The sequence below is a fragment of the Talpa occidentalis genome, unplaced genomic scaffold (genome assembly GCF_014898055.3).
Source record: "Talpa occidentalis isolate TD23 unplaced genomic scaffold, MPIMG_talOcc4v2.1 talOcc4.5, whole genome shotgun sequence".
Classification (NCBI taxonomy): domain Eukaryota; kingdom Metazoa; phylum Chordata; class Mammalia; order Eulipotyphla; family Talpidae; genus Talpa; species Talpa occidentalis.
This window is the reverse complement of record NW_023604861.1, coordinates 136,750,257-136,891,085: the sequence shown is the minus strand read 5'-3', so window position 1 is coordinate 136,891,085 and position 140,829 is coordinate 136,750,257. Positions and strand designations below refer to the sequence as shown.

The following is a 140,829-nucleotide window of genomic DNA, read 5'->3' as shown; positions in this document are numbered from 1 at the left end:
CCAGCCTTCCCGCTGAATGACCAGGAGCCCAGGGGCACCCAGCCCTTGCCCTTCTGCGGGGCATTCTGGGAAGAGAGTAAACCCCAGCTTTGGTTTCCTCTGCACACAGTTAGCATCAAGATATCTTTGGCCTCTGCCAAGAATAACTACATTTTTAATGTCAGTGACTCACTGTTCCTACCTATATAAACTCAATTCAAACTTATGGTGGTTGGAACAGTTCTCAAAGTAAAATCTGCTGATCCACTTCCTCACTCCACTGTCTGTCTAATAAACTCCACCTATCTAGCATCGAGATTTTCTCCCAGGTAACAGCAATAAAGTTCCTCCTTGATTATTTTTCTGCAAACTCTCTTAATGCAATTCAGGCAGGACTGGAAGTTTCAGTGGAAGCTTCTGAGTCTCTAGCTGCGGCTTTAGACTCCAACATGCTCGCTCAGTTCGGAGATGTCACTGGAACTGCCGGAGCGCTGTTCACATGCTTCTCTGGACACGACGCCCCCTTATTCCTGGTGGCTCTCCTATGGGCCATTGGAAAGGGGCATTTAAGGTGACAGAGTTGATGAGTTTCTGCAAATCGGCTGTCTTAGCCTCCCGAGTCCATCTCTGATTCTGTGTGACCTTCTGAAAAGTGAGCAGGGTCACCACCCTCTGCCTGGCCCCCCAGAGTGCGTCTCATCTGCTGTGGCTCCTCGGCCTCTCGTGCCAGCCCGAGGTTTCCCTGGAGCTGGTGCCGACACCCTGGGAGGCCTCAGAATGTGCTTTGGGCATCTGTCACTTTGGCCCAGGGGATTTCAGTGCAAGGTTTGGGGACCCTGTCTGTGTGACGGAGCCGGCATCCCTCCTTGGAGTGAAGATTTTGGGGCTTGCCTTTCTGTTTTTCTAGAAGGCTGGCTTTGTCTCCCAGTACAGAGGTGTTCTGTCTGCCTCTTTATGAACAGCCGCCCAGCCCAGAGTGTGACGTGGGGCCTGGATGCCGGCCCTGTCATTGCTCCTGACATCAGCAGGGGAACCAGTGGATCCCACTTAGGCTTCCAGGGACTGAGAGACCCCCTGGCACCTGGTGCCCCCCAAGAGAAGGTGGGTTTCCAGGACTGGGAAGTTCTGTTCCAGCCTCACTAGGCCCCATGGACATGTTAGCCTGCTCTCAGCTACACAGCTCTTGGGGAAGTGAGGGCCTCCCCAAGAGGGGATATCCTGCCCCACCCTGACCACCCCAGGATGGCTCTGTTGTTTCCTGAGGGAAGAGCAGGGACCAGCAGGAAGTAGGAGTTTTCCAGGCACTTCTGCCCTGGGGTCCTGCTGCTTCCACCCACCTAGCTCAGCTGCGTGGCCCAAACCACCTCACCGCAAGGGCTGCGGAGCCCCAGTTAAAAATAAAAGGGCACTGCCACTTTAGGACAGAGCCACTCCCCAGGGAGGGGCTGCCGCCCCCTGGCACATATGGGTGCCTTGAAAGGCAGTGAGCCCAACAGATCACACCAGAGGGTCAAGAGGTGACCCAACAGATCACACCAGAGGGCCACGTGCCACACTCAGCTCAGACCACAGCTGCCCTGGGAGGTGAGCTCTGCTATCATCATCACTTTACAGAAGGGGAGACAGACACACAGGTTAATTAGCCAGCCCAAGCTTGCACAGCTCGGGAGCGGCAGAGCCAGGACTCAAAGCCTTCAGAGCCAGGAAAGCAGTGCGGGGTTAAAGCCCAAGGCCGGTTTAAGACAGCACCAAGAAAGGGATCCTATCCAGCCCCACGCCCCAGTAGCCCCTTAGGTTCTTTCAGAGCCTCTGGCTGTAGACAGGCGTGTGTTCTAGAACACCCAGGGGCCCCTCCCTCCCCTGAGGTACAGCTCAGGGTCCCCAGAGCAGGAGCCACAGAACTGTTCCTGGGCCTAGGGGGGGTTCTGCTGGAAGGGCTCCTATGCATAGGCCCTGCCATGTGGCCCCGAGCTCCCGCAGCCAAGTCCCTGCCTCACTGTACCATCATGGTCTGTTCTCTCTTCTTTCTTCTCCCCTATACCATGCATTCGCAGAAGAAGGGGGTATTTTCCTTTTTCTCTGACCTCCAGCTCACAGTAGATGCTGACCAGAGTCACCACAGCGAGCAGAGCTGCTGGAGGGTGTGGGCGATGCATTTCCAGATCTGACCAGCAGGGGGGAGGCATGCACAGCAGCTGGAGTTGGGGCAGAGCAGCTGGAGAAGGTGGGGGTGGGTCTCTGGGTGCCCAGCGTCTAGACCTGGGGACAGGGTGTGCCAGGTGAAGCCACCTGGGGCTTCTGCGCTTCTCCTGCTGAGTCCAGTCAGAGTTCCAGAGCCCCCCCCTTTGTCCCTTCTCCCTTTCTTCTCCCCTTCCAGGCTCCTAGTTTCTATCTTGATTTTTTTTTTTTTTAAGATTTATTTATTTATGCATATAAGAGCTGGGGTACAGGCCAGAGATGCGGGGGGTGAGAGGATTCACCAGAGACAGAGTGGGGAGCAGAATAGGCAGACTGACTGAAATCCACTGCTGAGGGTAGCAACGGGGTGTCAGGAGAGGTCTGCTGCGCCATGTGGGTTGCTCCCTGGCTGGCTGGGGATCGAACTCGTGCTGCAGAGGCTGCGGATTGCTTCATAGTCGGTGCTTAGCCCCTTGCACCACCAGGAGACCCTCTATCTTGACTTTGTGCGATTTTGGATCAGGTCTCTCTCTAGGCTCTAGTTCCTCTCCTGCGCAGTGGGTCAATAGTGATAACATGCAGCTTCTGTGCACGTCCCCTACGTGGGGATTTGGAGCCCTTGACGTAGGTGACACACTCCTCAGCACCGGCACTTCCCTGCTCTCAGCAGAGTCCAGGCTGTGTCAAGGCAGAACCAGGGCCCTCTTGCTGTAACGCCTCCTCATCCTGCCTCCTGCTTGGTTCCTGGTGAGGAGTCTCCAGACCCAGGTCCTTGGGCTGCAGGGGCCTGGCTGGTGTGGCTGGACCTGGGATTGTTATAGGACAGGGAGAGGGGCAGCCCAAACCCCGCAAACCTGCCTATTCTACATGGGTTCTGCCATCCGCCCGCATCAACACAAAACATAGGAGACTTTAATGGGAAGGAACTTTAATAAAACTAGGAAACAATACAGGAAAGGCCAAGAGTCTAGTTTCTAAATGAAGCACCCAAAGTTACCCGTCCCCTCGTGGGTAAAAGTCCATCCATATGGGATCGGCCCAGAACAAGGCCCCAAAGCCTGCCACAAGCATCTTCCAGTGGGGACCCACAGAAAAGGGTCACAAACAACTGGACAAGCCCGGAAGGAAAAGAGCAAAATCAACATCCAGATAAAAGCTGCCATGGTCACCTCCCCACGGGTCTCACCCACATCTGTGTCACCCAGTCCACGACCAAAAGACAAGCACAGTTTCTTTACGTGTTTTTAGGCTCCATGCGCCTCCTCCAGGTCTCCTTCTGGCTCCATCCTGCTTCCTTCCTCCGTCTCTTCTGCAGCTTCTCCTCTTCCTGCTCAGCTCCACCCTCCCTTGGGTGGGGCAGGGAACCTCCCCCTTTCCTGGGGACCACCCTGTTACAGGATGACCACTCCTTACCCAGTAAGTATGGGGGCTGCATTGGCCCCTGTGCCAGGATGCTCCAGGGACATCAGATTGGTCTGCTCCATCCAAGAACAGAAGATGTACGGATGGATGGAGGGAGGGCTGGATGGAGGGAGGGAGGGAGAGAGGGAGGAACAGGCGAAGGGAGGGATGCATGCGTGCATGAGAGAAAGAAATTCATACATTGCTTCAGAGCATTTGCAGCAAAGGACTTTCCACACCACCACCAGCCACACCCTAAGGCTTCTTAAGCTTCTTGGGCCTGGCTCCAAAGCTGTCACTGAGGGCCTGTGCCCCTTTTGAAGCTCTTTGTTCACTCGGGATTCCCCACTGGCGCTTGGCTCTGGTCGCAGCTGCTCTGTGTGGGCTGGGAGGATTCGCTTGGCTGGAAGGGCGTGCTCCTTTATTCTGGGTTGGCCGCAGCACCAGCCAGCCGGCTTCAGAGGAAGTCACCGGCCAGTCAGCCAGAGGGACACTGAGACACCTGCCAAGCCGAGGGCACTGAGGGCTAAGCCACAGCCACAGCCGGCCCACCAAGCTGGCCCAGGCCCCGATGACTGGCAGGCTCCAGCCCTCCCCTCCTGTCACGCCGCCTCCAGAGAAAGGGTTTCTGGGCGGGCCTGGGATGGGATGTGTCATCACAGAAGGTTCTTGGTGCCCAGCTTAGCTAATCCTCGCTTACAGCTGGGCTATCTCTCTTGGTGCGGAGGGCGCCTGTAGGGACTTGCCGTGGTTGACCCAGATTTCCAGGCCGCCCTGTCAACACCTCCAGGGCAGGGCAAAGCGTGGTTTCTTGGAGGCCCAGAGTTCATGGCCATCCTCAGACACAACCTGCCGCAGGAGCAAATCGCCTAGAGGAGCCCAGAGCCACTCAGGCTGAGTGGTGACGGCCAGTCTGGCTCCTCCCCAGAGGCCACAGGGGAAGAACCCGGGCTCGGGGCCTGTGGGTGGGTAGAAGGTGGGTAGCACCCAAAGGTGGCTCTGGGAGGTTGGGGAAATTAGAGCACATAGACAGGTGTGTTGCACGTTGGAGGCCAGTGCCACAATCCTGGGTACCCAGCTCCTGCTGCCCTGGGGTGACTCGGGGCCTCCCCATTTCTGCTGCCACCTGTCCCAACCTCGGCAAAGCCAGTTCTCTCAGAATGACTGATCTTGTTGCCCTACAGTCTAGAAAATTCTGGCTTTGGGTTCCTTTTACTCAGCCAAGAGGAGGTATGACTCACGGGCCAAGTCCCAAGCGCCCAGAGTTGTCCCAATGGCGGAGTTCAGAGACTGCAGAGCGCACCCCCACCCTGCTGCCGGCTGCTGCCTCTCCCTCCTGTCGGCGGATGAGGCCTGGGTTCTCTGGGGTCTTCTCTCTTTGCCCGAAGTGGCTCAAGCAGCCCCACGCTATTAGTGCCCTCGGGCATGAAGGGCCCACCCCTGGCAGGGCCAGTTGGAAGGGGTGTCACCGGGCATGCAAAGAGCGTTGCTTTTAGATTTTTCTCAGATTGTAAATGCCCAACTGCAAGTCTCTGTGGAGATCTCCTGGACTCTCAGGTGCACCCAAGGGGTCCCCAGCTTGAGAAATATTTAGAGGGTGGTACTCGGGGGCCTGATGCCTGCCTTGTCCAGACCTGCACATACCATCCTCAGAGCGGGCACCCCCCAAGTCTCCAACCTCTTGGACATCCTTGCCCCTGGGTTCCTTGGACACTTCCCAGGCCCAGCAGCTGGGCTTCAGTCCAGACCAGCTGGGTGCCCCAAGAGGCCTCTTGGAGCAAGGCCGGGGCACCCCCAGACTGGGGAGCCCCTGCCCTCCCCTCCCCTCTATTGCAAGGTGATGTCTCCAGAGGTCCCCCGTGGCAGGCGAGTGGCTCAGAAAGGCTCTGCTTTCCCCATTGAGACCTAGACGGGGGTCTGGGCACTGTAGGGAGCTGGCCTCTTGGGTGGCCTAGGCTCAGGTGGAGGATCCGCGGTGCCCAGGTCCTGTGACCAGGCCAGCTGGTACCTCTTGGGCCTTGGCAGAGGAGCCCAGGCGGCCTGGCCTATTTTGCTGGCCGGCCCACCCTGAAGCCTGGCAGGCCCAGCACTGCACAGGGAGGCTGCAGCCTGAATTCCTGGGAGGAGAGTAGGGAAGGGGACTCAGGGGAATCCACCCAGGAGGCCAAGTCCCTAGCGCTTTCCTCACACCCTGCAAGTGCAGACTCGTGGCTGGATGGTGTTCGGCACTTGCCCCAGCTGGCCCAGGCCCAGGACCTGACAGTGGACATCAGGAAGCCTGGGCTCCGTGGCTCCCTGCCAGACCCCAGCGTCCACATCTGTGAGACTTCCCTGAGATTAGGCCATGAAACACATTTGAGTCCCAGTAGAGGCATGACAGTCCCTCAGAAGAGGCGGGACCAGACCCAGTAGCTCTTGTAACAGCTCCCCAGTGTGCAAACTGGGAACGGCCTTGTCCACACTGCAGGCGGCCTGGGGGGTGCTGCACCTCCCCCTGCAGTGACCTTTAGGGCTAACCGTCCCTAGGTCCGGCTGGGCAACCAGCACGCAGGGGAAGAACAGCAAAACCCTACCTGCTGCACCTCCCCCCGCAGTGATCTTTAGGAATGGCTTTCGCCACGGTCCCTAGATCCGGCTGGGCAACCAGCGCGGAGGGGGGGGGGGGAGGGAGAACAGCCTGAAGCAGAGGAAGTTCAGCGGAAGTTCCCTGAAAAGGCAGAAGCTTATCAAAAGATAACGACCACCAAAAATCTTATCCCGTCTTTCTAGAACTACAAACTTTAATCCCTTATTTGTCTTTCTAAACTTCCTTCTTTCTTCTATAATGGTCATTGCTTGTTATGTAGATCACCTCCCTGATGGTGATAGACTGAGCCCATGAGCAAGCTAATTTCATTGATATTCATTCCTGTGCTTTTGGAAAACATATATATACTGGTCACAAACTCAAAGAAAATTACACTCAGATTTTCACTCTTGAAGTGTGTCTGTTTGTCATTTCTTTCACCGACGCCCTGACCACCCTGCACGCTTCTCTCAACCCTGAGGTGGCTTCATCGTCTACTGCTGTGCTGGTCCACGGCAGGGGGGACCATCACTGAGGGTCCCCCTGCCAGGCCAAGGGCCAGGCTCAAGGCTTAGCCAGGCCTGCCAATTTCTTCCTGCTGAACTTTGGATTTGGAGAGGAGATAGAGCAGCTGGCACATGTGCCAGGCTCCTCCAGGGGCTGAGAGGAGCAGCTGTCTGGACTGCACAGGTTCCTGGTGATCTTTGTGACTCTTGCTCCAAATCTTCTAGAATTGGCCATGCCCAAGCCTGGTTCATGCTCCCCTTATTCACTGTCTTATGGCTTGGATTGTGCTCCTTCCCCGAGTTCATATGTTGAAGCCCCAGCCCCTCTTGGCCTCTGAGGCTAGCCAGGAGGTCAGTTGGCCGGCCTGGCTAAGCCTTGACCCTGGCCCTTGGCCTGGCAGGGAAACCTGAAAATATGACCTGTCTTGGGAATGAGGTTGTAACAGGGTGGTCCCCAGGAAAGGGGGAGGTTCCAGGTTCCCTGCCCCACCCAAGGAAGGGTGGAGCTGAGCAGGAAGAGGAGAAGCTGCAGAAGAGACTAAGGAAGGAAGCAGGATGGAGCAAGGAGACCTGGAGGAGGCACATGGAGCCTAGAGACACGTGAAGAAACTGCGCTTGTCTTTTGGTCGTGGACTAGGTGACACAGATGTGGGTGAGACCCGTGGGGAGGTGACAATGGCAGCTTTTATCTTGATGTTGATTTTGCTCTTTTCCTTCCGGGCTTGTCTGGTTGTTTGTGACCCTTTTCTGTGGGTCCCCACTGGAAGATGTTTTAGACTTGTGGCAGGCTTTGGGGCCTTGCTCTGGGCCGACCCCATATGGATGGAGTTTTACCCACGAGGGGACGGGTAACTTTGGGTGCTTCATTTAGAAACTAGACTCTTTGCCTTACCTGTATTGTTTTCTAGTTTTTATTAAAGTTCCTTCCCATTAAAGTGTCATATGTTTTGTGTTGATGCGGCGGATGGCAGAACCCATTTAGAATAGGCAGGTTTGTGGGGGTCTGGGGTGCCCCTCTCCCTGTCCTATAACAAGGTCACCACAGAACCAGTTAGTTAAGATGGGGTCCCCCTGGAGGGGGTGGCCCTGGCCCAGCACGGTAGTGTCCTTATGAAGAAGGGGAGGAAGTGGACACAGGTGCTCACACAGCGTGAGGGCCACGTGCCCGGGAAGTGAGAGAGAGGCTGGCGTGGCCCTGCCTTCACAGCCGCGGAGCCAGCACTGCTGACAACTTGGTCTGGGGTGTCTGGTCCCCATAACCTGGCATGTGAGAGCAAGATGTCGAGAATCCTCAGCACAGAACAGCCTCGCAAAGCTGGTCTCACCCACCGTCGTCATTGTCACACGGGTCGCTGCGGGGTCTTGCCGCCCTTGGCCCCTGTGGTGGACGCTGTCCCGGATCCATCGCCACTGGGGGACCCTCCCCAATGCCTGCTGCTGTGCTGCCCGCTTATCCCCAACCTCTCCTGGGAGCAAGAAGCCCCTTGGGGGGTGCCGCCTCCGTCCCTGGGGGTTGTCACCAGGGACCAACCGGTGGTCGTTCTGGCAGTTTTGTGTGTCCTCCTGGGGCAGAAAGCAGAGCCAGCCTGCAGGGAGCCTCAGACCAGAGACAGCAATCTCTGGGCCCTGTGCTTAGCATCACCTCGGCACTGGCAGCCCTTGACCTTGGCCGTGACTGTTTCTATTTTGGTGGGATTCCTCTTGCTGTAAGAACTGCGACGGTCCTGCAGGGAACGTCTCACCGGAACTTACCCTGGGACAGCCAGCCTCAGGGGCGATGCCAGGGTGTCACTATCACCGCCCCAGGCCTGCTTCAAATGCCCACTGTCTACCCGGGCAGCCAGGAGCCCCACTGGGCCTTGGGCCTTGGAGTCCCAGACTTGGACTTGGGCTGTGTTGAGTGTCCCAGCATGGGGGGAAGCGGGGATAGGGGGGTGTGAAGGGGTTGAGAGGGGGCGCTTGGGTTGCTCCACCCCTACCCCCACAACAACCGGCTCCCACAAAGAAGGTTCGACCTCTTCCAGGGCTGCTGGGAGACAATGGGCGGCGGAACCTCCAGGGCCCTGTGCTTCTCCACCACTCGCAGCCCAGGCCGGTTCCGTGAGGACCCTCCGCTGCATCCGAGGGTCTCTCCCAGGCCAGGACTCAGGCGCCGCAGTGGCCAAGAGGGCACCGGGCACAGCAGGTCGGCCTCCCCTCCACTCACTGGCCCGGGGCCGTTGGGAAGGGACTCGCCTCTGAGGAGCAAAACAAGAATTCCTGCCTGTGGCCTGCCCTGGGACCAGCCTCAGTGTGTGTAACGAGCCCCCCAGGCTCGGACAAAGATACTCAAAAACAGCTGATGTTTCCTCACCCAAGAACCCAAAGCCTAAGATTCCTGCTAATCCATCCAAAATGGGTGTTGCCTCAGTGTTCTCCTTCCTCTAGCAAAGCTGCCTCCAGAGCCCCCGGGATCTGTGGGGGCAGGGAGCTCACAGCCCCCAGACGGGGCGGCCTCCTGCAGCACACAGGGGACAGAGGTGATTGTCCCTGCCTGCAGGGCCGAGGGAGGTGGCACAGCTGCCGGGGCCCCAGGGCAGGGGACAGGGACAGCCTGGATGACCCCCGGGGCTGGCTGCCCTGGGTGCCACCAGGACACCTGGCTCTGGATGTGGGCCCAAGACCCCCCCACGCCAGGCAGCTGCACATCCAGGAACAGGTGTCTGGCTTCACCCACCCAGGAGGCAGATTTCAGGGAAGGGCTGGGGATGACTGAGCAGGCAGTTACGGTCTCACACCCACTTACACGCGAGTGCACACATAAGCCCTCAGCCTGTCCTTGCACCCTGACAGTTTACCCAGCCCATCTACCCCCCCATCTGCCCCACCCCTACCCCAGTGCCCATCCCCACCACCACCTTTTCACATGGAAACATCGAGAGCGTTTCTTTTCTTTTTTCCCTTTTTATTGAGGTGACATAAACCCTGTATATGCTTCAGATATAGTTTCCCACCTGAACACCTGCCTCCATCCTGCCACACCCACCACCAATTGCCAGTCACCACACACCACCCAGCTGCTCCGCCCCCTCCTTCCCCTGCAGAACCATTTGTTGACAGTCTTTGTCGTGTTTGTTTTTGCTCTTCCTTATAGTCCACAAATCAGTGAAATCACATGGTATTTCTCTCTCTCCTTTGACTTATTTCACTTTATGAGATTCCTCCAAGGTCCCAACTGTTGTTGAAAATGGCAACATTTCTTCTCTTTTTATGGCTGTGTAGTATTCCCACGTGTCTGTGCCATATCCTTATACTCGCTCACCTGTCGCTGGCTCTGGGCTGGCTCCATAGCTTGGCTGCTGTGACTAGTGCTGTAATGAACATGGCATCTATATTTTCAAATTAGTGATTTGTAAATTTCATGCATGAAGGCCCTTGTAACACGAATATTTGGGAATCTAATATCTGAGTGATGTGAGTAGGGTTTTTCTCTTAATGATCATCACATGGTTTTTACCCTGTGACAAGCTGTGTTTCAGAATTCGTGCGCCTGAATTTCACAATAGGTGCAAACATCCTGCTCCCCAAATGTGGGGATCTTGTCATGCTCTCTCCCCCTCCCCACCTCCCTTCATCATACACTTATACAGAGAAGTTGATCAAGAAGCCAGAACTGGGCCTCCCTGGTGGCGCAAGGGTTAAGATGCAACCTAAGCTTTGGAAACAGCCCAAATACCCAAAAATAGATGACTTGGTCAAGAAGATGTGGTCCATATACACCACGGAATATTACTCAGCAATCAAAAAAGATAAACACATGCCATTTGCAGCAACATGGATGGCGCTGGAAGGGATCATGCTCAGCGAAATAAACCAGAAAGAAAAAGAAAAATACCGGATGGTCTCACTCATAGCAGGAATCTAGAAAACCTAAATAAGAGACCAGGAAAAAGAATAACTATAAGAAAGAAAAAATCAAAATCAACAAGCAACTATAAACCAGAGACACACTATGGGGGAGGTGCATGGGGAAAGGAGGGGTTGGGGCCAAAATAAGGGGGGGGTGCAATTGTATGGGGAATATAAAAATAAAAATAAAAATAATAATAATGAATCTAAAAACATAAAAAATAAAATGTCAAAAAAAAAAAAAAGATGCAAGCTGTGAAGCTAACCACAGCCACTGCAGCATGAGTTCTATTCCCAGCCAGGGAGCTATCCACATGGTGCAGCAGACCTCTCCTGTCTCCCCGCTGCTCCCCTCAGCAGTGTACTTTGGTCAGGCTGCCTGTTCTGCTCCCCACTCTGTCTCTGACGAATCCTCTCACCCCCCCCCACACCTCTGGCCTGTACCCCAGCTCTTGTATGCATAAATATATATATATTTTTAAAAAGGAAGCCGGAACTGACTTCCGGTCTGGCCCTCATCTACTGGTCTGGACCTTTCCCAGATGATTAGCCTCTATGAGCTTCTTCAATTAAATAACCGGCCTCGGGGGGATTTTATAACTAAATGAACTGATGTTGAGTTACAACTGGAGTACACATTGCCTTGAGAAAATTCAGAAATGTACTGAAGATTCATGAAGCCAGAGGAGACACTTGTCCTTTAAGAAAAAAATGTCATATTAAAATGTCCATTTATCAGAGAGCTGTGTTTAATAAGCAAGAATTTTTAAGGTAAAACTTGAGACTTCAGGGCATGTCAAGCCGACAGGAACTCGTTCAGACGCTGCCCCATCTCACCACGGCTTGGGGTCTCCCTGCTTGGAGACTGAAATGTGCGGGGTTGAAAGGTGCCCCCTCAGAGAACGCCCGTCCCTGCCACTGACCATGCCCCGGGCCTGGCACACCCCGGCACCCGTGAGTGCAGGCATATTTGGAAAAGGGTCCTGCAGGTGAGGTCAAGAAAGATGAGGCCCTAGGCTGGGCCTGATCCAGGCCGAGCATTGACAGGAAATAGCTTCTCTTGGGAGCTGAAGAGGCGCCGAGGGTTCTACCTGCACCCCGGGAGCCACCCGTCAAGGCCGGGACTGCAGTCTTCCAGCCTCCAGAACCGTGAGGGCCTCTGCAAGGTAAGTGAAAAATTATCAGGCTTTTCTGCCCTCCCACCATTAGCATTAATGATGGATCCCCGTGGTCCTACATGCCTGACTGCGGGTTAATCATGTAGGTGGGCGCACCGGGGCTGAGACTGGGCTCATAAGGGCGGCGTCACGGGGATGCCAAAGGGAACAGGAATGAGAAAGAGCAAGAGCAGAACCAGCAGAGCAGCAGAGACCATGAGAGAACACAGAGAGCCCAGAAAGAGTGAAGACTCACTGGGGCCTGGGAGCCCTGCCAGCCTCCCGGCCCCCCGCTCCCTGCCTGCCGTGTACCCGGGTGCCGCACTACAAAAGATGTAAAAAGCCCAATAAAAGCCACCGAGGGCTCCAGGACGCTCCTTTACCTGCCTGCCCAGACCATAGAGATCCTGCTCTGCGCCTCCTGCCCCCACAGCCTCCATTGCCCCCTCTTCTGAAGGTAACCACTGCAGTTCCAGGAAGCTACTCCCTGGCCTAGAAAAGTGTGGGAACCCCAAGGGTGGCTAGAGAGGGCAGCAGACCTCTTCCCACCAGCGTCTGCCTCTTGTTGACTGGGTGACCCAGGAGGTCACTAGACCCCTCAGGCTGCAGCCGCCTCACACGGGCTGGCCCATTCCTGCAGAGGTGCCACTTGTCCTTATTCATGTCTGTGGCCCTGTCCTGCTCAGACGTGCTTATCACGGAAATAGCATAACCCGAAACCTGGCCACCGCCTGGGGGAGGTGGGCCTCCTGTGGCGTGTCCACACACCCTTTGTCTGCCCTGGCCGCCCTTCTATGTACTGGACGCCTTCTGCCTGTGCCCTGGGGGGAGGGTTGGTGGCTCTGAGGGGAGCAGGGCCCTAGAAGGGATGGCTCTAAGCGTCAGCAGTGGGAGCAGGTCCTGGGAATGCAGGGGGAAAAAAGGAGGGCCTCTCACCTCATATGATGGAAGTTCAGGGGGACTCCAAGGCAAATGTCCCCCAACACTGCCTTGGTTACTGGCTTGACAAGGCCTAGCCCTGGCCCTGTGGAGAGTTCTGGGGATGATGCAGCAACTTTGGGGCTCATAGGAAGGTCACTACTAACAGGAAGGGGGCATCCACGTGGCCTGGGAGCGAGAGGGGCTTGTGTGCTTGGGCACCAGTGCTGGGGTCCCCACAGGGATACTCTCTCACAGGGAAGCCTGGGTCTGGTCTGGCTACCCCCTCCCCAGGAAGAGAACCCCAGTCCAGCAGCCTGCACGGGCTCCCCTTCCCTGAGGAAGGTCTGGGCACTACGTCACGGGTGCCACAGAAAGTCTTCCTGCAGGGCCCACCCGCCACCCTCCAGCACCCTGAGCAGGCTGGGATGCTGAGTGGGCCTCTGCGGAGCCTGCCAGCAGCTGGTGCTCTGTCCTCACTCTCTCCTCTTCCCAGCAGGACTCAGAAGGCTCTGTTTAGAAAGATGAGGAAGGACTGGGAGTGGGAACCCTCCTTTTCCAGAAGGTTCTGGAAACCACCCCAACTCACTGGGCATCACTCACGGGTCCTCTCTCCTGGGCTCACAGGGCCACATCCCAGAGGTGGGGAGGGCACCTCCTCCTGTTGACAGGGCAGAGCAGGGCTCTTGGCTGTTGGCTGACACCCCAATACTCCTGAGGGAAACTTGGGGAGAACCTGCCCCCCATGCCTCATTCTCTGCCCATCATTTGGGCGGACAGGCTCAACCTTCTCATCTACTCTATATCATGCAGCTGCCAGGTCAGGAATCCCCTCGACTCATCGATCTGTCCTGCTGTTCCCCGGGGCCTTCACGGTGCTGGGCAATGGCCATGTCCCAGATTGGGGGCGGTGGCCGGCACAGCGGGGCCAGCAGTGTGGTGACAGAGCATTCAGGAGCACTGAGGGGTGATGCCCCCCAGCAGGGCAGGCAGAGACTTCTGGAAACGACGCAGGCAGCCATTCAAACCCATGATGCCCCAGCTGCCAACTGTCAGCACCTATTAAGCGCCAAGAGTTTACATTCAGGTCTCCAATTCTTAGGGATCCTCCATGGCATAAATCATTACCCCCTTTTTAATCTGACTTAGTTTTTAAATTAAGAGGTTAGTTCACAGCACCGCACGAGATCCAGGGCCACAGGGCGACTCCCCTTAGATGTGTGTGGTCACAGCCACCACCGAGCCCCCGGCCCAGTCTACTGGCCCCAAGCCCCCTGCCCCCTCCCCTCGGGTGGCCTCGATGCTGCGGTCAGGTCTCCAGGGCTTGTTTTGGTTTAGTTTCGTCTGATCCTTGGTCTTGATTCTTTATATTCCACGTGAGCGGGCCCAGGCGCGGTTTGTCAGTCTCCTCCGGCTGCTTCTTTAGCACCGCGCCCTCCAGCTCCACCCGAGGGGTCTCGGGGGACACGAGCCCGCCCCGCGAATGGGCTCATCTTGCTGTCACCTCCCCCTCGGGAGGAGGAGAGACGGGGGTGTCCTGGGACGCAGACCCCGTTCCCAAAGGCGCCCTCACCCCTGCACCACACTCAGTTCTGCGGTGAGATTTCTAGGGTGTGTTCGGGTTTAGACATCACCCTGCGGGGGTGGGGGTGGGAGTGGGGGGAGCCCCGGCGGGGGTCACGGGGGACGGAGGGCGGGAAGCACCTGGGGGAAGGGAGCGCATGGAGCCGCTCCCTCCCAGGCCTAGCGCCTTCCCCTGCAGGGGGCGCGGGCACCCCGGGGCCTGTCTGCGCGGGGTGGGCGTCGGGGCTGGGCGCGCGGCTCCCACCGCGTCCGCCTCGGCCTCGGGCTGCGGTTCCAGGTCAGCCGCGGGGCCGTGACGGCCGGGCCCACCAGGGGGCGCCCCGCCCCTCCCTCGGGCCCCCAGCGAGGAGCAGGCGGAGCCGGGCCTGGGGCGTCCCGGGCGCTTCCGAGGCGGGCAGCCGCCTCCCCGGCGCGCGCCCCTCGGCCCGGCCCGCCCTGCCCGGGCCCGCCCCGGCCTCCGGCCTCGCGGAGCTCTGCGGGCCCAGCCCGGCGGGCGCGGTCCAGGCCGCGGTCAGACCCCGCCGAGGACTCGGGGCTCTGCGCCGAGCCGGGGACCCCAGGCCGGACCCCCAGGGACAGAGCCCCTGGGGGGGGGGGCTGGACGGTGGTGACAGTGTGAACCCCGAGCCGGGCACCACCTTGTGCCCAGAAGTCCCTGCCCCGGGGCTGCGGGCGGCCTGGCCAGGCCAGCTCGGCCGAGACTGAGGATCTCGCTGTCCCGCATTTTGCGCTTTACCAGAGGAAGACGCCCCGCCAGTTATTTGCCACGACGCTTTCAGAAAGAGGGGCCGGCCGGCCCAGTCCACTTGGATTAGCATCTGGCAACATGCAGCCGGTGAATGTTCTGATTGCTAAGGGCTCCTCAGGAGGCAGGGGGGGCTCCTCCATGTGACATTGCAGAGTAACAAAGGGTTCTTCTAAGCCCCTGTAGTTGAGAGTCGGTGGTGGTAGCGGACAAACCCGGAGGAGCTAGCAGAAAGTCCAAAAATAGTACATAGAGAAATTTAGTGGACTTTCAAACACCGGGGCAGATACAGGGAGCCTAAGAGCTGGTGTTGCGACAGCCGGAGAGCCACTCGGTAGAGAAAAGACCGTACCTCACACCACACACATCCTTTACGCCAGCGGATTAAAAATCAAAATGCTAAAGAGTCCCGTAGGATGGGGGATGGGAGAAGACCTCTCCTACCTGGGGCTGGGCGGAGGCTTCAGTCATGACTCAAAACCCAGGTGCAATTTTACAAATGATGACTCCAACCTCATCAAAGTTCAAAGAAACTGAATGGCAAAAACAAAAAAAACAAAAAAAAAAACACTATAAGCAGTCTAAATGGCACCCAGAGGGAAAATACTTGTAATCAATATAAAGGTCAAAAAGGACAATGATTCATAGGTAAAGAATCTTAAAATTTGAGGAAAAGGACAAAATTCCAGTAAAAACCTGGGTTAAGAATGTGAGCACACCATCCACAAAGAACAAGGTGCCAGCCTTCCCGGGAGAGTCTGCTCCGAGCCTGCGTTCTGCTCCGCTCACAAGGAAAGGCCACGGTCGCCGCTCTGCCGAAGGGCACATCCTCCTGAAGCTAGCCAGGCTTCCCGAGCAGCCAGCCGACTGGACAGGCGGTGGGAAACAGCTCATATGCTGTGGGGGGGACATCAGGACTGCAGTGTCCTGTGGGGATGAGTTGACATCTCCACAGGACACTGAGGATAAAGACAAAATGCTTTGGCCCTCAGCATGAGGGTCCCTGCTTCCCCAGGGCAGCCTCGGCCACAGGCAGCTCTGCTCCAGTGCTGATTTGCTGTCCCTAGCCAGCCTGTGGCTTGGAGAGGACTCCCTCTCTCAGGGTGTCAGCACCCCTCAGAGGAACGAGGGGCTGGGCCCAACATCCAGTGACCGCCCCCTCCCCGAGTCCCTCCTGAGGCTGAGGCTGTGGCCAGGTCACCCTGTGCAGCTGGCTCTGGCCTGGCATCTCCTCTGGGGGTGCGTGCGTATACCCTGCCCAGGGTGCACCACACACCTCGGCATGTCTCTCTAGCCTGCAAATTCCCATTTTTGGTAACATTGAAGAGCACCCCTGGGCTGTGCCGTGTCCAGGCAGGGCTGACCTGGTGGCTGGGCGGCTTATTAAGGCTGCAAGTCCTGGGAACAGCAAAGGAGAATCCAATCTTAATGAAAATCTTCAGCTCACCAGGGTACAGGCCTTTATTAAATCCCAGTCTACGGAATGCTGCAGATTACAGAGGGATTTTGGCTCTGTTTTCAGAACTTCAGCAGTTTGAAATCAACAGCCCTTGGGTGAGGGTATCTGGGCCGAAACCAGGAGCAGCACCTGCCCATACAGCTCGGTACCAATCACCCCGCAGAGGGGGGCATCTGGGTGACGCCTTCCTCCAGCCCTGGGAGAAGCAGACCCTCCCAGAATGACTGACCGCAGGCACAGGCCGGCAGGAGAAGCCACGGGCAACTCAGCCCTCTGTACTCACACAACCCGCAGCTGTGCTCAAATTAGGAGCCATGGCTGGAAAGGTGAAAACATAGACACATATATAATGTTTTTTTTTTTTAATTTAAAAAATTTTTTTAATTATCTTTTTTTTAAGATTTATTTATTTATTTATACAAGCACTGGGTACAGTCAGAAGTGCAAGAGAGTGAGAGAATTCACCAGAGCCTGAGTGTGTGGGGGGGGGCAGAGCAGGCAGAGGGACCGAAGTGGTACACGGCTGAGGGGAGCAGCGGGCGGCAGGAGAGGTCTGCGCGCCATGTGGGACCCTCCTTCGGTGGCCGGGGAACAGCTGGGGATCAAACCGGCGCTGCAGAGGCTTCAGGCAGCTTCGCAACCCAGGGCTCAACCGCTGCACCACCTGGGAGGCCCACATATATAATGTTTTTATGAAATGCTTTTGGAAGTGTTGACTTTGATATTGGTCTTGAAATGCGTGTGATTTTGTTTTCGCTATTTTGGTAGGTCATTGCAGATTTGGAAATTCTAATAAAATGTAAAAACCAAACCAACAAACAAAAGTCTTATTCCCATACACAGGCACTACCACTGTGATTTATGTTGTTCCTTCCGGTTTTTTCTTTGCCGTTTTCCCTTTCACTAGTTGAACTCATACTCTCCATATCGTTTTGAATTGGTTTTTCTTTAACAGCTCTTGATAGACATAAGGAATGGTGGCGTTCCACAGGCAGAGGAGGTGACCGGGGAATTCTAACATGGCTTGGGGAAAGGCGTGGGGACAGGGAACGGCAGGGTGGATTCTGGAAATGGTGAATAATCCTTTGAGGCTAACCTTGTGACTCTCTGAGCCTCTGAGGTTTGGCAAGGAGTTTAGAAAGACATCTTTCATGTCAGAGGGTGCATGACCTTGAATGATATCTATGGAATTCTAACTTATTCTATTCTCATCAAAGAGTAATATACTTTGCAATGTACATATTTAGAAAAATACAAACAAGAACAAACGTTTAACAAAAACAAATGAAATAATCCACAATCTAACTGCTTAGAAATAATAGCTACTGTTTGATACATGTATAACATTCCAATTTTTTCCTGTATACATATTTCTAATTTTTTCCCTAAACATGGACATAAAACTAATTCTTTTTGAATCTGCTTATAATTCCATTAATGCCTTCTTGGTCATTATATATACAAAAATTATTTTGCAATAATGGTTTTTAAATATTTTTGCATGGGAGTTTTTTTTTTAAAACAAAATCTTACCAGGAACCTCAAAGCCAAAGGGAATAAAAAACAGAGCTACTGTGATCAGAATATTGGGGTGGGAGGGGGATATGATGCCTGCCTGACCCTGTAAGGCACCGTGACCCCATTCTGAAAACTGCTGTTGCATAATGTCATTTTTATGGTTCATGGTAAGAATACAACATCACCTATTTAATCAGCCTGCTCAGTTGTTTCCAATTTTTTCCTTTGTAAATTGATACTACATTCTTTGAGCACATCCCATAATTAGTTCCCCATGAAGCTTTTTGAACATGGGTGTGACATAATCAGACCTATTAGTATGATGCCAAATACAGTAAAACCTTACTTAACTAGAACTCAGCTAACCACAATCCTTAATTAACCAATTTTCTTTTGCTCAACTTTGGGGCACATAATGGAGACTCCTTCCCTCCCTCTTTCCTCTCAAACACACACAGACACACAGAGAGACCATTATGAAATAGGGAGAAATTTAACAAATATGTGCAATAACTGTATCCTGAAAAAAGCAACATAAATATTACTGGGAAAAATTAAAGATGAGTCCAAATGGGGAGGTATACCATACTCATGGACTGGAAGTTTAATAGCATTAAATTGTCTCCCAAATGGATTTTATATAGATTAACCATATATAGATTAATCTATATATAGATTAACCATAATGACATTCAAAATATTAACAGGATCATTGTGAGAAATTTAGTGAAGAAAATTATGTGGAAATTCAAAGTATATAGGATAACCAAAACAATAGTGAAAAAGAGTGACTTGGAGGACTTACACTATATAGTTTAAAGACCAGCTCTATAGCTGACAATAATCAGATAGTACAGTGTTCAAGTAAAGAACAGCATACAGGGGACCTCCCTGGTGGCCTAGGGGTTAAGTCTCAGCATTATCAAGCTATCACCACTGTGGCCTGAGTTCGAACCCCGGCCAAGGAGCTGACCCTCGTGGTGCAGCAGACCTCTCCTGTTTCACCTGCTGTGCCTCTTAGCAGTGTATTTCAGTAGATCTGTCTGTTCTGCTCCCCACTTTGTCTCTGGTGAATCTTCTCACCCCCCCCCACCTCTGGCCTACACCCCAGTTCTTCTACACACACACACACAATATATATATAGAGTACAGACCAAGAGACCATGAGAGAAAATCCAGAAAAAAGTCACATACATGCGTGGTCAACTGATTGTCAGCAAAGGTGTCAAGACAATTAAATGGGAAAAAGGATCATCTTTTCAATAGGCACTGGAATATGGTTGGTTATACACATAAAACCACTATCTTTAAAAAATCAGGAGAAAATGTTAGTGATACTGGTTTGGGCAACTATTTTTTAAATAGGACACAAATTTTAAAAAGCGATAAACTGGATTTCATAAAAAATTACAGATGTCTGCTGTTTGAAAATGCACATGGAAAAATGAAAAGGCAAGCCACAGATTGGGAGGAAATGTTTGCAAAATGTGCATAAAATAAAGTGCTTACATCCATAAGATATGAAGAATACTCACAACTCAATAATAACAAGACAATTAAAATTGGGCACAAAATTTGAACAGATATTTTATTAAAAAAATATACAGATGCCAGATAAGCAATGAAAACATTTAACATCATTAGTGATGAGAGAATGCAAATTTCAGCCTAAAGGAGATACTACCATACACCTACTGAAGTGGATAAAATGTACAGTTTTGAGAAAGCCAAGTGTTGCCTAGAATGCAGAGCAACAGGAACTCTCAGTTGCTGCTGGTTACAAAATGGTACAAATATGTTGGAGCAGCCAAACCTGAACCTAACCCAAATGCCCATTCATTGGTAAATGTGGATAAGAAAAATCTGTATCTAAATGGGATACTCCTCATCAGTTAGTAGGTATGGACGACTAAAGCAAGCAGCCACATGAATGACCAAATAAAGCATTATTAAGTGAAAAAAAGCCAAATAGGAAAGATTACTGCATGTGTGTATTTATACGAAAGAGCCAAGCCAGAGTGACAGATAGCAGATGCGGGTGAGAGAGGAAGGCCCCCCGGGCAGTGTCCTAAGTTATGTTTTTGGTATTGGCTGCACTACCATATAATGTGTCCAGTGTACACTGAAAATTGGTGAATTTTCTTATAAATAAATGACACCTCTCCTGGATTTGGATTCACCTTCATCCACTGTTTTGTCATCTTCCAGCCACTTAGTAGCTTCATGGTTAACGGTTCTGGAGGGTGATGTCTACAGTGTCAGGCACGGGGTTTGAGTTCCTGTTTTCTTATTTCCTTATAGTTTTCAGGCAGCATTTGAGAGAACAATGGAAACAGGAACCGCTTTCTCTCGCGATCTTAGACTCGAAGTCTTAGAGACAATATTTAAAATCACAGGACTGGGATCTTCCTGTTTCTTAAGGTAATTCCTCCATCCTGCACATTTGGAAGCCCTGTTAGTGAGTTCCCACAACAATAACTACGGCCTCAGATCTTCCAGACCACCCCCGCCCTCCTCAAAGGAGCTAAAAAACAACTTCAGCTCATATCAATGTCAGTTCTGAGCGCGGCGCAAGTTGGCTGGAGGACCCCACTGTGGCATGACCCTTCCAGGCTCTTATCCCCACCTTTCTTTATTGGGGTTCATTTCCACCTTTCCTGCCATTTGCCTGGCTTTCTACACCCCGATCATTGAGTCTGCCAATCAAGCCTGCTTAGTCTTATCCACAAGGTTTTCCATAATCTCAAATGTCACACCCACCCTCTTCCTAGGGACTCCCTCTTAGAGCCTTCCCTCCACGCGCTCTTGCTGTAGCAGCACCCAGAAATTCCCACTTGCCATCACTGTGGGATTCACGGGCCCCCCGCCTTTTCTGAGTCCTTTGCTTCCTGGATCCCATGGGCTCTTGCCGTGGCTCATGCCTTGTTTTGTTGGATCGTTACGTCCAACAGCTCGCTAAGGAAGAGTACAAGGCGAGAAAGTGCTTTTCTTCTTGCATGTCTGAAAATCTCTCACTCTGTATTCACGTGCCTGGTGGTCTGGCTGAACCCCGCGTACAGGGTGTGACTCAGACCCTGACGCAGCGGCCCATGGTCTCCAGTGTCCAGGGCACAGGTGAGACGCATTGATTCTGGCTCTCTTCCTTTTCTCTCCCTAGAAATCCATGGTATCCTCTCTGTATCCCTGAAATTCTGAAAGTTGACAGTGGGAAAAAGGCACCCACCGGCGGGACCTCACCAGACACTGATCTTTAGCCTTGGTATTGGACTTGCCAGTCTCCAGAACTATAAGAAACCAAAGTTCTGCTTATTATTACTAATACTAATAATAAAGTTCACGGTGGAGTGTCTGACCCTAGACCCTCTGCATCCCCGTGCTAGGCAGACCCTTGTTGACCTGGACACTTGGCTCCAGTTCTGGGAAGGTCCCTTGCATTTTTTCCTTCATAATTTCCTCCCCCGGCTCTCTTCTGGCACTTCTAATAGTTGGCTTCCCACCTCCGAGGCTTCCCCTCGTGCTTTATATCTTTTCTCTGCTGCCTTCCATCATTTTGTTTAACCTTCAGGAAATTTCCATTTTGTTTATGTTGAGTTTTATTTCAACTTATGTCTTCCACTTGCTTTCAGGATTTTTCCCTAAAGCGTTCTGGTTCTTGTTTGGCGAATACTCTGTCAACCCCCTTTCCAGGGAGCTTGTTTGAAGTTGTCTCTGATTTCTCCCAGGCCCATTTTCCATGTCTTTTTGTTTTCAGCTTCAAGTCCTTAGCCTTCTCTGTATCTGTAGGTGCAGGTCATCAGCTCTCCCTTATGCCTATAGCCTAGAATGTTCTTTGCACATAAGCCAGACTTGGGCCCTCCAGGCTTCAGTCTAATGGGAAGCTCTCTGTGAAGCATCCCAAGGTTCAGCTCTAGAATTCACTCCTTTTTGGCTCTCCCAGAAAGCCTCACCTCCCTGAAGAGCTGTCCCCTCTGCTGAATCAGTGACCACAGGCAGGCTGGCTTTGGGGCGCAGCGGTGAGGCCATAGGCGGAGCTCAGAAGCCAGCTGTGCTTGGTTTCATGGTCTGTTGTCACCGCCTTGCCGTTCTTCCCAACTTTTGAACAGGGTGCTCCCATTTTTATTTTGTGCTGGGCCCCTGAATTGAGAGTAGCCAGTCCTGACCACTGAATGTCCACAGGCCAGGAGTCACCTGGCAGGGACTGTAGCACCCGAGGCCAGAACCACAACCCAGGGGCTCTGCTAACCCCGCAGGCTAGATGGGAGGGTGGAGCACACCCAGGTTTGCCGGAAACCAGTAATGGGTCAACCACCTCCCAGCAGGTCGTGCAACTTGCCTGAGATCCTATCACTCAGGTTTGGGAAAGTGCCGAGCTGGTTCAGTCGCACTCAGCACCCCAGGAGCACAGCAGAAGGTGGCTTTCCTTCTGTGTCGTTGGGCTGTGCCTTCTGGCAGTTGATGTCTTTAGACAAGGCCACTTTGCATCTGGAAGACTTCATTTATTCATCTGCTCACTCACTCAAGACACCTGTGCAGCTCCTACTATGTTAGCAGAAAGAAGCTTCACAAATTAGGATCCCCCTTGGCCTCTGGTGGCGATGTGACCCTACTGGACAGCCTGAGCCTCAGTTTCTATTCCTGTTCAGCGAGGACTCCCTCACAGCCCAGTGATGACACAGCACGGGGCACACAGTCTGTGCTCAGCAGATAAATACTCCTGCCTTTAGCCTTCTCCTCAGCACTAGTCGGAGAAAGAGGAGGGGGCTTAGCTTCAGTTATGGACACACCAGGGCACAGGCAGGCTTTGAGGCGAAGCATGTGTTCATCCAGGAGATCTTAGCTGTCTTCCCTCCAGCGAAAAGGCCGGTGGGTGCTCAGGGGGAGAAAGGCCCCCAGGTAGGAGGTGCCAGGACACTGCTCCCCAGAACATCCCTGTGCTTTGTGATTAGTATTTAATGGGCTCCCAGAAAGCTTTGAAGATAATAATATGTCTCCCCTCCCTTTCAACTGGTGATCTTGAAGTGATACCCTTAGGTCTGTAATGAAGTTTGGAGGCTCTCACCGGGAGCCAAGACTTGCTCTTATCTTGCAAAAAATACTTAAAAGGTTAGTTGTGAAAATGAAGCCGGCGGAGCGGCCTGGCATGGGCACATGCCCTTAGTGCCGCCTCCTCCAGGGGAGGGACGTGATCGTGTTAATCTGGTCTCGTGACATTTGCACTGCACGGATCCAGCTAGGAGGCTTGGCAAGACCTTTGCGCACCCGTGATCCATGTGGGCTGAGGCCCGCAGATGAGCACATGAGACCAGGAGGAGTGGCGTGGCCTGGTCCCCGAGCAGCCAGCCAGCGTGGGCTGCCCATGCTTATAGCCTTTGTTTTTGTCTCCTTGAATGGCACTGAGCCATGTTCTCACCCAGCAGAATATCCTTCACCCAGCTCTTAGCTGAGCAGACCTGGGCTCCAAGCCCTGCGTGGCTGACAGCATTGGGGGTCCACGAGGCAGTGATACCTGCTCTAACTGGCCACACCTGGCAGACCAGGGCCCCGGCCTGGCTGAGTGGCAGGAACCCCACAGCCTGTTCCTGTGAGAAACAGGCCGCATCTGTCCCTGTCACTGTCTAGGATTGGCCCCTGAAATTCTGCCCTCTCTCCCAGTAACCCCAACTTCATTCCCATCAGCACACAAACCTGCAGCGAGTGTTTGGTGTCAGTAGCCTCCGTCTCTCCGGTCACTACCGCCCCTTCGGGAGCTGTCTACACTCTCCACCTGCCCCTGTCCTCCCTGTGGCCGTGAACCAGTCCAAGAAAACCTCCCCACTTCGCTGCAGTCATCTTGTCAGTGACGTGCATCCTGCTGAGCCTGAGGCAGAGCTCGCCCAGGCTGGCCCTTCTTTCTTGGAGTTGTCTTCATGTGGCTCTGGTCACCCGCTCAGCTGTTCTCCTCTGTCCACTTCAGCTGCTTCCCCGCCATCTTCGCTCGAGGGCCCTGCTCTTCTGCCCTCTGAGGGCTACAGCGCCAGGCTCGCCTCTCTCACCTGCCATCTCCTCAGTGTCCTCACAAGGCCCCAGGGCTTCCCATCCCCTGCTCAAGGTGGCCCCAAATTCGCATCCCAGCCACAACACTCCCTCCAAGTTCCGGACTCGCTTGTCTGGCTGCCCACTGGTGTCTCGTGTTTCTGTGTTTCTAGCTGAAGCCACATGGCATGACAGGTGATCATCGGTGAGAATCAGGATGAGTAGCTATTGAATCACCGTCATGGCTGCAAGCCTGGCGCTCTTAGGTCTGCAATAAAGTTTGGAGGCTCTCACTGGGAGCCAAGACTTGCTCTTATCTTGCAAAAAATACTTCACCATCTCTGGTTTTTCTAACGCACACCCCACATTCCCAGTCTGGATTTAACCTTACAGATCTGCTCACCCCACCTGAGCCAGCGGCCTGCCATCACCCAGCTACGTCACTCTTGCTTCCTCTCTTTCTCACACTGACACCCAGTCCAGCGAAGGAAGGCTCTACCTTCAGTCTGTCTGCTTCTCACTTTGCAACAATCACCCCCTCTTCCCAGCACCACCTCTAGGTTAGATTCCTGTACAACCTCCCACTTCATCCACCCTTATCATCTGTGGCCCTGGCCTCACAGGAGGCCTGAATAACACCTCAAAGCATAAGTCAGACCCTGTCATTCCTTCAACGACTTCTCCGCACACTTAGGATTGAATCAAAACCAACCTCGGCCTCAGAAGGAACATCTGAAGTAGTCGTAGTTACCAACTGGTAAGGGGTACAGCTGTGCCTAAATTTCTATAGAAATCAACATTTTAAAATAGTCACTTTTATTTTCTAGATAAACCAACTACTTCTCTCTGTAACAGAACTTCTCCCAGGATGCCATCGCTTCCCCCAGAGTTCACATCACCCCAGCCCATCACCTCTGAGTCACCGGCTGGTGTTCAGGCATCCCTGGGGTGGGCTTTGCTGGGTACACTCTCCCTAGCGGCAGGATGGCTGCTGCAGGGCTATGGCCTGGCACAGAAGGTGATCAAGCTATCCCAGGCACGGCTACTCAATCAGTGGCCACCAGGTAATTTATAATCTGAAAAACTAGGGGTGTGTTTTCTTAATAATAACATCATCTGTGGTAATGTTATCCCTCAGCTTTTGCTAAACCAGGGCATTACATTCAAACGTTTCTGATCCTTACAAGGTCATCTGCGAGCCTCGCGCATTCAGCATCGAATGGGGGCCGATGAATCCTGCCCAGCCCTGCGCGAGGACGCACTGCCCTGTCAGGAGGGGTCAGGCAGGGCCTCCCACGCTCAGCTGTCCAGCAGGCGCCTCGGTGCTGCCCCTGGCTCGGCTGCTTGTGTCGTTTCTAAATGCTCTTTCTTGTTTCTGTTTCGTCTCTAAAGGGGCTGATGAAGATCGCGGCCTTGGGAGGCGCTGACGCGTTTAGCCTGGCACCTGGCTGAGGGAAGGCTGGGTCCGTGCCAGCACCCCTTTACCAAGAATGTGGCAGGGGGCCCCGCCTGGAAGGTGCGTGGGGGGTTAACAAACCTAAATGCAAGTGATGTCCAATAAGAAGATGCCAAGAAGGAGCCACGCCCTGGCGTCAAGGCCTTTCCTCCCTTCCCAGCCTCCCTCCTGCCTCAGGAGCCCCCCAGGTCGGCCAGTGCCTGAGTGCCCGGCCCCTGCCTACTCCTGCAGGTTCCCCTGGGCTCTGAACCCAAATCCTGTGACGGCTGTGGAAGGGGCAGGGGAGGCGGCCGTGCAGCTGCCCTGGCGGATCCACACGAGTCCCTTTCCCCTCGCAGGAGGAGCCCATGAGTGCGGCCCAGTGCCGGTAGCGGCCTCTGCCTCTTATCTTCCCCATGTGGCCGGATTTGCATCATTTTCCCTTGTGCTGCATTTACTCCTCTGTTGCTTTGTCCACCATGTACAAAACTCACCAGAGGTCACGATTTATGACTGACTTGGAAAGAAAAGTGATTAAGGGCCATGAAAGTGCAAAATCAGTTACGGCGATTGCTGGCCATTCCGGCCTGCCCCGTTCCAACAGAGCGACAGCCCTGAAGAGATGGAAGCTGTGATGAAAACCCTGTGTGAGCTGGCACAGTGAGGAACCCGAGGCCTTCAAGCACATGAACAGGCACACACAGACAGCCCACCACAGGACACTGCCATGCAGTAAGAGGTCGTGGTGGCCCAGCTTCTCTTGAATAGCTCTGACAGTGACATGAATTATTGTTTGGAGAACAGTACCGTTCAAGGTTTTGCTTATTGTTAATGCTCCTGGAAATCCTCCTTTTATTAGTGATCTTTGTCCCAATATCAAAATGGTGTTCTCCCTCCAGACACCCCCTCTTTGGTCTGGCCTCTAGCTCCCAGGATCTGTTGCCCGGGATATTGCTGCAACTGAGAAGAGGTTGATGTAATTCTGGAAGGATCACAACAGCTATGACTGCATCAAGAACCTGGCTTGGGGTGATGTCACCCAGGAGTGTATGAGTAGCGTGTGGAAGAAGACTCTCAAGGGGGAGTGAGGGGTTGTCCATGATCTCAAAGTATTTGCCAAGAATGAGGGGGTTGCAAAAATCAACAAGGTTGTGAGATAACAAGCAACTTTCATCTGGGTGTGGATGAGGATGACAGGAATTGGCTAATGAGTTGTTGGAACTGCAGCAGAAACGGAAGAAGCAAGAGAAACTGCAGGAGACAGGATAAAGAACCCCAAAGAAGAGTCACAGTGAAGAGAATCTTCACAAAAGCTCTTGCAGACCTCAACAGTTCCTTAAACAGTTTAAAAACATGGATCCCAAAACAGAAAGATTTTCATGAATAGAATGTTTAAGGTACATGATTTTCTTACAAGCAAATCTATGACGACAGAAACAAACCAAGCAAACCACCAAGGACGCATTTCTGAAAAGTGCCACACCTCCTTGAGAGCCTCAGGCCGTCCCTCCAGGCAGATTCCAGAAGAAGGTTTTGTCATCATGACAGTCCCATGCAAGGTCTTTCCCCTGAAGACACCCCAGGGGGACAAGATGTGGAGGTGGGGGACAGTGATATTGAAGATTCCTGCCCTGTGTAGGCCCAGGCTAATATGTGTGATTATGTCTTAGTTTTGAGACACAGGGCAAGCTAGGGTTATTAGGCAGTTTCAGGGACAGTACAGGAGGGGACCTCTGAAGAATTTAGGGAGGCTTCAGAGATAAGGACAACCAAGGAAATATAACCAATTCCATTAGGAAAAACAAACACCCCAGGACCACGGACAATATTAATACTGTTAACGATGGTCCTGGTTTTCTTCAGGTGATAAAGGGAGGTGGAGACTAGAGAAATGGAGAGTGGTTTAATGTATGGACAACTTAGAAGGGCAGCTGTTTAACTTCAATGTAGAGATGCTCACCCGGAGGACTAGGCCATAAAGATAAAGTGTAGAGATGCTCACCCGGAGGACTAGGCCATAAAGATAAAGTGACAAGCATGACAAATGGGGAAAGGGAAAGCTGTTGGATAAGGAAGGTGAAATTTCCCCACTTAGTAAGTGTGAGACCCCCTGAGAGTTAACCAATCAGGGAGAGAGAGAGTAAAATTTAAACATAATGAGGAAGAGAAAGTATATATTGCCAAAGTAATATCCCTCACAGGCTCATCTTGGCCCCTCCCAGGTACTTTATACCTGGGAGTCTTTCTTCTTTGTCTCTTTTCTTCCTAAATAAACTTTTCTTTCAAAGGCAAGATTTGTCTCTCTCTGCTTACTTACTCCAAAAAGTCTGTGAATTCCTTTCTAAGGTTTCACGAGACAAGAACTCCTGGTAAAGCGGCAGCAGTTGTTACACATGCCGGCATCAGTTTTTAACAAAAAAGTTTAAAAAGTAAAAAACTAAAAATAGCAAAAAGCTTATAGAATAAGAACATAAATAGTTTTCTGCAGCTGCACAATGTTTTAAGCTAAGTGTTACTATAAAAGCTAAACAAAAATTATAAAGTTTGTGAAGTTAAAAAAGTGACAGTAAGCTGCATTAATTTATTATTTAAATAAAAATTTATTGAAAAAAAATTTAATAGATTTACGGTAGCCTGAGTGGACAGGGTTGATGAAGTCTACAGTTGTGCACAGGAGCATGCAGGCCCTCCTGTCCCTCCCTCATCCTCACTCATCACTTCTCACCTTCCTGTGTTGCGATTTCCATTCTTGGTTAAGTGCCTTGTCTAGGCGACCGTTTTGTTTTTGGGTTTTTTTCCCCAATACCCTATTTTCACTATACTTCTGCTCTGTCTAGATACCTTAAAATACACAAATACCATTGCATTACAGTTGCCTCCAGTGCTCAGAGCAGCGACCTGCTGTGCAGATTTGCAGCCTCGGGGCAACAGGCTGGATCACACAGCCTGTGTGTGCAAGGGGTGGACCATCAAGGCTCATGTGATTATGCTTTACGACGTTCACACAATGACAAAACCACCTCGTGATGAATTTCTCAGACTGTATCAGTCATTAGCATCTCATGATTGCAGGGGGCTGTTCAAATTTTCCTTTTCCTCTTGCATATTTTTGAACAAAGTGTTTTTCTAGCAAGTTTTCTATTTAATTACAATTCTCAAGTTTATTGGTCTAGATGTAGCCTTGTATGCTCTTTTTAATGCCCATAGTACTTTTAGTGATGTCACTTTTATTACTCTGTTAATTGCTTTCCTTCTTGATCTGTCTTTCCAGGGCTTACTCAATGTATGTGTCTTTTTTTTTTTTAATATTACTGTTATGGATCCTCTCTTTTGTAAATTTCTCCCTTCTATTTCCTTCCTTCTATAGTTTTTTGGTTTAACCTTCTTTTTCTAACTTTTTTTTTTTGGTGGGACCCTCGCCGGTGGCCAGGGATGGAACCGGCGCTGCAGAGACTGCGGGCAGCCTCGCAGCCCAGCGCTCAACCGCTGCGCCACCAGGGGAGGCCCCTTTTTCTAACTTCTTGAGGTGTATATCGATATCAGTGATTTTTCATCCTTTCTTTTTTTTCCCTCTAATAGATGAATTTTGGGGCCATAGAGTTCCCTCTATATTTAAGTGCATTTCAGAATTTTGATAGGCTCTATTTCCATTATTATTCAGTTCAAAATGGTTCTGTCAGTCCATTGTGACTTCTAAATATTTAGAAGTGCACTGTCTAAGCATTGCAGTTATTTAGCATATAGTTGATACACAGCTGATTGCTCAAAAGAAACAATGACAGTTGGAAGAAATAAAATAATGTCTTCAGAGTGCTGAAAAGAAAACAATTGCTAATCCAGTATTCTATACCCAGAGAAAAAAAATCCTTTCTATTCAGTGCGCTGTCTCCATAGGGGCAGAATTGGATTAGCCCTGGGCTCTGTGTCTGTCACTGAGATGTACGGAATCCTGGGTACATTAACTGCTTGGGCATCATCGTAGCACTGAGGGCCTTTCTATGGACAGGTCCTTGATCCTTCTGTTAGACTTGAAGTAAAGGTTAAACACACATTCTTGCTTTAAACACATCAACACCTGAAGGCAGGCTTTTGTGTTAAATGAAATCTCTGTTCTAATTTTGTTGCCCTGCTGCCTGTCCTGGAGCTGCCTAAGTGTTGTTCCACCATATTCCCTCTGAGCGGCTGAGCTCTTTTCTGGAAATCCACCCCCACGCTGTGCTCTCACGGGCAGCAGAGTCCCCCTCAGGAGCCCTCCAGCAAGGCGCATTTCCCTGAGGAAGAAGTCACCAAGGCCCTGGCACCGGAGCTAGTTTTAGGAAATGCATATGAAAGCTCCTCAGCTGAAATCCCCGCTGGGGTCCACAGGGTTAGAAGACACTTTCCCCAAGGAGGCGGGCTCTGTTCAAGAACAATCCATCTCCCGCTAAGGAACAGCCGGCAGACACTGTCTCCTGTGGAGCAACTGCGTGTCCAAAGCTCCACAGGGCGGCGCGGCGGCCATTGAGACTGTCCTGCGCACACGTAAAAGCCTCGCAGGGTCACTCGTCTACTGACCGCGTCCTGGGAGCAGGGTGAGCCCCCGCTCGGACCGCGGGGCCCGGCAGCCCCGGACGCTCCCCGCGGGGCCGCGCCCCGGCTCCCAGGCCCCGCTCCTGCCGCTCCTCTCCGGCTGCGCCGCCGGGACGCGGCCCTCGGGCCCCTGCCCCGCCGAGCCCGCCGGCCCCTCCGCGGCGCCGCTACCCGGCCGAGCCCGGCGCCGAGCGCGCCCCGCGACGAGGCCGGGTGGGCTCTGCCCTGCGGGCGGCCCGGGGTGCCCCGCCCAGCGCCGCCGCCGCCCAGGCGCTTCGGGCCCGGCTTCAGCTCCCCCACAGCGGGGCGCGGCGGCCCGGGACGGGGCGGCCGAAGGGCCTCGCGGCTTCGCCCCAGCACCGGGCGGGGGCGTCCCGCGGGCACCTCCGTCCGGAACCTGAAGTCCCGGCCCGGGTTTCCGCCCGGAGCGCGCCCGCCGACCTCCCGGAAGCCGCGCCCGTTGCCGGGGTAACGGGCCCGACGGCCGCGGGGCGGCGGCGCGCGATGGACCTGGAGGAGGCGGTGAGCGGGCCGCGCGCCGGGCGCGCCTCTCGGCGGGCGGGAGCGGAGCGGAGCGGGCGGCGGGGAAGAGGCCGGAGGCCGCCGCGGGCTGTGGGGGCGGGGCCGCGGGGCGGGGCGGGGCGGCGCGGCGGGGGCGGCCGAGGCTGGAGTTTCTGGCCGGGCGAGGCGGTGGGGAGGGGAGGGAGGGGAGGGGGCGCTGTCTGTCGGTCCGCGGTCGCGCGCCCCCGGCCCGCGGGCGGGGCGTGGGGGGCCACCCGCTTGGCTCATCCTCTCCGAGGACCACCCGCGAGGGCCGGCGGGGCCTAGGGAGGCGGGGTTGCACCTGCGGCGCCCGAGCAACCCCTGCGAGTCCTCGGGGGTCCCCCTCTCCCCTCCCCACCCCCCATCTCCATCTCCGCCCCCGTCCGGGCCAGGGATTCAAAATCTGGGCCTGGGGCCGGCCTGGGTCCCCGGCTGTCGGCGCGGGGTCGCCGGGAAGCGCCGTCCCCCTGCGGGGATTCTGTTGACGCTCAGTTTTGACGCGCTGCGCCCGCGGCCCCGGCGGTGGCGGCGCTGACGGGCCCGAGACGCAGCTCGGCCGCGACGGGCGGGGCCTCGCGGGGCGCTCGCGCGGAATGGGGGTCCCGCGGGGGTCTGCGGCGACCGCCGGGCTCCCGAGGTCGGAACCGCGACCCCGCGGCCCGCGCTCCTGAGGAGGCGCCTGTCGCGGCCTCGCGCCCGGCCTGACGCCCGCGGCGCCGGGGAGGGGGGAGGGGGGAGGGGAAACCTGACGCGACCCTAATAAAGTCTGTTCCCTCGGCGGAGAGCCTGTGTTTTCAGTGTCCCTGACACGGTTCCAGGTGGTGTACGCTTTGTTTTTTTTACGTTTTCTCAATATTTAAATTTTGTCACAGCATTTTTGAGGCGCTGTGTTCACTCATCCTTTTTCCACTTTACGTTATCGCCTTCCCCCCTTCCACAGGCCCCGTTTTAGTGACTTTCATAATTTAATTCCGGTGCAAGCTGGTCAGAGACTGAACTGTTCTTGTTTATAGATAATCTCATTCGTGTATTTCCATTTTCTGTAATTTTACATATTGCTATGATTTCATATATTTCTGTTTTCCCACAGCTTGTAGGGGAAACAATTGCAGGGAGCCCTCTAGGTAGAACTTCAGGGTTTAGCGCAATGTATGAAATGTGGTTTGATGTTTGATAGTAACACTTTCCTGTCTTCCGTAGAGAGAGTTCCGAGAACGCTGTACCCAGTGTGCTGCAGTCTCTTGGGGTCTCACGGATGAAGGCAAATATTACTGTACTTCTTGCCATAATGTCACAGAAGTAAGTAACAGATCTCATTTGTGAATTTGCCTATGTTTAAAAGGTTACCGGTTCGGCCTGTTATGTGGCATTGTTCCCAAAGAATTAATCCGTTTTTATCACCCAGGTAGTGCTCATGTTCCAAGAACATAGGGAGTCTTCAGGGGTTTATATATGTGGTCATGGAATTTGTAAATGAGATTTAGTGTGAACTCTTGAGATTATGTATAAATGATTTCGTGATTCAGACTGTGTAGTCTAAGGGAAGATAATTAAAATTGGACTTAGGAGATGATGCATTTCTTTTTATCTATTAATACTTATTTAAGTTTTTAATATATTTTGGTAGCTTAGAGGTTTGGAGGATAGAAGTTTAGAAAAATTGAGGATGATTGAATATCTACAAATGCTCTATTATCATTTTAGCTTTTATAGATTACAAAGTGTTTTTTTTACATGTTATTTCATTTTCTACAATTAGCATTCTCTTATAATCATAAAAATCCACTAAGCTCACACAAATCTAACCTACACCTTTATTAAAATTAACAAAAACTTACAATAGCTGTTGTCTAAACTGGCTAAATTTAAGACCTAGAATTTTTTTCTGAATAAAATACACCAAGATAATTTTCTAATCCCGTTACCAATTTGAAGGCCTTTCCCCAGGTTGCAGAGTCTGGGGTGCAGAGCGTGAGGATCTCATGCAGAGGAAGGAGGCGTACAAGGCAAGGCCACTGCCGTGCTTGTCAGTAGGTGGGGCCAGTAGGCTCAGGAGTTGTGAGTTTGGCACAGCCATGGTTTACAGTGTTGAGCCGGGATTTGAGCTCGAGCCTTCAGACTCCAGCGTTCATGCTACCATCCCTGCCTCTTCCAGTAGGCTGTCACACTGCCCGGGTAACCTGGGGAAGTGAGGCGCTGTTCACAGTGGGCTGCTGGGTCCTCTGCTGGTTCCCACACCTTCAGGGCAGTACAACCAAAATAAGGGTGTGGACAGCCAGCCCTTGGACAGGCTAACCAAGCCAGGACTCTTCTTTCTGGAAAAGGAGCTACTCAAAGTCTATAGAGCCAGGAAGAAACAAACTGTTACCTTCACCACATGGGCCTAAGATAAGGCAAATATGGGACAGACAAAGTAGCTGTGAAGACTTTGGCCTCTGCCCAAGGTGGGGTAACAGGGACCAGATTTACCAACCTAACTTAAAGAGCTAAAATCCTGGGTGAAAATAGATGAAACAAGTTCAACATTTCCCCTTTAGAAAAGTGGTTAATTGAACTTGCAACTCCATTTACACAAGAAGCTTTTCTTTGAGACTGTCATTGTCCTTCGGCCTGTAGTTGGAGTACTTATGTCTGCTTCCCATTTCTTAGTTACACTGAATATTAAAAAGTTCTCAGATTGCTGGGGTGATGGATATGTTCATTATTTTGATTATGACCATGGCTTTGTGCATACACCACACCCACATCAGGTTGTACACTTTATTGTGTGCAGTTTAGCCTCTGCTTTGCTGCCTGTCAGGACACTAGCAGTCTCACTCACCATTGCTTTTGTAGCAGCTGTGCAGATGTAAACACAGCGATAAAAAGTGGGTCTGACTGAACAGTTGCCACTAGCAGAGCTTACAATTTTATAGAAATTAAAGCACATTACTTGCTTCTAATAGCTCCCCTGTGATAATGTTTCTGTTTCATTCTGTCTGATAAAACCTGCAGCAGTCACTTTTTAACTTGAAAGTGCCCAGTACCACTGCCTTGACCCACATTTGAAAGACTATCAGCCTGTGTGGACTCACTTATTGAGAATGCAGCACTTTGAGGATGGGCAGCATCTTACATGGGCCAAGATCTTAGCTCGGTGACTTCCATATAACAGGCAGCGCTTGTGTTGCCCAACTTCAGTGGTTCCTCTTGGCGTGATGGCAGTGCAGGTGTATTGGGGCTGCCCGTTGTGTGGTGCTGTGCAGAGCCAGGCCCGGAGTGCCTAGGAGGCAGCGGTCATAACAAAGAGTGGCAGTCATGGTGCAACTTTCCCATTTCTCTGCCCCTTTCCTTGCGCTCCTCCTTCCTCTGCATGTGATCCGCACCCTCTGCTCCCGAGACTCTACAGCCTGGGGAAAGGTCTTCAAATGGGCAACCGGATTAGAAAATTGTTTTGTTGTATTTTATATAGGAAAAAATTCTAGGTCTTAAAACTGGCCAGTTTAGACAACAGACATTGCAAGTATTTTGTGAATTTTAATAAAGGTATAGGTTAGACTTGTGTGAGTTTAGTGATTTTTATGATTATAAGAGCAAGTTTATTGTAGAAACTTTGGAAATTATGAGGATGAAAACCAAAATTACCAATCATCTCAACAGACAATATTTCAGTAGTTTCCTTTCAGTTTTTTCCCTTTGTGGGGAAGGAAGAAGGGGTAGGTGAGGACTAGTGAATCTTTTGTCTTAATGCGTTTTCTTCCTGTGCTATTCTAAACATTGTAGAGATTTTTTGTTGACTAAACTATTCAACAATGTAACTATATGCTATTTTAATTAATGAGAAGTCCAATTTTAGATTGCTAGCTTTTTCTCTCTCTTAGCCATTTCACTTTTGTCTAGTCCAGATTTTAAGTCTTCGTTCTTGCCTACTGTTCCGTAAGTTTTATCTGCTTTTGCTGGATGACGGCTTTGGTGTGTATTCTGGTAAGTCTTAGGTTCGCACTGTGGTCAACTGCTTTGCATATTGTACCTGGAACTAGAGAGAACATGTTCCAAAACTCCTGTTGCTAGGGACTTTTTATTCTTATGAAAGTTGAAGATAAATTTCATTTCTAGTCTCTGAATTTAGAGAACATAAGTATTCTCTGTTGATTAAAAATCTTGTCCTTTCTTTCACCATTAAGATTTAATACTTTCATTTTTTGGTTGTGAGAGAACCAGAACCTGAGGTGCCAGCCCTTGAGAATACTCGGAACTGAAGTCTTTGGGTCTGAGTCGCCCTTGAGTCATTGCAAAAACCCTGTAGATTTGATGAAAATGAAATGGCACCTGTTTTACAGAATTACTAACAAACACACAGAAAAGTAGGGCAACTCTGATCTACGTGTAGCTTAGGCATTGCTCATTACAATAAATGCAGAAATTATTTTAATTTCAAAGTGTGTTTTGGGTGGAGAAAAAGGGGATAAATTTGCCTTTAGGGTTGATTTGAAAAGTTACAAGGTTATTTAAAAATAAAAATGTACTCATTTGATGAACATTTATTTAGTGTTTGCTATGTTCTGGGCACTGTTTTAGGAACTAAGAAACTTTGAATGAAAAAAAAGTAAACTAAGGGTTAACCAGAATGTTATCATTTGCGGGAGTCTCCCAAACTGTTTAGGTGGCTGATCCTGCTCTCATGGTTTGGTTCGTGACACTTCCCAGGGCCTGCTTGGAAATGCCTTAGGGAGCCATAAAGCTACCTTTGTGATGGGCCCTTTCTGTTTCCTGCAGATATCAAAGGAAGTGCTAAACACGGGGGCTATCCCCAATACTAAGATACAGGCCATCAACAGAGGGCTTAAAAAGAAAAGAAAACTTGGTAAGTTTTTTCTTTGTATGTGCTTGTAGCATTCCTTAGGCACCTTTCTGCCTTCATGATTTGAAGATGTGGAGTGGAATTTTAAATAGATTCTAGAGAAGTTGTCAGAATTTTAAGCAGGTAATCCAAAATCAGTGCTAAGACCAAAGGCTGTGTCTGGCAGCAAGTCCTCCTGCGTCCTGCCTTATGTTGCGGGCTTGCATTTCCATTGGAGCAGCTGTTATCAAAAAATAATAACAGCAGAAGGCACATATGTTCTTTTTGACTGTTGGCATATGCTTTCTGTTCTTTGTTGCCTATTATGAATAGGATTTTCTGTGCTTTTTAAAGAAAAATGCTTATTTTGCAAAGTGACGCAACTATGAAGTGTCAGGTTAGGTGAGTTAAACACGATACTCAACTTTCAGAAATCCATTTCTTACATTGACTTTTGAACACACCCTTTTCAAACAGGGAATATTATTTTTCCTTCAAATAGCCTCAGCATGAATGTGCTTTGAGAGGTAATCAGTTTCTTTAATCCAGTGAGTACATGTAATTAACCATTATTGCAAAGCATCTGAGGTAAAGTGTAACTGATGATTTTTATTTCTGGGAGTAATTTCCTAGGAGTGTATTCTTAAGTTTAGAACCAGGCTAATGATGATGGTGGACTCTTCTACATAAGATAGCGTTAAGGATGCACACACATGAAATAAATGAATGTCTGTGTTACATATGTATGCACACATATATGAAGTATATATAAAATATCTATATGAAATAATTCTTAGGTGAATAGAGAATGCCTCAATGTGACTTTTTCATTAGGCTAAAGCCTTAATTTTAATGGATTTATTTTGGAGTAATAGATTAATTCTCATCAAATTTTTTTTAGAGTAGAGCCTGATTAATTTTGATTTGACCTATTTAAATAATTAAAACATAGTTTAAACTTTAATTGCTGAAGGAACTTCAGGTGCTTCAAATTAGATGTCAAGTGTCTTATATTCAGCCTTTTGTCCTTGGTTTCATCATCTAGGAAATGAGATCCTAGACTCGGAATTAAAAATGACTATCAGTTTCTAAGAACTGTGCAGGCAGGACAGAGTGCACATGTATACAGCTTGAGGGGCTTAAACCCTCTCAGCTTCTAAATGCATCAAAATGACAGGCCCTCCGCTTGACTCCCAGCCAGCCTAAGACTCCTTCCTAGAGTTGAGCTGGTCAGCAGGGAAGGGGAGACCTTGTGACATTCAGGGAAGGGAGAGAAGGGGAGTCCTCGTTCTGCAGGTGGAAGGGGCCCTGGAGTCAGAGGAAGAGGCTGTGAGTAGTAAGTGCTGCTAGGGTTTTCAGAGAGGTACAGTATTTGTCCATCAACATTTTCTTTTAACTGGTAGTTCAGCTTAAACACGTGACTTTGTCAATTGCAGTGGCAGATTTATTCACAGTCTCTTAGGGTTGTTCTGAGGATTCAAAAAATAATCTACCTAAAATACCTAGCACACCCCAGGTACCTAAGCAGAGCTCTGTGCTTACTAGTCTCCATGCTTTCAACTTCCCACTACAACCCTGGCCTGTTTTCAGAAGAGCAGGGGGCCATTGAACAGTTGACTTTCTTTGAATGTTTTTGTCCCTTCTGCATTCCGGGACTGTCACATCTTGGCTTTTGCTTACTCATTCTCCAAATATTCTCCTTATGAGGTGGAACAGAGGGATGGTAGAAGCAGCAGCTTGGTACTTTCATTTGGAATTCTGCTGGGCATTGTTCAGTATAATATACATTTTTTGAACTTATTTCATTGTTTTAAATCTATTTGCTATTCATTTTCTGCCTTTTAATATTTCAAAAAAGTGGGCCTCCCCGGTGGTGCAGAGGTTGAGCACTGGGTTGCGAAGCTGCCCGCAGCCTCTGCAGCGCCAGTTCTATCCCCGGCCGCCGGGTGAGGGTCCCACATGGCGCGCAGACCTCTCCTGCCACCTGCTGCTCCCCTCAGCAGTGTACTTCGTCAGTCTGCCTGTTCTGTTCCCCGCTATGGTGAATTCTCTCACCCTCCCGCGCTTCTGACTGTACCCAGTGCTTGTATGGATAAATAAATAAATCTTAAAAAAAAAAAATTTCAGAAAAGTTCTAGATCATTAAAACTATAGGTTGGGGGCATCCCCGGTGGCGCGGCAGTTGAGCACTGGGTTGCGAGGCTGCCCTCAGCCTCTGCAGCGCCGGTTTGATCCCCGGCTGCTGGACGAGGGTCCCATGTGGCATGCAGACCTCTCCTGCCGCCCGCTGCTCCCCTCAGCAGTGTATTTCGTTAGTCTGCCTGTTCTGTTCCCTGCTCTGGCTCTGGTGAATTCTCTCACCCTCCTGCGCTTCTGACTGTACCCAGTGCTTGTATAAATAAATAAGTAAATCTTTAAAAAACAAACAAACAAAAAAAAAACTATAGGTTGGGGCCTCCCCGGTGGCGCAGCGCTTTGAGCGCAGTGCTCTGAAGCTGTCCGCAGCCTCTGCAGTGCAGGTTCATTCCCAGCTGGCAATAGAGATTCCTATGTGGCATAGCAGAACCTTCCTGTCGCGCCCGCTGCTCCCCTCAGCAGTGCTTTCCGTCTGTCTGCCTGTTCTGCTCCCCATTCTGTCTCTGGTGAATCCTCTCACCCTCCCACGCCTCTGGCCTGTACCCGAGCTATTGTAAATAAAAAAATAAATCTTAAAAAAAAAAGCCCATAGGTTATAGGTCATTAAACTATGAAAATGATGCTTAGCTTTAGCATTCATGGACAGATTTTTGCCAGACCAAAGACAAGAGAATATAGGAAATATGGAAACTCTACTCAGGGGTACAAGAAAATTCTAGTTGCAATGTATAAAACACAACTGTAACTATGCAGTACCATTACAGTTAGCAAATTAGGAGCACAAATGTCTGAAAGATGTTCTTTGTCATTAGAGAAAGGCTGGGATTGGTATGTGTGCGAAGGTTTTCAGCATATACTTTGTCAACAAGCAGAAGCCTTAAAAAATCTTGGAGTACGCCCAGAATTAAAGGTAAGTGCACCTTTTTCTAAGCATTTGCTTTAGATTGTTATGGTTTAAAGAACGATAAGAGTTAAAGTGAAATTAAGGAGAAGATTCTCTGTAGTAACACTTTGATTACTGAAAGAATCACTTTTCCTGGAAATTTCACTTTAATCCTTTCGCTGGTCCAGTAATTCCTAAAGTATGTTATACCGATGTGAATGAACAATACTTCCATTGTTTCCAGAGGAAAATAAAAACGGTTTAGTCTTCAGATATTTAGGAAATAACTTAAACAAAGTAAAACAAATAAGTTTGGAGACTTCTTGATGACTTTTATGTGTTAATAATGTGCTTGCTTGATTTCCAAGGGAATGTAATATGCAGTGTTCACAATTTAAGAACAGAATCCTTCGGTGTGTGTATGTTTGAGGCACCTGTCAGGACTTGAGGGCCACAGATGCTCTGTGGCATTGGGGAGCGGACCTGGAGGCAGGGGTTCTCATGCTGCAGCTTATCAGCAGGTCACCTGGGCTTGTGAAGACGCACTGCTAGACCCCATGCCAGGGCCCTGATCACGAGGCCTGGAGCAGGCCCTGCAATGGGCACTTCTAACACGATCCCAGAGGATATTTGTGCTTCTGGCCATGCTTTGGCTTTGCTCTGCTCAGGAGAATTGTAGTGTCCCTGCTGTTGCTTGAATTCCCGAGTCCCTCATCTGGGTGAGGCAGGAATTCTTTTACAGGCCACTGTTTAACCCCAGGTGGTCGTGGCATACTTGCTTCATGCCCAGAGTTGGGGCGGGGGCGCCGAGAAGGCGAGGGCTTGTGTGTGCTTGGCGTGAGAAAGCCGGAAGTCATGCATGGACACACCTTGTTTTATTGTGCTGTGCTTTAGTGCACTGCACAGATAATTGCATTTTCTGTACCAGCAGAACGATTACAACTTGCTGAGGGCTCAGATGATGGTTAGCATTTTTTAGCAATAAAGTATTTTTAAATTAAGGCGTGTACTTGTTTTTTTAGCCATCGTGCTATTGCATATTTAATAGACTGTAATGTAAACTCTACTTTTATGTGCACTGGGAAACCAAACAATTCGTGTGACTCACTCTGTGGCGATGTTTGCTTTATTGCGGTGGTCTGGAACCAGACCCAGCACACCTCTGAGGTGTGCCTGTAACAATAGGCTCATAAGTGACATTCAGGCAGTCAGAGAGTGGGAGATCAACGTGCAGACATCATCCAGAAAAGATTTGTAGAGGAGCCTTTGCTATTCATACCAGTGTCTGGGAGCAAGCCCAAACCAGTGACCTCCAGACCAGCATGTAGCCTAAATGATCTGGGTCCAAAAAGTATTTTAGGACTTAAAAATCCAAAAACTGTCAGAGCCTTCCCCATGATCGTCATTGCGTAGGGTGGGATTATTGGTTGTCCGGAGCTTGGTGAATCTGGTCTCTCCCTGCGGAGTTCGCCTGTGTGTAAATCCTTTTATAAAGAGTTGCATATAGTTACAGCAGTAGCTGCAGTAGGGATTACTCCCTCCTGTGTAGCTTCCTACCCGCTTCATCAGGGGTGATCCTGAAAACATTTTCTCTGAATTTAGCTACTGAGCATATAACTTTGCAGCTGACTGGCTAAATGATGCAGCGAAGGCCTGCTGAGAACACAGCTTCCCAGCCCCATACCAATTCTGCATCCCGTTCGCAATTTTTCTGTTTACTGGCCCAGTTACGCAGTTTTGCAGTGGTAGAATGGAGCAAACAGCCGTCTTGCAGTATTGCGTTAGGCTAATGGCTGCCTCTTGATTGGTAGATGGTGACTAGATGGAAGAGCTGTTTTGTGTTACTCCTCTTGGACTGGGGTGGGGAGCAGGAGGTCAGCAGGTCAGTATCTGCCCCAGCTGGAAGTGTAGTCACTTCTACGTTCTTTCTCGGATTCCTGATTGAATTAACTTGCAAAACGAAGGGATCCAACTAGGTGATCTTTACAGAAATAATCTCTTCCTTTTTAAAATGTGAGACTGAAGAAGTTACTTAGTGTTTCTGATATCAGCGATATTGAAGTGGAAAATATCCGGCTGACCTGCTGATGAGCTGAGGTTGGGACTTAGCCTGCAGACTGAAAGTTTCAGGGAACAGCTGATAAATACCCTCAAGGCCACACACACCCAGATTCATGCATTCGCGGATGACTGTACCCCTCTTGCTCTAGTCAGTAAATACTCTGTCACCTCGTTGCTTGGGACTCAAACTTTGGAGAGCTCCTGTGAGCCCGTCGGTGTAAATAAAGACCTTCCCTCCTCGCTGAGTGCTGCCTGGTTCCCTGACAGAATCGTGCCATGACAATAAGTCTCCCTAAGGAAGAGCGGGGCAGAGAGGCGAGAAGGCCTTCTGTGGAAGGCGGCATGTAAAGCACAGAGATGCTTTGGTACAGATGCGCGGGGTATTTGTCATCATCACCCGAATCACCAGTCCTTTCCCTTCCACCTTAGAATGAAGTTTTACACAATTTTTGGAAGCGTTACCTTCAGAGGAGCAAGCAGGCATACTGTAAAAACTCGATTTACGCCAGGAGAAGGAAAGCTGTGGTAAGTTACAAGTCTGAGAAGTGGAAATAAAGGAATTTCTAGTGAGAGGTACACAGTGAAGCAGATGTGCAGCCTCGTCTAGGGTGATTGTGCGCACCAGAGGGTTTTCTGTGATTCTGGTCCAGAAGATCAGGATCTGACGGGGACGGTGGAATTAATTTCAACTTCTTGTTTGATGAGCAGAAACAAATTTGCGGTTACGTTCTAAATGAAAACCTAAGCAACTTTTGTCATTGTACTATTTTAAAAAATTCTTTTTTGCACATGGCATTCCTTTTGTATGGAATACCTAGTTACTTTATTTGGTATTTCAAGATTCAGCTAAGTTATTTTCTCTTTCAGAAGCCTTTACATGAAGAGAACCAAGTCTGGGTGTCTTACTCTACTCCCCACTCCCCACATTCAGCAGAGCAGCTATATTTTTAGTGATTAGTTTTTAACTGCTTTGTTAATGTGCTGTGGAACTTTTATTTTTGGGTAGGGAAGGACTTCACCTCTTAGAAAAGCAAGTTTGGCCAACTTTGTTGTGTTCCATGTGTGGTATTCTCTGGCCTGAGAAGAGATTCTAAACCTACCTGATGCACATTTGTTAGGAACTTGGAAACATGACCCAGTGATTCCTGGTTTGCTTGGGGGCTCATGGGTTCCACCCTCAGAGGTTAGTGACCCAGGGCTGGGTGCTAAGAATGAACAGTCCAGAGTAGCAAAATACTATGGTAAGTAAGAGGGGAAGTCTCCTAAGTGGTTAGTTTAGGAAATGTCTTTTTGAAGTGTGAGACAATGAATTTAAATAAACCCAAGAAAAATAACTTGAATTTATGGGAACATCAGAAGATGCTCTGGTTTCTAAGGTAATGCTTTGTTTTTTTGTTTAAAGAAAAAGAGGGCCTCCCAGGTGACCTAGGGGTTAAGTCTCAGTGCTAGCACCACCACGGCCTGAGTTCCATCCCCAGCCAGTTTGCTGACCCACACATTGTGCAACATACCTCTCCTGTGTCCCCACTGCTCCCCTCAGCAGTCTATTTCAGTAGATCTGCCTGTTCTGTTCCCCATTCTGTCGCTGGTGAAGCTTCTCACTCCCCCCTCCCCACACCTCTGGACTACACCCCAGTTCTTCTATGCAAAAATAGATTATATTAAAAAAGAGGGAAAGGAATAATTGAGACTTAAGAACTTACTATTTAAACTCACATGACTTATTGATTACATCTGTGCACAGGGAATTGCTCAGCATGTAGAAAATGAATCAGAACTTGGCATTCTCTCTGGTATTTTAATATTTTTAGGTTAAGATTAAAAAAAAGGTGTGGTCGACTTGAGTAAATATCTGTCTAAAGTAATGTTAGCATCACACTACAATCTTCTTGGTGAATAAATAAGCAAAATTTTAAACTGATATATAGATTGGTAAATATAATTTCTGATGAAAGAGTACGGCAGTATTCTATTTTGAAATGAGAAAGGAACAATTACTTTTAAATTGGAAGTTTAGTTTTCTCAAATAATCAGGTATTTTCTTTGTGTTTGGCTCTGTTCCAAGAAGAGTAAGGGGCCAGCATCACCCGTGATGACTATGATCCTGGGTGAAGTCCATTCCTTAACCCTAGGAAAGCAATCAAGTAAGCACAGATGTGAGTCAGGGTACTAGACAGATGTTGGGATGGCACGGAAGGTGCTGTTTGACAGGGAACAGTCGGGGAGGCCTCCCTGTTGAGAGGTTTAAGTAGTAAAGCAGCAAAAGAGTGAACCATGAGGATCCATAGGGGGAGAAATGACAATTCCAGCCTCACCTGCACCTACTGAAGCCGACTCGACATTTAACATAGTTCCCAGGTGCTTCCTAGACAAAAAAGTTTGAGAAGCATTCTGCTAGGTAGAAATAGTGGTGACTGGGACAGGTGCTGGGAATGGAAGTAAGTGGTAGGATTCTAGATGAAGTCAGGATGGAGCCCACAGAATTCCCTCATGGATTGGGCATGGGGTGATAGAGAAAGAGGGGAGTTGTCAGAATGACTGCAGGGTTTTGGCTTGAGTAGTAAATGGAAGGAGTTGTCACCACCTGAAATAACAGGTAGAGCAGGAAGGTCAGTAGTTCCGTTTTGGGCATTCTCAGCGAGGCAGCCACTGGACGTGCCAGGGGAGCTGCGTCCCTCGGACAGACAAGGGAGTCTGCGTTCCAGGGAGAGGTCGAGGCTGGAGCTGTGGATTTGGAAGCTGTCAGCTTACACTGTACTCATCAGATCTAAAATTCTGTTGTTTATAAGTCGCACTCTAAGAAAATAATGCTATAAATTAAGCTGTTGTGCCACTGGTTTTAAGACACAGCCTGATATCAGGGGTGTTAAAATGTGGGGAGAGGGCCTGCATTTTAGAACTGAAAGCAACGTAGTAGGTAGTGGTGCAAACCACAAGACCAGGTGACATCACTGAGGAGTGAAGACAGAAAAGACAACCAAGAACTGAGCGCTGGGTCAGGGCCATGTCTGAAGCATGTCAGAGGAGCCTGAGGAGCAAGTGGTGAGGTCGGAAGGCCCGAGAGTGAGGGGCATTCTGGGAACCAGGGAAGAGGGGGGTGATCACTTGTGAGAACTGCTGTCGCAGGGCCCAGAAGAAGGGGAACCCAACTGGGTGAGAGGAGCAGTGGGGTACCGGACCAGCTGAGAGGAGGGAAATCAGAGATGGCAAGTCTGGACAGCTCTGTCAAGGCATTTTGCTGCAAAGAGGCCCAGAGAAACTGTGTTGTGGCTAGAGTCAAGGAAGGTTTTTCCTAAGCGATAGGTGATAGCATATTCAGTGCAGAAGAGAGAAATAATGAGTGGAGGTGAGTGATGATCCTGAGTGGGGAGAGGGTGGGAGCAACTGCACATGGGGAACCTGGCTCTGAGCGGCGCCAGATTCCCCCACCAGGGGACCAGACAGGCAGAGGATGGGGTCAGCCAGTGGCAGGTGGCTGCTGTGTATGAACCGGTCAGTGTTTTCTTCTGGTTACTTCCACTTTCCCGCTGAGTCCATGCTCCTCAGCTTGCCCCATGGCCCCTGCTCCGCCTGTGTCTGCCCGCAGGGGATGTGCTTGGCCGCGGCCCCCGCCGCTCATCCCCCTCCCTCATTTTTTTGTTTCATTGTCTTAGGAGTTTCTGTAATGAATTGCATCTTTTATCTCCTCATAAAAAGACCAAGTTTCTTGGCCTGCATGACTGAGAGCCGTCATGTTTGACCGTGATGTCAACTACTGTGGCCCTTAGGTTGTCAGCCGGCTGGCCTTCTTCAGGACGTGCTGACTGCCGAGGCAACTGAACCGTGCTGTGAGGCAGAGGTCCCGTTAGTGCCCCTCGGGAGTTCTCAGAAAAGAGAAACCACTGAGGGAGAGGTGGCTGGTGGGGAAGATGGTGTGATAGAGTGAGTGGTAAGTCACAGAGGAGGAGAAAGGCCAGGCACGATTGATGGAACGGGCATAAGCGCCAGCGCACATTCCCGGTGGGTCCAGCGAGGAGAAGCCAGCTGGCCGTGGAGCCTGGCGGCACCTGGAGTTCTTACTGGTGGGGATACTGGAGCGGCGGAGGAGCTGCGCGGGAGGAGGCCTGTGCTTCCTCTGCCAGGGTCCTTGCTCACCCTCTCCGGCCCGTTTCCAGAAGCACTGGCGGGAGCTGCCAGGGAGCACGGTGTGGGAGAGAGCTTCAGGCAATTGGCAGAGGGTCGGTCGCAGTTCCCAGCAGTGGTTTCCTTTATGGTGTTTGCAATGGTCAGGAATTGTTTAATTTCGTGAAAATTGTTTTTAAAAAGTTTCTGTGCAATAATTTTATTTTGCCACTAGATCCTAGAAGACAGTCTCAGTCAGTCAGACTGGGAGAGCGAGCCTGAGCTGCTGAGTGACCTCAGCGGTCCTTCTCTTGTTGAAAGTGGAGCAGAGTCCCAGGCTGATGGCCCTGCTCGGAAGCCTTTCCCCAGCATTGGAGCATCGCACTCAGGTACAATGAGGATCAGCTTACCTAGAATTTTCAGGCTGGTGATGCATCCTGCAGATCAGCGAGCTCACTCGGGACATCCTCCCGGGACGCGTGCCTGGCCCGGTGAGGAAGAACGCCAGGCTGCGTCACGTTGCAGGAGACTAGAGAAGCAGATGAAAGCTTGCTGTAGTTTTTAAAAAGGTATCTTGTCTCCACATGAGTAATTTTGTGTGATTGTTAAACACTGCTAAGCAGTAAGTAGTCCAGAAAGGAGGCTGGTTCAGTCAGCATCGTTTACGCGTGGGCTCAGAATTGGCGAAAAAAAGTTGCAGCAGAGAAGTGCTAGAACTTAGCCATGTGGTAACAGATGAGAATCAAAAATGACACGCCCAGCGTGGTGGTGAGGGGGGTGTGTTTCTGATTTGCTTCTGCGTTTTAAGATAGTTAAGGAGTAGATTGGAAGTTGCAGATACACATCTTCTCGGTGACTCATGATTTGAGTGTTTTCACGCTATATATGTAGTTAAGCGATGGGGGGAAAGAGGCCTCCAAGAACAGACCGGGCTTTTATTAAGATTACTAAAACCTTTTTCTTTTAAGATGACTAAAATCTGAACATGTGCAGACAGTGCTTTGGGAGAGAGCTTCCAGACTCTCTAGTATTGGAGACTGTTGAAATCTGGATTAAGTGTGATTATATAAAATTTTCAACAGAACATTTCTTGTATGGATTGCTGTTTTGTAAGCCTGTTGCCCTCCAAAATTCCTGTTATCAGCATATCGGCATTTCTTGCTGAACTGCACAGCGACAGAGATAATCAGATAAGTTACTTTTTGTGTCCAAAGAACTGAAGAAGTTAAAATCATAGCATAGCCTGGCAGCAGTGAGTCTCTGAAACTCTCTTCTCCATGCTCTCAGGCAAGCCTGAACTCAAACAGTCCCAGCATCCCCTAACCTCCCTGGCCTTGTAAACCTTCGTGATCATTTAACTGTAATGAAGGGGTTCTGTTTGTATATTTGTGTTTTAGTAAATGGAGACCCTTAGAGCTTTATTTTAGTTTTTACATTAAAAGTAACTGTTAATCCAAAACTTGTTAATAAAACTGTAAAATGCAAATAGTGGTGAAGAAAATAAAATCATTAGTCATTGTGCCACCCAGAAGTAACCATTATTACAATAGTAAATCATTCCAGAAAGTTTTTCGTTTCAGTATATAGAGAAAGGGAAAGAGTTTTATTATTTTGCTTCTGCAAAAATGTGAGCTATTCTTCATTCTTTTAAATTTTTTAATCAAAATTCTACAGGCATGTAACTCAAATAGATGTATAGTTGTTATAAATAACAAGTTATAAAAGTAAAAACTAATGGCAGTCCACTATCCCTTCTAAACGTCCTTGTGTAAGAAGCATTCATATTCAGCTTTCGCAGCCTCCAAGGCTCTGTACCACACACTTCTTCAAGGAAGAGGTTTCCTTCAAGGCTTTAGTAAGCCTGAGTGCTGTTAAAGAATCGGGACTGAAAAGCTGATTGAATACTTGTTAGTGCTGCTCAGCGTGAGCAGAGGAGCCGGCTGGATTATTTTCTCAGTGAAACTCCAGAATTATCATCTTTTTATCATCTTTAAATCTTTTCCCCCTGAGCTGATGGGATTCTCCAGCGAGATGTCTTTGAGTCCCGTGTGGACGGCTGGGAGGATGTAACCCTGCCTGTGCTGCGATCTGGGTGGGAAGAAGGCCCAAGAGCCACGGGGCGGGGGTGGCCTCACTGCCCGACATGGAAGCTTCCCCAAATCCTCCTGCTTTCAGCAAGGCACCCCTCACACCTGTGTGTGTGACTGGCAGGTCCTGTTCCAGAGACTCTTTGTTTTACTCTTTCTAGAGGAGAAACTTCCAGTGTTTGCCAGGATTAGGGAGGGGCAGTCATTTGGCTGTGGGGAGCTGGAGTGGAGATCTGAGTGAGACTTCCAGGCAGTCCTCTTAGTGTCACACCTGTCTTCCCCTGGGTTCCAGGGGGACTTGGATTAACCAAGTCTCCAATTGCTGGGCCTTTCCTGGGGCAAGTCAGGTACATTTTTTGGCTTCTTTCCCTGTGTGCTGGCTTGGATGTCAGCTTTCTGTGCACAGTAGACCTGTGTTTTCCGGTTTTTAAGATCTTACTCCTGTGGTCTCCTTTTCCATGTTATTTGTTCTTAGGTTTATCTTTTTAAAATTCTATTATACTTGTAATGAGACAGAGCAGAAACTAATGTGTGTTTTCAACCTGCCATCTTAACATAAAATCCCTTCGTGCCATTTTATTTACATTTATTTATATAAGTAAAATGACACATAGGGATTTTCAGTGTGTGTGTATAATTTTTTAAAAATAACATTTTAGGGAAATCTGTGTCCTTAATATATTCTTTTTTTTTTTTTTTTTTAAAGATTTATTTATTTATTTATACAAGCACTGGGTACAGTCAGGAGCGCGGGAGGGTGAGAGAATTCACCAGAGCCAGAGCGGGGAGCAGAGCAGGCAGAAGGACCGAAGTACACTGCTGAGGGGAGCAGCGGGCGGCAGGAGAGGTCTGCTCGCCATGTGGGACCCTCCTCTGGTGGCCGGGGAGCAGCCGGGGATCGAACCGGCGCTGCAGAGGCTGCGGGCAGCTTCGCAACCCAGCGCTCAACCGCTGCGCCACCGGGGAGGCCCCCTGTCCTTAATATATTCTTTAAGAGCAGTGGTCTGCAAACTTCAGAATCTGTTAGGCTCACCCAGAGGACTGGCTGGTACACTGCACCGCTCGGAATAGGGAGGTGTGAGTTGAGGCCTGGGTCAAAGGAATTGCACATTTTTTGGTTTTGCTTTGTAATTATTCTTTTATTTACTTGAGAAATTGTTCTTGTTCACTCCAAAAGATTCAGGCAGGTCAAACCCCTCTTCAGAGTCCCAGCCCACCCCATTTCCAAACCAAACGTGACCTTTTGGACTGATTTCCTTCTAAAGTTATCATTGCTGGTTTTTTTGTTGTTGTTGTTTGTTTGTTTGTTTGTTTGTTTTGGGACCCTCGCTGGCAGCTGGGGAATGAACCGGCGGCGCTGCAGAGGCTGCGGGCAGCCTCGCACTCAGCTCTCAACCACTGCGCCACCAGGGGAGGCCCTATCATTGCTCTTTATTACCAGGTTGCTCTTTGTAAAGATCATATAACTTGTTGCCTCATTTTAAGATATTCCGAATGCCTCTGATTTTTTTGTGATTATTCTTTTGTTGTCCAAAATAATTACGTGCACTTTTTAAGTCTCCATTTATCCTCCCAGAAACGGCGTCCATCTGTTCCGGATCTCTTGATGGAGTCGAATATTCCCATCGAAAGGAGAAGGGGGTGGTGAAGATGAGCGTGCCGGGGACACTTGCCTTCTGCTTCCTGTCCTTACTTTGGCAGAGAGAGACGATGACGCTTTCAGACCTCTTGAGGTAAGCGGGACCTCTCGCGTGATGTTTTGCTGATTATCTGTGTGAACTAAGGGGCAGCGCTTTGGTTATTTTGAATTTTACGAGGAGGCTTACATTGAGGAGGGGTCTGGACAGACTGGGAAGCCTGGGCTAGTCATTCCTCTCCTTGGTTTCCTTATTTGCGTGCCGGAAATAATAGCGTGTGCCTTACTCAGGGTGTTGGGAAATCACCTGTCTAATTCGAGTGAAATGCTTGGAAGATGAAAAGTGACATATAAGTTCCTGAGTAGTGAATTCAGTGCTCCTGTTCCTGAGAGAGAAGATGAACAGGCGGCTGCCGTTGGCGGGGCCAGTGGTCCCCGCTGACCCTGCATCCATGGTTGTCAGGGCTGAGGACAGGATGTCTGCATTTACAGGTAAAATTGAAAGCAAAAGTATGGGAAGAACCTGCTATGTTGATAGTTAGCATTTGCGTTTTCAAGATAATCTGCAGGGTGCTATAGTTAATAAGTAAATTATGGCATTGTGGGGGAGAATTTCTCATTGAATAGATGTGCCAGAATTTAATGCGCTCGTTTCCCCCTGGCTTTGGATGTGTTTGAAGTGTTAGTATCTGGGCCTCGCCAGTGTGTAGTGTGGTTTTAAGAGCACAGATTTAGAACTGGACTCGCTCCTGGATTCAAATCCTAGCTCGGCCACTTTGATGGGTGTGACCTGGAGCAGGTTACCTCACTGTCCTCTGCCTCTGTTTCCTTGCTGGCAGATGCAGTTAGAGTAATACCTGCTTCGCGGAGTTGGAAGTCCTTTCAGTAATAAGCTCCATGTGAATAGTAGTTAGAACAGCGTGTGGCCCATATGAGCTCAGTGCTGGCTATTACTGGTTTTGTTGTCTTCATCATCATCATCATCACCGTCGTCATCGGCACTGGGCTGTTGATGAAATAAAATGGCTCCAGTAAGTGATGATAATGCCTTTGAATTTGACCACATCAACCAAGTAATAAGGCTTTTCTTGGATGTGATGAACTTGCGTGCAGATCGTCCGTGATTCAGCGAGCCTTACTATTAAGGGAAAAACCTCCTCTTGCTCTGTGTGCCTCGCCGGGTGAGCTCATCCTCTCCCGAGGCTTTAATTACTGTCTCTGTGATGATGACTCCCAAATTGACAGCTCCAGCCTGGACTTGTCCACTGAGAGCCAGACCCACATCCACAGCTGCCGGCCGGCCGCCTGAGGATGGCTTATGATACCTTGAGATCGGCGGGCCCAGAGGAGGCGCATCTCTTTCTCCTCCGGCCTGCCTGAGCATCAGTGTTTCCTTTCCTCTTAAGCACAGCGCCCCCTGTTACATCCTCTCCAGACACCTCGGGCTCCTCCTGGACTCTGTGCTCTCTCCGTGTGGTCAGTTGCTACCCCGGCAGTTACTTACACTACCGGAGTGACTCTCAGAAGCATCTTTGTCCTGTTCTGTGTCCTCACTCAGCGCAGCAGCGCCCCGGGCCAGTGCGGCGCCTGCAGTCTGCCCCCATCCACTCCTCCTGCTAACAGTAGTGCTGGACACAGGGTCCAGCCAGCCGACCGAGGGCAGTCTCTGAGGGGATAACAAAACTCTCCTGGAAATCTAAAAAGATGGAGAAAAAAAGATGTATCCAAAATCGTTCTCAGGGGAATGTTATATGTGAAGGAGTGAGATCCTCGACCTTTCTCTCTCTCTCTCTCCCTCGCTGCTGCCCTGTGCCTCCCTCTCTCCCTCCTGTCTCCCTTCCCCTCCCCTCAAGTGGAATTCTGAAGAACCTTCTTGGAGGTGGGATCTAGTTAGCTGGAGGGGTGTATCTTGCCCAGGCGTCATTGCCAGAGCACCAGGAGATGAGGCTATTCACCACTCGTCTTCTTTCTCTACCCTGACCCGCAGTAGCAGACTTCCCTGGAACTTGATCAAAGTGTAGACCACTGGACCCTGGGGATAGGGCCTAACAATCTCTGGTTTAATAAGCCCTCCAGGGGATTCTGATGGATGCTAAAGTTTAAGAACTACTAGTAAACTTTGAAAAATATGTGAAGAAATTGATTGGAAGGGAATTCATTATTAGCCTGGCCACAATAGCCGTAGATTTTATGCTGACCCTACATGGTGCCCTTTAACACATCCACAGTCCTTAGAATAAATTCAGTACCCTAATATATTCACTCCCCAAATATTATTGAAGGTGACTGCAGATGTTTTATGTCTAAACCCTTGAGATACAGTTGTGAACCATGTAGATCAAGGCCCTACTCTCATGAAGTTCAAGACCAGAGGAAGGACCTAGAGAGCAAGTCCATAAATGGGAATTGATCAAGGCAGGTGCTGTGCAGCGTGCTGGAGCAGCGGTGTGGAGGGGAAGGCTGGCGCCGCGTTAGGTGAAGGAAAGCCTCGCTGAGAAGGTGGGATTCCTGGAAGTGCGAAGAGCCAGCAGGTGACTATCAGGAGGGCGTGCCAGGTGGAGGGACCCTTAGAAGTAGGCCCATGCCCCGGGCAGTGGAGGGGCTCTGCGAGGAGGAGGAGGGCAGAGGTCATAGGCCGGGGCCAGATAAGGGCTTTGTCAGGTGCCTTAGGAGTTTGGATTTCTTTTAAAGTGAGATATAATCCATTTATAATAAAACTCGCCCTTTGAAAGGCGCACTTAGGTGATTTTGAATACATTCACAATGGTGAACCACCCTTACGGCTCTATTTCCAGGGCATATTCCTCAGTCCAAAAGGAAAGCCTGTACTCATTAGGAGTTCAGCTTTTAAGTGTGATAGTAAGCCCCTGGAAAAGTCTAGCAGGAACATTCAGGAAGCTATGAGGAAAATGGCTTTCCAGGGAGACCAGGTGGCCTTTTGCTGTACTTCACTCAGGAGAGAGCAGCCTCCATTAGGACACTGGTAACAGAAGTGGAACGAGGCGAAGCGGCTCCATACATGGGGTTCAGGAGACTATAGCCCTGACGCCAAGCTGCTTAAATTGTCTGTCATGAAGAGCCGGCTTACTAAACTCTCACCCTGGCACTGACTGACACAGAGCCCATGTGCACAGGGCACAGTGCAACTTCAGGGCACATGGGATACTTTTAGACTGTGCCAGCTCCCCCATCACCTTCCTGGATTGCCCCAGAGACCCACCTGATCATGCTTAAGATGGGAAGTAGATTGTTCAGAACTTTGACACCTACCTTTTGGGCAAGTATATATTTTAAAAAAGGAAATTCAAATTCAGAAAGAAAAAAGAACTTTGGAAAGAGGTGGAACAACATTCTTCATTGGGGAAAATTGTTAACCCAGATGCCGAAGACCCGCTCTGTGCAGCCTCCTCTGCTTCCCCAGTGGGTTTCTCCCCTTCCCTGGCTCCTGCAGCAGCCTCGGGGGCGTGGGGGGGCGCCAGTGTAGCTGTCTTTATTGACTCAGCTCCAAGCCCTCTGACTGGCTAGGGTCGCGGAGGTGGCATGGCTGGGGCAGCTTCACATCTTACTCACCTCAACTCCTGACTCCTCACCTGGGCCTCGCAGGTACTGTCACGGGGCGATGACGAAATACGGTGTGGACATAGTAACATCGGGGGACACTAGATAATATAAAGGTGATAAGCATTCAGTATGTCTGACATGCAAAATAATGGGAACCAAGAATATGGTTCCAAAATATATGAATCCTGATTACTGTGTACAAGTAATATTATATAGATTAAAGGAACAAATGAAAATTTAGCTGGGGGAGGCTTTCCCTATAAGGCTGCTCTAATTAACCCTGTTTTATCACTAAGTTTTATGAAACACCACTTTACATAAAATATTTACTTTAGTTCTCAACTTTCAGTTACCAAAACGTTAAAGAAATCACATTTTTCATTTAAAATTAAAGCTGAACCAATTGTCTGTAGCTAGAAAGCTGAAAGCAAACATCAGCTGAGCTCTGACTATAGCAGAGACAAAATATTTCGTGTCCTGACTTGGCTCTGCCTTTATCTTATTTTTCTACATGGTTTTCTGGTTTTCAGAGTCTAAGGTGTAGATGGTAAGACGCTGTTCCTCATTCTCTGTTCTTCTCTGCTACTGATTTCATTTATTTGTTCTATCTGCCATCTTTCACTTTTCACTAGAATGTAAATTCCCTGGGAACAAGATTTTTTCTGGGTCTTGTTCACTGCTGCATCCCTTTCTAGAGCAGTGCCACGCATATATACTAGTAAGCCTTGGTCAAACGAGTGAGTTTTAAGTAGCCTGTGTGTGTATTTGCTTCTGCAGCTATGTTGTTTTCTTTCTTTAAAAAAAAAAAGTTTTCTTTTTTTTCATTTTTTAATATTTATTATGCAAGAACTGGGGTATAGGCCAGAGGGTATAGGGAGGGTGAGAGAATTCACCAGAGACAGAGCAGGGAGCAGAACAAGTAGGCAGACCAAAGACACTGCTGAGGGTAGCAGCGGGCAAGACAGGAGAGGTCTGCCGCACCATGTGGGTATCTCCCAGGCTGGCCAGGAATCGAACCCTCACTGTAGAGGTTGTGGACAGCTTCACCATGCAGTGCTCATCCCGCTGCGCCACCAGGGAGGCTCTGCAGCTGTGTTATTTTCTTCAAGCTCATTAAGTCACTCAGAACATTTGCCCCCCTGCTGTGTAGCCACCTTGGGGTGGAGTGGTCAGTGAGGGCTGGCCCCTTCCCTCATGGCCAGAGGAGCAGCCAAGGAGCTAGTCTGACAGGGCTCAAGAGGGATCTCCCTGAAGAAATGAATTAAAAGGTGAGTAGAAGATCTTTCTGGTCAGAAACAGAAGACATCATTAGAAGATCGACTTGATGTTCTCCACACACCGCCACAGAATAATAAATATCTTCAGATTCCGTATCCTTAAAACTATGTGGGAGCTAGAATGGACTTAACTGATTCTCACTTGAGTGTGAAATACAACATTTTCAGAAGTTTTTACTTTGCTAAGTCAGTGCATGCCTCTCATGGAAACTTTTTTTTTAATAAAGATTTGTCGAAGAGGACCATATTCCTTACATAAAAGCTTTTGAGCATTTTCCAGAAGAGATGAAATTATATGGGCGTGACAAAGGAATCTTTGCCATAGAAGTAAGTTGTTTTCTTTCTTCTTTTGTTGTCACTACCGAGACACAAGAGTAGTATGGTGATTTATTTTCCTGGTCTGACTTAATATTTGGTGTTAGGAGTTTTTTTTAATGTTATCTAGGTTTTGTTTTATCCAAATTTGGAATATTAGTCATAATTTAATGAGAACTTGAAGTATTATTTTTTTGTTTTTCTTGTGTGACTTCTAATTCTTTAGGTTATCCTCAAAATTTAACTATAGTTTGATGTGTGGGCATTGCGAGTTAGGTGTATTATTGAGAGTAAACTTGAGATACCACTAGGTAACTCTAGCTTTTGAAAAAATATATGTATATTTTTTGTTACTTGTGCACACTCTTCCTTTGGAGAAAAGAGAAGAAAGGCATTACCATATTTTTAGTCCTTTTTGTGTTCATCTTTTTCTAGATCTGTTTCCCGATGTCTCTAATGGAAGGGCTTCTGTCCTTTAATTTTGAGTCAATCACTACTTAGAGTACTCAGAGGTTATCTTCCCTTTGTTCTTCATTAGCAGGTTTTCATTATTCAATAATTAGTAGGTATTAATTATTATTAAATATTATTCTCCACTTGCTCTCTTAAGGAACTGTTTTCATAGGCCTTCCTAACATTCACAAATTTTACATTGTTTGCAGTTTAATTCAAGAGACATTCGAGATCTATGCAAAGCTCCCTTGTGCTCAGTGTAGCTCTGCAACCCCACCCTTGCTTATGAGCAGCTGCCTCTGACAGGTCAAGTGGCTTGCCAAGGTCACGTCACAGCAGTGCTAGGCATAACTACAGTGCTTTAGGCCTGTTATTCATCGTGTCATCTCCTGCTCTGGTTGCCTGCTGCTCTGCCCTTGTGTTACCCTCGTTCTTCAAAACACTTGAACGGGCGCTATGAAGACTCCAACAGGGGTCCTGACACCACACTGCTAGGCAGCGCTTATTTTGAAGCCCTGAGCCAGAAGGAGATGATGGCTGGGACAGCAAGAAAGTAAGCTTGCAACACGCCCTTTTATAGACTACGTCCAAGGTGATTAAATATTTTTACCATTTTGCATTGAATTAAAACATTGGTTACTATGAATGTTGTAGAGAACATTTCCGTTTTTAAACCAGGAATGGCTCCTCCCAGAACCACTGGAGCAGGAGCAGTCCTGTAGGTTTAGAGAGGGGAAGGCCTGCTCGGAGGCAGTTCCCAGTGCTGCTTCCTCATGGTCCTCTCTCACACCCGGGGAGATAAGGCCAGTTCCAGACGTGCTTGCTCTCTCGGGTGACGCCCTCAGCACACGAGGCAGGACTTAGGGCTGTGGCTGACACTTAACCTGGAAAAACAAACAGAAATGATAGTGGTGGCAGCATAGACCATGTCCCCAGGCCTGTTGACACACTTTATAAACTCATATAGTTTTCACACCAACCCCGTATAGTAGTCGTTCTGTCTCCCCACTTTTACAGTTGAGGGAACTGAGACTCCAAGTGACTGGGTAACATGCCTGATTCTCTCTCCCTGAGCACAGTCAGCCCGGTCAAGGCGAGGTTTGGAGGGAGAGCCGAGGAAGGGACCATGTCAAGCCGTGAGACTGGGGTCAGGGGCAGGGCAGGTGTCTGGGGCTTAACCTGATTTCCCAGCCTGTCACCGCTCAAGTCATATTGATCACTTTTCCTTAACTGAAGTTATTTGTACTTTTTGCTCTTGCTTAAAATTATTACTTAATTGTCTTTAACTTTCAAGCCAAATTGTAAACTTCTCAGGGTGGGGCACTGCAGTCTTTTATAGAAAATGATGGAATGTTAAGGCTGGAGGGAAATTTAAAGCTCACTCATTCCACCTCAGTTATTTCTCCAATGAAGAAATAGGCCTAGAAAGAGATGTCACTTGGATATTAATGTACCTGCATTTGATCAAGGCCATCCTGAGGTTGAGATGAGACAATTTGTTCAAAATGCAGGCCTGTGGCAGGCATTAAGGTGGTAGTAGTCTCCCTTTTAGGCCCCGGGACGGAAAGCTTGTCCTCTTAGGTGGGGGTAAGAGAGGAATCAGGCTGCTTGGAGAGACACAAAGTACGTTTCTGGAAAATAACATTTTCATTTTAAGCTTCTATTTTTTTTTTAAGATTTATTCATTCATTCATTCATTTATTTATATAGGCACTGGGTACAGTCAGAGTGCAGGAGGGTGAGAAAATTCACCAGAGCCAGAGCAGGGAACAGAATAGGCAGACTGACGAAATACACTGCTGAGGGGAGCAGCGGGCGAGACGAGAGGTTTGTCGCACCATGTGGGACCCTCGCTGGCGGCCGGAGATCGAACCGGCGCCGCAGAGGCCGCAGGCAGCTCCGCAGCCCAGTGCTCAACTGCTGCGCCACGAGGGGAGGCCCTTTAAGCTTCTATTTTTTGTGTGCCCATTTCTAATTTTTTCCAAAGTAGATTCCAGGAAGTGATGGACATCACTCACTTTTCATGAGGATTTTATAATTTTGGTTGCTTCATGCAAAGGATAGTGCTTCTTTGGCTGACTTTATGTGCTCGGGACTGGTATCTAGCCAGCAATTTCCTTTGCAGTTAAGAAATTTGGTTGCACTTTATATATGCTACAAGACACTCAGATTTTAATCTAGGAAAATAATTATTAAAAAGAAAATTATTCCTTGTGCCTTTCCGTGATTGCCAGGTGTTTAAGTTACTGCAAGAATGACATTTCATGCACCGCTGGCGTGGCCACATTTCCCAGAAGCCTGTCCTGAAGCCTATAGTTAAGATTTGCACTGCCCTCCAATGGGCGGTGTGTGAGCCGTGCTTGCGGACAAAATTGAGAACTCCAAGCTATTTTTTTAAAAAGTTCAAGTTTTCTGTCTGAAATATTATGTTCCTGTTATTTTATCAAATCTAAACTGGCTTTTGCCCCTCCTAATTTTTGCAATTTGAGACTTAAGTTTTGTAAATTAAGACAGGAAGTGGGTTGCATTATGTTTGCTTGTTTGTTTTATTTTTGCTCTGAAACCATTCAGATACTGATTTTTATTCATCCATTTTTACTGAGGGAGGAGTATTGAAATTTCCAGCTGTGATTACAACTCTTTCTTTCATGTTCAATCAGTTTTTGTATTTTGGAGCTCTGACACTAGGTCCATAACATGTATATACTTTGTCTTGTTGGTGAATTAAACTCCTTCATCAGTATGTAATATTCTCCTTTCTCCTCAGTAATATATATTATGCTGACATCTACTTTGTCAGATATTAATATAAGCACTCCAACTTTCATAGAATTATTTGCATGATATATCTTTTTTCCAATTTTTTATTAAACCTGTGTTTTTATATTTAAAGTGGGTTTCTAGTAGGGAATATCAAGTTTAGCCTTGATTTTTTTAATCCAGTCAGATAATCTTTGCCTTTTAATTAGAGTTTATGGACCATTTACATTTAATGTACTTATAAATATGGTTGGGTTTAAATCTACCAGCTTGCTGTTATTCATATCTTAATTCTTTATTTCCTCTTTTTTTGCTTTCTCTCAAATTAAGGTATTTTTGTGATTTCAATTTATCTCTAGTACTTATTTATTAACTATGCCTGTATTTTTAAAGAGGTTGTGCTAGAGTTTACAATATCCATCTTTAATTGTCAGACTACCACAAATAACATCCCAGTTACGAAAATACACTTCCACTTCCTCCTCCTGTTCTTTAGTGTCTGACATTTACTTTGTAATTTACTAAACCCCATGATGCATTGGGATTATTTTTGCTTTAAACTCATTTATCTTTTCAAAAATTTAAAACTCATTTATCTTTTCAAGAAATTAAAATGAGGGCCTCCCCAGTGGTGCAGCGGTTGAGCGCTGGGTTGTGAAGCTGCCTGTGGCCTCGATAGCGCCGGTTCAATCCCCGGCTGCTCCCGGGCCACCGGAGGAGGGTCCCACATGGCGCGCAGACCTCTCCTGCCGCCCGCTGCTCCCCTCAGCAGTGTACTTCGGTCCTTCTGCCTGCTCTGCTCCCTGCTCTGGCTCTGGTGAATCCTCTCACCCTCCCGTGCTTCTGACTGTACCCAGTGCTTGTATAAACAAAAACCAACAAACAAACAAATAAATAAAACATGCCTCAAAAAAAAAAAAAAAAAAAAAAAGAAATTCCCTTATTAGCTTAAAAAAAAAAAGAAATTAAAATGAGAATAACTATTATATATCTATCTATACAATTGCCATTTATGGTGTTTTTCCTGCTTGAAAAAATGTCCTTTAACCTCACTGGTACTGTAGATCAGCTGGCAGTGAATTCTTTTGCCATCTCTTGGTCAAAAGTGGATTTTGATTTCATTTTCATATCACTTTTTTCAGAAGTATAGAATTCTGGGTTCTTCCTTTTCTTTCAGCACTTTAAAGATCTTTCATTTTCTTTAAGCCTGATTTATTTTTTGTAGTATAATTGACAAAGTTGTAAGATGTTTGAAATATAAGTTGCGGTGATTTGATAGATTTATTCATTGTGATAGGATTCCTCCATCAAGTTGACATGTCTGTCACCTCATGTTTTATCATTTGTTTCTTTTTTAGTAAGAACATTTAAATTCTACTCTTAACAGATTTCACTTATACAACCCTATCACCTGCAGTCACCATGCGTTACAGTAGCTTCTCAGACTGTGTCCTGTGAAAGTTTGTACCCTTTTACCAGCCTGTGTCTGTTTGCCTTGCCCACCCCATTCTGCCCCCAGCCTCTTCACCTTTCTACAAACTGTTTCTTAGTTATCCCCGCCCCGCTTTTTTTTTTTTTTTTTTTAAAGATTCCACATATAAAGGACTCCATGCAGTATTTGCTTACCTTATTGGTTTATTTCACTTAGCATAATGTCCTCAAGGGCCATCCAAGTTGTCCCAAGTGACAGGATTTCCTTCTTTCCCTTGGCTGATTGACATTCCTCTGTGTGTGTGTGTGTATGTGTGTGTGTGTGTGTGTGTGTGTGTGTGTGTGTAATCTCTATCCATTCATCTGCCGATGGAAGCCTAGGTTGTCTCCGTATTGTGGCTAATGCTGGAGTGAACATAGTGTGTGTGTGTATCTTCGAGACCCTGTTTTCATTTCCTTTGGGCGTGTACCTATATCTTCCCAGGCGGGATTGCTGGATCATAGGGTAGTTTTGGTTTTAACTTTTTTGAGGGACCTTCATACAGTTTTCCAAAGTGGCTCATCAAGTGGGGTTCCCTCCACAGTGTCCCTTTCTCCACATCCTCTCCAGCACTTATTATCTCTTGTCTTTCCTGTGCTGGCCTTTCCAGCCATGTGAGGTGACAGCTCATCATGGTTTTGATTTGCATTTCCCTGATGGTTTTTTGCATCAGGGAAGTTTACATTTCCCTGATTTCCTTTTCAGGTACCTGTTGACCATTTGTATGTCTTTGGAAAAATGTCTATTCAGTTCCCCCACATTGTTTAGGTGATTAAGATGTGTTAAGATGTGTGAGTTCTTTGTATCTTTTGGATGTATCTACTTGATATTGTCCCAAAACTTACTGAGCCGTCTGTTCTTTCTTTTCTTCCTCTTTTTTCCTTTTCTGTCTTCTTTCTTGGTGTGTTTTGTTTTGGATAGTTTCTGTGGTCATGTCTTCAGACATAATTTATTTTTCTTAAGTGTCTAATCTGCTGTCACACCCACTTAGTATATTTTTCATCTCAGCTTTTTTTTTTTCATTCCTAGAAGTTCCATTTTAGTTGTTTTTCTTTTACGTTTTCCTCATCATGTTCCTATTTTCTCTTACATCCTTGAGTATATTGATGACATTTATAATAGATGGGTTAAGGTTCTTATCTACTAACTTCACTGTCTGTTATTTCTGGGTCTGTTTCTACTGTTTTGTTTTGTTTTTCTCTCTGGTTGTGTCATATTTTCCTGCTGCTTTACATGCCTGGTAAGTTTTGATTGGATGCAGGTGTGAATTTCATGTTGTTGGATACTGGATTTTTGTTGTGACATGTAATTAGGTAACTCGGAGATCAGTTTATACATTAGGAGCTTGTTTTTAAGTTTTTCTTATGGCCAATCTAGGGTCTGTCTTTTGGTCCTAACTTCGCCCCGCTGCTAAGGCTATCTGTCCCTGCAGGGCCTCTAGCCAGTGCCCAGCGTCTGAGCCCTCCACTCAGGCTTGTGCGTGTGTGGGCTCTGGTAGCTGTTTGGATTCATTAGGAAAAAATCCAATTATTTTTCTCCCCTGGCCTCAGGTTTTTCCTCAAACATGTGCAGATCATTATTCAGCCAAAGACTTGAGAGTTCACTACCTGCAGCCTTATCCTCACTGGTAGTCTGCCTGCAAACTATATAGCCACCCCAGCTTCCAGAAACCCCAGTCTCTGTCTTCTCAAGACTGCAGTGCTATTTCTCGCCCGCTCCCTGCCTCCAGGCAGTAACCAGGGCGTTTGTTTTCTTCTGGCAGGTTCTAGGCCTGTGCTTCCTCTTGTCCAGTGCCTAAAACTTTTTCCCACTTCTTTCCCAGTTCTCTGATTGTTTATGGTGGGAAGTCAGTTCTCATAGTGGCTAATCCTTCATGGCAAAAACAAAACTGTCCCATATAGGAATTATTAGGTATATAGAAGAGTCAATAGCCATAGGCTTTTTTAGGTGACTGTTACCTAAGCAGCTCTTTCTCAGATGCCTAAAAGTAGTTCATGGCTCATTCATTCTTGAATTTTTTAAAAATTAGAATCTCTATTCATGACTGTTGTCACTATTTTGATATTTGCATGACATATCCCCCCAACCAGACCATGTTGCTGGAAGGTCATAGTTACAGAGTTTTGTTTATACAAAATATTTCCCCTCACAATTATCTCTTTTTGGGGCTACCTTCAAGTTAATCTTGAGTAAGAGGACAGGGGTAAATTAGAGGAGTGATTCCTTAGAGAGAGATTTCTGGTGGAGAGTATAAGCGTTGAAAGAGTAGGAAGTCATGTCTTGGTAACAGTCTTCATCAGTGTTCATGTTTGGGATGGGGAAAAGGAAAAAACAACCATTGCCCTTTGCCTTTTTTTCACTTATATCTAGGAGAGTATTTTTTAAAATAAATAGTTTGTTTTAGAGCAATTTTAGATTCACAGAAAAGTTGCAAAAATAAAAAAGTATAAAGAATATCTGCTTCTCGTTACCCAGCCTCAGCTGGTGATAACCCCATGTCCCGATTGTCTTAACTGCGCGCGGCCCTGCATCAGCCCCGGGCCTGCGGCGGGACGCCCATGCTAAGTGGCCGAGGGCCAGGCTCTCTCATGACCCACTGCCCTAAATATTATTATTTTTTTTTTTTTTATTTATTTATTTTTTATAGAGGCATGTTTTTATTTATTTGTTTGTTTGTTTGTTTGATGGTTTGTTTATACATGCACTGGATACAGTCAGAAGCGCGGGAGGGTGAGAGAATTCACCAGAGCCAGAGCGGGGAGCAGAGCAGGCAGAAGGACCGAAGTACACTGCTGAGGGGAGCAGCGGGCGGCAGGAGAGGTCTGCGCGCCATGTGGGACCCTCCTCAGGTGGCCGGGGAGCAGCCGGGGATCGAACCGGCGCCGCAGAGGCCGCGGGCAGCTTTGCAACCCAGCGCTCAACCACTGCGCCACCGGGGAGGCCCCCCCACTGCCCTAAATATCTTAGTGTGTATTTTCTCCGAATAGGACTGTCTGCGTTTAGAACTCTAGTTTAGTTATTAACTTTGCACTTTTCTAAGAAGTGCACAGTATAGATGTGCCGCGGTGCACTTAACTGGTCCCCAGCTGACGGAGTTTTGTGTTAGGGATAACAGGCTGAAGACAGGTGGGTCGTGAACAGCACAACTAGAAACAATGGAGCTCTAAAACAACTATGAAAATGAGTGAACTACCATGGGAAGTCTGAGAAACAGCCTGTTGAGCGTGAATGGGGAAAACTACGTACAGTATGAAGCCTTTTTTTCCTTTCTGGTGCTCAGACTCTTATTTTAATTCTTACCAAAAACACCTATGGAAATGAACCCAAACGAAACAGATGTGTACATGCGCCTACATACAAAATTTTACATCTGAAAAAGACTCTGGAAATAGAGGGTTAAAAAAACACTTCAAAAGATTTAAAACCAGTAACATGAAACTGAGTTCTCAAAATGATAGTTTGTTTCAAACTCAAAAAGAAGCTAAACTAAACTTATTATTTCTTTATGGACATTTCCGTGTATGATAAAGCCAATTTTAAAACACAACTTCATGATGAGCCAAATCAAGGACACTAGTTACCTCAGGCGGAGGCACCTGGTCCATGCAGCTGCGTTGCTGACATCCCAGTTCTTAGTTGGGTGGTGGGCGCGCTTCATATTTTATAGATCTATAACTTGTGTCCTTCTGTTATTTTCAATATTTTAAAGGCAACTGGAAGATGTTGCCTAATAGAATTTCTTTTTTTTCTTTTCTTTTTTTTAAAGATTTATTTATGCAGGGCCTCCCCGGTGGCGCAGCGGTTGAGCGTTGGGTTGCGAAGCTGCCCGCGGCCTCTGCGGCGCCGGTTCGATCCCCGGCTGCTCCCCGGCCACCGGAGGAGGGTCCCACATGGCGCGCAGACCTCTCCTGCCGCCCGCTGCTCCCCGCAGTGTCCTTTGGTCCTTCTGCCTGCTCTGCTCCCTGCTCTGGCTCTGGTGAATTCTCTCACCCTCCCGCACTTCTGACTGTACCCAGTGCATGTGTAAACAAAAACAAAACAAACAAATAAATAAATAAAAATGCCTCTATAAAAAAAAAAAAAAAAAAGATTTATTTATGCATACAAAAACTGGGGTACAGGCCAGAGACGTGAGGTGGGGAGGGAGTGAGAGGATCCACCAAAGACAGAGTGGGGAGCAGAATAGGCAGACTGACTGAAGCACACTGCTGAGGGGAGCAGCGGGGAGACAGGAGAGGTCTGCCATGCCATGTGGGTTGCTCCCTGGCCAGGGATAGAATTCGCACTGCAGAGGCTGCAGATTGCTTCATAGTATGGTGCTTAACCCCTTGCGCCACCTAATAGAATTTCTAAAGCAGAAGACTGAGAGATCGTACCTGGTACTGGATTTGTCTGCATGCCTGTGTCCCCAACTACTCTGCAAGAGTTGGAACCATATTAATGCTCCTGTTTTATTATCCAGAAGACCTAATGAAATTCCATATACACACCAAGAACTCAGTCTGTGTTTACTTATGAAATGATTTGAAATAGCTAAAAACAGAATAAGTGTCAATATTTTTTCAGGAGATTTCAAATTGATCTGTAAAGAGTTTCTTCCACCGAAGTGGGAAACTTCCAGACTGTGTCTGGTGTATATGCTTTATAACAGAAGGCCATTAACAGTGATATTTAGTTGATGAAAAATAAAAAGGCATTCTAGTATTTTGGTGGTAAATGTGTAACTTCTGTACTTCTGGATATAACTTGTGCTTATAAGCACGTATACTGTAAATGCCATTTATGGGGTGTGACGGTATCACTCAGGTGAACCGGTGTGTGGGATCATCTTATCAGTTAATGTGTACTGTTCACCAGTGTGCTGAAACCAATAGGGAATTGCTCCAGTCAGATACCGGATATGTGAGGCTACTTGATGATACCTTTTTCAGGAGAACCCCACTTAATATTTGCTAAGTGAACCAGTGATTTCATGTAGGTTATCTGTAATTTACTTTGATCCTGGGCCAGAACCCCCAGCCCCAGCACGTTCAGCCCAGGTTTCTTTTCACCTCCCTCCCGAGGAGAAGAGACTGGGAACTAGGCTTATAATTGCCTAACGAAAACCAAATAGTGACAGAAGGCAGATCTGGTGCAAAAATAATCTTTGGGAGCATTTACTCTTTTGGACTCCAGCTTTTAATTTTCTCTAGTTTTCCAGATTTTGTGGGGTTTGAACACAGCCGTGAGACAGTGGACAGCATCTTTGGAAAACAGGCACATCTCATGAAGGAGACGCCTACGGGGTTTTCCCAGCCCTGGTCCTGGGGCCAAAATGGAATGCCCTCTGTTCCGTGTCCCGGTGGCCGTGTTCATAGACGTGAGCTTGTTCAGACGCTGTGTCTTGGCCTGTGCAAGCTGACTGAGTGTTTCTAAAATGGTCTTTTCCTCCGAATCAAGATTCTTTCACATAAAGTCATGAGTTTACCACAGACTTCCAGGAGACTGGCTTTGAACATTAAAAAAAAAAATTGTTACTACATGTAGATTTACAACCTTTACGATAACTCTAGCAGACTAAAAATATGAGGGGAACTGTTTTGTGAATCATCATACATGTGGAATTCATTTGATCCTTCCCCTATAAATAATATATCGCAGTGCTTGTCATGACTTCTGACATAACTCTTCTTCCATATTAATTTTCCTTTGTTATAGAAAGTCTTGTTTTAAATTTGGATTAACAGGTGCAGGTAGCATTAGCTTTTTCTCCGCTGAATCTTTGCTTCAAAACAACAATAAGAATAAGTAAGGGTGAGGCACTCTACTTTTTTTTTTTAATAGCTAAGCAGGAAGTTCCCCTCTGACAGGGTATTGTAATCAGGTTTATCACAAGAGCCTGCTGTTGTGTAACAGAAACTCTAGCTTGTCCTTACCTGTCTTAAGATGTTGCTTCATGAAGGAAAATAAACTCACTGGAATATTTGTGAAATTCAATAAAATGCTTTCCCAAGCACTCTGTTTCTAATGAATGCTAGAACAATTTATTACAGCTTTGTGGACTTTTGCAAAACATATTAACCTTGTGGCTTATTACCATCATAATTAAGCAACTCTGTCGCTCACTAGAAGCTCTGTCACAGTGACTGTACTTTCTCGGCACATCTTCAGCCACGGCTGGGGATAGTCCACACTCCCTCCTGCCCACCCCCCCTTTTCAAGCAAAAGGGGAAGATTTGGGATGTTTTCAAATGACTGTTGATTTAATTGACAGGCAGCTTTTCTTCATTGTATGCTTTGCCTTTGCTCACAAAAGTGCATTCACTATTCCATAGTATGTTGAAACTTTTCAATGGAAACGGCTTTTCGTTAACAAAGGGAGCATTTTCTTCCCTCCTTCCATGTCTTAGCTTTCCCTACTAAGTCTTGGCTTCTTCAGCGGCTGTACCTCCACCAGAAATGACAAAAGGTGCGATTGTTCTAGAAGATGGCGATGAAGATAAAGCCAGTGGAGCTTTTGTGTGTGTAGGCTGCTGGGGACTGTTTTTCTTCTGTGTTCGGTTTTGTTTTGTTTTGTTATTCCAGAAAGTTGAGCACACCTTAAAAACAAACCAGAAAGAGAGAGAGAGTGCAAGAGAGCTTTGATGACCCTTAAACCTTTATCCCAAGTGAACTGTTTCTTTCCATTAAGGTGTTCTGTTTGTATTTATGTGGCCGCTCTGCCCCAATAATAACAAATCTGACAAAACTCTCTGAAAACATGGGGAAATGGGATAGCAAACACAGAGACTATTGATGTGGTTTCTTGCCCTCTTCAAGCAGGCCACGTGAGTGTGAGCCTTCCTGCCATGGTTCTGGCTTAAGAGCAGAGCTTGGCGAGGAGGCTGGTGGCCTAATGAAGTTTTCCTATTTCCAACATTTTCCTTTTTCTGAGTTGGGGTTCCCCATTCCAGGTAGACAGCCTTTCATTCATTTACTTTGTTAATTGGGAACTAGCCACCCCCATGTCTGCCTCTGCCTCTTCTGCTGCTTTGTTTTTACTTAAGTTTCTGAAGAATGGTGCTTATAATTTACTTCTAGCAAAACTCTTCTTGTTCGGCTGGTAGAATAAGCTGAAAATCGAGCCTCTTTCACTGACGGCATCTCCATACAGCGAGGCAGTCCTGTCAGGTTGAATGGAAGTGTTGAGCCTGGACACACTTACCTTCTGTTACTGTCACAGTTTATCCTGCCCGTGACTTTCCAAGAGGAGGAATACGTCTATCTTTTCAGCCTTGATTTTCTGTATTCTAATGTATTTTAAACCCACAGACCAATTTTTTTTCCTAAGATTTATTTATTTATTTATTTATTTATTTATTTATTTATTTATTTATTTATTTATTTATACAAGCACTGGGTACAGTCAGAAGCGCGGGAGGGTGAGAGAATTCACCAGAGCCAGAGTGGGGAACAGAACAGGCAGAAGGACCAAAGTACACTGCTGAGGGGAGCAGCTGGCGGCAGGAGAGGTCTGCGCGCCATGTGGGACCCTTGCCTAGTGGCCGGGAATCGAACTGGTGCTGCAGAGTCTGCGGGCAGCTTCACAACCCAGCGCTCAACCGCTGCGCCACCGGGGAGGCCCACAGACCAATTTTTAAACAGATAAGCTGCAACACACACACTCTCTCTCTCTCTCTCTCTCTCTCTCTCTCTCTCTCTCTCCTGGTCCTTGACGTTGTTTCTAAACCCTCTCAAGAATTAGTCATTTCATCATCCCTCACTAGACTCATCTAGAAGGGACAAAGAGGGAACTGGAAATTCACCCCGAAGTACATCTCTAGTATTTTGAATGTTGATGAACAGCATTCTGATCTCCTCTCTGAATGATTAAAGAGAAGAGCTGCAATGCTGGTTCAGCCGAATGCGCAGAGTGGCATTTTGCCATCTCGGTGATTCATTTTGCCCTGGAGGCATCTTCCACCCTCCATGCAGCCAGCTCCCCCATCAGCGAGGGAGAGAAACACTTCTCCAGAGCTGCCAGTCACTTCTTAAGAACCTCCAAATGAAGGTCTTATTGGATCAAGTTTTAATACACGCAGAGTCTTCAAACTTGTCTCTAGATTTGCTCACCATCTCTGCTCAGTAGGCCGCAGGGAGCTCTTGAGACCGTTTGTGCAATCTTTGTCAGAGTAATAATCTGACAGTAATAATCTTAAAGTCTGCCTGGCCAGGATAATGACAGCAGGTGTTCCAGTCCCTGCCCTCCCAGTCACTTCTGCCGCATGGCCTGAGCTGTTCCTTCCTCCCTGGCCTCCCCCGACGTCGCCCCCAAGGGAGTTGGGGCCATGTCTCTTTTGGGCCATGGTGCAGAACCATCTGAGTGCCTCTTCCAGGCTGCAAGGAGAATGGAGAGGGAAGTCACTGCATTTTATTTTGCATTTTTTCCTTAAGAATGTCCTCGAGAGCTGTTTAAGCTGCAGGTTCTCAGACCCTATGTCAAAGATCGAGTCCATCAGTCTGGTGAGGGATCTAGAGTCTGTATTTAACAAGCCTCTGGCAGATGATTCCAAGAGAGAAGGTGCATTGAGCAGAACAGACCCAGTCTTTCTTTTGTTATCCTATCTTGTTCCACAAAATATTTAAGGTAGAGTTAGAGGAACTAGCAGATAACCAAAGGGTAGTACAAAAGAAATTTTTTTTATACCTTCTAACATGCACCTTCTAACACCTTCTAACAAGGTGTAAACGGTACTCTGATAGTTCTCTAATTCTACTTAAACATCAGGCATCCCACACACCTCGTGAAAGACATTGCAGCCATCCTGCAGCCCTTCTGAGGCCCTCCCCGGTGCCTTCCGGACTTGAATGCATTTTCTGAAGCGTTAGCATAAGGCAATTCTAACACAGTCATTAAATGTTTATTAGAATTATTATGGAATAGGTAGCTATTGATAGATCATACAGTAATTCTATGTTGAATTTTTTTATGCTTTTGAACATATATTTTTTCTTATGAAAGTGATACATTCATAATAATTAAAAGGAACATGGAAACTAACAAAATGCATAAAGGAAATAAAGATCTTCTGCCACCCAGTTTCTCATGGATGCCACTAACATTTCATATTGTCTTTATTTAATGTGCATAAACATTTGCAGAACTAGGACTGAAGAATATATAGAAATTTACATCTGGGTTTTTTTAAACTCAGTATTGTACTAGGAATATTTTCCTAAGTCATAGGGCAATCCCTGAAAATGTGTTAACAGCTGCTTAACTTGCATGCCTGTGACGTATAGCTGACGTAAATGTCCGGATGATCACGGAGTGATGGTTTCGTAGAGGGGGTTATTTTCCAGTCACTCAAAGTGACATTTTCAAAAGCTACCTCACGACCTTAGCAAATGCTGGCAAAATACAACGTTCAGTGAAAATGCGGGAGATGGACTGTATATCCCAAATTCAGCTTGTACCAAGGTTCGGGGACACCAGGAGGTTAGCCAAAAGCAAAATACACGAATAGAGAGATTTCAGTTGGGGAGCAATGTATCAGCTTTGCATTTGAACTGTCATTCTTGCTGCTGGTCTCAAGAGGCAGATGCAGACGTGTGGTGTCAGTGGGGCTGGCAGGGACGGGATGATAGGCTAAGAGCAGGTGGTTGGGAGTGGAATTTGGAGGAGTAGCGGCAGTCCAGACCCCTCTTGAGGTGGAGTCAACAGTCCTTGGAATTGAGTAGATGAGATGTGAAGAAAGGGGGTGTCGTGAAGGTTTGCTTTGTATGGCTGAGTGAGCACTGGATGGAGGGGTGCAGTTGTGGGTGTGGAAGATGAAGAACTCGGTCTAGAACAGATAAGTTTGACACGGTGAGAAATATCCAGGCAAAGGTGTCAGAAAAGCTGTTGGATTTAAATGCCAAGGTTATAAAGAGGGTTATGCCCCAAGTCCCTAACAATTATTTTCTCTAAGTTGTGAGCAGTTTTTATGGCTTTATTATAGTATTTTGTATTTCATAAACTTCTATAATGATCAGGTATTATTTTTATAGTCACTTAGTCATATTTAAATTTTGCTAAAATATATTCATTATGGCATAATATATGCTAGTATAAAAATTGGAAACAATCTAAATGAATAGCAACAGTAGAAGACTGGTAAAAAATAAGTAGAAAGATATTCGAAAGCCCTTTAGTCACCTTTAAAAAAGATTTTGGTGTTACTGTAAAAGAAAAAGTCTGTTTAAAAATGAATGACTTTTTTGTGTGTTTTTTATTTTTAGATAAATGAAATTCTTTAAAGTGAACTCTGATTTGAGACTAAGAGAATCTAGACTACTGTAAACAATAGGATAAATACATTGATTTGCCTTAATTATTTTATCTTCAGGTTTTTTTAAAGATTTATTTATTTATGCATACATGAACTGGGGTACAGGCCAGTGGGGGGTGAGAGGATTCACCAGAGGCCAAGTGGGGAGCAGAACAGGCGGATTGACTGAAATACACTGCTGAGGGGGGAGCAGTGGGTGAGTCAGGAAAGGTCTGCTGCACTACGTGGGTAACTCTCTGGCTGGGGATCGAACTCGTGCTGCAGTGGCAGCAGATAGCTTCATAGGTTGCGTCTTAACCCCTTGTGCCACCAGGGAGGCCCTATCTTTAGTTCTTATGTGAAAAAATAGTGGTTTGTCTGTTTGTCACCAGATACTCGGTTTGATGTACAGTCTTGTAGTGTGAACATTTTGAAAATATATTAAATCTTTTTAACCAACTAGTTTCTTTTTCATTAATGACCTTATATTGATAATTACTTGTCATCAATTTATCAGCCATTAATTGGTTTTTTGAGATGATTTTATTTCTGAGAGGAACATTCATGGCTTCAGTGTTTGCCTTGTTTGCAGATAAACGTACTTACTGTCATCTACATGCATTATTTTAAAGGATTAGGGTTGTCATAAATCTTGTTAGGACTGTTACTTGAAAGGTGCTTCAAATTCTATGTATAATGAAATAGGTTAGAATAAATTATTATATAAAGAAAAAAGACAACTTCCTTCCAAAGATCACTGAGAATTTATTTTTCTTTTGTCTCTTTGAAGTTTACAGATTAGAATACATTTAACAGCACTTTCCTGCACAAATAGAATTACTCAGCATTAAAAAAAATTAAAAGGCCACATTGCTACTTTGGATTGTCAGAAATGTACTTCTTTTAATTCTTCAGCTATGGATCAATCACATATGAATAAAATTCAAGAGTTCAGATGTTAAAACAGTGGTATCAAAATAAATATAATACAAAGATCATGACTTCACACAAAGTAAGATCAAGTGTAATTGTAAGTTCTAGAAGTTAACAGTGTGATTGCTGTAAGTGTACCCCTGTGCAATATGATTTCCTCGTGCTTCAAAATTGCACATGAGCTTAATTTAACAGAAAAGTGTTTGTTCTTTCAACTCATTCACATTCACTAAACACATTCACAGACTCAGAAATGGACAAGACATGACAGTATTTGCAAAAACCACTAATGACTATGAAATTGGGAAGCAGATTTTCACCTAGCATTAGCATGAGCAGAAGGAAGGACTTTTTAGTGATTAGACTTGTTGTTGTTGTTTTTTTTTTTTTTTTTAAAGATTTATTTATTTATTTATTCATACAAGCACTGGGTACAGTCAGAAGCACGGGAGGGTGAGAGAATTCACCAGAGCCAGAGCAGAACAGGCAGACTGACGAAGTACACTGCTGAGGGGAGCAGCGGGCGGCAGGAGAGGTCTGCGCACCATGTGGGACCCTCGCCCGGTGGCCAGGGATCGAACCGGTGCTGCAGAGGCTGCGGGCAGCTTCGCAACCCAGTGCTCAACTGCTGCGCCACCAAGGAAGGCCCCGTGATTAGACTTGTTAAAGGTGGAATTGCCATCGGTCACTGGGGGCAAACAAGGCGAGACGCCTGCCCCCTGGGACTGTAGAGATGGGCCTTGTGCTGCTTTCCGACTGAATTCGCCACTTAAATTATCTCTCTAGTAAGGTGACCCATGAGGCAGTTCTCTTAGACAGAATCATTTATTTGAGGAGTATATTCCCTTCTTGACAAGTGTGTTCTGCTGAGGTAAATGAGTGTGTGCCCCACCAGCCTGCGGAGCCGGAGAGGTGTTCACAGCTAGGGTCAGCCCTGGCAGTGATGGCCTGTTGCTCACGTGCAGGCTGGGTGCTCCCACTCCAGAGTGATAATCAGTGTTTTGACTGGCCTTCTGGAGGCTCGGAGCTCAGCTCTGTTCCTTGTACCCATGGCACCATTCTCTTCTGGTGCTGATTTTTTCCTTTGACCATCCCAAGCCCCTGTTCCTTCATTCGCGTTGCATTAGCATGTCCATGCCTTTGCTGTGCGGGCCCCCACTGGGGGCGGACTCAAAGTGGACATCTCTGTTCTATCGGTGATGGCATCTGGGTCGTTTCCAGTTTGGGTCGTTTGCCAGAAGTGTGGTGATGAACATTCTAGTATGTCTTTTTGTGGAGTGCATGCAGATTTCTGCTGCAGCCGTGTGGCGAGGGCCAGACTTGCTTTCAAGTCTTTTAATAAATAATGCCAAAAAGGTTTCCAAAAGTTTGTCCTGGGGTGCAATGTTAACAGGGTCTGATCTTGTCAAATAGGTTCATTTTTCTGAAGTCCCATGAGCATCTTTAGAAAAATCTTATTTGTGGTAGTTGGTACCTTTCTATCTTGTGCTGTAGTTATTTTTATACACACCTTATCTTCTTTCTAGATTATAAACTCCTTGGAGGGATTGTTTTATTCATCTTTTATTTCCCAAAGTACCTTGCACAGAATAGAGTCTAAAGTACATTTTTTATGTGAACAGATGAGTAAGTGAGGAAAAATTATGTACTGCATTGTATCAAGAATGTTTACAAATTACAAGAATATAAGTAGTTTCCTCCTGGTGGTCCCAGAGTGAATAGAATTAATTCACTAATATTAACTCATAGATTCTCCTGAATTCAATAAAGAATCTTACATGTTATTATATGGGAGAGTTTAGTGTGAAGTTGAATTGTGGATTTTTAGCAATTAGTCTTAAACCCTGGTGTTACCTTCCACATAGAAGCATGTAAATATTATGCAACTGTGAGCTAAATTTATTAGCTGTGAGTTTGCCTATAAATGAGAGTGCTGGTGCAGTGGCTGAGAGGAAGTCTGCATTAACTGGCATTGTAACTTCAGCTGGGGTAGCTTGACACCCTCCCCCCCCCCACACACACACACACCAGACCCTCAGTGACTGGCAAGAAGTAATGATTTTGCTGTAATTTGGGTCGGGGTAGTAGGTTTATGAGCCAAATAGAATATTAGAGACTTTTATCTAGTATCATTGCTATTTAAAACTGCTAAGTTAGGAGCCCTTGGTGCTTCTCTCCACATTCCAAACTTTACTCAATAAGTACATATTACTTTAAAATCAGAAATTACTTTCAAAAATAATTTATGTTGTAAAAATTGCTACCTTGACTGGCTCACTTTCATTTCAGTCCTGGCCTACCTATGAGGATATCTATAAAAAGGCGATTGAAATTGCCACGTTTTTAGATTTGCCTCGGTTTCCAGAGATAACTGAAGATTGCTATCTTCACCCAAACATCTTGTGTATGAAATACTTGATGGAAGTCAATCTCCCCGGTAAGTGTGTGGTGTATATATTGCGAAAGCTTTTGCCTACTGGAATTACTGTGATTAAAACGTAGCGTCAAATCACAGACACCTGGAACCACTGGACAGGACCCGTGACCTGACACTTAATTTCAGGATCCTTTCTTAAAATATTTCAGACCATTTGAAATGCTTAAAGAACACTGTTCAGAAATAGAGTTCTGCCTTGGTGTGAGGGATATGCTTGAGAGAATATGTTTGGCTGTCATATTAAGTTTGCTGTGTGCAAGTAAAATAAACGTTTCCGTGTATTTATTAGTGACTTACACCCCCACACCCCCCAAAAGCAGCCCTGGCCAGTGCACCATGCTGGATTATTACATTATGAATTTTAATTTTAAAATCCCAGAAGCCCAACCATAGTAGCACTTTCATTGTTTGGTTAACATAAACTTACTTCCGGCCCCTTAAAGCTAGTGGCGATGAGAGCCTGGAGGGATCACAGACACAGAGCGTGACGGAGCCTCTGAGACTGCGTTCTCTGCGCACGAGACGCAGGGAATGCGCTGGAATCCGGTCCTGAGCTGCTTGTTCAACTAGAAATGCAAGAAATTCAGGACTTTCATTCTAAAGAGGAAATACAAACATTGTGTGACTATACTACTGCTTAAACACTATCGATAATAGGATTGAGCATATTTTTAATAGGAAAGGAAATGACGTGTGAGAAAAGCAAAAACAAAACTATGTCTGGTGTGCTTTTAACACAGGCATCATCCATAACTGTAGGAACATACACACACACAAATATTAAGTCTGTAATCTTAAAATTTTTAAAAAATATTTTAAACCTTTCAAATGTATCATTTACTAAGCCGAGAACACATGTCTCTTCCACGGTTGAAGCTCTGTAAGATTCCAGTATTCAGGAAACCTGATTTCCGCATCTTGAGGCTGTTTTGGGTGTTTTAATTGATTTCTTGGGTGGCTCTTTCAAACTGCGAAAGCTCTCATCTCACTCATCTCAGGTGCTCCGAAGTTTGAATCTGTAAGGAATTGTTGGGTTCTGGCAGGAGACCAGGGGTGGCCAAAACAGAGCCGAGGCTGCCTCAGCTCGCAGCCAGCTCACACGGGTGCTCCTGGTCACAGAAGCTGGCAGCGTCTTCTGGCCAGCTTGTGAGGTGTCAGGGCTTTCCCGCCAGTCTCCCGAGAGCAGTGAGTAGGACCGCGGTCGCCAGTGCACAGAGGCGGTGCCCAGCTGGCGCTCCCCTGCGTGCCTTTGGAGACGGCGTCTACAAGCCAAGACCCTTGTGTTTGTAGACCAGGGCAGTGGAATCCCACGTCTCACAAAACTAACTGCTCGGTAGAAATAATTTGAAGCATAGGAAAAACATATGCATAAATGCTAGTGACCTCTTTATTTAGAATACTGACAAATCAGAAACCACTTGAATAGCCAACACAAAGGTTATGGTTAAGTCGAGGGTGGTGTGTGTGTTCCAGGGAACATTACGTGGCTTTTAAAACCATCTTTGTGAAGAGTTCTTAAAGAGAACTCTCAGAATGTTTGTTGCGACAAAAATTGAAATAAGCCAAATTGCGAAAGTCTGTGCAGTGTGGCACACGTAAAGTAGATATATGCACACTACATAAAGTGAAAGTATTCATTAAAAATTAGAAGTAAATGGGGCCTCCCTGGTGGTGCAGTGGTTGAGTGCTGGGTTGCGAAGTTGCCCGCAGCCTCTGCAGCGCCGGTTCGATCCCCGGCTACCGGCGAGGGTCCCACATGGCGCGCAGACCTCTCCTGCCGCCCGCTGCTCCCCTCAGCAGTGTACCTCCTTGTTCTGTTCCCCACTCTGGCTCTGGTGAAATCTCTCATCCTTCCCATGCTTCTGACTGTACCCAGTGCTTGTATAAAAAATATATATATATTAGAAGTAAATGAACCAAACTACACTTCTTCTATGCTTTGACAATGCGTTTTTTCCTTTTTCCTTCCTTTATGTATTTTATAAATGAAGAATTTGTATTACTTAATAGTGGGAGCAAAACAATAAACAAAATAGACCTACAAGTTAAGATGCCAAGACCCCTGTGCTTGGGATTTAGATTCTAAAATGTGGCATGACTGCAAACCGCCCTTAGGCCACATGGAGCCCCTGGAGAGTCGCCATCTTACAGTCACAGAGCGTGCTCTCGCCATGCCGGCGGTCCTGTGGCTGTTGATCAAAAAGAAGAGACTTGTGTATTTGGCACTTTCACAAAGAGAGATTTCAGGGTTCGCAGAAAGCTGAAGAAAGTTTTCACACGCCAGGACTACACACGCCCTCCTGGTGCCTGTGGGCCCACCAAGTCTCCGGAGCCAGCTGGGACGCTTTCAGCAGCGTGTCTCACATGCCTTCACTACTCTGGGACGGCTTTGAATGAGCTCCAGACACACTTGTTAGTGTCATCCCTCCCACTAGGACTGAGGAGCCTGCCAGAGAGAATTTCGGGCAGTTTGCACAGATACAGTATGTGAGGAATTTGCAGATTTGCAAAGGGCCTCCATCTATTTCATGTCAGCTGTGACGGCGAGGAGGGAGGCCAGGTGATCCTCATTACATAGAAAGCTCGAGCCCCCTGAGCTGGTAGCTGGCGGGATGTGGCAGTAACCTAGGCTTGTCCGCGACAGCACCTACTGTGTGCCCTGATCCAGCCTCCTGGGGTCTTAGTTTTGCTTGACTCTCCTTGCTTCCTTTATCATCGTATTTCCCATCGCCCCTTTATTACTCTGTGCTTTTGGTGTAGAGAAGCAGTTAAGATTTATTTAAAAGAAATGGAGGAGACATTTTTCAAGAAATGTCATTCTTCATAGTAAGAATATAAATACAGTTTTGATTTTTAAATTATCTGAGAAGGGCCTCCCCTGGTGGCGCAGGCAGTTGAGCACCACGCTGTGAAGCTGTCCGCAGCCTCTGCAGCGCTGGTTCGATCCCCACTCGCCGGCGAGGGTCCCATATGGCACGGCAGACCTGTCGCACCCGCTGCTCCCCTCAGCAGTGTATTTCAGTTGCTCTGTCTGTTCTGTTCCCCACTCTGTCTCTGGTGTATCCTCTCACCCTCCTGCGCATCCGGCCTGTACCCTGGTTCTTGTATAAACAAATAAATAAATAAATCTTTTTTTAAAAAAAAAGACATTCTTTAAAAATAAATAAATAAATGACATGAGAAGAGATTGTAGATGCTATAACCCAAAGTAGATGATATATAAAATCTTCTGAGTGTATTTTAAAAGCAGTCTTCCATGTCTGCTGTGCATCTTGTTGGAGGCCGGTGTCCTGACCATCACTCGCTTCCTGGCCCCTGGTGGGTGCACCCTGTCCATAGTGGGTGCTCAGAGCTTGCTGACTTGAGCTGAACCTTGTATCTTCCTCCGCACCTGAATCAAGTCCATGTGCAACGGGTGGAGTCTGCACTGCGCTGACCTGCTGGTGGGTCGAAGGAGAAGCCGAACCCCTGTCGCAAGGGAGACCTTCGTATCTGCGCTGCCTCCACTGCTTCGTACACGTCAGAGCCATGCACTCTGATTCCCCATGGCCCATCTCCTCTGTCCTGGGCCCAGCACTCTGCTCACCCACGGTTTCCCTGGGCCCAAACAGGGAGCTTCTTGAGGAAAAGACTGTCTTCACCCCTAATTCCCAGAAAGTAGTAATTGCTCGGTAAATATTTTGTGAAAGAATGAGCAAAATCCAAATGAAAATTTAGGTAAGTTACTAGGGCCAAGTAGACATGTGAAAATACTTGGATCTTGGATGCTACATTTTGAATTACCGTTTTTATGTATGTTCTGCTTCTGTGTGAACAAAGCATTTTTTAACCAGTGGAAATGTTTTACTTAAGCATTTCAGAAAAGAAATTAGTTTTGTATTTTGCTCATTCTTCGTAAGTGTAGGCAGTGACCTTTATGGGAAGGCAAGTGAGACCAGACCAAGTCTGCCCTCCAGTTTAAGGGGGAGTATATCAGTAAGTGGGGTACGTGACCCCGGAGAGGATAGCCCATGGAGCTCTTAGCCGTGATGGATGAGACTGAACGCTGTCACATGGGGGTCTGCCCAGCAAGCTTGAGACAAGGAAAGGGGAAAAGAAATTGACTTTTGGTGGTAAAATGTCAAAATAGTAACATCAAGCGGAGAGGCCAGTGAGAACATGGATTTGGGGCGACCTGTATTTGGACGGGGAGCTCACCATTCTAATGGGTTAGTGAGAATAGAGGGTTGGGATAGTTGAATCACAAGTGGATCAGCCGAGAGCAAGGAAGACCAGTTATGGGGGTGAGCTGAGGAGCAGCAGCGGAGAGGAAGGGAGGGTGGCCAGGGGGCAGTGAGCGTGACAGTGCGTGTTGGTCGCCTGCCCGCTACAATATGCCAGACACTTCCCTGGATCTGCGTGGTAACTCAGCTAGAGGTGATGGTGTTCCTGTTTCCTGACCATGACCAGGAGGGAGGCACAGTGTCCTGTTGCTCTTATGGGGTCACAGAGCTGCGGGCAGTTTGCTCCATCGTCTGCTCTTTTCTGTCTTGACACTGATCGGGGAGTAGAGTCATGGGACAAGTGGCCGAGTGCTTGTGGGAGACTCGGGGCAGCTCGGCACTCCTTTCTGTGCCGCTGGAAGTGATGGCTGCTCTGCTGGACATTGGGGAAGCTGGGCCGCGGGGTGTCCTAGGTACTCAGTGAGAAATGTGTCCAGTTACTTAAGAGCTTTCAAAGAACAATCACTTGTACTCTTGCTTACTCTCAGTCTGCCCTCACTGTACCCCATTTTACAAAGGAAAACCCGGGGTCAAGTGAGTCTGACCCAGAGTCACAAAACTAATCATTGAAAAGCCCGGGTATCGGCCCTAGGTTTTCTGGTTCCACACCCCACATGATTCAGCCCGGAGTTACAAGTGCAGCCCGTGGCTGAGTGCGTGTCTTCGGGAGAGCAGCTGGCCCAGTCAGCTCACCCGACTCCAGGCACTGTGCCAGCTTGGCCACCAGCCAGCTCCTGGGGGGCTCCCGGTCTTGTGGGGAGGTAGCTTTGGGCAAGTGCAGAAGCCATAGAACAACACAAGAAATGTGAATGAAATAGTCGAGTGAGAGAGAGAGTGTGTGTATGTGTGTGTGTGTCCAGGCTATGGCCTGTGAGAGTAGAAGTCAAATGGAAAAGATGTGCCTTGCCAGAATTCGGCAGCTCGTTCTTCTATATGGATATTTTCTAGTTAATTTTATTCACAGAATGTGCCTCTCCCAAGTTCTCGCATCGTACCAGGTTTTAAAATAAAGCTCATCTTACTGTGCATAGATGGCGTTAGCATGGTCCCGTTGGCCAAGAGTTTAATTCACATTTTACTGTCTTGTTCTTCAACAGATGAAATGCACAATTTTACCTGCCAAGTGGTAAAAATGACTGGAACAGGAGAAGTGGATTTTCTGACATTTGATCCTATAGCTAAAGTGGCAAAAACTGTCAAATACGACGTTCAAGCCGTAGCTATTATTGTGGTGGTATTGAAACTGCTCTTTCTGTTGGATGACAACTTAGAGTGGTAAGTGTGTGTCCATTTTGTGAGGAAGAAGTTGTATTGTTTTTACCTAATATTCAGAGTAAAGAAATCTGGGTTATCTCAGAAAATAGAGGCCCAGTTGTTACAGAGCATTGACTAGCAGCCAGTGACTTCTACCATCATGCTCTGACTCAGCTGCTTGTCAGAGATTTCATCCTGCCTTAGGAAGTCGTTTGCATCATATTGTATTTATATTTTTAGGGAGCAACACACTCCACTAATTGCTGAGTTTTAAATTGTCATAAGCAATCCTACAGTATCATCAAGCACCGTATGTGCATACTGTTCTGCTCTGGTCAAAAGAGCAGCTCCCAGGACTATTCTGGAAAGTAAAGGGACCTGGAGTGTTACCTCTCCCTAATGCCATGCAGGTGGAAGTGTTAGAGCAACTCCTTCCCCTTTGTGTGATTGCTTCGTTAAAATCTGGCATCAGATTCAAGTACTGCTTTCCTGTCAGAATTCAAGATGTAGCTTTAAATACGTGCTCGCTGAAGGACTTGTTCTTGGTGTTTCCAGGTCTTTATCTGATGTTGCTGAGAAATATAATGAAAAGAACAAAGAAGGTACTTCATTTTTTTAATCAATCAAGTTCAAAGTGATTATAAATGATGGATTAAAAGATGTAATAACTGGGCCTCCCCTGGTGGTGCAGTGGTTGAGCGCTGGGTTGTGAAGCTGCCCGCAGCCTCTGCAGCGCTGGTTCGATCCCCGGCTGCTCCCCGGCCACCGGAGGAGGGTCCCACATGGCGCGCAGACCTCTCCTGCCGCCCGCTGCTCCCCTCAGCAGTGTCCTTCGGTCCTTCTGCCTGCTCTGCTCCCTGCTCTGGCTCTGGTGAATTCTCTCACCCTACTGCGCTTCTGACTGTGCCCAGTGCTTGTAAAACAAATAAATAAATCTTTAAAAAAGAAAAAAGATGTAATAACTATAGGTAACTTTGAAAAATATACATGTATACAAATGTACCTTAAGCCAGGATTTTTTTCCACATTATTACCTAATGGTCTCACTAGTCTGCTGAAAAACTTTAGTGACTTCCTACCCTGAGTGAGGGCCAGGCTGCTTTTTTATTCCCAGTTTGTATCAATAGCCCTGCCAGACCGTGAACTTGCTGCAGCTGTGTGACTCGACCATCTATTCTCATGCCTCAGCCTTGCTCATGCTGTTCCCCTCCCTGAAACGCTTTTTCTTTCTTAACCCCCAACTCCTTCAGCAAATCTGTCTTCATTCTTAGATGCAACATCAGTACCTTCTTCTCCCTTCTCTTCACACCCATCTCACCTCTCCCACATCAGAACTAATCCCTCCTGTCACAACCAGTCCTGTCCGAACTTGCCTTAGATGTTCACGCATTGAGTCGTAACCGGCGGGCTGTCTGTCCCTGTCAGCTTGTCAGTGGCTGTCAAGTGGCTGCAGACCACCCACCCCACAGTGGGCAGCTCATACCTGGCGTGCAGTGGCAGCGCACGCTGACCTGCCAGTGGGAGGGCCATCTTCTCCTTTCTTTTCCGTAAACGTGTCTGTCATGCCTGCCATAGTGACTGCTGTAAGAGCCGTGAAGTTGGACAAAAAATGAATTCCAAAAAATCCAGTTCCAGTTTCTGAATAGTCTCACCAGGATTTATATTCACTTTTCTTAAATTTCAGTTTTATTGAGGTATGCATGAATATAAAATTGTAAGGTACGTAAAGTGTATTTGGTGATTTGATGCACACAAACACTGAAATGAGTCCTCCGTCTAGTTAATTAGCACATCCATCGCCTCACTTATTAATTGTGAGAACTTTAAGTTTTACTCTTAACTTAGCAAACTTTAATAATACAGTGTTATCAACTCAGACCACCATGTTTTCTCCTAGATCCTCTGACCTTATTCATCCATCCTGTAGCTGGAAGTCTGAACCCTTTTACCAGCCTCCCCCTCCCACCCCCACCCCCGACAACCACTTTTCTGCTGTTTCTATGAGTTTCGCCTTTGTTACTGTTTTTGTTTGTTTTTAGAGTCCACACAGATGTTCGTTGGGTTTGAGCTTGGATTTAATGGTAGCCATCTATTTGTGTGTCCTTTCTAGAATATGTGCAAAACAAGACCACTTCTTTCTGCACTTTGGTTGTGTTGGCTCTTCCATGGAGTGAAAGGCTGCAGGAGACGGCCGTCTAGGACCCTCACCACGAGTCTGACAGACCGTGTGGACACTGCTCAGTCTACAGGGTGCTTGGTCATATTATCTCCCCGTGAGCCTCAGAATAACTCTGAGCCTTCACTGGGGCAAGGATTGCTGCTCTCTTTGTACCCTGCTCTCCATTGTCTCCTGCACCCACACCCCATTTTTGATGAGGAACTTGCAATTTTGAAAAGTGGTGGCTTAAAGTCAAAGAACCCGGAGTTCTGTTATGATGGCTTAGAGTTTTTCTGGATCCGTATAGCTCTTGCGGGAGCTGCCTCTCGCCGATCACTCTGTGACCAGCAGGCTGCATGTAATTAAAGAATAATTATACTGTCCAGGGACTATCTTCATTAAAGAATATGTAAAATTTCAGCCTGTCACCGCCCTCCAGTCAGCCAGCCTTTCTTCTAACTCCCTGTAATCTGTAATCCTCTCTACTGCCTTATCTGTTATTTCTTATTTTTTCTCCCTGCTCTTCCCATCCCCCTGTATGGATTGAATAAGGGTAAGGAGTGGGTTTTTCTAGTTGACTCCATTCAACTCTGTTCCTCTGTCCTCAGCATCTTGAGCACACACGCACATCAACTGTCCCCTGCTACCCACTTTCTTGCTTGCGCCCAGATTCTTTGCATTTGAATCAGGGATAGGAGCTGAGGAGGCTGAGAGTGTGGATTCAGCCGTTGCAGCGTCATGTCATGTGTTGGTCGTTCATGCCTTAACTCATGTCGCCTCAGATGCATGAAGCACCATCTTGGGCAGGCGCTCCCCTGGGTGTCAGGTGGGAGGGAGAGGCCTGCTTATGTAGTGACAGATGAAATACGGCCCCTCCCCTCAAGGAGACAACCATGGCTCAGAGACACAATCATATACAAAGCTGTTTTCGGAATATAACCTGGTCACGGCCACAGCGTGGGTTGGTGCTCAGAGGAGGGTGTGGCGGCGTGCTCAGGAGTCACAGCAGCGCATGGAGACAGTGACTCCATCCAGACTTTCCAAGGCTAGTCTATAAATGTTTAATTATGTCAGTGAATGAAGACTCAGATGAGCAATGTGTATCATTATGTGTATATTATGTATTATTAGGTGACTGACTTGGTTAATAATAATGGATTTCATCTTTCAGATAAGCCATGGTTTGATTTCAGAAAATGGTACCAAGTTATGAAGAAATCTGTTGATGAGAAAAAACAAAAATGGGAGGAAGCCAGAGCAAAGTACGTTACCTTTTCTAGTTTTAGATTTGCTTGTCTTTTTTCCAAGTCTGCTGCTTTATATTTGAAAGCTGAAATTTCGTCAGTATAGGCTCATCAAGAGCCGGGACATGCTTCCTCAAAACATTAGCCCTCGTTTCTAATTAGCTCTTTTCTTCTTTACATGAGTGTTAACTAAACTCCAGATTTTATTTGAATTTCACAGTGTTTCCGTGAATGTCCACTTTCTGCTCATGGTCAGACCTGCCTACCATGCTGTGCGTGGCATTTAGCGTCTGCTGTTTGTGTCTTGCCTGCAGTTTTAATACCCTTTCTCAGAGTTGGTCCTTCCCTACCTGTGCTTTCCAAAACTACACAGATTACAACTGCCAGCCTGTGACACAGTGATTAGAATGTCCTCCCAAAATAAATATTCCTACAAAAAACAAAACAAAGACAAACAAAGTATATTTAACTCAGTCAGTTCCACTTTGCACTCTCCTCTGATGCAAGTCCATTTGGTAGAGGACAGGCTCAGCTTCGGAGACAGACGGGACGGGGTTTGAATCCTGGTTGCATGACAGACTGGCTGTGTGACCACAGCAGGTACTTTGCCTCTTAGCCTCAGCACCCCCAAATTCCGTCTGCTCATAAATTTTCAGACATCGTCTTATGTTGTTAGCAGAGAACATTTCCACTGATTTCTGTTTAGAAGAGTTTCATGTCTTAGAATTTTGAGTCTCTGTGAGACCCTGGAAAAAAAGTCAACATCTCTTACTTTATGTAAATTTATAGTAATAATCATTTGATCAAGTAATTTTATACCCTTTGAGAAAAATCAAGGTTCCTCAAATTAATTAAAATGATAGTTCAACACTAGTTTTCTCATCAATAAAATAGGGATAACACCCACCTATAGATTCAAACTCAACTTCTGTTTCCACAGGTAGAACTAGATTCTTTTTCCTCTAAAAGCAAGAGAACTTTTAAATAGAGAAGCAGTTTGTGGGGATGACTGAACTAAGTAGGGAAGTGGAGCCCGCCCCAGAGCGGGGAGCCAGCCACCATTGCCCTCTGCTCAGGGTGAGCCACGAGGAAGGAGAAGAGGGACCCACTCTGACAGCCCAGGCCGGGGGGCCTGGCCCCCACTTCCCTGTCAGAGAAGCACTGTCATTCAGTCAGGGTCTCCCTGTGCGCAAGAGTGGCGTCAAGAGCAGAAGTTTGTTCTGTTGTCGTAGGTCATCTCAGAGAATCATCCGGCCGTCCTCTGCGTGGCCGGGGTCATCCTGATGGATAGTGAGAGGCCAGGCGGTCAGGGCCATGCTGCTCGGGCGTCTCAGCAGTGACTAAGCACTCATTAGCCTAACCCAGGCGCCAGCTTCCGCCTTCAGCACAGCTGGTAGAGCCCACATTCACGTTGCAGTGTTGCCATCAGCTGCACGGCTGAGACTTACTAACTTTTCGCTGCTTTAGGGGAGAATTTAATGACTAAAGAAAATGTCTAATTTCAAAATGGTGTTTCCAGGGAAACATCAGGCCCCAGGGAGGAGATTGTCCAGGGATCCACAACCAAGCTCCTGCTTCACACAGTATGTTTTTTGACCAGAAATAACATGAACAAATCGTGCTGGCAAGTGCTTAAGCACAAAGCTTCTCTGCCAGCTGAGGACTTGTCTGTTTTCCTCTACCCCACCCCCTCTGTTGACATCACTTTCTCATTTTTCTCTCTATTCTTCTGGACAGCATCTTCCATGTTGTCAGATGAAGTCATTGAAGCACTTCCTATAACTGAGCAAGGCCTCTGAGCATGGAGTTGTGAAAACCACTAGCAAACACTGGCTGAAAACTAAAAACAGCCCACGAGGCTCTTTGATGACTTCCTGTCGTCAGGGGTGATGTTCAGAAGAAAGTGAAGGAAACTTTCAGAGTGTGGTCAGAAAATCATGATGGCCTTTTGCATTGGGTAAAAAAAACTCATTGATAGGGCACCAAAAGCATGACTAATAAAAGAAAAAAAATGATGAACTTGACTTCATCAGAAGAATTTCTGCCCTTCATGTGATACCGTTAAGAGAAGAAGAAGCCACAGACTAGGAGAAAATATGTGTGAGTCATATATCTGATAAAAGGTTTCTACTTAGACTGTAGAAAGAGCTCTAGTATAATAAGGAAAAATTTTAATGACCCCCAAGATTTGAACAGCTGCCCCATTAGAGAGGACAGACAGACAGAGCCTGAAGCGGCGCTCCCCAAGCCAGCTGCTGGGAGATGCGAGTCAGCCACAGCAGACTGTCCTCGTGCACCAGCTAGGGTGGCTCCACACAGATGGACCCAGCCAAGCGTGGGCAAGCGACGTGGTGCGGCCTTTTGGAAAGCCTGGCACTTTCTCATCAAGTTAAACACATGCTTATTCTGCAGCCAGTACTTTTCACTGCTATGTACTGTGAGAATGTAGAGTAACATGTTAAAATCTTTGTTTTATGTAGAATCAAGGTCTTAGTGATTTAACCAAGTCTTTTTGAAATCCTTGAAAAAAGGTCAATTCTTAAATGGTTAAAGTGGCCATGTTTACTTTCTATATGAATTTTCTTTCTTAGCATTCAAAAAGAATGGTGAAAAATTACCCCTTATGTATTTATTTTAAAAAATAAAAATATTTGCATTTCCGACTTTCTGTTCATCAACTACTTTTGTAGAAATTTCCCAGCTGGGTCGTGGCGTCTCCTCGTGGGGACTTTGTCTCGCAGCCGTCTCCGATCTCCGCTTTGCGGTGGCCTCCCTGCCTGGCCTTCCCTAGGCCAGGATACGTTGAGTCAGTGCAGGGCCTGTTACGGCTGTGTCACGCCGGAATCCAGCTTGTTTCTTCTTCCTGGCAGACACAGGATTGATTTCCAGGCGTTAAGCACCAGAGGCTGGCACTTGTTGCCTTTGTGTGACCACAAATGATCCTCAGTGAGAGCGCAGCTGGGCGGGGGCGCGGAGGAACACTTGTTTCTTAGGTGACTTTACTTTATGAGAACAGACAGCAAAGGAATTTTCTAGTGAGGGAAACCATGTCTGCATTTTTGTGTAATTAATAGCTTCTTCGGGAGCTGATGGCATCTGGAGACTCAGGGCCATCTGTGGGCCATCTTGCTTGCTTCCAGGCCAGAGGCCTTCTGCCAGACATGAGGACCGTCTCTGGCTGTCAGGTCCTCTCATCTCCACTCTGTCTCAGTGACTTCTCTACCTTGTGCAGGTACCTGTGGAAAAGTGAAAGACCACTCTACTACTCGGCCATTGACAAGTCAGTCGTGTATAAAAGGAAAGGTGAGTTGCATTTTCTCTTGCTAATGACAACTAACAACACAGTTGTGGAGAAGCTAAACATCTTGACTTGAAAAGTGAATGCATGAGTCATTTTGTTACCTCTTTGGCAGATGTTCCCGTGCACATCCCAGGAGACAGCACCTTCTGCAGGAAACCTTCTTTGGCATGTGGCTGTCTCAGGAACAGGCCGTTATTCAAAGCGGCCCAAGTTCCCAATGGGCAGTCCTGCCTCTCAGTGACTTTCCCAACTCTTTGTTTAGAAAATTGCCTCTAGGTTGTCTTGTTCCTTCTTTTTTAAAACACTGTGGTAAAATATTCAAAACATAAACTCCACCACTTTAACCTCTTTGTAAAGTAGTTCCCCTGTGCCCGGTATGTGCTTTCAGTGTCCCTCATGCCCTCCCGCCACGTGACGCCAGAGCCCTTGTCAGCACTGAGGAGCCGGTATCGGCACGTTACTGCCACTTGAGCTGCACACCTGCTTTGTGACTTGACGCTAATTTTTATTTTATTCTTTTCCTTTTTCCTCTATTTCCAGAAATGGTGGTGAATCTGCAAAAACAATTTAGCACACTGGTCGATTCAACACCGACTGTTGAAAAAAAAAGCCCTTCAAGTTTTCAGTTCAACTGGCGTGAAGAAGAGCCTGGCAAAGTGTGTTTCCACGGACATAGCCTCCAGGGGATCCTGAAGAAGAAAGGCCAGTCACTGACAACCAAGAACCCGCTGTACTGGCTTAGCACACAGAAATTCTGTAAAAGGTATGCGATGCTTCGAGAGAACATGACGTTTTGGCCTGGATAGTAGTAGTTGCTAATTTTTAAAAGTCACATATAATTTAAAGGATTTGATGTTAAAACTCGAGCAGGTTATTTGTTGGAATTAGAAGATGGCATGCTTATAATCAGAAAAAACAGAATTGGACGTTGAGTTCTGCTGAAGAGTTTTAGATATGGGCATGTTAAGGGGCCTTATTGTGATAATCATGTCACAATATATACGTGTTAAATCACCACATGGTACTCCTAAAACGTAACATGTTATGTGTCAAAAATACCACAATGAAGCTGGGGAAAGAGCTCTAGGTTACAAAGACTTTCTCAGCCTGACATTGTATTTTTATACTGACCTCATTCCCATGTTGACATGGACGCTGGTCTGTCAGGCAGGGATTTCCCACAGCAGGTCAGAGGACACGCCAGCCGGCCTGGCTTTTGTGCCCCAGCTCTGCCGCTTGCTAGTCATGGGCAAGTTTTTCACCAGCTCTCACTCTGTTGCCCCGACTGTAAAACTTGGGATAATACTGATCCTTCTCAAAACCTCCAGTGGGGCACAGGCCTCCTGTCTTCCTATGGGCACTCGGTCCTGCATGGGTTAGGGGGCGCACAAGCCTTTGTGCTTTTCGGGTGGCACAGTCAGTGGGGTTTGGTTGTTCTCTGTGAATTTAATACTGTAAAATAAGACCATTAATTGTAGCTCTTGGCCTAGTTGGAGGTGGAATAGCTGATTTTTCCCTGCATGAACTACGAGGCTAAACTGTAACACACGAATGGGGTTTCAGGGTCTGGTGACTTTCTGCGCCCAAACCACCTTGCCCCAAGCCCGCCCTGCTTCAGGAGAGCAACCAGGGGGCGGAAGATGCTTCAGCCAACCAGTGATAGTGTGAAAGGCCCCTGACTGAGGCTCCTGCACTTTCCTCGAGAGCCCCCAGCCCCTCACTCAGGGCCTGCTTGCTCTCCCTCGGTGGGTCCCTCAGGCTGAGGTATCTGGCTGCCAAAATCCTCATCACCAGAAAAACAAAGGAGGGGTCTGAGAGGAGCACTGCTGCTCGGCTTCGTGCCATGCACTGGACGCCCTTGGGACAGGATAGAGCCCGATTAGGACTCAGAGGGGACGCAGCCAGGCCCCTACCCCAGCTCGGTCAGGACGCAGAGAGCAGACCCTGTCCCCCGAGGGCTGTGTTTGCTTTTCTTAACTATATTTTTCATATTTGTACAATAAAAAAGGTCAGCTTGTAACAATATTGTGAAGCCTAAAAAAAAAAAAAGCTGGATATACTGTTCATAACAACCCGGTAATGTACAACTCAGTTTTTAAAGATTTCCATTGCAAATACTAAAATGAAATATTTTGATGCGTTACGAGACCACATCTTCAGCAACAGAGGACTTCGTTCTGCTGAAGGACCCACTGCTAAGGGCTCAGAAGAGACGGACATACCTTGTCCTGTAAAATCATCGCGAGGACGCTCAGGCCTGGGGAGGCAGCGGCGAGGGGACGGGAGCACGTCAGGCAGGGGAGCTGGCTTGTCCTCCTGAGCTGAGGCAGCGCTAACTAACCATCTTAATGAGCTTAAACGCCCCTAATAGCCCTCACATCTGTACCATCGCCTGTGTAAACAGGCCAGCTTCTGACAGCTAGCAGGCTCCCAAGACCTGTTCTACCCTCGACCTCCCCGAGGGGACAGATAGTTCATCTCCTCCAACTGGAAGAGGCTCGGCAGTGGTTCTTCCAGTTGGATTCCACAGGGAACAGCTCAGTGTCCCACAAAAGATTGATTTGAATTTTTTATCTTATTTTTAATTGTTTATAGTAAAAAAAAAAATACTCAAATACCACAACATTAAGTGGTGTCACCAGTTCATTTGTGTGCGTGCAGACTTCAGAGGCTGTGCTTCTGGGGTCCGGGGGAGGCCGTGCCCCGCCCTGCTGTCTGTAGGTGAGGCGCCCTCGTCTGCGCGTGCAGAACTGCTGGGTAGACGGTCCCGGCACCCACCGGCCACGCGTTAGTGAGTCCTACGCAGAGCAGCAGAATTGGCAACAGCAAATTATTTGTATTTGGTTTTATTTCTGATCGCTCTAGGATGGTTTTTGACTTGATAATACAGAATGGAAAAATATATAAAAGAATCCTTGTGGGGTGGCATGAGTGATTCAAATTAGAAATTAAAAAGTCCTTACTGGAGCAAATTGATTTACTTCTTTCATCTTTCTGATTTAGAGATGAGCTGCCCTGGTAAGAAAAACAGTGTTTTCACCTGAAAGAGCTTTCAAAATAGTGAAAGTGAAAACTAGGAAAGAAGAAACGCAGGCGCTGCCACTTACCTGGGCTGTGCTGCCACTTACCTGGGCTGTGCGGCTGCCGCCTGCCTGGTCCCGCAGCCAGTCCAGGCGCAGGCGGGGTCTTCATCCCCTGCTAGTGAGCACAGCAGGGAGCTGGTGTCATCGTATGTCATTAAAACAGCCTTAAGATGTTAAGTGAAAACAAAAAAAAAATCCACAAAGAAACTAATTCGTAATTCCTTGATATTCAAACATGCGGTGTTTAGACTTCCTCAGTTGTCACCTAATTTGTTTCATAACTTAAAATCTTACTAAGATCATACTGTGCAAATGGTAGAGCTGTCCCTCGGGACTTTAGTTCCTCAGTCTCCCCTTTATTTCTTTGTTTCCCCTTGCCATTTGCTTGTTTACATGCGTCCCTTACTGTGCGTTTCTCATAGTCTGGCGTTTGCTGATTACAGCCCTTGATACCATTTTACATGCTCCTCTGTCCCCTGGAATGAGTCTACCCCGGGATAGCTGGGGATTGGTAGTTAGAGATTTGATGGTATTCAGGTTCTTCTATTTTGTGAAACTGCTTTGTAAACTTTTCTTTCCATAATCCCTGTGGGATTGCAAGCAACCTTATCAAGTCTGTTGTCTGATTTTGGGTGGGGGAGGGGACTCCCCCCCCCCACCAAGAAAACGCTTCCAGATCTCTCCCCAGCTGCTTTTGTTTGCCTTGACCATGGTAAGAAGGGCCCCAAGTGGAAGCAGCTCTGGGCAAGGAATGATGCAACCCGCCCTAGGACCCCGGGCCTGGGGTGGTGGCCGATGGCAGCACTACAATGTTTGCTCTGTAAAAGCAAGAGTCCTGCCAAGGGCCCCAGGTCTCCTTCCAGCCCAGGTACTGCTGTCAAGCCTAAGCTGCACGCTCACACCATTGCTTGGGGTGTTCACGGGACAGAGGCCTACATTCCTAACGGTCATCTCAAGATAACATCTTCCTTTTTCTTCCCCTTCTAGCTATTGCAAACATGTGACAACCTATGAAGAATCCAATTTTTCTCAGAGTTACCAGTTTATATTAAATCTCTTCTCCTTCCTGCTAAGAATAAAGACCTCTTTTCTCCATGAAGAAGTGAGCTTAATTGAGAAGAGACTTTTTAAAACAAGGTACAGCAAAACGAAAAAAAAATCTTCAAGATCCAGAAGGTGAGAAAGTGTTGAAAAAATGAAATAGAAACTTTCCTGGGAAAAGATTTTAGTACTAACAGTAATGTCATATTTTAATATGACATTCCAGAGAATTGTGGAAAGTGGATTTTTATCACACATACACACATGCGTAAATATACATATATGCATCAGGTATGCCTGAAAATGTATATTGGCAAGCCAATGACCTTTCTTCGAATTTGTTTTTTTTAAATAAGAATGTTTGTTTGTGAAAATTAAAACAACAAACTATATAAATGGTCTCCAGAAATATGTATTCATTTATTTTAAAGATAGATTTTATTTTTAAACTAGGTCACGTCCTTACTCTTTCTGCCCCCAAAATAAATCCCAGTTGGGTCAAAGATCTAAATTTTATAATCTTTTCTGTATACATATGCTAAAGTATTAGAGGAAAACAAGTGTGAATGCTTTGATGATCTTGGAATGAAACCAAATGGCCTAACCGGAAGCCAAAAGGAAGAGATGGATAATGTGCTCACACAAAGAAAAATGGCAACTAGGAAAATACATTTGCAGCATATGATGGACAAAGGAATAATTTATTGTGTTAATGGCTCTTGAAAAGCAATAGCAGGAAGACAAGCTGAGCAAAGCGTATGAAAAGATAGCTTCCCCAAAACAAACACAGCCAAAACCACCATCCCCCACCTCATATTAAAGGAACACAAATTGGAGTAAAGAGGGGACCTTGGAACATCAGTCCCTCTCGTCACAGGATGTTTAATCATGCAGCAAACGCCGAACCGCTTCTGGGTCCTGGGGATTCAGCACTGACCAGGTCCCGCCCGGAAGGCCCTCCAGAGGCGGAGGAAGAGAGTAAACCAGGACACAGAGTTTGGGGGAGTGAAATGCAACGAAGGAAGAGCAGAGTGAGGGGGTAGTGATGGAGGAGCCACCCTTTGGGGAGGTGACATTCTATCTAGAGGCTAACTTGAATGAAGAACAGTCACGGGAGCCAGCCTCATAGCCACCCCGGGCAAGATCCTTCCAGGCAGCGGGAGCTCGCCAAGGCCCTGAGGCAGGAGTGTGCGTGATGGGTTAAGGAGTAGCAAGTTCTCGGAGTACTGTGGCAGAAGGGAGAGTGGGCAGATGGAGGGAAGCTGCCTGCAAGGCCGTGGGAAGCGTTGGCTTTCACCCCAGCTGTGCCACAGGATGGCACTGGAAATTTTGAGCCATAGAATGATGTGGTCCAACCTTTGTTGCTGAAGGATCTCTTGCTCTGTGGTGAACAGACTCCGGGAGAAACAGGCAGAAATATGGAGGACACTCGAGAGATGACTGTGCTCGTTCCGGCAAGCCATGGCGGTTTGCAGTGGGGGTGGTTGGGAGTGACGTGGCCGCAGACACAGTTTAAGTGTGGGGTAAGGATTTGGTGAAGGGCTCCTAGTGGGGGTGAGAAATTGATAAAATGCCCCCAAAGTTAAGGTACCATTTATCCAGATGGGGCTGTTTTAATTGTCTCCTATTCGCCCTGCTTGTGAAGGAAGTTCTCCCAACCTGCGGTATGGGAATGGCCAGACCCATGGCTCCTGACACAAAACTGGTGAGACAAACAGAATTCATTAATGACCCGTGCTCATCACCCAGGCGAGCACGTACCCCCACAGTCATGCGGGGTCTACGCGGGAGCAGTGAGCAGTCGGGACGGCGGGAGGCCAGCTTTCTAGTATGGGAGGGTGGGGTGACGCCGTTTGCGGCAGGAGAGTGTGACTGGCTTATTCCCGCGCTTCCAGGGCAGACCCTGAACTGAAACCCGTTACTCAGGTAGGCGGGAACCACCTCTTGTTGGCTCCGCTTGGTGGGGAGTGTTTGATTTGGGGACCTTATCAGGGTGCAGAGTACAGAGGGGAACTGGCCACTAGGCCACTCCGGGTCCCTTCAGATCCAGTGGATGTTAAAGGCCTTCATTTCTGACATCACCTGGAAACTTGGTAGAAATGCAGAACCTCAGGCCCTAGCGCTGACCTACCAAGGCCGAAACTCCTGGCGGGACCCAGAATCTGCTCTGACAAACCAAGTGATTCTGACGCTACCGTGTGCAATCCACTGACGTGTGTCAATAAAGCTTCAAAAATAAGCGACGTGGAATGTGAGGTGAGGCATGTAGAGGAGCCCCTCTGAAATGAGAGGTGTTTCTTTTTCCAAGGAGGATTCTGGAAGTAACGTTGTTCCAGACTTGGTTCAGGGGCTCCCCCGTGTCCCCTGCGGCCCAGGTGCTGTCCACACTCTGCCACTGTCAGCATGTGACTCTGCTCTTGCGTCTGCTCCCTGTGGTCACAGTGTGGGAGCCTCAGCTCCACGCAAGCCAATCAGGATAGGAAGGGGCTGGGGGCCAAAGACTCGAGTCTCTGGTGAGAAAAGCTTCTCTACGAGACACTCACGGGCCAGAGCTGTACCATCTGCCCTAACTGGCAAAAGAGAACCGATCTTGGGCCTCCCCGGTTGGCGCAGTGGTTGAGCGCTGGGTTGCGAAGCTGCCCGCAGCCTCTGCAGCGCCGGTTCGATCCCTGGCTGCTCCCCGGCCACCGGAGGAGGGTCCCACATGGCGCGCAGACCTCTCCTGCCGCCCGCTGCTCCCCTCAGCAGTGTCCTTCGGTCCTTCTGCCTGCTCTGCTCCCCGCTCTGGCTCTGGTGAATTCTCTCATCCTCCCGCGCTTCTGACTGTACCCAGTGCTTGTATAAATAAATAAAAATAAATCTTAAAAAAAAAAAAGAACCGATTGTTTAGATTGTCCTGATGCAGCCCCTCTCCCCCGGGATCAGGCTCTTTGTGTAATACTTGAGCGAAGTCAGGGGCCTGGTGACAGGTTGCACAGGGAATGAACAGTGTCAGTATATTGGTCTTGGGTCTCGAGGTCAAAGTCATATCATCTAACGGGTGAAAATATGATGCTGTTAAAGATAAAACAATCCCTAAATTCTGCTCATCGTCTACCACCATTTGGGAAATTTATTTCCATCAGGATGTGTCCGCGTTGTGTGGAATGCCCTGCTAGTCAGCGCTTCCGCGGGGTCTGTCGCGGGCCGGGCACTGTCTTATGTACGCGTCACTATACAAGATCATATGCTGTAGGTTACCATCGGCACATGAAGCTTAGTACCACACGCTACGTAGTAACAACTGAGTTAAACTGACAAATGAATTATTGACTTATCCTCGCTCTATCTCCATGCTGTGGGCAGAGCGAGCCCCATTTTACAGCTGGACAGCCTGAGGCCCAAAGGGGTTGAGTCACTGGCCCACAGTCACAGAAGTCAGGGATAAACCGAGCATTAGCCTGTCCCTCCCGACAGACACTCAACTGTCTTTACCCTGGAGGAGCTGGCGATGCAGCAGGATCAAAATTCACCCCCACACTGGGCTTAAAACAACTCATCACCTCTGCTTCTCAGCCACCCTCCTGCAGGGTGGGGAGGGTGGAGGGCAGTGAAGAGGGAAAGAGGCACCTTGAAGTTCAGGTCCCTGTTTGGGCTGTGCTTCCTTTCGGTTCCTCCCCAGATGGCCTCCAGGGGGAGAGCCCCCCTCTGCCAAGTCCTCTGGGTCCAGCCCTGGGGTGGCCATCCTGCCCTTCTGCTCCCGCCTTCCTCGGACCTCCACGAGAAAGGCCCAGCCGACCCCACCCACGGTCCTGTCTGCTCCCAACCAAGGTGCTTGGAGATCCCTTCCCCGGGGGGCCTGAGCAGGCAGGCCCCCAGTTGGTGGTCTCCGGCCCTGCCTCTCCCCGAATCTTGGCTCGGCTCTTTCTACACTGAAAGGCTCACAGTCATGACACCCAGCACAAGGAGGTTAAGCGTCACACTGGGCACAAAGGGCGCTCAGAGGGCGCAGAAGAGGAAGAGATTAGCACCCTGGATGGCAGGCCCAGGCGCTCGTTCCCAGGGGCCGTCCCTGCTGCCCAGCTGCCCCACCAGGAGCAGGATCCCATCTTAATCTCCTTTCAGGGGAAGTAATAAATTATTTTGCCACTGAAATGCTGGGGGTGGAATCTCTGTTACCAACACATCTTATTTTTTCAATGAAATCCCTTCCCACTACAATGAAATGCGTTTCCCCAGCGATGGCCACCGACGGGAAACACAAGCCAGAGATTTCACGTGGCCTCAGATCCAGTGACTGTTGTCAAGTGCGAAATCAGATACCCTGGGGGGGAGCAGACACAGCGGATACTTCTGGGAAAACGAGTGTTGAGGCTGTTCTACGCCTGAGCTGCTAGCCACGCAGACATCGCACCGGCACGGACGCTGAGAGCTCCTGCTTCCAGTTACATTCGTATCAAATTTGGATCATCAAAACATGAAGACACAGCTGCAGAACGTTTCGTAAGCGCCTCTCTTGAGCATTTTATATGTTTTCTCATTTAATATAGCTAGATAAACCTATGTGTCTGTGACTGTATTAAAATTTCGGTTGCTGTCAGCTAAAAACTTCAGTTTTAAATAAAAATTTTTTGTAATCAGTAAATGTACAGTGAGAGTCTTGCCCCATGAGAATATAGTACATTGGCCCAATATTTCACTAATCCACAAGGAGATCTCATGTATTTTGAATATAGCCGTGTTAGGTTTCAGAGGTTTTTCTAATCCTTAAAAAAAAAAAAAAAATAATGCCGTTTTCTTTACAGTTTGAGGCCTGGGCTAGACCAGAAGCAAAGGGTGGATCTTCCACCTGCCATTTTGGATGCTTCTTGCAGGAGCTCAGGCATCGGACGGGGAAGCAGCTTCTCCAGACCCTGCAGGCCCAGCCATTGCCTCTCAGAACCTTCAAAACCCCTGGGAGGGAGACCCCGGGACCCGAGCAGCAGGGGGCTGGAGTCACTTGTACTTCCGTGTTTTCACGCCAGCATTTTTTCCCCCTCCGTGGGCACAAAGCCACCAAGGGAAAAAAAGAGGCTTTAATTGAACCTGTATTTACATGGAGAGATAGTTCTCAGAGGAGCTAAAGAGTGTTATTTGTGAGTCTTAAGGAAAACCTTGAATAGAATTTCTCAGGTGTGGCCTCTGTAAAAGTCCCGCGAATGATTACATACTGCAGATTGTTACAAGGGCATGTTTTTATCTTGAGTGGGTGGCCAGTGACTTTTTCTTAATCTGAAAGGCCTCTGTGCTCTTGAACGCTGAGTGAATTCACACAGTATTAAGTCTCTCTCAGACGCTTCGAGAAGCTCTCAGGGTTTGTTCTCTTGTTCTGTGCCCTTGTGAAGTATTTAAAGCAGAAAGTGATTTCGGTGCCAGGCTTACCTGATCACACACTAGGACTCGGAAGAGCTTACAAAGAGTTGCTTTTATTGACTTTATAAATTAAGAACCTGGTATTTCTGCTCTCTTGGCCATTTGCCCTTCTGAAACAATTATTTCCTTCTGGAACAATTAGTACAGGTTTTATGGATATTTGCATTGAACTGGGTGACTCACAGCTACTCCCAAAGGAATTTTTAAGGTAGAATACCACTTAAATGTAATTACTTCTGTCACCATTGTTGTCTACATTCATTCAAATTAAGTGATGAAGTTAAACATTACCTCAAATGCAAAAGGTGGTCTGTGAACTTAGAAACACTAGAAGTTAAAAGTAGGAAAAATATCTTCTTGACTGTGCAAGAGGTAAGGAACTAGTTTATAACATGTTGACTTATTTTCACCTTTTTCTCCTTAGAAATTCACACCAGAATAAAAGTCTCCCTAGAAGTCTCCGCTCATGAGGCTCCTGTTTCCTAAGTGTCAGCTGCTTGGGCCTCCGCTCCCGCTCCCAGCTGACCGCTGTCCCCTGTCCCAAACACAGCCTGTGACCGGCAGCCGCGCTGCCCCTCCCTCTCCAGCCACCGTCCCTCCGACCGCAGCCCAGGGACCTGCATCCAGGCGCCCAGGGGCGCCTCCTCACTGCAGGTCCCCTGGGTGCGGAGCCTCAGAGTCCGCATTCTCTCACCTGGCACCCTGAGTCCCTCACGCACTCCCCCACCTGCTTCCCCTCCAGCCTGCGGTCCCTCATCTTCCTCCCGAGTCCCTCCTCTGGCCAGGGATGGCTCCGTTCCCGCAATTCCTCCAAGCTGACAGCACATCCTTTCCTGAGGTGACACCGTTAAAACACTGCCCCTGTTTGGGGTGTCCAGTTTCTCACCTCTAGTGCCTCTGTCTCGCCACGCCCACCACCAAACGCCCAGTCACCACCCACCACCCAGGTGTTCCCACCCCCGCCTTCCCCTCAAGAGCCATTGTTGACAGAGTTCAAGGGTTTGGTTTTGCTTTCTTTAACATTCCATCAATGAGTAAAATCATACGGTGCTTGTCGTCCTCCTTTTGACTTATTTCACTGAGCGTGATTCCTTCGAGGCCCGTCCTTGCTGGTGCAGATGGCGAAATTTCATCTTTTTGTGACTGAGTAGTGTCCCCTGTGTGGATCTAGGTTTCGGCCTCTTAATCCGCTCCTCCGTCGTCAGGCACCTGAGCTGTTCCCACTGTGAAGGGCCACACATCCTATTTGGGCATCTCTTGCGGGGCCCGGTGCCTGAGTTCTGTCTCCCTAACTAGGTGGTGGGCCTGGAGACGGGGACCATTCCTCCGGCTCCATAGAGAGAGGGCCCCATATTCAGTCAATGCTCAATAAATATCTTTTTTTAAAAGATTTATTTATTTATACAAGAACTGGGGTACAGGCCAGAGGTGTGGGAGGGTGAGAGGACTCACCAGAGACAGAGAGGTCTGCCGCGCCATGTGGGAATCTCTCTGGCCAGCTGGGAATCGAACCCGTGCTGCAGAGGCTGTGGACAGCTTCATAGCGCTGCGCTCAACCCGCTGCGCTGCCAGGAGACACCCTCAGTAAATATCTTTGAGGAAAGTAATGATGATAAAAATGGAAATTTACAAAAAGCTTTCTACTTTCTTATCGGTGGCTGCAGGGCAGTGCTCGCTATTTAATGAATGAACTCAGCCGTCTGCTTTCAAAATGTGGGTTTTGATTCAAAGTGAAATTCTGTTAAGACTGAAGGGGAGACAATGGTGAGGTTTTTCGCCCCGGCATACCTGTGACCTTATAGGTATCTGCGCACCCCTTAGGAGGTGCCAGAGACCGAGACCTTCTGAGCACTTTGAGCGCACGTATGGCCTCTGTTAATCCCGTGATGGGGTCCTGTAATATTTCACCAACAGGGGGGTCTCCCTGGGGCGCAAAGGGTTAAGTCTCAGCACTATGAAGCTATCCACGGCCACTGCAGCACGAGTTCCATCCCTGGCCAGGGAGTTACCCACATGGCGCAGCAGACCTCTCCTGACTTGTCCGCTGCTCCCCTCGCAGTGTTTTCAGTCAATCTGCCGGTTCTGCTCCCCACTCTGTCTCTGGTGAATCCCCCCGCCCCCGCACCTCTGGCCGGTACCCCAGGTCTTGTAAGCATAAATAAATAAATCTTTTTTTTAAAAAAATTTCACAAACAGGACATGGAGAAGCTCTGACCCAGGCAGTCTGGCCCGGGACCTGCCAGCCTCACCGGCCCCCAGGGTGGCCTCTCAAAGACCTCACCCCCTGGGACGTCAGTTCAGAGCCTAAGGACCCCTATGCTGCTCGAAGTCTAAATCATCAGTGCTTACAGGGGCGCTGCCCCCACATGCCTCCCCCGACCTGCCTGGCCTCCCTGTTCCCGCCTCTGGTCCCAGCACCGTCACCTTCAGGCCCAGGCCAGAAATCAGCAGCCCCTCCCTGCCTGTCACTCAGCCTGGACTCGCCCCAAGCCCTGCCTGTGCAATCTGCGTCCACCTGGCCTGGTGGCCCCGTCCCAGGGTGGCAGTGCCTCTCCCCTGGCCAAGCACTTGTCACTCCTCTGCCAGTTTTTTTCCCAAAAATAGACCAAATAACACCGGGAGCACAGCACTCGTGGGTGTCTCCCCCAGCTCTCTGTCCCCGCCCCTCCATCCTCCGGGGACTCCTGGACAGCGGTCCCTGGACGGCTCTCACCGCAGGGCTTAGTGCAGCTGCTCCGGGCCGCCTGGGCCGCCCTCTGGCAGGACCTTTATTCTCCCTTTACGGCCCTCCTCCGACGCCTTCTCCTCTGCCTCCCCTCCGGCTCCCAGGGGTGTCATCACTCCCAGAAGGCACACCTCCCTGGGGGAACTTACAACATTTCTGCCAGGGTGCCCGCGCGTCCCGACCCAGCAGCCTGAGAGCCGGCTGATCCCCTGGGTCTTTATACACCCCAGGGCTGGCCAGGCGGTTGGGAAACCAGAGCCCCGATGTGAAACGCAGCCTTTACAGAGAAGAAATAGCACGGGCGGCGGGCCAAGGAGGCGGATGGGGGCGTTACGCATCTCGTTTGTCACAGGGAGGCTTGCACAGTGCATTTCCACTCACGCCCCCAAGCTCCCCCTCCCCCAGCTCAGGAGCCACGCTCATCTTCAGGAGACGACCTGTCTCTGCTCTGCTTTGCTGGGGATGGAGCGAGCATGCCAGCACCTGGAGCTCCACCTGGGCCTCCACTTGTGTTCCAAGGCCCCTGAGCCCCTGCTTCAGCCTTGGTGTCCCCTGAGCTGACCCCCACGATGGTCCCAGGGCAGCCCCTTGGCACTCTGCAGTGCTTGGAGGAGCTTTTCTTAATCGGATGAAGAAGCCTAAGGTGCGGCTGAGCAGCCTCCTAAGGGCTCCTGGTCGCTCAGACTGGGCTTCCGGGCCTGGTGGCTGACCTTCAGCTCCAGGGCCTGCCTCCGTGCTTCACTCTCTGGAAGCTTCTTGCAGAAACCTCGTCAAGGTTCCCTCCCACCTTTTCTAGTTATCAGCAACAGGAGTAATGCAAACTTGCAGATCTTGGAATCGACTGTCCCATGCTTTAAAAAAGATGCAAAAGTGAGCCCAGAAGTACTTCAGGTAGAGAAAACTCTCGGTGGGGGGAAGAATCTAGAAAAACCAAGTGGATGACCTGTCACCTTTGGATGTGAGGGAATCTTCTTTGCTGCTTTCCTCCCTGGAAAGAGACACTAATGTCTGTCTTGACGCGTTACCACTCGTAATCTGTTCTTCCAAGAGCGAAGTATGCAGATGTCCCCGAGCCACTCCTCCGGGTCTGCCTCTGCCGGGACATTTTCCTCAGGTGACAGCTCAGTGCCTCCGGCTCAGCCTTAGTCACAGCAGGTTTGCAGGAGCTGGAGCCCAGGGATCCTCAGCCCAGGGCTTGCTGGCAGCTGTGTCCCAACTGTCAGACCTTGGCTGAAGTGGGCATCTCCAGTGAGGCCACGAGAAAAGAATGTGAGAGGTTGGGCTCTGGTCACCAGCAGGAGGTGACACAACCTGGCGTGTCCAGCCCCCACTTGGAGGCAGGGGAGGGCATGAGCCAAGCCCAAGGGATCTGAGAAGACTGGCCCGGGGTAGGTGGTCAGCCTGGCGGGCTCGGCGGAACGCGCTCACATCCACGCCGCCGAGGACTCTCAGAGAAGACGCCACGGGGACCCCAACAGAGTGGCCTGTGGCTAAGTCTGTGTCTCAGCTGGTGTTGATCAGATGCCACCCTCCCCCAGGCAGACAGGTCACCACGAAACCCCAGCCACAACCAGGTCACAGAGAAGGGTCCAGGCTGCTCGGTCAGGGGCCACAGGCTAAACCCCACACCCGACAGGCTCAGCTCCTGCACGTGCCACCTGGAGGGAGAGGGGCTGGGAAGCAGGAAGGTGGGCTAAGTCCTGAAGTTGCTGCAGGCGTGGAGCATGGCATCCGGTCTCTTCGGGCCTGTCCCCATCCGACCACGCACCGTCCCCGTCTGCTCTGTGCTTGCCTGAAGGGCCCACCCTGCGTGATTCAGTGAACCCCGAATTCTGCCAAAAGGGGCTTAATATCAGTGTCGTCCTGGATATCAGCCAGTGTTGGCTCTGTCCTGCGCTTTTCCCTATGCTGGGCGATCAGGGCTTTTTAAAAAATTAAAATAAATGAATAAATAAATAAGAGATATAGTGTCTGACCCTTAAGTAGTTTATGCTACGGGGGGGGGGGGGCATTCAGAGTTACTGAGTTCCTATCATGTGCCTGTTTGAGACACTAGCCACATAACAAAACGCACCCACCCACCCTTTGCCCCAGGAATTATCGCCCTTTGGGCCCCACTGGAGGAAACTGAGGCTCAGAGGTCAGGCAACTTCCCAGGCCACAGCGGGAGGCAGGCGCGGAGATGCCACGCCCTCCAGTCCACACCCTGTTGCTCCAGAGTGGAAGACTCGCATCTCCCTGCACCGAGGCCTGGCCATGATCTGGCGAGGCCTGGAGATGTCCCTTCCCACAGGCTGTTTCGTCAAGGCGGGGCCTCTCCGGCCCCAGGTGTGATGAGGTCACCTGGCGAGCAGGTGCCCTCGCAGGAGCTGGCCCGGCCCTGCCTGCCTGGCCTCTCGGGAAGGGGGGCAGCCCTGGGCGCCTCTGTGAGGGCCAGCGCGAGGGTTCTGTTGACTCCGCAGACCTGTGTTGTTCCCCGCATTTCACTGACGACCGCAGCGAAATCGAGGCCGAAGGTGAAAGCAGGAGACAGACCTGGGACTTGCGCCCCGACTGCTTGACTGACGTCAGCCGCTCCAAGTCCTGCCCGGGGACGGGGAGCGTGGTTTAATGAAGGGGAGCTGAGGTGCTGGGGGTCACTTGCAGGGGGTGGGACGGGGGGCCGGAGGAGATGACTTTGGCATTGAAAGAAGTGTGCGTGGGGGGGTGAGGTGGAAGGAGACCCACGTCACGCCCCAGGTCTGAAATGACAGGACGCACTTGGGGACACTGGGGCGGGGTCAAGGGGCTTGGGGGGCTTTCAGCGTGGATCTCTGTTTGGAGATAGATGTTGGGCACAGACGGAGAAGGACCTCAAGCACCAGGCGTAAGGAGCCGGAACTTCGGTCTGTGAGTGCGGGTCTCTGCAGCCAGAACTACTCTGGGGCCTTTCCTAGAGTTTGGGACCCTTGGGGCAGGAGGGGACCAGGTGACCTGGCCCGTCTCTTCCTTTCACTGAGGCCTGGAGAGAAAGGACTCCGCTGACATGACCCAGTGGCTCAGGAGAACCCGGCGAGACCCCAGGTCCTATGGCTCAGGCTGGCCCCCAGCGCCCACGTCGTGACGGCCACACGCCTGCTAGAACCACCTGGCCTCAGGGGGCCCAGAAGTCATTTCTTCGGCTGAAGCCCAGGACTTGGGATCAAATGTCCGCCTCCCCTCAAAAACCACTACTCCCTCCTCAGGCCTGCAAAGGCTATTTATTGCCAAGCAAATAAAAAGAGGCCCCGCCTTATTTATAATTATGAAAAATGCCAATTGACGGCAGCGAGCCACTGCTTCTCACGTAACCCACCAGCAGAGCGAAGTTCGCTCGCGCCGTCCAGCGGGGCCTCGGCGAGGGCCGGCGCCCTGTCAGGAGGAGCCGGAGCAGGCAGCCTTGCGGAAGACAGCTTGCCCCGGCCCCTGAGCGCTGCCGCCATTGAAGTGCCTTTTCCACAGCAGCTCTGCTTCTGGGGATTTGTCCCCTGGCTGCGCTCGGTCAAGTGTGCAAAGCGTGTCGTTAGCTGTTTGTTAGCTGTTTCTTCCAGCACGTTTGAGATTGTGAACAACCAGGGCAGAAGCTCCTCCTGGCTCCCCCGGAGTGTCCCGCTGAGCCAACGTCCACCAACACCTACGGGCAGGCCTTGCCTTCCCGCACCGTGGGGGCAGGTGCCCACGTGGCAAAGTCCACACAGAAGAAGCGGAGGATGAGGGGCTGCTGCGCAGATTCCACGTGTGAGCAAACAACACATGCGTGTGCTCGCAGACACACAGGACGTGTCTGGAGGGACACAAGAGCCACTCACAGGGGTCATCTCTGCTCTCAACCATCCATAATTACATTTTTCTTTCTTTCCTTTTTTTTTGCTTCTTTTTGAAAGTATGAACATGTGTTATTTTTATAATTAAAAAAATTTAAAAATTGGGCCTCCCCGGTGGCACAGCGGTTGAAGCGCTGGGTTGCGAAGCTGCCCGCAGCCTCTGCAGCGCCGGTTCGATCCCCAGCTGCTCCCCGGCCACCGGAGGAGGGTCCCACATGGCGCGCAGACCTCTCCTGCCGCCCGCTGCTCCCCTCAGCAGTGTCCTTCGGTCCTTCTGCCTGCTCTGCTCCCCGCTCTGGCTCTGGTGAATTCTCTCACCCTCCCGTGCTTCTGACTGTACCCAGTGCTTGTATGTATGTATGTATGTATAAATAAATAAATAAATAAATCTTTGAAAAAAATCAAAAAATTAAAAACCAAAAAGACACGGCCAATGGCTCATAGACACAGATTTTAGCTTCCACTTTGGAGCGCGCCTGGGGACAAGCTAAGCCGTCCGATACTCAGATTCACAGACGAGGCCCGTGTTTTCCATTGCTCCACCTCAGCTGCCACACCCTCAGACCCTCACTCTCCTGTCGTGCTTGTAGGGGTGGGCGTTGGCTCATTTGTCCCACATTTGCTCTGTGCTCACCTCCATCAGGCCCTGGGTGTGAAGCTGTCCGTCTTCAATTAACTCATTTAAAAATGTGATTTGTGAAATAGGGAGCTAGAGAAGGGAACGGGGTCCAGGGTGTACCAGGGTCGGGGGCACAGAAGGGCCTGTGGCTGCGACTTGGGTCCCCAGGCCTGGTGAACAGGAGTAGCAGGATGGGGCTCAGCCCCACACACACACGCCACTCTCGCCCCAGTGATCCCCCTGCCCTCCTCCGCTGAAGCCCCATCTCAGCCTCTCTGGGGTGAGGCCCAGGGTCCAGCCCTGCCTTGCAGACTCTTCCCACCTGGCGCTTCCAGTGCCATCTCTACGCTGCAGGCCCCAGGCCGGGTGGCCGGGCTCCTCCCCTGGGCTCCAGGCTCACAGCCGGACACTCTGCCAGGACGCATTGTAAACTAGGCCCCAAACAGGCTCCGGGCCCACCTCCCCTCCATGCACCGGCGTCTCCCCAGCTCCGCCAGGCCAGGCGCCCCTGCCAGGGTCACTGGACAGCTCGGCGCAGCTCTGCTGGTTCTGGCTTCAGAAGAATCCAGCATCCACCGCTCCCGCCGGCCATCCTGCCCCCCGGCCCAGCTCCCGTGTCTCCGGCCAGTCGCCCCGCGCCCCCCCCCCCCAGGCCCGGCAGGTACTGCACAGCGCGTGGCCCGTCGCTGCCCGACGCCACCGCCTGGGCCTGGCCCCCCAGCCCCTCGGGCCCGGAGCCTCCCCCCCCCATGCTCCAGCCCCCCCCCCCCGCCTTTATTTTTCCCCGGGGACTTGCTACTTTCTCTCCAACCGGTGAATTCACTGCTTTATGATACTGGGGGCCCCTGACCCCCCAGCCCGCAGGCTGGAGGAGGGCGGAGGACCCTGCCCGTCTGTTCACAGCCTGCGCCCGGGGTGCGGAGCGGGCGGTTCCCGAGCCCTTCCCGCATGAAGAGCAACCCCGAGAGGGTCAGAGAGGATGGGGGGGTGAGAACGGTGGCGGCGGCGGGGGGGGGGGCCTGGGGTGACACTGCCCCAGAGTAGCGGGGTGGGGGGGCGGGGGGTGCAGGGAGGGGGCAGCCGCCGGCGCCCAGATGTGGGCGTCCGAGAGGACAGCGGGGAAGGCGGTCAGAAGTGGGGGACGGGTGGGGGGGCAGGGAGGGGGCGGGCGGGCACTTGGGGCGCAGGCGGCGCCGAGAGCGGGTGCCCAGCGCGGGGCGGGGGGGGGCGCGGGCCGGGACTCCTCTGCCGCGTCCCGCGCGAGCGCTGCGCCCGCGGGGGGCCAGGCGGGAGCGGACGGCGGGTAAAGGCAGGATTTGGGGGGCCTCGGGGAAGAGGACCCCGGGGCCCGAGGGGGGCGCGCCAGGGCCGGGCGCGGCGCGGGGCGGGGCGGGGCGGGGAGGGGTGGGGGAGGGACCCGCGGCCGGCGATCGCGGGGCGCCCTTCCGGGGGCGCGGGGCCGGGGGCGCAGCGAGGACCGCGGTCGGAGGCCGCGGGGCCGAGCGCGCCGCCCGGACGCGGCCACGCGGAGCGCGCCCCCCGCCCCCGCCCGGCCCGCCCGGCCCGCCCGGCCCGCCCGGCCCAATCCCGGGGCGCCCCGGCCCCGCGCCCGCCGCCCCGCCCCGCCCCGCCGGCCGCGCAGCCAACGGGCGGCCGAGCCCGGCCCGAGCGCGCAGCCCGCGCCGCGCCGGCCCAGAGCGAGCAGCGCCGACCCGACCCGCCGGGCCGCTCCGGACCCGCCGCGCCTCCGCCCCCCGGCGGGTGTCCCGACCCGAAAGTCCAGTTCGGCGGCCCGGCCGCGGCGACGGCGCGATGACACAGGAGTACGACAAGTGAGTGCGCGCCGGGGCGCTGCCCGCGCCCCGCCCCCCGCGCCCCGAGCCCCTGAGCCCCGCGCCCCCCGCCCCTGAGCCCCGCGCACCCCGCGCCCCTGAGCCCCTGTCGGCCGCGCGCCCCGCGCCCCCCTCGCCCCGCGCGCCCCGCGCCCCCTCGCCCCGCGCGCCCCTGCCTCCCCTGCCCGCGCCCCGCGCCCGCCGCGAGCCGGGCCGGGCCGATACCGGGGCGCTCGGGTGGGGGGGGGGCGCGGCCGGCTCCCGCTTTTCCCCCGCCGAGGCGCTGCCCCTCCGCCGCCCGCGCCCCGTCGCAGCCCCGGGAGCCGGGACGTGGCCCCGAGGGAGTCTCCCCGCGCCCCCCTCCCGGCCGCGGGCGCTCCCCGGGGCGCGCAGGGAGGCGGGGGCGGGGGCGCCCCGCGCGGCGGCCCCTGCGCTGGTGGCGCTCCTGGGGCGCTCGGCGCCCGCCACAGGGGCCCTCCAGGAGAGGACCCCGCGCCGCGGGCGCCGGCGGGGAAATCGGGGGAAAGTCGAGGCGCGGGCGCGGGCGCCCCCCAGCCGGCGCGGGGGGGAGGGCGGCCGTGGGGAGCGGCGCCCCTGAACATGCTCGGGAGGCGCCGGGAGCGGAGCCGGGTCCGCGCGGGGGGCGCGCACGCCCGGGGCCGAGGCTGGCCGGGCCTCTGCTGTCTGCGCTCTGGCTGTCCGGCGGCTGCGGAAGGTTCCGAGGAAAAGTTCTTTAGAGAAAACAAGTCGCTCCGACCCGGGCGCTGTTTCAGGTCGGTCAGCCCAGCGGGGGCGGCCCGGCAGGTGGACGGCCCGGCCCGGGCGCCCGGTGTGCGGTCGGGGGAGGCGCCCCTGGAACAGGCCGCCCCGTGTGTGGCTGAGAAACGCATCCCTGGGGAGGAATTTGGGGCTCGGGGGAGCCAGGGATGGGCTTTCTGGGCCGAGCACCCACCTGGCTGTCACGGGAGGAAGCGGCTGAGACGCAGCTGGCCTTAAAATTTAGATAAGGCGCATTTCCAAAGCTAAAATTTTGGCCTTAGGCGCACTTTGGAAATGGAAGACACCTTCAGGGTGAGCGCAAACAAAGCCACTCGCAAGAAACATTTTATTCATTTTCTCTTGCTTGCACACATTGAGGGTGGGGGTGGGAGAAGCGAAGCTGAAAAACGAGCACTACGGGAATGGAGGGAGCCAAGCGCTGTCATAATCTTCTGGAAGTAGCTATTACCCTATTAATAACAGCCTAGCAGGGCCCCGCTGAATCACCCCAGGGATCGCTCGGTAGCTCTTCCTCTCCCCGAGAACGCCTCTCTGTATCTGCTCCGTGCTTTTTGTTGTTTTCTGCTTTTTTTTCATTTGGGATTTGTGTAACAGTCTTCATTTTCAAACATGCTGCCTGCTGGGAACGACCCACTATGTTTGTTTTGTGTTGCAATAGCTCCCACCTCAAAACTTCTCCTCCTACCGAATAGAAGCTCCTGGGAAGTGAAGCCCAAACATGCGTGAAGACGCGGGCTTTGAAATTAGACTTCAGGCTGAGGCTACCTTGAGCTGCTGATTCCCACCCTTACCCCTTGTAAAAGATGTGCGCCTTTTTCTGCATCTGCATCTGTTTTTAAAGGGCCCGGGTGCCTGCCAAGCCCTAACCTTTAGTGATTACTTGAGAAGATAATCTGTCTTTCTACATTCACTTTTAGAGTCTGTAGGTGACCTTTAGGCCATTTACACATTTCATTGCGTGTTGCAATGAGAACAGGTCCTTCAGTTTGCTTGTTAAAATTGCCATCATTCAGAGGAGCTCTGAACATTAGAAACATTTTTTTTTTGCCTTTTAAAAAATTGCTTCATTTTGCTGGAGTTAGTGTTTCACTGCTTCTCTTTTATTGACTTATTAAATAATACCAACTGAACAGTTGTTGAGGCTGTTGACATTTCAAGGTTTTGGAATCAGCAATGTTTGCTTTAATCTTTTAAAATAAATCTGTAAGACTTTGCTAAGATCTCCATTGAGTGTCTGGATTTTTCCCACCAAACTGCAGTGTTCAAATGAGACAGTTCTCGCCCAGTGGGGAGAAGCAGTAGAGATTTTTAAAAACTGATTATCCCACCTGTTTTCTTAAAAATCATTTTGTTCCGTGGCTGCATTTATTGTTGTAGATTCTTAAGTGTTTATCTCTAAGATAAACAGTTCACTCCCTGGGCAGAAATTGCGCCTGTCCTCCTGATTGATCGACAGTCCCCTTTGGCCGCATTCCATGCTCGATCTGCTGGTCATCGGGAGAATATGCTGACTTTCTCTCATACCCCCAGGATTAAAGGAGGTATCCTTTTTCTTTCTGCCCCTTCCTTCTTTCCTCCTGCTCGGAAATTCTTTAGGCCGTGACGTCCACTGGAGACGAGAGGACCCCCATGGAGCAGGGGGATGATGGAGGAGACACACTCTCTGAGAGTGTCCAGGCCCGATGGCCTGTGTCTAAAGAGAATCGGTGTCCTGGTTCACCTGACTCTGTCCCTGTGTCTGTTTATGGAAAGTGTGTGAATAGTCAGGCGCTTTCTTGGAGTTTTTTTTTTTTTTTCTTTTTCCAACTAGTGTATCTTGTGTCCCCGTGTGGGTTGCCTGCAGATTCCCTGGCTGCACAAACGCCTCTTGGCTCCAGGGCTTCCCGCTGGCCGGCATCTAAGTGGGTTGTCTTCTGCTCTGGTCTTAATTGACTTTACGAGGGTCTTTGATGAAGCGATGGACTCTTTTATGGGAACATCAAGGAACTGGCTATTTGGATCTTGAAAAAGTGTGTCTTTCCGTAGAAACACGTGCAAGTGTGGCATGCGTGCGTGCGCACCCCCACGCACACCCCCTGCCTCCCACCCACACACTCACGCGGTTTTCTTTTTTCAATTCCTCTGAAGCAAGCGGCCAGTGTTGGTTCTCCAGAATGAAGCGCTTTACCCGCAGCGGCGCTCCTACACGAGCGAGGACGAGGCCTGGAAGTCCTTCCTGGAAAACCCCCTCACGGCAGCCACCAAAGCGATGATGAGCATCAACGGTGACGAGGACAGCGCCGCCGCGCTGGGCCTGCTGTACGACTACTACAAGGTGGGCGCCTGCGTGCTGGGCACCCGAGCCCAAGACGCACTTGATTCACCAGCGTATAAAACAGTAATTTGTCGGTAGAATGTAAGGCAAGTTGCTTCTGTAGTGGCTATAAATAGTTTAATGAGTACTTTGATTTACTGTGGGTTCAAAGCTGGAAACGCACCGTCGCAGAATCAAAGGGCTGCTCTCCGGCGCATGGAGGGGCGCTGCCCGCGCCATCCGGAGGTGCAGCTGCGCACAGGGAGCTGCTGAGTGTCTGTCCAGGATGAAACACGTCACCAAGGTGGTTCTCGGTGCCTCGCTGCGAGCCCGCCTCTCTTCCTCTGTTGTCACGCTGGTTTCCTCTTCCCTGAAGGACATCACAGAGCCGTGGATTTGATTGGATTACCGGATCTATGAGAACAGTTTTTTCTAGTCTTGGTCTTTCTAGTTCCAGGAACAGGATATACCTTGTTGCCTGCTTCTAGGCCGTGCATCAGCCTCAGCTAAATATAACGTGGGTGCCCCTACCTGGGGCCAGGCACCGGGGCCTGCCCCAGCAGCATCCTGTGTCCTCTTAACCCTGACCGCCCCTACTGGTCACCTGCGCTTCATGCCCGGTGCCATTCCCGCCCATCACCCGGCAGAATATGTGCCGTTACCCCCTTCCTGGGATGAGAGAAGTGAAGTCCTCAGGTCACACGGCTGGGGTTCAGGCCGCCGGGCTGTGTTCAGCCCACCCTCGGCAGTGCGCCTTCTTCCTTCCAGCCCACGGCAGATGGGATATGGGTTTTGGACATCTTTTTTGGGGGAAACTTCCAAATCTACAGAAAACTTAAAAATGATGGGATCGCCAGCTCCCTATCCTCCTGAGTTCATCATCTGGGCGCCCTTTGTTCCGTGGCACGTTCCTGCATGAGGGATGCCGGGGGAGGCAGCGGTTGGTGTGTGCTGTTAGGGTGGGGCCCACGTCAGCCGGATTATCTTCTGGTGTTGGCCTTGAGGGACTGGGTTGGGAGTTTTTTTCTTTGAAAGTGACTACAAACTGGTGCAGGCGCCAGTGGTGCAGAAGCCTGGGGAGCAGGAGCTGGGAAGCTTCCCTTCCAACTGGGATTTCTTATCGACCTGTTCTTACGGTTACGGTGACTCAACGAATATAAAAGAAAACAAGCCCCCAGATATTACCAAGTTTGAAGATGCATATTTCTAAGTGAAATTTCTGAGGATGGGAGGAAAACCAGCAAGTTTAGTGCCAGAGAGATCGATGTAATGACGCGAGTGTGTTTTACATCAAGGCTCCTCAAAGTATCATCCTTCCTAGGAGGAGATTGGTCCTCGTGCCCATCCACCAAGGGTGGCAGTCTTGGTGGCACTTGTCAGGCTTCTTGAGGACAGGGTAGGGTTATTTTCTTTTTAAAATGAACTGACTGACTTGTTTTAGTCATCTGGATGTCAAGCCTTATAAGCGCGTGGTTAATACATGAAGCAGTCATTTATTTTATTTTTAAGGGTGGAACAAGAATGCAGTAATAGAATCCCCCCCGGCATCTCTCTTAGCAATTGTGGGATACATGTGGGGACTCTGTTCTCAGCTGGGTTAGTGTCCACACGTACCTACTAACTCTTGCCTGCTCCTCACCAGCGGAGTAAGATTTGACTTTGTGGACAGTGGGAATCCCCAAGTATCCAAAGAAATTTATCAAATGAAGCTGAAATTGGAGCTTGGAAGTGGATTGTTAACATGAGGGGTCCTGTTGACTTTGCATTTGATTGGAAAGGAAAGGTAGTGGAGAAAGACAGCGGGACAGTTGGAAGAACCAGTTGTGTTTCCAGTAGTCTTCTCTATTCCGTGATACGGCGAAACCGGCCAGAGGCATTTCTTGCAAGCAGTGAAACCCTAACTCAATGGCACAGTAAATTTGTGAGTTTATTTGGTAACTAAGTAACACTTGGTTTCTACATATCAACCTGGCAACTAGATTGTAAGCTCCTTGAGGGCAGACACCTTTCTGTTCATCATGTGGGGGTTGGTAGGCAGTCACTCATCTATGAATGGTGGAACTCAACTGAAAATAAGAAGCTGTATCTCGAGGTCACTGAGTAGGAACTAATTCTGGTCATGTGTTAATATCTAAGGTTCCGAGAGAGAGAAGGTCATCGATAGCAAAGCCAGATGTTGAGCACCCAGAGCCAGATCACAGCAAAAGGTAACGTTCCGTAGAGAACAAAACATAGTACACTGGAAAGATGCTGCATTTTTGTGAAAATAAAATGAGTGAAACAAATGGTAGTGGAAGAAATAGATAAGTGGGATTTTTAATACCTAGATTAAGATTTCATTACTGATCTCCCTCTTAATCATGATTCTGTTGCTCTGAAACGTTACAAGTTTCTCTGGGCTTAGTTGCCTTTTCTAGAAAACAAAAGCACTAACTTCCTCCTGCTAACATGTGGCTGTGATTTTGTAACACATAAGTGAAGTGTGTGCTTATTTGTCTCTGATGTCCTTTAAGAAGGAAGTGGCTAAACGCAGTGATGTGGGTCCATCAACCAAAAGAAAAATCAGGTTCCAAGGACTCTGGAATGAGTAAACCTGAGGTCCATTCAGCGGTCCTCCAGACTCTTGCTGGTTATTTTTGAAATATTTTAGGTTAAAACTTTTGGAAAATTAAATCAAGCCTTGACTTTTATAGCCATGGGGAAAAAGTGTAAACACACCTTTCAAACCCTGTTAGTAAAAAGGAATGAGACATTTTTAAAGAAAGGATGACCACTCAGAACCGGCCCCCCGGGCCCCCTCCCGGCTCGGGGCCTGTGCGCTGGGTGTGGTCGCAGCTGTGTTCACAGACAGGCCCTGTCCAGCGCTCACGTCTGCTTAGTGTGTTCGTAAGTATTTCCCATGTTGCTGTTTTAATCTTCATAATACTCTGGAACTGGTTCTGGTCATGTGTTACTATCTAAGGGCTTAAGCTTTTTTTTTTAACTTTTATTACGGGCATTTTCAAACATAGCATGAGAGAACCAGTGTGATCCCACACACCTAATTACCAGCTTCGGCAGTTATTGACATAATCCCTCCTGTTTGATCTGCTCTTTCTGTTTCTTTAAATTTTAAATTAATTTTCTATTTTATTTATTTTTGCTGGTGTTTTTAAAGCAAACCCTGACTGTTCTCCACACGACGGCTGTATCTACTCTCTCACGAGTGCAACTTCCTCCTTCTGTCTTTAGGATAAACTCCTGGGAGTGAGTTTATGACTCACAGTTTGAACATGTTATTGATCTGGACATGTCTAAAAACTGCCAGATCGCGTTTCTCCTTCAAGGGTGTCAGCTGTGTGTGTGATGTGAAGTGCTTTGAAGATTCACTCATCTTGCCTAGACTAGAAATCCTCTTCTGTTGCCCAGAATTAAACCAAGAGTAATTTCATGCACGCAGGTTGACTGGTACAGTGTCATCAGAGGGTTTCTTTTGGCGGAAGAGAAAACCAATTAAGCATAAGTTGTAGGAAACGCGATGGTTAGGTGGTGACAACTCGTCGTCCTCGCGTGCCAGGCCTGTCACTGTCTCTGCCGGTCTGGAGGGTGGATCCCCAGGATCCCCCCGTTTAGGGGTGAGCCGAAGTAGCTTGTTCACGGTCATACCAAATTTGAACCAGGGCCACCTGACTCTGGGGCCCGGACTTGAATCACGGCTCTGCGCTCCAACTCACCTCCCCGGTAGGCGCGGGCGCCTGGTCACACCCGGCGGTTCCATCAGATTGTCGGGAGCCACGCGTAGGGCTCCGGGAAAGGCCGGGCTCAGCGCTTCCGGTGCGGCTTGGCCCAGTACCCTTGGATTCGACTTGCTCTCTGAGAATAAAGTCTTTTTGTCTCTCTGCTAACGTGCCCTTGGCACGTTACTTAGCCGGCAAGTGTCTTGCTCCTCTGTCCTTGCACCTTGCAGCCCCGTGCCATTAGCTCAATGAAAGCTGCCCAAGGACGGTGTCAGCGGAGAGCTGGAGAGCCCAGTTTTGTTTTCTTTTCTTAAAGAAGCAGCATCCCCAGCGTGCCAGAGCAGCCCCTCATCTCTCCTGGAGAAAACCGCGTGCAAGTGCTGAAAAACGTGCCTTTTAACATTGTGCTTCCGCACGGCAACCAGCTGGGCATGGATAAGAGAGGCCACCTGACAGCTCCCGACACGACAGTCACTGTCTCCATCGCAACGATGCCTACCCACTCCATCAAGACAGAGACCGAGCCCCATGGCTTCACGGTGGGCGTCCCCCCGGCCGTGTATCACCCGGAGCCCGCCGAGCGGGTGGTGGTTTTCGACCGGAACCTTACTCCCGACCAGTTCAGCTCTGGCGCCCAGCCCCCAAACGCGCAGAGGCGGACTCCAGACTCTACCTTCTCAGAGACCTTCAAGGAAGGCGTGCAGGAGGTACAGGAAACGAAAGCATCTTCCTCAGCCGGCTGTGTGTTTGTCTAAGTATTGGGTTCCACCCCTTCCTTGTTATGTAAGCTTGAAACTCAGCCTGAAATGAATAGATTAGGAACAAAAGATTTTTTTTTTTTTAAGAGAAAAGGCCCATGGGTATAATTTGTAAACTAAACCTATAAAACCAGAAATTATTATCAGGGCACACGGCTAATCTTCCCAGCAGCTGAGTTAACAATGATGGTTTCAGCTCCGTGAGTTGCCGGAGAAGGCTGGTCCTCGCAGCCGCCCTTCGACGGCAGGTCTCGCCACAGAGTCTGTTTCTGGCTTTGGACTGAGCCAGACAAGCTCCCTGCAGCGGTCTGCAGAGAAAGCGATGGCTCGTTATTTGCCCGGTGCCCCTCGCTCGGGGCCGTTACCAGAGTCCGGGAGGGCTTGTCACACATGCACGTGTGAGGTGCACAAACCAGCTCCATAGCCTTTGGCGGGTCTCCCAGTGAGGAACACCTTGCTTGGGTAAAAGTTAGGGACCCGCGGTGTCTGGAACTGGATGTCATGACCCGTGGGGGCGAGAGCTTCCTCCCCGTTTACGGAGTTGGGAGCAGCATGGTTCCCCCCTCCTGAGAAAAGGCCCAGCCCACCCAGCCAGCAGGGGAACGTGATCGTGTGTCTTCACCCCGCCCCGCGCTGGGCTGCCCGGCTGGCGAGGCCCTGAGGTTCTGGTTGCAGAGTCCGGAGCCGGGGCGAGTGGCGTGCGTGGGACGGGCGGGAGGGGACAATGCGGCGCTGTGAGGGCGTCCCTGCGTAGATTGGCTCGGTTTCCCTGAGTGGGATGCAAAGTGGATATTTTTCTTTCTGTCCAATTTTCTTTAAAATTTTCCATAGCGTTGAAGTTTAAATGCGCGTGGGCAGAGCGGCGGGTCCCCGGGAGCCGCGGGCTCTGGCGCGGCGCGGCCTGGGTCTTCCCGGAGCCGACGGCCAGTCCCACAGCCGTGGCTTGTCACGTTGATGTTGCAGGTTTTCTTCCCCTCGGACCTCAGCCTGCGGATGCCTGGCGTGAATTCAGAGGACTATGTTTTTGACAGTGTTTCTGGGTAATGGTTGTCTTTTAATTTGATGTTTAACTTCCAGCTTTTATGACATTTCTTTCCTGATCCTTCGGTACTGAGAAATCAGAGGTGGCTTCCGCGGGCTCGCCCCTGCCCTGGTTATGGTGACTGCGCTGGCTCCCTGGCCGAGGACGCTCGCTTCGTGCACTTAATCTGGACCTCTCACCTGCGTCTCCCGTTCCCTTCATTCCTGGTGGTGGTGCTTGCTCTTTCCTTCGGTCTCTTTATGTGACGGTGGCGGAATGGAGCCTAAAAGAAGAAGATCGAATCCGAATTCCAAGGTCCCTTCTGTTCCCAAAAGGACAATGAGAATTTAGGAATAGTATCAGGTAGACGAGGACTTTTTAATCTATTTTAAAATTGTATTTGTTTGTATCTTTAAGGACTTTTTAAAAAAAATTTAGTCTCACTCATGATAAAATAAACAAAGTCAGCTTCTTTCTGACCTGACTACCTCTCCTGTTAAACCTCCACAGAATTGCCTCACTCTGGGGATGGGATTATCTTCCAGGGTAGTTGTGAACATATGAAAACACCTTCGGATGTTTTGAAAGAAAGTCTAAGGATTTCATTTTGTAATTTTGTTTCATGTACTTTTTTATGTGTGTTATATTTTTAAAAACAAAGCTATGCTATTGGGTTATTGGAAAAGTCACGACACGTGTTTTCTGTTTTTCCGACAACCCAATATTTCAAACAGTACTGTGCAGAACCCAGGGAGTAAATACCCGAGGCTCGATGGGCCACCAGCCCTGCCCCAGCTGCCCGGCCCTGCCAGTGGCCCACACCAGCCAGAGGAAACGCTTGACCGTGGGTGTGGCTGCGCTCAAGCAGACTATTCCCAAAAGTAGCATCATTTGCTGACGCCTGACTTAGAAGGTCATTCAGCAGCTCAGGGGGGATGTGAGCCTGGCACTGCAGGGTCACGGTAAGAATTGTGGGGCGTCCATCTGCAGACATTCCCACGACAAGCAAAAAGAGCACATACCCGGCAGACCAGGTGGAATTTGAGGCCCACCAGGCACGGTTTGCAGCCTCCACTGGGTAAACACCAGGTGGCCGGCGTGTCCCATGAGGTTCCTTCCAGAGTCCCCTGCGGCCATCAGCACCTTCCGTGCCCTCAGCCTGCTGCTTCCTGATTGCTCACATCTCATCAGAGTTTCTAGTGGCCATTTTGTAGCCCCACATCTGGGTGAACTGAGAATGTCTGGTGGCTTAAGATCAGGCTTACCCGGGAGAGTGGCAGGTGCGCGCCCCACGATGTGGGCAAAGGGCGCTCCTGGGGCGTCTGCTCCTTGCACACATCCACACTGGAGCCCTGCGAGCTGGAGCTGATGCGCACAGGAAACTTCCACGTGAGTGAACTGGACTTCTGTGGCTCTTCTTGTTCTCTAGAAACAACTTTGAGTATACTCTCGAAGCTTCCAAATCGCTTCGCCAGAAGCCAGGGGACAGCACTATGACGTACCTGAACAAAGGCCAGTTCTACCCGGTCACCCTAAAGGAAGTGAGCAGCACCGAGGGCATCCACCACCCCATCAGCAAAGTGCGGGTGAGTGAGTGGGCCTGCCGGGCAGGAGGCCTGAAGCAGGGCCACCCGGAGCTCTCAGCTTCCAGCTGGGCAGCCCTTGCTGTCAGGTCTAAAGCTTCCTAAGTTTTCCAGAAGATGCCCACCTGTTGTGTCTTTCTCTTGTGCCTTTGCAGAGCGTGATCATGGTGGTTTTTGCCGAGGACAAGAGCCGAGAAGATCAGCTGAGGCACTGGAAATACTGGCACTCGCGGCAGCACACGGCCAAACAAAGATGCATTGACATAGGTTGGTAGCTCCCGAGTGGCTCTTGTTCCCAGGGGTGCCAGCTTCCAGCTTTCTAAATCCAATTATTTTTGGCCGTGATCAGCTTCCTGCTGAAAGCATTTGCATTTCTGTGCCAGCGACTGATCTGTTCCAAACTCTGCCCCTGGCCTCGGGGAATCCACGCTCGGCTCTCCTGCGTCATGAGGTCAGGCCCACAGTGGCCGACTCTACCCCCTGAGCGGCCCGCAGAAGTGGCTGCTGCTCCAGTTGGCCCGTCTTTTCAGGGCTGGTGTCTTCCTTAGGAGGCCTGATAATTTGGAGATGATAATAAGATGAAGAAATAAAGCAAATCATCAGGAAGAGAGTGGCTGCGGGGTGGCTCCCTAGCCACCTTCCCTGCTCAGGGTGCTGAGACCTGAGACCTGTCTCAGACCCTTCCACCTGTTCAGGGCCCTGGGGACAGTGCCAGGCCTGTGCGAATCCCTGTGTGTGGAAGTAGCATCAGGAATGCCCCGTCCTCCCCGGGGGTCATCTCCTGCAAGGCCAAGCTGCAACCTTGTCCTCGCCTTTCCTCACATTCCATTCCCACCTCAGAAGAATCCAGAGACCTGAAGTTGGATCTTGATTCTCTGCACTGGTTTTGTGGCTTTCGGATGGTTCTTTAAGCTTTTTAGATCCAAATTTCCTAATTTTGACATAATGGCATCAATTAAATATCCCCAAGTTTCAAAATTCTGTGATTCCTTTTTTCATTGTTTTGGAACTCCCTCCAGCCCAGCATGGCGCGGCGTTCACGTAAATTTTCCAGAGGTGATAATATGAAAACAACTTTACTTTGAACCCGTCGCCTCGCGTGGGAACAAGAAGTCACACTCCTTTCTCGTTTCCCTCCCTCTCACAGCCGACTACAAGGAGAGCTTCAACACCATCAGTAACATCGAGGAGATTGCCTACAACGCCATTTCTTTCACTTGGGACATTAACGACGAAGCAAAGGTAGGTCGATGTCCCGCTGCCTACAGTCCCGGCCTCTGAGCAGTGGGAGGCGCCTGCGGATGTGACGACTCTTTACACTTTTCCTGTTGTGATTCCGTTGCTAAGTTCTAGAGAGGGTCGGCGTGGCCGAGAAGCTAGGTGGTAGCCCCAGGCCTGCCGAGCGCGAACTCGGGCAGCCTCCGGGAAGGAGCCGGCGTCTCCTCGGCCCTTTCCGACCTGTTTATGATGCCAGCTGAACAGTTCACTTTCTCCCCATTATTTTACATTTTCTAAAACCTCTTCCAGCCGTGGTGACGCTCTCCTTCCCGTTCTCTCCTGTCGGTCCTCTAAGGAGACCCTGCAGCTGGTCACTCCCGCAGTGCTGCCCTGCTCGCGGTGCGACCCCTCGGCCCGCGTCCACTGGACTCCAGTCCTTACTTGCAGGCTGGACTCCACGCCTGTCCCCTCCCCCCTTCAGGGATCTGGTGAGGGTTCTTGAAACACAGCCCGTGAAGCTGTGGAGTGTCTGCAGAGAGGCCCTGCAGCTCAGGCTGTCCCTGGCAGGGCTGTGTTCCGGAAGGTGCCCTGGAGGTCCAGAGTCTTCTGCCTCGAGTCACCTCCGGGTCAGCTGGACCGTTCTCACTGGAGTTTTCAATACTTTTTAAGGAAAAAACAAGCATATTTAAAAATCATCGCTGTCTTTGCCTCAGCATTCTTCCCTCTTTGTATAATCTCGTTATCACCAGAGTGCTGTAGTGCTGTCCGTTCTTTCTTTCTTTGGATTACTTTAAAGGTTGGAACCCCCAGACCCCCAGCATCCCAGTAGGAGCGTATTAGTTTCTGGAGAGTCCTTCAGATAGGATCGCGCGCTGGCGTTTGTCGCCTTGCAGATGCTCCATCACGGCCCAGGTGCCGACTGTGGTCACCTTCCCACCCTTCCCCACCTCTCCTTTTTAATATGTTCTTTTATATATTCACCCAGAGTTTTAGCTGATGGGAGAAGACGCTGTCGCGTGTAAGCATGACAGAATTGCATCTTCTGCTACCTGGGATTGCTTTTGAAAGTCCTGTGACTGGACCCCTGAGACCCGCCGTCCCTGCAGCTGTCCTCTGGGGGTCCCCAGGCGGCCCCCAGGCAGCGGCACATCCTCCCGGGGTCCCAGTCTGCAGGGAGACCCCGAGGGCGGTGATTGCCTGGGTCTCCGCTCGTCCCCAGCCTCTCGCGTCCTCAGGCCACTTAGGCCAGAGTCCTGGGCTTGACTGCACGTCAGGAAACTTCGCCTCACGTAGTCGTTGCTGGTCATTTTGAAGTTGAATCTCAGGTTAGCCTCGAGCTGCTGCCGACAGCAGCCTGTGGCAGAGCTGGCCCTGTGCCCTCCAGGTGCTTCTGCTCCGGAAGCAAACTAGGGAAATGCTCCCTGAGAGCCGTGGAGGCGGCCAGCAGGCGCTTGTCAGTCCTGAGTTCACTTTTTGACGTATCTGGGACCTGGGGTTAGTGAGTCCCTTAGACCACGAGCTCAGTGTTCTCCCGTCCGGCCCCCCGGAAGATAAAGGGCTCTAGCAACCGAATCTCCTCTCGGTGGGGGTGTCTTTGGGATGAACAAGCACTTGTCAGCGGGCGGCGACCTTGGCGCGAGAGCCGGGCCCGTGGGCCGGGCAGCACCCGGGTCTGCGTGGCGGTGGCGTGTCACTCCAGGGCGGAGTCACGAAGGCCAGGGCGACGAGCCGGGTAATGGCTGCTTTTCTTCGGAAGGCCTTCAGCATACTTGTATGAAAGAGAAATATCATTGGAGGCGTGTCCTAAGTAGCCTTAATAGCCGTTCATTGATGTCAGTAAATTCCGTCTCGTTTCCCTGCCCAGACCCCGGCGCTGGGAGCCTTTCAGGCCTGCAGCCCGCTGAGGGCCGCGCCATTTCTTAATGAGGCCGCTCCCTTTTGAAGGTGCTGTCAGGCAGCAACTTGAAGCCCTGGTTGGAATTCCGCAGCTCAGATTCTTGCTCTCCCTGGCCAAGTCCATGTTTTCTGTTTTCACACTTAAAGTAATTGGTGCCCCAGGGCAGCGAGCGTGAGCAAATACACATGCGGAATCCGGTGCGCATCTTTTTTTTTTTTTTGGCTGCTTGTTGGGGTTATCTGTTCTGCTCCAGTTTCAGTGTTTCCAAACCTGAGAGAGTGAAAGGACCACTTTCTTTGCCCACTTTCTCATTCTCGCTGAGGACACGTTTTCTGACTCTTCACTTCAGTTCGCGCTTCCCCACAGACGCTAGGGCTTCCTGGTGACGTGTGGCCTCCCCCGCGCCCCGCACGCTGAGCCTGTAAGCGCTCGTCCACCCTTGACCAGGCCGGGATGTGTAGGACCCACATGCCGGCTCGGTGGTGGCGGCTGAGTCTGCTGCAGCTTCTGCTGTTTGTTTTGGAGGGGACTATTTTGAGGACAAACCAGGGTGAATCTTGAACACCTGGGCTGATGTTCCAGTTCGGGAAATGCTGTCCAAGTCACGCTCTTTGTGATGAGCCCGTCCCCGGGGGACGGAGGAGGACACTGCTCTGAACAGCAGAAATGTCCTAGAAACCCGCTCCAGGCGGCCCTGATCTCCTGTCCGGGTGCCCCGTCTCATCACCTTGGGGTCCCCTCACAAGGTCAGACTTGCGCGGGTGGTCAGGCATCTTGTAAAAAGAGCCCGGGGTCTCTGGACAGGTAAAAGTTCATCCAGTACATATTTCATTGGGAACCACTGCTCCAGGACTCGCGCCTCCTGATGGACGGTGGAGGCCTTTGGGCAGCGGGAAGAAGCACTCACCGCCGCGCCATGAGAGCCTGGTGCCTGGTCGGGGCTGCCGTTCGGAATCCGCGAGCTAGAGGGCTCTTGTCACCATGGACGAGGGTAATGTACCCCTGGACGGGGGAGGGCACTTACCCAGCTGTGCGGCGCCCCCAGGGCGGGGCCTCTCCCCGCAGCCAACCTTCAGTGCCCACCCGGTCCGAGGCCCCAGAGCCCTGCTGATGCTGCCAGGCGGAGGCATAGCCTCACCTTCCGGAGCCTGGCTTAGAGGCCTGCGTGGGGAGGCCCCAGCAGAGGCCTGTGCCTGCTCAGGGCAGGTGCGCCCGGGGCTTGTGCTGCCTGACAAGCGGCCCTTGGAGACGTGGGTGACGGTGCAGGGGAAGGCTCCTCCGTTCGGCACCAGGGCTGGTGTTCCCGGAGCTGAGCGAGGCTGCATGGCGCACACAGCGGCCGGGGGTGGCCTCACCCTGGTCATTGGTCAGCGTGTTGGCCACAGCTTGAGATCTGCTTAGCGACATGAAGGAGGCGCCTCTCAAAGCCTAAGGATCTAAAATAAACAGAGGAAACAGCAGGCAGGGGGCGAATCGGCTTCTGGGAATTCCGTTTATGCCTGGGCCTGGGCCTCGGGGCCTCCCGGTGCCCGGACTTCTCCGGCCAGGGCTGTGCTCGGCGCCCAGTCCTCCGAGGATGGGCTGCTCGGTGGGCGGAATTGGGCCCCCGGGAGGTGAGACGCTAGATCTTGAAGTGGATGCCGAGTTACCCGTCGGGGGCATGAGAGTGTCAGAGTTCTTGGTAACAGTGAGGTGTGGGCTCGCCCTGAGGCCTGCAGGGGGCGAGCCCCCTCGCTGCTCAGAGATGACCGGCGTTGGCCGGTGCCTGCGCGGTGCTGGCTGCAGAGGAGGGGACGCCTGAGCCAGGAACACCTGTGTAGGAATCCAGTGGCCACCGAACCTGCCCGGGGTGAGGGAGCCGTGGCCCGGAGCACGAGGCGGGTGGGACTGTATCTGGTGCTCAGGAGACATTGGGCAGGTGGGACATAGTTGTGGCTCAGCAAAGCTCAAGAGCTCGTGGGTCTTGGGCTCCGCTCCCCCTGAGTACTGAGCGGCCTGAGCCCCGCCAGGGCCTTCCCCAGCAGACGCCTGGTCCCCGCAGTTGGTGGGCTGGGCTGAGCTGCCGGTCACAGCCGAGTGGGACATGTCCCCAGAGCATCGGCTCAGCCCCGTGCCCGCAGCTGCTGGCCTGGGGTCTGTCAGAGAAGGGGCTGGAAGCGGGGGCTTGTTTTATCTTACTAGGCTTAGGGTGTGGAACCCCCTGAAGGTCTGGGCATGGCTCCTGCAGTGCAGGGTGGAAACTGGGGGCGTCTGATGTCATCATCAGACCTTCAGGTTGTGGTCCGGCCCCTGGCAGACACTGGAGGGGGCCTGCGCCAGCTGCAGCTGCGCTGTGTCTTCTCTGGGCGCTCGGCTCCCTCCGCTCCCACCCACTGGGCGCAGGGCCGTGCAGAGTGGGCTGCAGCCAGAGCATCCTGGTCCTCAGAGGAGAAGCCCTGAGCTGAGCGCCCCGGCTCTCGGGTACACCCCTCAGTGCTGGGGAGGAGCTCCGGTGCGTTCTCCTGACGGTCCTCCTGGGGGTGTTGTGTGCCACGGAGAGGCTCCTGTCTCCGAAGGGGACCTGAGTGGGGGCCGAGGCCGGCGCCCTGAGGAGCGCCCCCACTTGTGTGTGTGCCTCCGCCTTCCCCTCCTGCGTGGGGTTCCCGGGAGGGACCGCAGAGCCTGCGGAGTTCACCCTGAGAGGGCGTGCCCGAGCTGGTAACTTGAACTTAAGAGGTTTTGTGTTCGCCTGTGGGATGCCGGTTTATGAGTTTAATAACAGTTTGTTGTTTTGTCTGAGCATAATATTTGGGATTCATTGTGAGAGTAATTTTTAATTTGTTTGGACTGAGCATATGGCTTGCGTTTATAGGGATTCCATTCTAGTGAAGCATCAGTCGCGGCCCCATTAAAATAAGGTGTTGCCACGTTGGGGTGCATTAAGCAGGGACAGGTTTGGTCTGTTTCCCAACTTTAAATTCCCAGTGTGCTTGGGCGGGAGGAGGGAGAGCAATGACTCAAACATCTTACTTGCAATTGCAATTAAATGCAGGCCGAAGAGTTAACACTGAAGCGTAGACACCCTGGCCTACATGGAGGACGCCAGGCCGGGCCGCCTCGTACTGTTAACACAGAGGGCAGCGCCTCTGGCCCTGGGCAGGTGTGGGCTGCCTGGGCTGAAACCCGGGCCCTGGTCCTCCCTGGGACTCCAGCGATGCCCGACCGTGCGGCAGCCTCCAGATTGACTGCCGTGCCCCTCTGGGGGTACCTCTGTGTGATTTGAAAATACGTATTAAAGCAGAAAGCAGACTGTGAGTGTCAGTGGGCGCAGTCCTCTGTGGGGAGTGAGGCCTCTAGAGGTGCAGCTCGGAGTATCGGAGATGATGAGGCGTTTTTCTAGACGGCGAATGTGTGGGGAGAGCCTTTCGCTGACTGGTCTGCAGCTTGCAGACCAGTTCTGGGCCTGGCGGGGAGGAAGAGTCCTCCTGGCAGGGACAGTCCTCTTCAGGGCCCGCCCGCTGGACATGGGCTTGGAGCCTCTCCGGGTGCATCTGCGGCGGGTGTGGGAGGCCCGTCGGGCACAAAGTGGGTGAGGTGGGCGCGGGTAGCGATAGGGGCCTTTCTCTTCGCCTGCGCCTGAGGGTGGGGGTGAGTGAGTGTGTGGGGCTTGTGAGGTGTCTCCTGGTGGCTGGAGCAAGCCTGGGTGTGGCGGGAGGCCTGGGATGGGCTGGGAGATGTGCACATGTGGCTGAGGCTCCTGCTGCCGCTGGGTTTCCTCTTCTGTTCACTTTGGGGTTGGCTGGTTTTCCTCCTTCCTCCACCCACGGCTGTCAAGAAACAAAAGGCTCCTCTGTAGAACCTTCTTCTCTGACCGCGCGTCACCTGACCCTCCTTCTCCCCGGGCCTTCCTGGAAAGGCCGTCTCAAGCCGTTTTCTAAACCTCGCTCGGTTTTGCTACCTGGGAGCTGAACCGGACAACTCTGACTCGCGTGACAGCGGTCGCTGGATTGACCTGAGCGGCGACGGGCCGCCCGGGGTTTCTTGTCCCCACGGGACATCACCCGCTGGTCAGCAGACCTGGACTCTGCCGCCCTTGCTCATGCAGGTGTTTGGCTGCTTTTTAAAGTGGGAAATGTCCTCTGATCGGGCGCGTCCCTGGAAGTGGGGCCCCGGACGGCCTCCCCCCTGACCCGCCCGCGGCCCGGCCCTTCTGCACCGGCGCTGGGCCCTCTGCCTCCCGTCACGCCCACGTCCTGCTCTGCATATTTCAGAACAAACATTCTACTTATTTGGGCCACCAGGTGCCAAACAACTGTGCCTGCCAAGCGTCCTGAAGTTCACCAGGTGCGGCCCACGCGTGTGACAGGGAAGGGGCGCACAGGTGCCTCCGGAAGCCGTCGTCTGTGCCCCCCCCCCTTTCGGTCTGGGTGACTTACTCCCTGGCCCTGCAATCGGCAGAAACCGAAGCTGAGGTGTGGGCGGCGTGGGAAGGCAGCGCTGTGGCAACAGGAAAGGTGATGACTGGATCCCTGTTTTTCTTCTCAGGGAAACGCCCCGTGTAGAGGGAGCAGATCTCAGGCTCCCCCGCAGCCCCGCCCCCGCCCCCAGCCTCCCGGCCCCTCTCCTTTCTCTGGGCGGCCATTTGATCGGCTGAGAAAGAAGCCGGACTTGGGTGCCGGGGTCGCCTCCGAGCAGCGGCCGCGTGGCTGACCCCGGAGTCAGGGTGGATTCTGCAGCCGAGCTCGTGACTCATCCGCGCCCCTTCTTGGCCTTAATTAGCTGCGACCTGCACATGTGGAGGAGTCGGCCCTGCCCAGCCTCACGCAGATGCAGACACCGAGTGGGGGGGCTGGCTGGGGTGTCTCTGTGGTGGGGTGTCGTTGAGGACGGAGTGTGTGCCGTGAGGCGTTGGGGATGTCCCCGTCTTACCGAACTGGAGCTCACAGTCGGGGCTTGCTTCTCCCTCCCCCCCGGCTGCTCTGGTGACATTTATGTCATTTTATATGAACATGTGGGGCAAAGGGTGACTTTATTCCGTCCAGTTAGCGCTATTGGAATTGGGGTGAAAATAAACCACATTTTTGACCTCACTTTGAAATCCCATTTGTGAGGAGGTTCTAAGAGCTCCTCAGACACGGGTCTGAGTGGTCTTTTTGGTGAATTAAAATTTGTTCTAGGGTTTCTACTTTTACTTTAATAGGTCGGCTGTGTTCCAGGACCGAAACGGTGGCTACTGTGTCTGCATGTGCCTGTGCTAGTCTCCATACCCGGCCAGTAGGAAACGACACTAATGCAGACCCCCAGGAGCAAGGCTCCAGGCTGTGCCCAGGGTAGCGGCCCCGTGGCCAGCCCCGTCCTGCACCGTGTGACGTGGGATAGGAAGCGTGGCCAGCGCGCCCTTTGATTTGAAATACAGGGGCCTTGAGTCTCGCCCCTGTGATCAGACAACAGCCTTCTGCCCACAGCCACTTGGGGTTCCCTTTCCCCTGTTTCCCCGCTTCACCAAACCATTCCCCGGTAGGTGCTGCTTCACAGCCTGCCCTTCACCACGAGAGTGGCTTGGGGTGCATCACAGTCAGAACAGGGGTGCAGGGCCTGCCTGGCCTGTGTCCTTACCCTTGAGTTGCCACAGTCTGCGCCTCAGCCCCGCCTGGGCGCGGCTCTGGGTTAAAGGTATTAAGGTGCCACTTTCTGAAGCGTCTCCCGGAGTCACGTCAGCCCCCCATTTATTTTCCTTTTCCCCCTTCAAACACAGCTTTCTCTTTTCTTACGTCTGTCAGGCGGTTAGATTGCGCTTGAACTGTCTGCATCCTAACACGGATGACACTTGACATTGGTCCCGGCCACGAGCGTGCTCCGGCTCTGCGTTCTGAGGCTTTCCTGAGGCCGCTGTATGTGATGGGTCTGCAAGAGCCAGAAACCACTTTTTCCCCCTTGAAGTTGCTCCTCCACCCCGACCCCTGCCGTAGCTGTCAGCAGTGTAGGTGGGAACATGCACGGGGTGGCCGGGCTGCACGGGGCTTCGGCGTGGGGGGAGGTTGGCTCATGGATTTACCTCCTGGGCCAAAGCTGAGGCGCTGTGGAGCGTGACTGCGCCTGTCAGTGCGCCTGGCGCCCCACAGACGGGAAGTCATGTTTAATTACCAAATGCAAAATCTCAAGTGTCCGCAGTTGCTGTGATGGAAAGGTGGTCACTGTAGGTGGTGGTTTAATGTGTAAGCGTGAGCGGATGGGACAGAAAGTCACGTCACGACTCAGCACACGCATCTGTCTCTGCCCTCCTCCCCCTCGCTAGCTCCGGAGATAGTGCAGCCTGTATGGAAGCGCCACAGGCTTCCCCACAGGAATGGGGCACAGGGCGCCAGTGTTCACCCCAGCTCTGAACCTCGGCTCCTCCCTGCGGGGTCGGGTCAGGAGCGCCGGTCTCGTGGCCAGAAGGGCCTGTGGGCTGCAGTACCTGCGGCTCGTTATCACAGCAGCGTATCTTTTATTGGGTGGAGTTTAGGCATCTGGGGTCACTCACCCAGGGGTGCTAGAAGTAAACAGAAAGGACTAGTTTAAAAATCAGATCCCTGAAAAAAATCAGATCAGAAGCTTTATCCTTTTTTAAAAAGATTTATTTTTATTTATGCATACAAGAACTGGGGTGCAGGCCAGAGATGTGGAGGGGTGTGAGGACTCACCAGAGACAGAATGGGGAGCAGAACAGGTGGATCCACTGAAATCCACTGCTGAGGGGAGCAGCGGGGAGACAGGAGAGGTCTGCTGCGCCGTGTGGCTAGCTCCCTGGCCGGCTGGCATTGAACTTGCCCTGCAGAGGCTGCAGATTGCTTCATAGTGCTGTGCTTTGCTGTGCTTAACCCCCTGCGCCACCAGGGAGGCCCCAGAAGCTTTATCCTTTATTCAAGCTGGTCCATGTTGTCTTCGGTGAAGCCAGGGGCTCACATTTGACAAAACCACTTATTGAGAAAACCATTACGGACGTCCCGAGGAAACCATTGTCAAGTCACAGCAGCTCTGTCAGAAAATGTGCAAAACTGGAGTCTCTCAGTGGGGAAAGAGCACCGCCCTGCTATTTGGCAAGTTCTTTGTGCGCATGATGATATGGAACTAGCTCACCGTCGCTGTGGCAACTGTTTGAAAAATGTAAAAAAAAAAAAGCTTGTTCATGAAAAATACCCTGATGGCGTGGACTTAGGCGTCATGTAGCTTCTGCCTCAATTCCTTACAGTTTTGTAACTATGAGGCAGGGCTGGGAGAACCTCTGTACGTTGTCCCCACACGTTAAACTGGCGCGTGAGGCTCCTGGCTGAGTGCCGTCCGGGCTGCGCTAGCTCTCACCAGGGCTTGTGGCTTGAATGAGAAAACCCGAAATGGGGAGGTGAACGGGGGTGCAGACTCCTGCTTGGGGGCCTTCTCCCCAGGCTCAGCGGGACGCGGGCGGGGCGTGGGCAGTGCGCGCCTCCCCGGAGGAGTGGGGTGGAGAAAGTGCCGCCAACCTCAGCTGCTTTGCGCTTCCTGGGAGCGCCCGCTGCTTTCTGTGCCTGTCGGGGTTTGAATAAAACAGTCTGTGTAGGTTAATCAGGTTAATCAGCCTTTGAGAACACAGATCACGTCACTCTGTCGTCTGCCTCCTGTTTGCAAAGTGAGGTTTGGGCGCCAAGTGGAATCTCGTGAAGAGGCCCGAGAGCGGGGCTCCGCCAGGAGTGAGGAGCCGTCTAGGAACCGGCGGCCTGGAGGAAGGACTCGCGCTGCGCATCTTCAGCCTGTTCGGTAGTTGATGTTTGTGGGGAGGTTTTCTTCCTCTCCTGGTGATTTTGGGTGGGAGCATTAGTTGCTCATCATTTGAGAGTTAGGATCTGATTGCATAAAATTAACTTTTTCTCAGAATCAGTTTCAAGGAAGCATGAAAACAGGAGAGTCGTCTTTCTAGCTCTCGGCTCCATCGCAGACATCTTTGTACCTTCCAGAGAAGGATGTCGCCGCAGCCGCTCTCACGGCAGAGTGAGACTGTAGGGTGTGGTGTGAGTGTGTGTGTGTGCTGTGTGTGTGCACGCTAGCATGTGGGCACATGTGGGTGATGTGACGGATGCGCTGCTCGTGGGTGGGGTCAGCTGGTAGGCTGCCGTTCGGTGGTCATCAGGCTGAGAACAAAGCCTGCAGAGTGGTTGCCCCCTCAGGAGCCAGCGGGGCTCCCCTCGCCCGTCTGGGAGCCGCTGCCTTCCTTAAGGAAGGCTCCTGGCAGCGCCTGTGTGGCAGGTGGAATACTGAGTGACAAGAGGGAATTGGTACTTCCTCGCTGGCCGCCACGCTCGGTGATGTCAGGGCCAGCTCGTCTGAGCGGCCGGCAAACGGGCCACATCAGAGCCGGCAGACGGGAGCGCCCGGCGGGCCAGCTGCCATGCGTTTGTGCCAATAAAGTTATGAGACTTTATTGACTGGATCAAGTCCCCCATTTGCTCTCTTCTTTGATAGGGCTGTGCCTCTGTTGACAGCTTTTTCTAATTAAAAACTCACCGGATGGGACACTTGTAGGTCCAAGTAAGAACTTCCACTCTCTCTGAAGAAAGGAGCTGACGGGGGGCCTTCTTCACGCTCCCCAGAGCGGGCGCACGTGCTAGTGGGCCCTGGGGCAGAGGAGCCGGCTGGCCCGTGGCTTGGAAAGTAGGTTTGAAGCCCTCTGTGCCCACTCACACTGCCCCCGGGTCACACACGTCCTCTCCTCGCCCCGCGCGCCTCCCTCCTCAATTCAGGGCATGGTGAGGCCCATGCTGGGGGGTGGTCTCCATCCCTGGGAGCCTGCAAGGGGCCACCCCTCAGGGTACTGCTGTCCCCCGAGGAAGGTGTGCAGGGAGTGGCCGAGAGGGGGTGTTTCCTGTCACTTGCTTGTGCCTGGTGAGTTCTGGGGCATCCAGGCTGAGGGGGCTGATGAAACACATACTCTTACCTGAAAGGGTTGTGCCTCTGTGTGGATTGTTTCAGTGAAAGCAAAAGCCAGTGGGATACACAGACGGTCATGTAAGAATATCCAGACTCTTTAAAGAAAGGACTCAGAGTCCAAGGAGGCCTTTTGTGGGTCACAGTGTGTAAGTGACAGGGGTGCCCCGTTTCCTGGCTGCTCTCTAGAATAACCTGGGGAGCCCCGGTGAATAGGCCTACTGCCTGGAGCCCCCCCAGGCCATGAGAGCTGAACCTCCAGACATGGCCAGAGCAGCAAGAAGGGCTGCAGCCCCCAACGCCCCAAGTTCTCCTGAGTTGGCGTGAAGCCTCCGCTCAAGGCAGTGGGGTGTACTGCTGCCGCGCTTCGAGAACCGCTGCTTTGAAACATTCCTAACGTATGTAAGCGGCTTTGATGATTACTTTCATTGGTATCCTTGCGTGTAGTGTGGCTTGTAGTATGTATGTAGTGTGTAGTATGTAGTATGGCCATACAGTAGAATGGCTTGTAGACCATCCTGCTTCTCTTGCTCTGGACCAGCTGTCAGCGACTTTGTGAGCATTTTCCCAGTTCCCCTTTTGGGGGGGCCAGCCCGCTGTCCCCCCGCACCTGTGACCCGGCCGAGCACGCTTGAGTCTGCCTCTTTGTCTGTGTCTGCTGGGATGTCTGTTTCTGTCTAGACAGGGTGGTGCTGTACATGCTGAGTTAGGAATGCCATGCGGTTTTCACTGAGACGTTTAGGAAATTGCCCAGTGTAGAAAGAATTGATCAATAAGGCAGGAGGAAAGTGTCTGTGGAAGTGATGGCGAATGATCCTGAACCACAGCGAGGGCCGCATCTCCCCGGCCCGTGTTCGCCCGGGTCCCCAGTAAGCTCCTGCTTATTTCTGCTTTGAATAGAAACTTGAAACTGGGGAGCAGGGGGAGCGAGGTTTTAGGTTGGATTACTGTGAAATCCTCTTGTGAAGGGACTGTCACTTTGGGTCAAAGACTTCCTGAAATTGTTGAGCGACGTAAAGTGTAACTTTCCCAGGCAGCTGTTTCTGAGCTAGGAATCGAGCCGTGCGCCGTGAGGGAATGAGAGGAAAGTTCAGGTTTGTCTTTCAGGTTTAAAGTGAGAAATGAGCTGTTTGTGTCTGTGCCCAGGTGCTTGCGTGGACATTTGTCTTGGGGTCTGTCTCCGTCTGTCCCATAGACTGTCTCTGCACCTCGTTTCTGTGGACTGCAGACGAGGGGCTTTTTTCAAACACAGCCAAAGACAGAAAATCGAAGTACCAAGTTTCTGTCATGCATTTGAAATTCACGAGTGCCACTTTTTGCCGACATAGCTAGAGTTAAGTGTCAAGACTTTAATGCACTTTGCTTATGTACTGAAAATGAGCTAAACGGAAAATAATCATAGCAGACATGTGGCAGGCCTAGTAGCATCGAATGGTGCAGAGCAGACAAGACGGCTAGGCCGGTGGTGGCTATGGTCCAGCCAGAGAGATAAGCACACGCGAGAATGGCAGGCGCTCTGGGGAGTGAGGACAAGCCGATGCTCACGGGGGCCAAAGCTGATCCGGGAGAGAGGCCCCCTGGGCTGATGTGAGTCTCAGGCCCTTGCTTTTTGTTCCAGGGACCCTTTAAGACACCTGTCCAGCTTCACCTGCAGGAGGCGGTGCCCCCCCGCCCTGGAGAGGGTGGTGACTCTATGCCCCAGGAGGGGACGCCCTCAAGGGTCCTGGTGCCTCAAATGCTGCGTGCCTGGTGTCTCTGCTCTCCGCTCCACACCCAAGTCCGGAGTGCAGGGGGTGTCCTGGGGAGGGACCCGAGTTGATGTAGAATGGCAGAGAGGCACTCTGCAGGGGGCTGGACAGGAGGGAAGCAGAAGGAGGCATGGACAGGCTGGCAGGAGCGTGTCCCAGGACGCTGAGGAGAGCGAGCTGAGCGTGACGGCTAAAGCTGTTTGCTTGGACAGGTTCTCCATCTTTCCACAATGTTTTGGTCTTTTCTTACTTAGAATAGCATGGCGACTACAGAAGAATAAAAACCGCGTGTGGCATTCCTTCTGGAAAGGGTCCTTTGTCCTGACCCCTTCTCCACACCCCTTTCTTCTCTGTACCGCATCCTGTAGTTCTTTCCCCGTCCAGGCGGACACACATCCTTCTCTAGGACTTGGCTCAGCCCGAGCTCCCCACGCTCTCTGTGGCTCATCTGTGTTGAGGTTGGGGCCAGGGGCTGGGGAAGCTGCCTCCAGGTGCCCTTCGCACTGTGCCAACCTCATTTTTGAAGCTGCAGTTTCAGTAGCATCCACTGTGTGGTGCTCACACGCCAGGAGTGAAGTGTGAAGCGAGGTGACCCTGTGGGGACCGGCTCAAACCCTGAGCCCAGACACAGGGAGCAACAGGACTTGTGCACCTGCTGGGCAGAGCCTCCCCTGCATTCCTCTAAGTAACCGCCTCTGGTCCACTTTGGTGATGTGACCCGGTGATTCCATAAACTCCGGAGCACTGGGATCTGGGGAACCACAGGGGAAACACGGGCAGAGGCCCAGAGAGTTTCCTTCAACAGCTGGAGAGAATGTGACTACAGGTCACATTCAGAAACGCACCAGCAAAGACCCCGGGCCCTGCTGCATGTGGTAGAATTCTCTGGAAGCAACATCGACAGGGTCAAAATTGCCATCTGTGTTCCCCCTTCGAAGCCTGCCACTCCTATGACTTACAGTAAAGCCTTTGCTCCCTCTCTGAATAGATGCTTCTTTTGAACGAGAAGCCGAGCTCGGCTGTCAAGCCCGTGGGAGCCTTGTGGGGCGGCTCTCGGTGACCCGCCGCTGTCCTCACGGCCTCTCCCGCCCGCAGGTCTTCATCTCCGTGAACTGCCTGAGCACAGACTTCTCCTCCCAGAAGGGCGTCAAGGGCCTGCCGCTCAACATCCAGATCGACACCTACAGCTACAACAACCGCAGCAACAAGCCGGTGCACCGCGCCTTCTGCCAGATCAAAGTCTTCTGTGACAAGGTGACAGTGGCCGCGGCACCTGGGGACGCCCTCCCGCGGAGAGAGGCCAGGGGCTCCCTGTGTTGAGCCACTTCAGCAAGAGCGCAGTGGCCATAGTGCTAGTTTACATTCGCCGCGCGGTGAGCCCCTCGAGAGGCACATGACCCGGGGAGGGGAACTGACTCATTTTATTAGAAAAATGGAAAGGGCGGGGGGTGAGTGCATTCTGTAGAGCACGTCTGGCAGAGTCGGAGTGGGCCGCAGCCCGGCTGTGCACCCTCCTCGTGGCCCCTCAGCTTGCCGCGGGTGTGGGCAGCGGCCGGCGTCGGGACGCATCTTGAAGTGCCTGCAGGCGAACCACACAGCGCTGCGCAGGCGCTAGTCTTTTTTCCATTCCCTCTGGTCACTTCCTCGCAGTGTGCACCTCTTGGCACGAGTGCTGGGGAGGCCCTGGGTCGCTGTGTTCTTGTCTGGTAGCCCCTCTTTGCTGCTCAGCCCTGTGGCCTTGCAGCTGCTGGATGGAGGAGACCCCTGGACACCCCTGCCACCCGGGGCCGCAGCCTGGACACTAGGGAAGGTGGTGGGAGCTCCGGGGCTCACCTTGCTTGTTTGCCTCTCAGGGGTCACTGCCCTTTGTTGCCAGCGGGCCATAGAAACCCCTGTTCCAGGCACCAGGCCTGGTTTCCGCTGCTCCAGCACGCAGGGAAAATCTGGTCGTTGTCACTCCATCTTGAGTGGAAGCGAAGTCCATTATCACTTTTTTAAAGACATAAGTGACGTTTGATTTTCAGGTGTTCGATCTGGTCAGTATTTACACATACCGTGAAATGTACTATGTAGGATAGCTGCCCTCCGAGTGCTGGGGGCGCCGGCTCCTTTACGTGACGCTGCACGTTTCAGTCAAATTATTGCTTTTGAGAGTTGGCGGTTGGCCGCAGGTGCCCCGTAGTTGATGCCACGTCCTTGGACGAAGCCCCGACTTTTTTTTTTTTTTTAAAGAAGGCCCGTTTATTTTTATTTATTTATATATTTTTTAAACAGTTATTTATTTATTTATATAAGCGCTGGGCACAGTCAGAAGTGCAGGAGGGTGAGAGAATTCACCAGAGCCAGAGCGGGGAGCAGAGCAGGCAGAAGGACCGAAGTACACTGCTGAGGGGAGCAGCGGGCGGCAGGAGAGGTCTGCGCGCCATGCGGGACCCTCCTCTGGTGGCCGGGGAGCAGCCGGGGATCGAACCGGCGCTGCAGAGGCTGCGGGCAGCTTCGCAACCCAGCGCTCAACCACTGCGCCACCGGGGAGGCCCCGAAGCCCTGACTTTTTCAGAGCAGAGTCCGCGTGGATTCTTTCCTTCCTTTTTGTGTCCCCCAGGCCACAGGAGAACCCCTCAAGGTCTTGGAGGCCGTGAGGGGCACGAGCAGATTTTCTCAGCTTCTCAGTTAGCATCCACTGCTGGGGGAGTTGTGCTCAGTTTGTTTCTTGAGTCTGTTTTTCCCTGTGATTTCATGTAGTTGCAAATAGTTGTAGAAATCGCTTTAGAGGGGCGACTACAAGAAGCTCCGTGGATATAGTGCGTGAAAGACCCCCTTCTGAGAGGAGACCCCCTCCCCGGCAGGGCCGATTGATAAGCAGAATCTTGTCTTGTCTCCCCTTGACCTGCAGGGAGCTGAGCGGAAAATCAGGGACGAAGAAAGAAAACAGAGCAAGAGAAAAGGCAAGTGCACTGACCCCAGCTCCCAGGTGAACGCCTGTAAGTAGAGCCGTTTCCTCCGGGCCTCTCGACCTTCCTTTAGGTGGTGGTTTGAATTTTCAGGCCGGGGATTGGTTCGTGGGTGTGATTTTGCTGCTGTGAAGTGGTGGCCTCGGCTTCAGTGCCAGCCACAGACGCCAGGAATGACTCCGTGGCTTCCTTGGGGAACCACACGAAACATTCTTGAGCTTTTGCAGCGTCCTGGTCAGCTGGACAGTTGGTTCTTGCTCGGGCCGCTGGTCCAGTCCTGAAAAACCACACCCTCCACCTGAACAACTGACGATAACAGTTCATAAAAACGAAAATTTTTGTTTTTTTTTTTTAAGCTGCATTTAGTGTTGTTTAATGATGACAGCACCCCTGGGAATTCAGGGTGGTGCAGTTTTCTCACGAGTCATGTTCGAGCACGTGCAGACTCTTCTGAGCCTTCCATTTGGGTATTTCATCAGGGAAGGTTTTTATTCTTATTTTAATGTAACCGGTAGTCATAGCCACAGTCCTGTGCTTTAGTTATTTTATGGGGAAGAAAAGCTCTCCCGTGCCAGCTGAGCGCGCCTGCAGTGCGTGGGCGGTGGGGCCGCACCCACGGGTCCCCCTCTGGCAGCAGAGTCAGGCCCACACCCCTGGGGTGGCTCAGTCCCCGCAGCTTCTCACTCGGGACGTCAGGGCAGACGAGGGGGATGAGGGCGGCTGTGGCTGGACCAGGGGAAGGCCGAAGGCCGTCAGCCCCCAGGCTCGGGAGCCAGGTCGGCAGCCCAGCTGGGAGTCGCTGCTGAGCCCCGCAGCGGAGGTGTGAGCGCCTCGGCGGGGGGGGGAGCCTGTCAGTCTTGGCCCTTCAGACAGACACTAAGGGCACTTGGCCCGAGCTTTCCCGCGCGTCTGTATTAAAAGGTCCCGCTTCCCTTCTGGCTTTGAAAAGACGCTCGATTGGCTTGAGGGTGGACACAGGCGCCCCGGCGCCTCCTCCGTCACAAGAGCTGTGATTGCACAGTCCCAGCGCCGTGACCCAAGTTCTCCGACCCCTGTTTCTCAAGCTTCGTGGGAAAGGCTGTGGCGCGGCCATTGTGGACGCAGAGGGCACTGACGGTGGCATCCTCGTTCTTTTTCAGTTTCCGACGTGAAAGTGCCGCTGCTGCCCTCTCACAAGCGCATGGACATCACGGTTTTCAAGCCCTTCATCGACCTGGACACCCAGCCCGTCCTCTTCATCCCTGACGTGCACTTCGCCAACCTGCAGCGGGGCAGCCACGTAGGTGCAGGGCCTTGGGCCGGGGCTTCAGGGAGGCCGGGGCAGGGGCCGGGGCTGCGGGAGGTCTGAGCAGCCAGGTGTGGTCCAGCGCTGCCCACGGGGAGACGTAAGCACAGCCAGACCGTCGGCTGGAGTCTGGTCTCCTGTGTTCACATGGAGCTTAGCTTCCTCAAGAGACGCTGGAACAGTGCAGAGCTTGGAGCTCGAGTCTGTGGTCTCGAGGATTTAACTTCTGAGGGCCGGACCAGGGGGAGGAGGTAGAGAGAAACCTGGGGCAGGCGGCCGCGGTGGCCTCAGGAGCGGGGCTCACGCCTGCTCTCGCGCGCTGCCCTCCCGGGCACGTGGGCCGCGACTAAGCGGAGGCTGAGCAGAGGGTCCGGCCCAGCCGGAGCAGAGCCGAGTAAGAGGGGTGTGAGTGGGCTGGGCGGGCTCCCCGTGCCCGCCCCAGGAAACTCCGAAAAGGCAGTCCCTGTGTGTAGATAGGCGTGTCCAGACGAGAGGTTTCTCAGAGGCCCACGGGGAGCCATGTGGGGTGTTCGGTCTGTAAGGAGAAGCTTCGGGGCTCTGGGCTCGGCTGACGCCCCTGACAGGCTGCTGGTAGCAGCTCTAGGCTGCGGGGCCGCCCGGCCCCGGGTGCTGTGGCCGCGGCCTGCGGTGAGCTCCCTGCCCACGTGAACGGCCGTGGGTCTAGATTCAGCCCCGAGGGAGGGTTCTCGAGTGGCGGAGAATCTGGTTATTGGAAAATAAGGGTTTGCAGAAGGGTCTGCTTCAGGTGGGTCCACTTCCCGTTTTTCCGTTTCAGGAGTCGCTTGTGGGCTGCGACATCCTAATGCATCCTCGAAAAGCTGTTTGTCTTTTTTTTCTTGTCTCAGGTCCTCCCCATTGCCTCAGAAGAACTGGAGGGTGAAGGGTAAGATTTTTATTTTGTTTTGCCTTAATAAATCCTTTTCATTTAGAAACAATTTTACACTACGGAACATCCGCAAACGCCACACAGTGAACGCGCTTCTCCCTGAGCCCCTGAAGGGGAGTGTCCAGCCCCGGGGCCCCTCGCGGGTGTTTCCTGCACACAGGCACGTTCTCCCGCAGAGCTCAAGTCTCGGCCAGGATGTGGGCCCCGGATGTCAGCACCAGGCCTGGTCCCCACTTGGGCTTCGCAGCCTTTCCCGATGCACTTTATAGCGGGAAGGGCCGCCTGAGACGCAGGCGGTGCCGCCCGCCCCCGAGTCTCCTGCCGTCTGGGCCGTCAGTATCTCCTGCTTCCTGGACCCGGCGCCACCGAAGGCGCAGGCAGTGGCCATGTGACCCGCAGCGGGTCTGTCGTCTTCTCGGGAGTAGATGGGTCGAGGCTAATGCCAGGGGACCCTGTCGGTCCGTCTGTACACGTCACGCACCCACTGCCGGCGTTCTTCACGCCTGTCTCCTGGTGGAGGTGGGCCTGCCCTCTTCCTCCCGGATGGTGCTGTCCCCTCGTAGAGCAGGTGCTCTACGTGGGCAGGTGCTCTGGAGCTGTGTGAAGGCCTTATCGTTCACCACACGTCAAGCTTGTTTGTTTATATCAGCACAGACTCACGGTTTCCAGTTCTGTTCAATAAGCTGCATCCATCCTTGTCTGTCCTCTGCGTGGCTCAGACTGTCCCCCAGGCTTGCTCTCAGGACCCTTGACTGCCCCCACCCCCAGTTCCTGGGGTGCCCCTCGCTTCCCACACTCATGTTCCAGGCACTTGTGTTCTCCTTTCTCCAGCCCTAGAATCAACTTCCCCAAGAATCCGGTGCCTTTTGGTGGAGAATGGGTTTTAGAACCCAGATCCGGCCCCTGGGTGCTGTGTAGCTTCTGCTGTGCTCCCCCCACCCCCGTCCAGTGCCCGGCCACACCAGGCCCGTTCCCTCCCCCGAGTGGTCCCCACTGGCTCTTCACCACGCACATTTGCAGAGATAAACCCACAGGTGCTTTCCTGGGGGCCGGAGCTGAGGCAGACTATCCTGGACATGAGCATTCTACTCACAACCACTCGCCTCTTCATTTTCAGCTACTTACTGTTTGCTTGCCAGCCCCACTGCACCTCACTGCGTTGAGCACCCCATAACTTGCTCTGTGGTGGCCAGTCCCCACCGTCTTGCCTCTTCTTTTTTCAAAGGCCTTTTTCCTGGTTTATTTCCATATTCTGTCCCTTTAGGCTCAGATGCTGTGATTGTCCACAAAGAGCCCCACCAGGTTCTTCTGGTCTGGAGCCCCCCGAGTCTCCCCCCACCTCGGAGGACATATCCTCAGCAGATTCCAGCACTCACAGCATAGAGTCTCCAAGGCCTCCAGGCCTAACAGGCAGGGGCCCCACGTTGTGCCCAGCCTGCCCTGTGGGTCCATCTCCCCTGGAAGCTGGCGTGGCCTTTTCCCACAGCCTCCTTGTGACACGCTCTCCTGTGACGCCCCCGCACACATCACAGGCCCTGCCTGCTCTGTCAGGCTTCGCCCCAGGACGCAGCTCCATCCGGTGTCAGCAGGGAGCCTGGCCAGACCTCATCGCCAGGCTCCGCTCGAGCCCGGGACCAGCCAGTGCCTTCGGAGGTCCCAGGGTCTCGTGCACCAGCCCAGGAAGCTGGGCCAGATAAAGGGTGACAGTCATTTCAAGTCCAGAGCCTGGTGACTCACCGCCTTGCTCTGCTTCCCAAGGGACTTAAGCTGAAGCCACTAATTGCCTGTTTTCCGGTCGGCAGGTCCAACTTGAAAAGGGGGCCATTTGGATCAGAAGATGACTTTGTGATTCCACCTCCTGCCAAGCTGCCCCGGGCGGAGGAGCCCAAGAGGGGTGTGTGGGCTTAGATTTCCCGGGGGCTGGTGGGGGGGTGGTAAAATAGAGGTGAGTTCTGAATTCTCACAAGCATGATTTGCTCAAATCTTGCCCCGTTTGGCTTCTGGGGGTGACCCCCATTGGCCAGCTCCTGGCTTCGCGGGGAGGGGGCGGGCACAAGGCTGAGGGGAGCGTCCTCCCCCGTCAGTGCTCCCGGTTCCTCCTGGGGACCGGTGTCTCTCTTTATTTTGACCGTGACCCTTTTTCTTACTTGCTCGTGTGAGTGAGTGGCTTTTCTCTCCTCTCTCCGCCGGGCAGTGCTGCTGTACGTGCGCAAGGAGTCGGAGGAGGTCTTCGACGCCCTGATGCTGAACACGCCGTCCCTCAAGGGCCTGATGGAGGCTGTAAGTAGAGCCGGCGCCTCGATGCTCCAGAGTCAGGGGACAGAGCACGTGGGCTTCTGTGGAGCCAGTCCTGTCTCACTGCCCGGACACCTTGTTTTTCTGAGTCCTCTGACACCTCCCCTGCCTGCATGCCCCGCCCGGCCTGTGCGCAGCCACGTGGCCCCACTGTGGCCCTCACTCGGCCCTGCCCCGCACGCTAGCCGGTAGCCTACTCACTCCACATGGCCGGTCTCCTAAAGTGAGTGAATTTGTGACGCCCTATGAAATAGCGGAGTTTTTTAAAAGATTATTTATGCATACAAGAACTGGGGTACAGGCCAGAGGTGCGGGGGAAGGGGTGAGAGGATTCACCAGAGACAGAGTGGGGAGCAGAACAGATCTCAGTAGATCTACTGAAACACACTGCTGAGGGGAGCAGTGGGGAGTCAGGAGAGGTCTGCCGTGCCATGTGGGTAGCTCCCTGACCAGGGATGAAACTCGTGCTGCAGTGGCTGCGGACAGCTTCACAGTGCTGTGCTTAACCCCTTGTGCCACCAGGGAGGCCCAGGGGAGCTCTTATATACTTGGCTCAAGGGAGACTGCCATTTAACAAGCCGGTTACAGACAAACGAAAAACATTTTCAATCAAATAAAATCCTAAAAACATCGCCACAAATCAGCGGTTCCTTGGTCTGCCTTTGAGCATCCGGGCACCGGGGAACCACTGAACATGTGTGACCGGTGGTGACCAGAGGTCCTTTCTACAGGGTCTCTACAAAGGGCTGATGAGCCAGCTGACCCCAGTGTGCCTTTGGGACATCTGTGAGACCAAAGGACACTAGGCTGATTGTCTCTTTAGCTTTGCCCCAGGGTGAATTCAAGTAACAGCTCCTTACACCGAACTCTGCATCCTCTCACCCTGCCTCCCACCCCACTCCATAAAACAGGAATCTTTGAGCTCAAAGATTCACTCACGTGCTTAGCTGGGTGGGAACACCCCCCCACACCCGCCAGCTGCAGTGGTGGAGGGCAGTGTGGGACCTGCTGGCGCTGGAGTTGTAGGGGTAGGTGACGGAAACCGCGCCACGTGGGGCTCAGGTTCTAGTGAAGGCGCCAGCGATCAAACAGGCGGAGAAGCTGGTATGTCGTTTTCCAGGAACTGGTCAATGCAATCAAGAAAACTAAGGCGGGCCTCCCCGGTGGCGCAGAGGTTGAGCGCTGGGCTGTGAAGCTGCCCGCGGCTTCTGCAGCGCCGGTTCGATCCCCGGCTGCTCCCCGGCCACCGGAGGAGGGTCCCACATGGCGCGCAGACCCCTCCTGCCGCCCGCTGCTCCCCTCAGCAGTGTCCTTCGGTCCTTCTGCCTGCTCTGCTCCCTGCTCTGGCTCTGGTGAATTCTCTCACCCTCCCGCGCTTCTGACTGTACCCAGTGCTTGTATAAAGAAATAAAATCTTAAAAAGAAAGAAAACTAAGGCGGGTGAGGTCACAGTGGCTGGGGGAGCAGTGGCTGCTCTCCCCAGGGACGCTCTGCGCTCACGGCGTCCCCTGTCCCCTGCCCACCTGCACGCTGCCTTCCCTGCCTCCTGAAACTTCTCCTGGCTCCTCTTCCTACCCGGTCTTCTGACAGCCCTTCCTCATTCCCTCAGAATCACGCAGACTCTTGATTCTGCAAGGACAGGCGAGCGTGAAGAGGCTGAGACGGGGGGCAGTCGCGGCCTGTCCGCAGCCCATCCATCCCCTGGGGCCGGGGGGACCATGAATGTATGTCTTGTCACCCCAATACTGGCAGATGTGCGTGTCTGTGTGATGGGAGCTTGGATGTGGGGGGTGGGTGCATTTTTGTTAGATTGTGAGCAGTCTCGGAGGTGTTCTGCGCAGCCCCAGCTTTGCTCTGCACACGGAGGGTGGGTGCCTCCCGCCATCAGGGGTGGTCTGGATGGCTCGTCCTCCCAGCCAGCTCAGCTGCTCGTCCTTGGAGCTGCTCAGCCTCTCTGCCCTGATGGGACCGCCCCTCAGTTCACAGCACAGGGATGTCACAGGGATGTCACTTGTCCGTGTGGCTCATAGAGTGTGGGGGGGCTGCAGCCCCCCACCCCCAGCCTGGCCTGGATTTGGGACAACCCTCTTTGCTCTCAGGGGAGACCCAGTTTGTGGCTTGCGGTCATGGACTTTGATCGTGCTCTGGACTGTGGGAAATCAACATAGTTCTCTAGCTGAAACAACAGTCTGTAAAAGACATGACCGCGGCACGGCTGGAGCTTGAACGGCCACGGCACGCTGCGCGCGTCAGAGCCGCTCCGGTGTCGCTGTTGGTGACGCCACAGCCAGGCCTCGTGCTTGTGGTGGAGGGACACGCAGGTGGCCGTACACGTCAGCGTGACCCCTGCTGTCCGCTGCAGACGTCCACACCCACTTGACAAGCAGAGAGGGGGAGTGTGTGGTGCCGAGCAATGCCGCCCGCCCTGCTCAGCTTCCCCACAAACTTCAAACTTCTCTATGAAATAGTCACTTAGAGAAGCCTGTGACTGGCCACTTCCCGAGACCTGTGAACTGGGGGAGTGCGAGGACCAGGCTCCCGCTCCCTCCCAGGCAGGCACCCCTCCCCTCCCAGGACCTGGGGCCTTGAGAAACACGCTGAGCAACCTCCTGCCCTGGATGAGTAGGTTGGTACAGGTTGATGGTTAAAGCCACGGAAGTAGCATGTTGTCATTCTTTCTCTCTGCTCTTTAGATCTCAGACAAATACGATGTTCCCCATGACAAGATTGGGAAGATATTCAAGAAATGTAAAAAAGGGTGAGCATTGCTGTTCCTCGTGGCTCTCAGTATGTCACACCCCAGAGCTCGGATGAGATGCACACATGTGTGCCCAGTCTAGACGCAGCTGCAGAAACATGACGCACTACTTATTTTTTCTTAAATTACCCACATCGAATTAAGTCTACTTTTTTAAGACAGCTTTGTGGATTTTTTTCAGGTAAAATTGTCACTTGCTCTTCCCACACGTGAGAGCAGTAAAGTGATCACCAGTTCCTCCTTCCCCCGAGGAGGCTTGGGAGAGTCCGGGGGACACTGGCCTGCCCTCTTGTCCACCAGGTGCTAATCCAGCATCCCACGTGTTAATTTTCACATTGCCCTGGAGATGGGGTTGCTGGTCATGGTTTATGGGCAAGGCAGCTGTGGCCAGAGAGCCTGATGCCTGCCCGAGGTCAGGCAACAGGTCAGGCAAGTTCACGGTTCAGGGTCAGTCTCGGCCCTCTGCTGGGCCAAGTGGTCAAACAGACCCTCGCTGCCTGCTCCAGCCATCAGTGGTTTGGGTCCTTTTGTGCTTAAGTTGAGTGTGGGCTATTGGACCTGGACGAGCAGGGTACAGCATGAGAATTTCCTGGCTTTATTCCTGAGCAAACCCAATTGAAATTTTCTAGATAGGCCTAGCAGGAAGGGCTGGACTTAGCAGTCCAACAAGACTTTAAGGGAAGGTGACTTGTCAGGGAGCTGCAGCTTCAGCCCGCATGACTGGATCTAACTGACCCTCCTCCGAGGCAGGCTCTGTGGCCTGAGTGTGAGGGTTGTGAGCCAGCTGGCTTGTTCACGGTGCCCCGCGCTGCTATGAGGCTCCACTCAGCCCCTCCTCGGTCCCCCCAGGGTCATGGAGGCACTGCTGTTATCCCCGTTGCACTTAATGAGGAAACTGAGGCTTAGGGAGGGCCCAGTCATTTGCGGCGCCGGAGCCAGCGCAGGCCAGGGCTGGCGCCGCGGTGGTGGGGACTGAGTGGTCTGTCTGCCTCCCCCAGGATTCTGGTGAACATGGACGACAACATTGTGAAGCACTACTCCAACGAGGACACCTTCCAGCTGCAGATCGAGGAAGCGGGGGGCTCCTACAAGCTCACCCTCACCGAGATCTAGGCCCCTGCAGCCCCGCCCAGGGCCAGGGAGGTGGCGCGGGTCTCCGTCGGACGGTCTCCTCCCTCGCGGTGGAGATGGCGTTTTCCAGATGACAGAGAAATCCACGCGCCATGATGTTTGAATTTTCTGATCTAGATACTTAGGCTTGAAAATGAAAACTCTGTCCCACGATTTAAGGGACTCTGGGAGCCTTTAGGATACCTGCTCCATTATTTATGAAACCTCGGGTCTCTACCTTGTCTCTTCGCTGCGGGCAGGACTGCTCAGAGCGGAGAGACGGGCCGGGCTTGCAGACAGGCCGGGCATGGCGGCCTGAATCGGCAGCGCTGGCCCCTGCGGTCAGCGGGAGGGGCCGCGACAGGACAAGGTGTGTCCTTCCCCCCGTCTGCCCTCGGCCCCAGAGACGTTTGCTTAGACGGGGCCTGTCTGTGAAACCTTCCCCCGAGACCTCTTCGAGCTCCAGGACTGCTGCCAAAGAACGTTGTGAGTGACGGTGGACCCGGCTGAGCGCAGCCCGTTGGGTGTAAGTGCAATACTCCGAGGCCATGTCTGTAAATGTGTACATACGTGTCTGATACGAATATATAATATATACTGTGGCGCCTGTACAGAGGGGGAGGAGATGCAATAAGGTGGGCCGTAAACACTTTCTAGATAAAAGGTTAAGTTATTTCTGACGATGTGAACAAAGCAGAGAGCAAGCCGCTTCCTCCGTCTTCCCGAGCCCAGTGGGCGCACCCGGGCATAGCAAGACCTCCTCAGATGCTGAGACCTGCTGGCTCTTCAGAATGTTACTGGGATTTCTGCACTGTAGAGAGAATGACCTGTAGAGAACACCCTGTTGCGACCGGGCCTGGTGCATGCGGGGCGGTGGGGGGCAGGGCAGGCGCACCCCCAGAGGGGCGGCTCGGGGGAGAGACACGCTGGGCACAAGGGGCCACACGCGTGCCCCATTCCCCACGCGGAGACGCGGCTTCTGTTAGCTCCGGGCCCGTCCCCTCCGGACCTGGTGCGACAGTCTCTAGAGAGCACTCGTGAACCATATGAGACCATAACTGACAATAGCTGTTCCGTAAACGTTTAAATATATAAAAATTCTAAAAGGCAAGGTTTTGTAGTGGAAGTGAAATCACACTATGGTTGGGCTGATAGATGGTAGATCCTTCGTGTGTGTAGCGACTGGTGGTGACATCCTCATGTACGACCTTCTAATGAGCTATGTGGACTAAATGACTGCTTTCCTATGATAAGAGGTCACTGGATAGTATTTTCCATTGTTTTGCGATACTGCTTGTTTGTAATTGTGCTGATGCTGATGTATTTTAAACCAAAGGGAGTAAATTTTATATGTCCATTTCGTAATATGTCGTTTCTTGTTACTCAGCGTGTCGCGATCCTCTTGCCCGTCCCTCCGTCCATCTGTCAGGATAGCAGGTTGAGGCGTCACACAGCACAGCTGGGAAGCCCCCTCGCTCCCGCTGCTTCCACCGCGTGTCCCAGGGCTTCTTCCTCTGGCTTCCCTCCCCCGCAAGTGTGTGACACCCTCCAAGTAATGGATCGTCAAGGCACCCTGAATAATTTTTCAGTTATTATCAGGTGAACAGTTTCAGACCTAAAATCTTAGATTTTCTTAGTTTTTCAGGGGTTGACAAAGTATTTGGTTCAGAAAACTGTTTCACTTCATCAGGATTTCTGAGAGAAACAGCCGGCCTGAGCATGTCCAGCTGCTGCACCCAGATTTGATAGGCCCTGAAGTCCATTTCTTGAACCAGGCAACCAGGTCTGTTCCCTCCAATCCTGGGGCCACAGCCGGGAGCCCTGAGGGACAGGCTGGGCTCCCCCACCTGACAGATGCCCGAGTCCTGCTGCCCCTACCCCTCCCTGTCACTGGGCTCTTCTGCCTCAAAGCTTGACTTTGGCCCGCGAATTCACCGACCTCCCGAGGGGTTACCCCAGACTCTGATCCTGACTCCCTACCCCTCCTCACAGCCTGTCCCCTCAGAGCTCTAGCAGCTGGCCCAGTGCTACCTCCACAGCAGCTGCCCAGGGCCTGTGTTGCCCAGTCACTTGCACAGCATCGGCGAGGGGGTGGCTCAGAAGATAGAGCATCATGTTTACCTCCATCTACCTCCTTCTCAGCTGTACTTATTTTACCAGATTATTATGCTTTGTTGGCCTCCCTTGCCAGAATGTTCCACCAAAATACGGCCTTTGCTCTGACATGTGCACCGATGAGCCCCACATGGCTGGCACTTGAGGACACCCAGTGCGGGTGTCTTGTGTGGCCCCTCAGACCCGTGCTCCCCCTTCACTTCCCGGGGGCACCTCTGTGGCCTCCTGACCCTGTGCGGCCTGGGGACAATGGAAGGTCCCCTGGCTCCCGCGTCTCATCAAGCGGGCAGCTCCTCTCTGGGGGCCCAGGGCCACAGGTTGTCCCTTGGGGAACTGCAGCGCTGGCCCCTCAGCAACCCTGTGTCCTGCCTTGGCAAACCACCCCTTTATAAAAATCCTCTGAATGTCCTGTTTTGATGGTGCCACCTGTTTCCTGTTGAGATCCAAATTTCCCAGCACTTGTGTGGTAGGGGACAGGGCAGCACCGGGGAGACCTCTGGGCTTTCCGCGTCCTGCTCTTGGGCTCTGCCGTTGAAGAGGAACTCCACGGGCCTCCCTTCCAAACTGTCAGACGTAAGGAGGGCTATTAGGCCTTGGTGCGTGGCTCTTCTTTTAGTCACTAGAAAAAAAGTTGCTTTTCCTGAAAGAGCCCCAGCAATGCACACCGGAGTCTAGGGTTAGCTGACGTGGGAAAACCGGAAGGGAGCGTGGCAGTGGCCTGAGTGGGGTATTCTTCTGAGCTTTGCTCCTTTCATGCCACTCTTCATAGAAAGGGAAGTGGAGCCCCGCAGCCCCTCACCCCGGGTGCGCACCAGCCCTGTGTTCTGGAGCCTTCCAGCAACACAAGTTACAGGTTTCCATCACCTCGCTCTCCATTTGTCACATGACCTGGCTGCTTTGCCCCACTGGAAACAATTTTAGGAAAACCTAAATGACTAAAATAGTACAAATTAGCTGGGTTTTTTTTTCCCTGTTTCCTTTGAGGGCTAGCTTTCTCCTTTCTTCTTACCACATGTCAAGACCTCAATTGCTGACCAGGGGAATTTGGGACATGAAAATGCGCAAGGATT

At 50.9% G+C, this 140,829-nt stretch overlaps 2 protein-coding genes across 4 annotated transcripts; both read left to right on the top strand.

Annotated features, from left to right (window-relative positions):
* The first annotated feature begins 30,378 nt into the window (after window positions 1–30,378).
* TAF1B (TATA-box binding protein associated factor, RNA polymerase I subunit B) lies at window positions 30,379–94,437 on the top strand. 3 transcript variants are annotated; one of them, XM_054701394.1, is made up of 16 exons: window positions 30,379–30,437; window positions 31,659–31,757; window positions 35,214–35,301; window positions 38,226–38,323; window positions 40,787–40,882; window positions 44,694–44,847; window positions 48,122–48,278; window positions 53,247–53,346; window positions 71,509–71,656; window positions 77,016–77,193; window positions 77,728–77,774; window positions 80,502–80,592; window positions 83,807–83,877; window positions 84,416–84,638; window positions 87,946–88,134; window positions 93,815–94,437. In XM_054701394.1, the coding sequence occupies exons 1-16, from the start codon at window positions 30,420–30,422 to the stop codon at window positions 93,858–93,860; spliced, it is 1,803 nt and encodes a 600-aa protein (XP_054557369.1). In that variant the 5' UTR covers window positions 30,379–30,419; the 3' UTR covers window positions 93,861–94,437. The 3 variants fall into 3 exon arrangements, with proteins under 3 accessions (XP_054557369.1, XP_037384433.2, XP_037384434.2); XM_037528536.2 differs by lacking the exon at window positions 93,815–94,437 and adding an exon at window positions 92,218–92,496; XM_037528537.2 differs by lacking the exons at window positions 30,379–30,437; window positions 93,815–94,437 and adding exons at window positions 31,219–31,276; window positions 92,218–92,496.
* A 7,951-nt stretch (window positions 94,438–102,388) lies between these two features.
* On the top strand, window positions 102,389–138,516 carry GRHL1 (grainyhead like transcription factor 1). The gene is made up of 16 exons (XM_037528535.1): window positions 102,389–102,408; window positions 105,316–105,502; window positions 107,618–107,688; window positions 109,514–109,904; window positions 110,919–110,995; window positions 112,406–112,562; window positions 112,715–112,826; window positions 113,707–113,801; window positions 127,434–127,592; window positions 129,232–129,283; window positions 130,429–130,568; window positions 131,441–131,478; window positions 133,284–133,375; window positions 133,676–133,761; window positions 136,470–136,534; window positions 137,533–138,516. The coding sequence occupies exons 1-16, from the start codon at window positions 102,389–102,391 to the stop codon at window positions 137,645–137,647; spliced, it is 1,857 nt and encodes a 618-aa protein (XP_037384432.1). The 3' UTR covers window positions 137,648–138,516.
* The last annotated feature ends 2,313 nt before the right edge of the window (window positions 138,517–140,829 follow it).

Bases quoted from the DNA above. Each gene is read 5' to 3' on its own strand.
- GRHL1 (XM_037528535.1), top strand. From the start codon at position 102,389: ATGACACAGGAGTACGACAA. The intron at 107,689-109,513 runs GTAACGTTCCGT...CTTTTCTTAAAG, and splicing joins GAGCCAGATCACAGCAAAAG to AAGCAGCATCCCCAGCGTGC. The intron at 112,563-112,714 runs GTGAGTGAGTGG...GTGCCTTTGCAG, and splicing joins ACCCCATCAGCAAAGTGCGG to AGCGTGATCATGGTGGTTTT.
- TAF1B (XM_037528536.2), top strand. The intron at 31,758-35,213 runs GTAAGTAACAGA...TGTTTCCTGCAG, and splicing joins CTTGCCATAATGTCACAGAA to ATATCAAAGGAAGTGCTAAA. The intron at 35,302-38,225 runs GTAAGTTTTTTC...CTTTGTCATTAG, and splicing joins TAAAAAGAAAAGAAAACTTG to AGAAAGGCTGGGATTGGTAT.